This window comes from Delphinus delphis, chromosome 15 (assembly GCF_949987515.2).
Source record: "Delphinus delphis chromosome 15, mDelDel1.2, whole genome shotgun sequence".
NCBI lineage: Eukaryota > Metazoa > Chordata > Mammalia > Artiodactyla > Delphinidae > Delphinus > Delphinus delphis.
The window spans coordinates 22294289-22408292 of NC_082697.1; the positions used below are offsets into that span (position 1 = coordinate 22294289).

At 42.9% G+C, this 114004-nt stretch overlaps 2 protein-coding genes across 8 annotated transcripts; both read left to right on the plus strand.

The window, feature by feature from the left end:
- The first annotated feature begins 1363 nt into the window (after nucleotides 1-1363).
- DSN1 (DSN1 component of MIS12 kinetochore complex) lies at nucleotides 1364-20463 on the plus strand. Of its 3 annotated transcripts, none has more exons than XM_060030828.1 (11): nucleotides 1364-1640; nucleotides 3207-3249; nucleotides 3475-3801; nucleotides 6103-6176; nucleotides 6823-6895; nucleotides 8734-8821; nucleotides 12776-12835; nucleotides 13236-13310; nucleotides 14839-14986; nucleotides 15857-15944; nucleotides 16526-20463. In XM_060030828.1, the coding sequence occupies exons 2-11, from the start codon at nucleotides 3222-3224 to the stop codon at nucleotides 16627-16629; spliced, it is 1065 nt and encodes a 354-aa protein (XP_059886811.1). In that variant the 5' UTR covers nucleotides 1364-1640; nucleotides 3207-3221; the 3' UTR covers nucleotides 16630-20463. The 3 variants fall into 3 exon arrangements, with proteins under 3 accessions (XP_059886811.1, XP_059886812.1, XP_059886816.1); XM_060030829.1 differs by having other exon boundaries at nucleotides 1364-1493; XM_060030833.1 differs by lacking the exon at nucleotides 3475-3801.
- Nucleotides 20464-24066: 3603 nt separating this feature from the next.
- Nucleotides 24067-109665, plus strand: NDRG3 (NDRG family member 3). Of its 5 annotated transcripts, XM_060030835.1 has the most exons (18): nucleotides 24104-24116; nucleotides 44232-44368; nucleotides 45579-45680; nucleotides 60083-60118; nucleotides 76470-76575; nucleotides 78069-78189; nucleotides 80006-80068; nucleotides 81133-81193; nucleotides 82243-82329; nucleotides 84089-84145; nucleotides 97676-97779; nucleotides 98900-98965; nucleotides 99086-99137; nucleotides 102581-102628; nucleotides 105629-105664; nucleotides 105750-105801; nucleotides 106973-107011; nucleotides 108083-109665. In XM_060030835.1, exons 3-18 carry the CDS (start codon nucleotides 45624-45626, stop codon nucleotides 108262-108264), a joined length of 1167 nt encoding a protein of 388 aa, XP_059886818.1. In that variant the 5' UTR covers nucleotides 24104-24116; nucleotides 44232-44368; nucleotides 45579-45623; the 3' UTR covers nucleotides 108265-109665. The 5 variants fall into 5 exon arrangements, with proteins under 5 accessions (XP_059886817.1, XP_059886821.1, XP_059886820.1 ...); XM_060030834.1 differs by lacking the exon at nucleotides 44232-44368 and having other exon boundaries at nucleotides 24067-24116; XM_060030836.1 differs by lacking the exons at nucleotides 24104-24116; nucleotides 44232-44368 and adding an exon at nucleotides 44682-44703.
- Nucleotides 109666-114004: the final 4339 nt, after the last annotated feature.

The window sequence follows — 114004 nt, forward strand, 5'->3', positions numbered from 1 at the left end:
GCTGGGTCAGATCACAGAGGGCCTTAGGAGGGAAGGGGTGTCCACATCCTGTGGACAGTAGGGAGCCACATAAGAACTGAAAGCAGAGAAGGGACATAGAGGATGTACTGGGTCTGGATTCCATGAAGCAGTAGACCCACTGTGCCCCAGGAGGGCCAGTTCTGGCTGTGTTCTGTTCTTGGGATATTGACAAGCGAGTAGTAGTTGAAGGAGCAGGGTGAGCAGAGAAGGAACGGGGCTCTAGAAAGTGATATTCAAGGAATAAAGAGCAAACCTCTGCTTTCAGATGTCTGTTGGTAGCCAACATGCTGGAACCACATGGTGGACATTTCAGGAAGGCAGATTTCTGCCTACCACCAGAAAACTTTTCCAAGGACCACAGCTGCTATAGAAGGATGACCACAGTCACGTACCAGCTGCTGCTCACCGACCCTTCTTTCAGTTTCTGTGGACTGCTTGTAATTCAGCACTTGGAGGTTTCAGATCCCAAAGGACTGCACATGCAAGGGGACATTCTGATGGCATCATGCTGGGTGCTGAAACAGCAGTCTGCTATCTGGGAGCCCCCAAGCCAGCAAGGGATAGTGGACCAGGCACAGGTTGGGCTTCTGGGAGCACAGAAGGGGGATCTGCTTTTCAGCCTGGGGCCTCAGAGAAGGCTCTGAGAGAGATGAATCCTCAGCTGAGGCTTAAAATCGGAGAATTTTGCCAAGAACAAAAGGCTTGAAGGGCTTCCCAGGCAGAGGGAATGGCTTGAGCAAAGGAGTAGAAGCAATGGGGGATGACGAGAGGAGAGGCAAGCAGTTTGGGGACGGGCTGGCCTGCAGTGAGTTTACAAAGGAGAGATCTTGAACTTTGCCAAGTATAGAAGGGACCACAAAGGGAGAATACGTGCTACAAAAGGACCGGAAAAAGTGTGAGAGTCATGGTCCACATTTTCAGCGTTAAGAAGATAAAAGGAGGGGTGACCACGGCCTAGCGACGGAGCAGGTATCACTGCGCACCCGCTAATGCCCTGTATTCCTTTGGCAAGTACCTCCCTGGACCTCTGTTCCCCCTCTTAGAAAGGCTCTAGGCATACTGGGCGCAAAGGATACGCTGGTGTGATGGGACCCAGTTAGTGACTCCCTGGGCGTGGCGTAGCTGAGGAGGTGTAACATGGCAAAGTCTGGGCTGGAAAGAACTTGGACAAAGCGGGCGGGGCAACAAGAGTCTTGAACACCAGTTTGCGCATGCACCTTGAGTGAAGCCGGCGTTCTGCGTGTGCGCTTGCGCGAGCCGTGGAGGCCGCCGCCGGCGCATGCGCCCTCGGCTGGCGGGAGTTTCACCGGAGGCGGGGCTGGCGCGGGCGGCGGATCGCCAAACGGGCCCAGACCCGGAAGGAGCAGACGCTTTGGCGCAGGGCGTGCGGAGGTCTCCGGGGCCGCGGAGAGTGGCCTGCGGCCTTGTTTTTCGGGGACGGAGGCTTAGGGCTGGACGGGCGTCGCTCTGAGGTTAGGAAGTCGCAGACCTCTCCCTGTACGCCGCCCCGCTTACCCGCGCACCATCCTCTTTGGGGCCGGACACCTCGGCCCAGCCCAGACCCAACCCGTCGTCACCCCCGACAGCGGGGACTAGGGGGGCGCTACAGCCACCTGCGGGTAAGAGGAGACCCGAGGCCGGGCTGCGCCTCTCGGTCGGGGCCTGTTTGCCGAGCCAGCGATCTAAACTCCAGAACAGTGGTTGAAGGCTGGGGGTGGGTCTCAGGCCGGGGTTGGAATTTCGCCTCTGCTCCAGGCTGGCCGCACAACAAGTTTGGGCCAGGCTTTTGTCCCTCTGAACCTCAGTTCTATCTGCAACGTGGAATTGATGATGGTACTTACAGAGCTGTGGAAAGGATTAAACGGGATAGTGATGCAAGTAAATTGTTTGCATACACACACAGGTCCTGGCATGTAATAAGCGCTTAGCGGGCGACAGTGATTGCTGCTATTATCCAGGCTTTCATCTGAGTGATACAGTCGTTACTGGGGCGATGTAGATCCTCGACCTACCCCTCGTTGTTCTGTTATCTTTGCCATGTTGTCCCGTCGCATATATTCATTTCTCTTTACTAAGCACCCCGCAACGCACCGATTTCTATTGGGGATGGGGGTGGGGGAAGCATAGACGATGTAGAGATGCCTCAGTCATGTCCCTGCCCTTTTCCAATCCGTTAGTTGTCTGTAACAGGCTCTAGAAATACAGTCTGGCCGGGGAGGCAGACATGTAAACGGACTTTACAGCCAGTGCTAGGGAGACCTAGGGGTGGAGCGGAGCAGCCAACTCTGTCAAAGAGAAGTGGTGTGAAAGCTTCACACTTGAGCTCGATTGGGAAGGATGAATAAGCTTTACAGGCAATGTGTGCAAAGAGTCAAAAGTGGTGCATGGAATGGGAGTGGCAGGAGAAAGCAGGAATGGGTACTAGTTAGGACTAGCTTCTGGAAGGTGTTGAGTACACTGGAGGAATCTCTGCTGCTGTCTAAAGAATGGATTGGAGGGAATTCCCCAGCGGTCCGATGGTTAGGACTCCGTGCTGTCACTGTGAGGGCCAGGGTTCAGTCCCTGGCGGGGGAACTAAGATCCCACAAACGGCGCGGCCAAAAGTAAAATAAATAAAATAAATAAGAATGGATTGGAGAGGAGCAATGCTGCATGTAGGAAAAACTAGTGGAGAGACTGTTAGATTCTTGAGGGAGGTGGGGGAGAGTGGTAGAAATTATGAGATCTGAACTAAATCGATAACCGGAAACGGGGAAGAGTTGTAGAGACTGTTGGAAGTAGAATGAACAGGCCTTTGGATCTTAGAATTAATCAAGGATAATGTGATTTTTTCATGTTTTGAAGACCATGTAGATCATAATGCCATCAACTGAATTATGCACTTAGACACTTGTTAAACACAAAATAATTGGGAAATGAGATGGGCTACATGTTAAGGTGAGTATTTCTAGAGATGAATTCTGTAGAAATTGAGAACAGGGGGTGATGAGCTGTGCAGATGTTCTCTGGAGGAGGTGGGTGAGGCGGGGTTGGACTGGGCCTTCTCAGGCAGGTAGAATTTCATGGGCCAAAGAGGGGCAGTTCAAAGAGATTAGAAAGCACAAGGCCGATTCTGGGGTAGTAAATCCCCGGCAAGACTGGGACTGAAATGTGGAGAACAGATCACCTCCTTTTCCTGTTTTCAGGGTTCTCCACCCAGGATGACTTCTAGATCAGAGACTGTAGAAGGTGAGTACTGTAGTGACATTCAGTACCTCTTGGGTTCAGGTTCCTGAGCTTTACCTAAATACTTTCCTGGCTCCTGGTGGACTTGAAAGCACTTACTCACGTATTTGCAAAGATGCTTCCTCAGTGTTTCCATGATCTGGGGCATACATTTCCTTTTTCCACTTTTTTGCACAGATACTTAGCTGTGATGGGATTGATTCTGTATTTTGACTTTTTTATAACAAGTGCTAGAAGAGGAACCAGTGGCATCTAAGACTCATGATCATCAATTGGAATCAGATCCCAACCCTGCGGAAGCGTGTGGTAATTCGTCCACCTCCCTGGAGATGACTGAAGGCGTTTCAAAGAAACAGATTCACCTTGGCTCTAGCCCTAAAAAGGGGGAAAGTTGTGATCCCAGCCACCAGGAAGGACTTCAATCCAGGTCCCTTTATTTGTCCCCCAAAGAACAGTGTGCCCGTCATCAAGACAGGAGGCAATCCTGGCGGCGAGCAAGTATGAAAGAAACGAACCGGCGGAAGTCACTGCCTCCCTTTCATCAGGGCATCACAGGTGGGGTGCCATGTACATAAGACAATGGAGTTCCAGCTCAGATAAGAGGCAGTGAGGTATGGGAGACAGATAGACTTGACTTTGCTGCTTACTAGCTATGTGACTGAGCAAATCTCTCTGAGCTTCAGTTTCCTCATCTGTAGGAGTATCCTAAGATTATAAGTACTGATGTCAAACACCTAGTAAGTATTCAGTATCATTGCTATTGATATCATGTTATTAGCTACCCACTGTAATCTATACCATGAACAGAAAATCTGATTTATGGTTGTTCAACACTCACCTCTGCTAAGTGAATGTTCAACATTCGCCTTTGCTAGAAGTAAAGATTTCTTCCTGTGGCTTTCGGCCTCATATCCTTAAGCAGAACAGAAGGTGGATAGGTCGCTACCTGATTTTAGGCTTTATAACTGAAAATATCTCAGAGGGAAGGACACATAAAAATATCTAGGGTAAAAACCTAGTTTTTTAGACATGCTGTATTTGAATGTGATTTTGTATGAATTTATAATAATAGCATCTCAGTAAGCATTGAAGTACAAGATTTAATATGGAAAGTAACACATTTCAGGAAGACCTTACTAGCTGTGTGACCTTGAGCAGGTCCCTTAACCTCCTTTGCCTTACGGTCCTCATCAGTAAACAGGATGAAATAATACCTATTTTACGGGGTTGTGTGAGAATTAAACGAGTTGATATATAGCACAGTACTTGGCACATGGTAAAGAAATAGTTCAAGTGTTAAGCTGTGGTGATTATTTTAAAGACATCACCTCACTTCCAGATGGTCTCATGTTTAGAAGGAATTCTGGGTAAAAACAGCCATGTAGCATATCAGAAAATTGCCACCACAATTAGGCACATGCACTTTACTCCATGGACGTGCCAAGAAGCTTCAGTTTCCTAAGATTGCCCTAACCTGCATCTCTGTTCCAGAGCATGTGGGCCTAAAGTTCTGTGTAATAGAAAATTACTGATGCATAATAAGATTTGTTATCTCCTGGTCACTACCAGCCACTTGCCAAGTTTCTTTGGTTATAGGCAGAAGGTATCCAGTTTTTCATGACTAAAAGCAAGGAGAAGTAATCAAGAGAGGGCACAAAAGAACTTTAAAAACACAGCCAGCTGAAGCTGGAGGGCAAAAAGACATGTATCTCTCCCAATTCTCAAAGCAAATTTCCTTTGCTGTATAATAGTTGATGTTTTTAAATGAACATAATCGAAAAAACAGTATCTATGTCTTCTAGTTGTTTGAGGATTCAGTGGCATAATTATGTAAAATGCCCGTTCAGTTCTGGCTGACTCACTGTGTGACCTTGAGCAAGTTACCTATTACCTAACCTTTGTCAAATGGAGTTGATAAGATACTTGGGACTTCCCTGGCGGTCCAGTGGTTAAGACTCCGTGCTTCCACTGCAGGGGGCAGTGGTTTGATCCCTGGTCTTGGAAGATCCCACATGCCGGGCAGTGTGGGGAAAAAAATAAAAAAAGATTCACCCAGATAAGATACTTGCCTCAAGTTTTAATGAGGTGTGTATAGCATTTAATAAAATGCCTTTTAGATAGCAGGTGTTCAACAAATTACTATTAATGTATCATTAGGTCATTAAGGAGAGGCAGCATGGTATTAGTGGGAAAACAGGTTTTGGTGATGGACTTGGGGTTGAATTCTGGCTCCACCAGTCTCGGCTTCAAACAAGTTATATCCCCTCTGAGCTTCAATTTCCCCATCCGTAAAATGGAGCTCATAGTTTATAAGAAGATTCTTAAGACAGTGTATGTATGCATTCATTCATTCATTCATGGCTGCTCCACACAGCACGTGGGATCTTACTTCCCCGACCAGGGATCAAACCCGCGCCCCCTTCACTGGGAGCACGGAGTCTTTAGCCACTGGACTGCCAGGGAAGTCCCAAGACAGTATTTAAAGCACACTGCAGTGCCTGTCATAGAAATACTGAAATAATCCCACCTCCTTTCTTCAAATGGTGAATATAAAACATAAAAGGAGTTAAATTTTTTTTACGTTCTACGTTGTTTATCAAGACAAGATTTTAATGTAGTACATAAAAGGTTCTTATAACTTTTCAAAGTTAGGATGCACAAATGGGTAAATGTCATTCTTTGGTGATCTTGAACAAATTAGATGTGACTATATATGAATTCTCCCTTTAATTAGAGAAGGCTGCTTGGGTTTTCTTAAGTTGGACTGCATCAAGGGGGAGGGAATTTTTCAGTTTTTTTTACTTTGCTAACTGTGTAAGTATCCATCTCCTTCAATGCGGTGATATTTTATGTTAGAGCTCTGCAGATCCATCAGTGTCAACATAGCAGAAAGCAAACGGCTGGGCTGTCTCCTGCTTTCCAGTTTCCAGGTGAGAGTCTCACGATTGGGAAGTGCTTTCTTTTTCTTTTCTTTTCTTTTTTTTTTTTAAACTGTTAACTGTGACATCCCCAAAGAGAGATCAAATCCTGTGTGATTTATCGGTAAAGGGTAAAAGATATTTCTCTCTAGTGGGATTAATTTAAAAGCCAGCTTTAATCCCAGGAGCTGATCTGTCTCTGGACTAGGCTCTACCAGTCCCATCGGTGCTGCTGTCGCTGAGCACTTAACAGTCAGATTTCCCCGATCTAGTATATTTTGCTCACTGGCAGCAAATGATGGGAATTTACAGTGAGTGGAGGTCAAATCTAAGTTTAAGCAGTCATTTGAGGTCTGACTGCATTCTAAGTTGGTGTTATATGGCTGACTGGTGATCACATCAGTTTAGATAAGCAAGTCATTTGTGTGAATTAAATGAGCATTGTTTTTCCTGAATCAAAAATCAAATCATATAGTCTAGGCAACAAAGAGTTTTTCCCTTACCTTTTGATTTTCTCATTTTGTTTTGTTTATATGAAAAATCTTAGGTGTAGAATTAAATCATGTTTACTCACATTTATTAAACATCATAAAATTACATGAACTCGGGACTGGCCTGGGAAATCTTGGTTGTACTGAAAATGCTTTTCTTTATTTAGTTCTCTGTTCAGAAACTTGAACCTTTCCTAAGGGGCACTGAGGGCTTCAGTCTTGAAAATTTTAGAGCCAAAGGTAAGTTACTAAGACTAGACAAGTGAGCTTTGACCTTGGTCTGTACCTTCTATGAAGGTCAACTGAAGCCCCATTCTCAGGATCCCCATTTACAGGAACTGCTGCCTCACAAAACCAGCTCCCCTCCTTTTTTGGGGAGTTGCATTAAAAAAATAAGAGTATATGTTTATGAAGTTCAGAAGGTCCAAAAGTGAAGAAAGTGAGCCTCTCTTCCACCGTGACCCCAATCACAGTTCTTTCCTCCCAGAGGCAACTGCAGTCACCAGCTTCTTGTGTATCCTCGCAGAAAGATTTATCGCATTTCTAAACATTTATCCATTGAAATCAAATGAGTAAACCACTCTACACTGTTCTTTACCTTGTGTTTTTTTTAACTTAATTTATCTTGCAGATAATTCTATATCACACTTATAGAGCCATCTTGACATTTTAGTAGCTCCATGATACTCCATTTTATAAATGTACCATATTTGATTTAACCAGTTTTTTACTGATGGACTTTTAGAGTTGTTTTCAGTCTTCTACTGTTGCAATGAATGGATAATGAATACCTTTTTATACAAACCTTTTGGCACATATTCAAGTAAAAGTAAGATAAATTTCTAGATTGGAAATTAACTAGTGTAATTATACTGTAACTAAAAGTTTAGATTTTTTACTATTTAATTGGTGATAAAAGGTATTTTTTTGTACTTTTAATCTTTTCTTTTTCTTTTGAAGAGGATAATAATTTTTTCATATTTTTAGAGGAGAGCCATTTGTGCTTTATTTTCTGTGTATTGTCTGTCCATATCCTTTGTTCACTTTTATTTAAAAATTGGGATATTGGCTCTTTTGTATTGATTTTGTAGGAACTCTTTATATATTAAGGAAATTAGCTGTTTGTGATGTAAGTTACAAATATTCTTTCCTGGAATCAGTTTTCAGCTTTCCAGAAAGTAGCTATTCTCCTTACAGTGTCATTACACAATCATCCAGGTCAGAAATACTCAGTGTTACCCACTTAAAAGACCTAGAAAATACATGAACTCAGACTTACTTGCCAGTTAAAGCTATTATCTCAGAACTGCACTATCACCATAATTAAAGTAGATATGCCCAGGTTATTTTGATAGCTGTTTTAACCTATCTTTCCCCCTCTGCATTCCTCACCTGAATTTAATTGTGAACTCTTCCAAATTTAAGCAGAGACCTGTTTTTACCTTATGCCCATAATTCTTTATTTGTCTCCAACATTTCTCATTACACTCTTGCCCATTGCCTGACTTCTGTAATGTTCTTCCACCCAGTGCCAGCAGATCAAATCGCTTGAAAAGAATGAAATGTCCATGCAGATACATCTTTCTTTTTTTTTTTTTTTTTTTTGCGGTACACGGGCCTCTCACTGTTGTGGCCTCTCCCGTTGCGGAGCACAGGCTCCGGACGCGCAGGCCCAGCGGCCATGGCTCACGGGCCCAGCCGCTCCGCGGCATGTGGGATCTTCCCGGACTGGGGCACAAACCCGTGTCCCCTGCATCGGCAGGCGGACTCTCAACCGCTGCGCCACAAGGGAAGCCCCAGATACATCTTTTTAACAGCTTTTTTCACCAGTCAAGTGTAAAAAACACTATTATAAATGTTATAAAGAGGAGTTGTCTTTCATTTTATCTATACCTATCCAAAGAGAAAAGATAAAATCTTCCTGCATATTTTTACCACTTTTTTAAATGAGTGAGAATGTAACAGGGGACCGTAGAGCTGGGACCACATTAAGTACGTTATATCTTTGTCAGCAGCTCACTGTGAAAATTTGTATTCTCTTTATTTTATAACATAAAATTTTATTCTATTCTCTCTAGCATCTTCTCTTTCTGAAGAATTGAAACATTTTGCAGACAGACTGGAAAGTGATGGAACTCTACAAAAATGTTTTGAAGATTCAGAAGGGTAAGAGCAATTCCTCTTCTGTCCAAAATTATAATTGAATTAGGACTTTCTATTTATTTATTTAAAAAAAATTTTTTTTAATATTTATTTATTTGGCCACACTGGGTCTTAGTGCGGCACGCGGGATCTTTGTTGCCGTGTGTGGATCTTCGTTGCGGCATGCGGGATCTAGTTCCCTGACCAGGGATCGAACCCGGGCCCCCTTCATTGGGGTTGCAGAGTCTTAGCCACTGGACCACCAGGGAAGTCCCTAAAAACTTTTTAATTAAAATATAGTTGATTTACAATGTTGTATTAGTTTCTGGTGTACAGCAAAGTGATTCAGTTACATATACATATATTCTTTTCCATTATGGTTTATTACAGGATATTGAATGTAGTTCCCTGTGCTATACAGTAGGACCTTGTTGTTTATCTATTTTATATACACTAGTTTGTATCTGCTAATCCCAAACTCCTAATTTATCTCTCCCCACCCCCTTTCCCCTTTGGTAACCATAAGTTTGTTTTATTTTTTCTTTTTTAAAGATTTTTACATTTATTATTTATTTATTTTTATTTATTTTTGGCTGCGTTGGGTCTTAGTTGCAGCACGCAGGATCTTCGTTGAGGCATGCAGGATCTTTCATTGCCACGTGTGGGTTTCTCTCTAATTGTGCAGGTTTTCTCTTCTCTAGTTGTGGTGCACAGGCTCCAGGGCGTGCAGGCTCAGTAGTTGTGGTGCGTGGGCTTAGTTGCCCTGCGGCATGTGGAATCTTAGTTCCCTGACAGGGATCAAACCCGCGTCCCCTGCATTGTAAGGCGGATTCTTTACCAATGGACCACCAGGGGAGTCCCCCATAAGTTTGTTTTCTGTCTGTGAGTCTGTTTCTGTTCTGTAAATAAGTCATTTGTGTTGTATTTTAGTTTCCATATATAAGTGATATCATATGGAATTTGTCTTTCTTTGTCTGACTTACTTAGTATGATAATCTCTGGGTCCATCCATGTTGCTGCAAATAGCATTATTTCATTATTTTTTATGGCTGAGTAATACTGCATTGTGTGTGTGTGTGTGTGTGTGTGTGTGTGTGTGTGTGTGTGTGTGTGTGTGTGTGTGTGTGTATACACATATGCCACATCTTTATTCATCTGTCGATGGACACTTAGGTTGGTTCCATGTCTTGGCTATTGTATAATACTGCTATGAACATTGGGATGCATGTATCTATTTGAATTAGAGTTTTCATCTTTTCTGGACATATGCCCAGGAGTGGGGTTGCTGGATCATATGGTAATTCTATTTTTAGTTTTCTAAGGAACTTCCATACTGTTCTGCATAGTAGCTGCACCAACTTACATTCCCACCAACAGTGTTAGGAGGGTTCCCCTTTTTCCACAGCATTTATTATTTGTAGACTTTTTTTTCTCACCACGCGGCTTGTGAGATCTCAGTTCCCCAACCAGGAATTGAACCCAGGCCACGGCAGTGAAAATCTGGAATCCTAACCACTAGGAGACCAGGGAACTCCCTGTAGACTTTTTAATGATGGCCATTCTGATGGGTATGAGGTGATACTTCATTGTAGTTTTGATTTGCATTTCTCTAATAATTAGCGATGTTGAGTATCTTTTCATGTGCCTGTTGGCCATCTGTATGTCTTCCTTGGAGAAATAAAACTTTTTATTTTAATTAGACAGTTGTTCGTGCACTCAACAAACGTTCATCTAGCATCTCCTATGTACCAGGCTCTTCTAGAAGTGGAGATAAATAGTGGTAAATAATCAAACAAGATCTCTCTTCATATACATTGTAATAGGAGAGACAGTCAAACAAATACATAGAAAATAATGATTTCAGATAGTGATAATCTAAGAAGTCAGTAAATATGAGAGTGACTTGAGGGGTGGGCACCTTTAGCTAGAGTGTTCAGAGAAGTCCTCTAGTGATTTGACCTTTGCACTGAGACCTATAAGACCTGGATGGTGAGAAGGAGCCAGCCATGGAAAGCTGAGAGGAAAAGTGCTCTTCAGATCTTCACTAGCCATGCAAGTTGGGAGATAAATTTATGTTCTTTAGCTGTTGGCAAGCAAGAATATTAGGAGAAATTTTGCGGTCGCACCCCCAAACTGGTCGTTCCTCTTCAGGGGCAGCACCCACCCCTCTACCCACAGCCTGTAACACATCATGTAACTTGGGCTTACACTTTTGACTTCACAAAGGTCTACCTTTCTATGGATCCTTAGAATTAACATTACTATTCAGGAAATGAAAAATACTTTAGTTCAACATAGCTTCTCTTTTAATACAGTATATATATATATTTTTTCCATCAGCACTCCTTTATTGTTTTTCACTGTGCGTATCTTACCATGAGAGAATTACATTTGTCAGGCAGCACTGAAGCTATTTATTCCCTTCTTATTCCATTAATTAAACTATAATACAATCGCTTGGGTTGCCCACAACCAGTCGTTGGAAGATTAATATAGGATGCTATTCTTTAGCTCATATTCGACCTCTGTGTGGTAATGAAACAGCAATAAGGTTTATATCCCCATAACTTAATGCAGTATATTTAAGCCACAGGCTGCTGCATGTCAGCCAGAGGTGATAGAGGCTGTTTCTCACAGGCCTTGGTAGGAAAACACAAACGGTGACACAACTGATTTGCTTTTGCCAGGTAGAGTACCAAGTACATCTGCAAAATTTTGGCATTTTCAATGCCTCCTGCTTTTCCTTTAGGATTAATGGCCCTACAGAGCCGAGGCATTGGTTTAAGTAAAACATATCCAACCAGTAGCTTCAGTTTAAGTGGGAAGACAAGATGGTTATATGGAAAAGTATTGTTGGTTCTTAAAAGATATTAAGGTTTTGATTAGTGGGAAGGGAAGAGGCTAAAAAACGGCGTGAACAAAACTTTGGAGATTGAAACCCTCAGATGTTTGATGCTGAATGGCACTATATGAGACCGAATAGATAAAGGGTAATAGGAATCAAAGTTAATGAGCTGGACAGAGCCAGAACCTTAAGAGAACCTTAAGTGCCAGGTTAAGGAGTTTTGGGTTTTCTTCTGAATGCAGTGGAGGGTCACAGAATTTTTAAGCAAGGAAAAAAATTAAAGGAATATTTTAAGAAAGGTTAATCTGGCTGTGTGCGAATTAGAATTGGTGAGAGAAATAGATGATGAAGAGACCCACTGAGAAAGCTGTTACCTGGTGCAAAAGTGAAATAGAGCCCAAGAATAAATATTTGTTGAAAGATAAATTCTGGGACTTCCCTAGTGGCACCGTGGTTAAGAATCCGCCTGCCGGGCTTCCCTGGTGGCGCAGTGGTTGAGAGTCCTCCTGCCGATGCAGGGGACACGGGTTCGTGCCCCGGTCCAGGAAGATCCCACATGCCGCAGAGTGGCTGGGCCTGTGAGCCATGGCCGCTGAGCCTGCGCATCCGGAGCCTGTGCTCTGCAACGGGAGAGGCCACAACAGTGAGAGTCCCGCGTACCGCAAAAAAAAAAAAAAAAAGAATCCGCCTGCCAATGCAGGGGACACGGGTTCTAGCCCTGGTCCAGGAAGATCCCACACGCCGCGGAGCAACTAAGCTCGTGCACCACAACTACTGAGCCTGTGCTCTAGAGCCCGTGTGCCACAACTACTGAGCCCACGCGCCTAGAGCCCGTGCTGTGCAGCAAGAGAAGCCACCGCAATGAGAAGCCCACACACCACAACAAAGCCCTTGCTCAGCACTACTAGAGAAAGCCTGCATGCAGTAAGGAAGACCCAATGCAGCCAAAAAAAAATAAATTAAAGATAACTTTTTTAATAAATAAATAAATTTAAATCTTCAGAAAAGTTTTTTTTTTTTTAAAGAAAGATAAATTCTGAACATGTTTTATTGCCATTAAAATTATGTAAGGTGTCCATAGCACGTGCTCTTGGAAGGTTTGTGTTAATCTCATCATCCTGTCTGTATCCTAGAAGAGCACCAGATTTGTCTCTGGAAACATCAGTGGCTGAGATGAAGGAATATATAACAAAGTAAGTGAAAATGAGTGAACCTTTGTTGGAAAATCTAAATCCATCTGGGGAAAATAACTAAACCTGGGAAAAAGGAATAGTAAACATCCTGTTCAGTGTGTCAATACTAGTGTATCCCCACTGGAAGTTAGACAGCTGCACACTGGGATTTTATGGGCTGTACTGATGGCCAGTTTCATAGAATGGAGTCTAGAGACTAAAGATGTGGATTTGCTATTAAGAACTCATGTTTGATTTGATTAAATTAATAGCCTCTGAATTGGTCATGCTTTCTCATCCTTTTATGACCTTTTTATTCATATCTTAGGACCAGAGTAGACACCTAATACACTTATTGTTGCCCTGAGTGATTCAGAGTGAGATGATCAAAAATTAACTGAATTTTTTTCTGTTCCTATAGGTTTTCTTTAGAACGTCAGAGTTGGGATCAGCTCTTGCTGCGCTACCAGGAGGAGGCTGAAGAGATCATATCCAGGTTAGATCTGTGGCAGGAAATAGGAAGCTTTTACCTTGTGGAATTTGATTTGAATCTATTTCAGTTCTCTTAGCACAAATTGAACGATGAATCCATTCTTAGAGGCCAATCAACTCATCAGATCTCTGTAATGTGTATATTAGCACTTTGTAAATGGAGAGTGAGGGGGAAGGGAAGGAAGAGTTGTCACTATTTTCAGTCAAAGAACAGAATTGCCTCTGTTCTGTGTCCTTGGCTGCCATTCCACATCCTGGGGGAGACAGGCACATTTCTGGCCTGTACCTGGCAACCTGGGGCTGGGCCAAGAACAGTATCAAGGGACATCAATGAGCACATGGCCTTTGAGCTGCATGTATGGGAGAGAACCCTGGCCAGGCCTTCATGGAGATACAGACATGAAATGGGTAACGGAAGATGAGGTGTAGGAGAGAGAGGATCTTTGTCTGGGTCTTGAAGGCATAAGAAAATGGGTAAGTGCTAGATTTTGATTTCATTTTACCATCCAAACCAGTGATTTTAAGCTTTTTTCCCAAACAGAATCTTAGCTAGAAATGGAACTATAAAACATTAGCCAAAATAGTAATTGCAGAAGCGGCCTCTTAGAGACGTGCTTTGAGGAACACAGTTGGAGAAATGCCCCCAATCTCAGCATTGATGGTTATTAGTTACTTTCTTCACCCTTTAAATGTTCCATTTATGAAGATAGATAATGTATAAGATGGCAGTTTCAGAATAAAAACTTTTGATGGGGCATAGCTTAATAGTTAAGAGGAATGCTTCTGGAAGCAGACTGTCTCTATTCAAATCCTAACTACTCCTTACTTCTGTGACCTTGGGCAATCTGAAGTGCCTCATTTGAAAATGGGGATAATATTAGTTCATACCTCGTTGGGTTATTATGAGGGTTAAATAAGGTTGAATGGAAAGTGCTTAGCTGTGTCTGGCACCCAGTAAGCGCTCAGTACCTTGTAGTAGCTGTTGCTAAAGCGTCATCATCAGTTTTCGTGAACTGTCCAGTATATTCAGTTTGTGGTTGGGGTTTTTTGGCCACACACCGTGCAGCTTGCAAGATCTTGGTTCCCCAGCCAGGGATCAAACCCACACCCTTGGCCATGAAAGCCGGGAGTCCTAACCACTGGACCTCGAGGGAATTCCCTATATTCAGTTACTTTAGATAATTGAAGTGGGCCAGCATCTCTTTGGTAAAAGATTATAGACGTTGACTTCAGGATAGCAGGCTTTGGCTTTACCCCAAGTGTAGTCCTTTTTGTAAATGGACCTTACTGTTAGGTGGAGTCAGCTAACCTTCTAGCATTTCCTGGAGTCCAGGGGTATAAAAATATTAATATTGGATAATGATCTCAGAATCTCCTGTTAGTTAGAGAGCCTGTACTTTCAGTACAGGGTGTAAGAATATTGATTGAGGTTAATAAAGCCTTCTAGGAGGTTTTTTCCCTGGGTAATCTTTACTGTTTTCCCCAGAAAATGATAGTAAAATTATTTGAAAGCTCTTTTGTTTTGTGTTTAGAGGATCAACTGAAACCAAAAATACTGAAGTTGAAGTGGAACCTACAGCATATCTTGGGTCTTCCCAGAGTGAAGTCCTTAATACAAAGCCTGACTACCAGAAAATATTACAGAGCCAGAATAAAGTCTTTGATTGTATGGAGTTGGTGGTAAGTTGAGTCATGTTTCTTTTGTTGAGTTATCCAGCTTTGCTACCTTGTCATCCTTGGAAATTAAAAGACGTGGAGAATATGCGTAATTAGATGAGATAAGAGTATATTCAGCTCTACCTTGGGGAAACATGGAGAGACAATGGAAGAGAAGAAACGAATACATGGTGATAAGTGTTAATAAATCAGGTGGAAGGAGGGCTGTAGGTTGCTATATAGAGGGGTTGAAGGTCCTGCTAAGGTTCTACTTTAATAAGACTTGAAAGAAATGAGGAATGATCCATGAGGACATTTTGGAGAATAGTAGTGTTATCAACCCAAGTATTAACAGGAAGCACATGGCATTTGATATAGGATAATTCAAGGAGGGTCTGTTTACAGAGGGGCTAAGTACAAAAGTGTGGGTTTCAGGAAACCAAAAGTAATCTGGGGCTTAGAGGCAGCTGAGCTATTACCTGTCGGCTGGAGGGAGGAACAGTTACTGTGGCACCTGGCAGGGAGTCATATAGTGAGTGGGATGCTTTGAGAGAGCCATGACGTTCAGTTGAGAGACACAGCTAACTCGAGATGACCCTTCTGGAAGCAGGCCTGGGTAAAATACGCTGACCTCATTCAGCTCCCTCGCACTTGGCTCCCTCTTGGCCAAGCCCACCCAGAAACCAGAGGACATGGGATCTTGTTGGAGGTTGTGCAGGTCAGCCTGCTGGGGCATGGAGCGGTGTGGAGAAGAGTGGAGTGGGGAAGTCTGGCATAAGCATTCCAGGTTGAAAGAACAGCAAAAGCAAAGCTGAGCAGGAGCTCACCTGACATGTTTGAGGAGCCTCAAAGACGCCTGGACCCTTACAACTGACAGCTGTCTTTTGTCTGCAGATGGACGAACTGCAAGGATCCATGAAGCAGCTGCACGCCTTTATGGAGGAAAGTACCCAGTGCCTCCAGAAGGTGTCACTACAGCTCGGTAAGCCTGTCTTAAGGGGACCAGAGCTTGTACTGTTTTATGTCTCATAGCCCTTCGGATACACACCGCCCTTCAAAACATATGGTCTCAGAGGGTAAGGCCTGTATCTGGTGGGGTTTCTTTTCCCCTCACAATAACTATTACGTTGTGGGTACTCAAAGTTGATGGGAAATTTGTAGATGTAAATTCCACAGAAGCACAGGAGACTGAGGATTAAATCTCCACAAACTGTGTTGTTTGGGTAAATCCAAGACTTACGAAATACCCATTCCTTTTTTCCCTTTTCATTCTTCAAGAATCCACTAAGTGACACTGACGTTACTTATCCGTCACTTTTCCTGACCACCTCCAGCCCTAAATTATGTGCTATACATACCTTCATTTCATTATTCATTGGATGGTATTGTGGTTGTAGTTGCAGCTGGCTTTCCTACCAGACTGCCGTCTCGTAGAGGGCACATGCTCTCATTTGTTGTTGGAATGCCCTTCTGTGTGTCTGGCACAGTGTCCACACAGTAAGTTTTCAATAAATGGTATTTGAATTCAATTGAAGTTTATTTTGTGGCTCCTTTTCTCTGCAGGGAAGAGAAGCACGCAACAATTAGATCCTTCACCAGCTCGAAAACTGCTCAAGCTTCAGCTGCGGAAGCAACCTAGCACACGTTGCTCTAAATCTTGTCAGTGACCTTATGCAGCTTTTCTGCCACAGGACGCTCCAGAGGAGAGAAACAGGAAGAGTGCCCCAGCGCACGGCAACTGCACAACGGGCTAAGCTGTGACATCTGCCGTTGCCTTTGAAGATAACTGGCTGACTATAAAGCACTTCGATTTTTTTCTTAAAATGATGGCATTTATGCATCTGAAAGAATGTCATATAGAAACTTTTTCCACGAATGTGCAAAATGCTTGAGACTTCTGCTTTGGAATGACCTTCAGAACTAGTGGCCCATTCTTTTAAACGTCCTTTGTGATCAGAAACCTTCCTCTTGTGAAGATGTTTTTCAGGTTTTGAAACAACGCGAAGTCATTCAGGGCCGAATCCAACAAACATTTTAGGGGTCGTTCTGGTTGTAAAGGGAATGAGACTGATGCCTAGTGTGGCTTCGAAGGTGATTTTAGGTAGAGGAGTTGTGAGCATTGCTAGCATCGTGTGGATACATAAATCACATCACAACATGTCCAGATTGAAGGAGGTTCCACGCATTCTCTGTATCCTGATGTCTGTAGTGTGCTTTAGCTTTTAATATTGAGTCGACATCCTAAATCCTGGATTCATGGCAAGAAGGGGTTAAGTACCCCTTTTCATTGTTCTCCGTATTTGTTAATAATCTGCAGTATAAGATTGCGCATACTTAAAAGCTTTCCCTTGTCTCTGTGTATATTTTGAGTGTATAAAAAAATGAAAAGGCAGGGAAGGCTCAGCAGAAAATAGGATTCTTTGCCAGGATCTGGAAGTGAACCGTAGTGTGGAGATACGCCTCAGCATTAACTACCAGTAAAACACCAGCTAATTTATTGTTAGTGTCTCTTATTCTCTGATCCTCCTATTAGGACAAAATCCATTTCACGTAAATACCCAGTCATTATCCTAAGTCTTAAGCCTTCAACTAAGCACCAGTTAGTGAGAGGTGATATCTCCTTGCTTTGACCTACATTCCTTATTCTTTCATAGATTTGCAGAGCCCCTGCTGTATGCCACACACAGTTGCAGGAACTGGGAAGAGAGCAAAGAACAAAAACAGACCTGGGACCTCCTTTCATGATGCTCACAGTCTAGTGGGGACAAGGGAACAAGAAGACACGGAACAAGAAGAGAGCCCTTTTCCACAGAAGTGATGTTTTAGTTAACTTGGGAAGGAGAAAGGAGTTAAATAGGGCAGTTATTTGAGGGAAAAGGAGCAGCATTTACAAAGGTCTGAGGGGAGAGAGAAAAGTGTAAGAGCCACGTGAGACAAAGATAATCGAAAGTCATTGGAAGGTTTTGAGAGAGAGAGAGAAAGGGTCAGAGCTTTATTTTTAAAAGATCAGGGACTTCCCTGGTGGTCCAGTGGTTAAGACTCTGCACTTCCACTGCAGGGGGCGTGGGTTCAGTCCCTGGTCAGGGAATTAAGATTTTGCACGCCACACGGCAGCAGCCAAAAAAAATCACTCCAGTTGCTGTTTGGAGAACAGACAGAAGCAAGTATGTGTGGGTGTGAGAGACCAGTTGGGCTATTGTAGTCATCAGGTGGGGAATGACAACCTGTGCTGGGAGTTGGCAATGGATGAGTGGGGAGTCGTCCACAGTGTCTGGAACATAGCAGGCATGTCACCTACGTGTTACAAGCGCCTAACTGCCACGTATTAACTGACTGAGAAAAAGTTATTTAACCTCTTATTTGTAAGACTGGGGGAATGATAGAATCTATATCACAGGGATGCTATAAGGGTTAGATTAAATAATGTAAGTTTAGAACAGTGGTATGAATATGATGGAGGGGGTGGGTAATAGAGCAGATAATGAGATGGGAAAGCTTGCAGTTCAGTTTGGGATGCCAAACATGTCAACTAGAACTGTTGGATATACAGGTGGAAAACTGGGTAGGAAAACCTGGACTAGAAATAAAATTTGGAAGTTACTGATACCCAGTTATTAAAGCCTTAAGAGTAGATAATACTGTCCAAAGTAGAGCAAGAAGGGAAACTGGACAGACCCGAGGAAAGCTTTTAAGAATCAGAGGAGTGGTGTGAATTGCCTACTCTCAGAAGCAGAATAGTATAGTGGAAAGAGTGTAGAATTTGGAGTGAATCTTCATCCTTATCCTCAATTTCCTTTCTGTGAAATGGGGAGAGATCACCTCTCTCCAAAGGTGATTGTACCTCCCCAGCCCCATTTTATCTACTGCATTGTATTACATCTTTTGTTGATAAGAATTTGTTTAAGCCCAAGGATAGGAAGTATGTTTTTGTGTCTTCAACAGCTATGCAAGATAGAGCACAGAAAAAGAATATTTAATAAGCTCTGAGTATTCTATACACATATAGACCACAACTTTATAAGATAACTTCTATTTCTGTCATTATAGATGAGGAACTCAGGCATGGAGGGGCTTAATAATCTAACCAAGAACATATATACAGGAGTGGAGGGTCAACTAGACCCCATGTGGCACTCAGTAAATGTTAACAAATAAACACAAATCATAATAAAAGGCTGTGCTCAGTATTAGTTTTCCCTCTCCCCAAATTTGGTTCAGGAATTGCACTTGATGAATACTATAGACAGTTGCAGCCCTTTAGATGTTTGGTAATATTCTTCCGTTTGCCCTACTTTAGTTAAGAGAATATCTTGCTTTTAGTCAGTGATACTTAACACTAAAGAAATAATAGATCACATTATAAGCTCTTTCAAGGAAGGGAGTATGTCCTGTACATTTTGGTGTTTTTTAAATTTGGGTGTAATTAAGCTTAATGTAATCATTCTGGGGGAAAAAAATTCCATTTCTCATGTTGCACTCTAAAAAGGAGATGGTGTGGCTGGTGGCTGTAGTAGAGGTGATACAGTGGAGGACTAGGAATTAGGAGCCCTGTCTTGGATTCTAGTTTGTTTAACTTTTATTGGAGTAGAGTTGATTTACAATGTTGTGTTAGTTTCTGCTGTACAGCACAGTGAATCAGTTATACATATACATATATACACTTTTTTAGATTCTTTTCCTATATAGGTCATTACAGAGTATTGCGTAGAGTTCCCTGTCCTATATCTAGTTCTTAAGTTACTGGTCCATTCACCAAAAACTTACTAAGCCCTTTCCTCATGCCAAACCCTGTGCTAGGTGCCATGTGACCTTGGGTACCTCTCAGGGCCCATGTCAAAGGAGGATGCTGTGCCTTGTAAAGCAGGGGTCCCTAACCCACAGGCTGTGGACCAGTACCGCCTGAACCATCCTCACCTCCCAGCCCCCCACCGTCCATGGAAAAAATTGTCTTCAATGAAACCGGTCCCTGGTACCTAAAAGGTTGGGGCCTGCTGCTGTAAAGAGCTCTTAGGGGCTTCCTAAGGATGCAACTCGGCAGAATGGGAGAAGCCAGCCAGACACAGCACTCAACTTCCCTCCCTCTGAGCAGTTCTAGTTTAAGGTTCTCCAGGGAGACTCCACAGCAAGAAAACTACAGTACTGCCCCCTTAACCAAGGGGGATACGTTCCAGGACCCCAGTGGATGCCTGAAACTGCAGACAGTACCAAACCCGATATGTGCTAAGTTTTTTCCTATATATACACACCTACAATAAAGTTAATTTATAAATTAGTCACATTAAGAGATTAACGGCAACAATAACAAAACAGAACAATCATAACAATATACTGTAATAAAAAATTTTTTTTTAATTCAAAAAAACTTTTGACTGCACCATGCGGCATGTGGGATCCTAGTTCCCCAACCAGGGATCGAACCTGTACCCCCTGCATTGAAAGTGTGGATTCTTAACCACTGGACTGCCAGGGAAGTCCCCTGTAATAAAATTTAAGTGAATGTGGTCTCACTCTCAAAATGTTGTATTGTCTTGTACTCACCCTTCTCACAGATGATATGAGATGATACAATCCCTATGTGATGAAGTGACATAGCATTAGGCTACTATTGACCTGACCATACATCAGAAGGAGGATCATGAAGCCATGATGATGTCAATGGTTGGACGTCATGAGCAGATGACGTTGATGGTTGGGGATCCACAATAGATAGTTGAAGGGTTCTTTGCTGAAAGCTTTTGGAAGAACATTGTAATTGGAGTTGCTGTCTCTTTAACTCATCACAGTGTTGCTGCAGAGTTTGTAACCCTTTGGTGATCATGAATGGCTACAGTGCTTCTTTTCATCTGAGGATCATATTCCATAATTTTGAAATTGATTGTGAAATTCGAAACACTTTGGCAAGTTTCAGTAATGTCCACATTGCTGATTCTGCTTCAGGTTCTTCACCTTCCTCTTCCTCTGTAGATGACTCCACAAGTTCTTCCAATAACTCACTTGTTAACACTTCTCGGTGGCCTTCAGTATGTTCTTCCACTTCTTCATCAAGCATGTCGGCAAATTCTTCTCCACCAACTTGTCTTGCTACGTGAATGAGTTTCCTAACTTCTCCATCGAGCCTCAGTAAACTTGAAAATCATTCACGACTTCATAAGTTCTACCAGCAGGCATTTACAGTTTCTGGTTTTAATTCCTTCACAGCAGCTTTGATGAATGTGTTGTGTTGGCAATAGCGAATGATTTCCAGCACTGCTTTATGTCCAGATGAAAGTCTGCGTTCATTGCTGACTAAATGTGATCAAATATCAGGCAGGTGTACGTGGCCCTGAAAAACCAAGTGACGCCTTGTCAAGTGGCTGAAGCAATGAGGTTGTATTTGAGGTAAAAATACAACTTTGACATTTTCATTTTCATAGCAGATTCAGGATGGCCAGGTGCATTGTCTATTAGTAATAGGATTTTAAATTCCAACCCTTCCTTTTCCAAATGTTTTTCACTTCTGGAAAGAAGCATTGGTGGAACCAGTTCATAAACAAGATAACTTTCACCTGATTATGTTGTCAGACTATGGGCAGATAATTCCTAGTTTTGTTTCTGAGAGATTGTGGATGCTTCATTCTGTATACAACTCCTCCCTTTAACATATGCCCTGCAGTGTTGCCAATAGTAACAGAGTTAATCTGTTCTTCCATGTTTTATGACCTGGTGCCTCCTTTGCACTTCTATGAAGGTAGATTTGTTGCCGAATGCAAGTTTGTGTGCCTGACACACAATAAGGCCAAACAAACCCAAACGTCCGAGTTTGGAGCAGAGAAAGTTTTATTGCAAGGGCCAAACAAGGAGAATGGGTGGCTCATACTTTAAAAAAAAAACCAGAACTCCCAGATGGTTTTCGGTTCTATTGGGCACCTTCTTCCAGAAAAGCCCAGTTTCATCACATGAAGACTTGCTTTGGGTGGTATCCTTTCTCTTCAACTCTGCTGGAAATGTGGCAACAGCTTCTGAAGCTGAATCCAGCCTCCGTACCCTGACACCAAATTAATTCTCAGAGACAGAGTTTTGGGTGAAGTAGAAAATAGCTTTATTGCTTTTCCAGGCAAAGGGCCACAGTGGGCTAATGCCCTCAAAACTGTGTATCTCAACCTGGAGGGGGTAGTGAGAAGTTTTATAGTAATGGTTCAAGGAGGGCGTGATCAGCTCGTGGACAATCTTCTAAGTAGTTGGTGGTGAGGTAAGTGGGAGTCAGCATCATCAACCTTCTGGTTCCAACCAGTCTGGGGTCTGCACGCTTGTGGGCAGCATACAGTTGATTTCTCCCACCTGGTGGGGGTTTCAGTATCTGCAAGATAGCAGGTAACAAGATATTGTTACATATATCCCTTGAGTGGGAAACAGGACCCTGCCCCAAGGCTGCATTATTGTTGGTTTTGACTGTCCCTACCTTGTCTCAGCATCCCACCCCTTCCCTAATTAGTAACTGTTTGAATCTGCTTTTGCAACTCAGGAAGGCCCTGGAGGCGGAAAGAAGCCTATTTCCTGTAACCAAGAAATGGCGTGAGTGGGTGGGGGAATTCCCTGGCCGTCCAGTGGTTAGGACTCAGTGCTTTCACTGCCAGAGCCAGGGTTCAATCCCTGGTTGGGGAACTAAGATCCCTGCAAGCCGAGCAGTGTGGCCAAAAAAAGAAAAAAAGAAAAGAAATAGGGGACACAGAAAGGCTCTTGTGCCCAGGACCCCCACAGGGTCCTGCTCAGTATCACTTCTTCACTGGCAGACTCAGTCTCTCTGGCAATTTTTCTATTTTTCTGTCCAAAATACTCCTGAGTCTGTGTAACAATCCCTTATTTGCAGTAAATGGCTTGGTGTCACTCCCTTCAGAGGAGCCCTTGCTGAAGTCTTTATATAGGCTTGAAACTGAGCAGGACCCAGTGGGGCCCTCCTGGGTACAAAAGCCCCTCCATGTCCCCGTTTCTTGTCTGTGGAAAGAGGCTTTGGTCTCCTAGGCCCAGGTGGAGGATGGTGACTGCATGCTGACCACAAGCAGTAGATCCCAAACTGGTTGGAACCAGAAAGTCCATGATTAAGATTCCTGAAACATCACCCTGTTACCTCACCACCAACCAATCAGAAGAAAGTTATGCACCCTGCAGCCCTCACCCCAAATGTTGCCTTTAAAATTTCTTCCTTGAAAGAGTTTGGGTCATTTGAGCACCAGTCCACTGTTCCTTGCTTGGCCCTGCAATGGATCTTTGTCTGCTCCAAACTCCAACGTTTTGGTTGGTTTGGCCTCACTGGGTGTCAGACACATGAACTTGGCTTTGACAATAGGCTCAGTGCTTTCTGGGGCAACACGTTGCTGTCAACAGAATATGTATTTTGTTCGTGTCTTCCACAAATTTAACGCCTTTTCACTCTCAAGCACTTTTTATGCACTGTGGCCCTAACTTTTGCAGTTTGAGGTACGAAAGCAAAGCTGGCACAGATTTTTTTCCCGCAGTTTCACAGAAAATTCATTCTTGCTGTAGATCTTAGCAACCTCAGCATACCCTTGTTTTTTTTTTTTTTTCCTTATTGAGAACTTTCACCTGTTCACCTAAATGAAGCCCCTCACAGCTTCTCTTTCGCTTATCCACATCACTAGCCATACTACTCTTGCACTTTGGGGCCATTATTAAGTAAAGTAAGGGTTACTTGAACACAAACACTGCCGTATGCAGACAATCCATCTGATGAGAGACCGTCACGAAACGATTAAGGGGGCAGGTAGCATATACCGCGTGGATATGCTGGACAAAGGAATGATTCACTTCCCCGGGGGAGGGCGCAGGACAAGAGATTTCGACACACTGCTCCGGACAGCACAGCAATTAAAAACTTACGAATTATTTACTTATTTTCCGTTCAGCAGTTTCAGACCAGAGTCGGCCACGCGGAACTGAAACCACGAAAAATCAGGCAAACTACTGTACACGGAAAATGGCGCCAGCTCAGCCACCATCTTCTCCGTCGGTCCCCGGGCGGGCGGGCACAGCGCATTTGCGCCGCCTGGCGTCCTCAGCGCGCCTGCGCGGGCGCAGAGCCTCCTCCCCACCTCCCCACCCCCCCGCCCCACTCCCGCCGCCGCGGCTGCTGTGCTGACGGCGGGTGCCGGAGCTTCGGGTGAGTGTGAGCGCCTCAGCCCGGCTGGCGGGGGGGCGCGCCATACTGCATGCGGGGTCGTCCCTCCTCTTGCCTTCTCCTTCCCCGCCTCATCACCCCAGTGCGGCCGGGCACCGGGTCAGCGCTGCCAGCCTCGTCTAGGTGTCCGGGCGCCCTCCGCCCTCCTCTCCTGGGGACCCGGGGGCAGCCCGGCCTCCCTCGGCCGCTCCCCACCTGGGCGGCGGGGCCCAGGGCGAACCCGCCAGCGACAGCGTGCAGGCGGCAGCGGCCGAACCTCTGGGTGCCCAACAGCTCAGCCTCAGGGACCCACCGCAGGCGCGACCCCCTTTCCCGCTCCTGCTCTGCAGGCGGCGGAGCTCGGTGGGCCTCGGGGTCGGGCATTCGTCTGCCCCGTCCGCCCGGCGGGGGGCCTGGAAAATGGGCCGGGAGCTCGCCTTGCACCCGTGCGGTGCCGGTGCCGCAAAGAGTACCCTCTGGCTGGACCCGGCGACGACCATGCGAGGGAGGGGCTTCTTAGCCCCACGTTACAGATGAGGAAACTGAGGCACAGAGCGGTGAAGTGCCCTGCCCAAGGTCACGCGCCAGACGAGAGGCAGGAATGGCTCTTGAATTCAGGGTCTGGGGCTGTCAGGCTAGTGCGGTTGGAATTCGATCTTGTCCCTTTAAAAAAAAATCTGAAATGCACTTTCATCTCTGGAGTTGCTTCTTCAACGTCATAAAAGTAGGCTGCAAAAACAGCATTTTCTTGTTGTTGGCGTACAATTGAGGTGTTACTGTAATAATGGTAATAGTAATGTTATTAATTAGGGGCTCACGTTCATCCAGCGCTTGCTCTGTGCCAGGGCTCCTGCCAAGCATTTTAAGGTTATCTCAGTATCTCAGCGCTTCGCCATCGGATGCATCCTCCTTCCTTTTCATGCAGCTTTTTTTCTGCAGAGCTGGCCTCCCTGTCACAGATAAACTAGGCTTAGGAGGCAGGGACGCTCTCAAGGTGGCTTACTGGCAGAGCAGGGGTAAGTCTTGTGTGCCTGAGTCCAGATTTTGTCCCCAGAGGATATTATTAGCCTTCCTATTCTGGCTGCCAGGAGTGCAAGACTGGGATAGCTGGGCTGGTTGAATTTGGAGGTGACAGAGCGAATCTGGCGAGCATTCCCCTTATCCTGGGGCTTTCTGGCTGTATTCCAGTGCTGGGCTTGAACATCTCACTTAAGATGAAGTAAAAAGAGAAGGAGAGCATTGACAAGGTAGTGTTGCATCTAAGAAGCCTTACCGATTTAAAGTCCCAAAGGAATGGCTGTAAAAATATGCGAATGTTTCTTCCCCAGAACAACTAGCTCAAACTTTTTTTTTCTTCCTTAGCAAACCCTCCTACACACTTCAAAACTTCATTAACTTACCACCTTTTCTGTGAAGCCTTCCTTGCTTGATTTTCCCAATTAGAATTACACACACATACATACGTATATATGTGTGTGTGTAGGTAGGTAGGTAGGTAGATAGGGTAGAAGCTTGTCTTACCCTTTGGACTGTTAGCCCCTTGAGGTCAGGGGCCATCTTTGCAGCCCCAAGTGACTGGCTCATAGTAGGCCCTTGGTAAAGACTCAGTGAATTTCCGTTGCTCCTTTTCATTACTTAAAGGTGTTTTCCTGCCCTTCTGTTCCTCCTTCTTGCCCTTCAATTTCTCTTAGCTGTCCTTCTCTTTAGTTTCAACTTCTGGTCATCACTGGCCACTCAGAGGTCTCTAGTCCACCCTGTTGTGTCTGAAAATTTGCAGAAAAAGGTCCTATGTCAAGAAGCCTGTTTATGCCCAAGAGTGGAGTTGGTATATGTCACCTAAGTGTACAGGACTGTTTTTATTTGCATGTTGCACTAAGGTAGCCTAAGGCTTATAGCTTTTTAGTCTATTCCTAAATACATGTAAGATTCATTTTTACATTCTTTCGCCTTACGTGGCTGACTGCCCCAGTGTTATCAGAGTAATCACAGTTTTTACCATAAATCATTTCATAGTATTTATAACAATAAATATTTGAAACGGCCCTTTGGGAGGCAGTAGGTCTGCCAAAGTACATAGGTTCTCTACATAAATGAAACTTCTAAAATAATTTTTCCAAATAATCTTCTGCAAATAGATTGAGCTGTTATGCATAAGGCATGGTGCTGGGTATGGTGGAAGATTCTCATAGTTCTTGTTCAAAGAGCTCACTAGCAAAGCGATATGAGTCTAATGGTATACTCAAGTATAATGGAATAAGATATTCCAATGTGAGACGTTTCATAAAGTCATACGTCGCTCAAGGCTGAAAGGAAGTGTTAGGTCATTGAGTCCAGCTGTCTTGCTTTTACAGACTTCATCCTGAGAAGTGAGCTTGTCCAAGGTCGCAGAAGTGGTGCTACAACTTGAATGTAGACTTTTTATCCATCAAAAGTTTATCAGTATTTCTCTCGGTGAATTTATCCTTAAAGACCGGCAACTTTATTAAAATTTGTGCTTAGAACAGGGGTGAGGAAGAGGTGACAAAAATATGATTCATGTCTTCAAGGGAAGAGTAAAGAACTGTTCTCTATCATTGGAGACAGTGAGTACCTAATTGTGAAATTGTATGGTAGGGGAACTAGGTATGTCATAGGAGGGGGAGGAGCAAGGGGAATCAGTAAGAGCTGTGGTACTGAGAGCACTTTGGGGAGGATCGAGGACTTTCTGGGCTTTAACAGATTGGTATGATCAGAATTAATCAAAAGGACAAGAAATGCATTTTGAAATAGGGTGGTAAGACCAAAACAAGGTTACAGTGCCTGACAATATAATGTTTAAGGGACAATAAAAATAAAAAACCGGCTTGGGGCTTCCCTGGTGGCACAGTGGTTAAGAATCCGCCTGCCAATGCAGGGGACACGGGTTCGAGCCCTGGTCCGGGAAGATCCCGCATGCCGCGGAGCAACTAAGCCCATGTGCCACAGCTACTGAGCTTGCGCTCTAGAGCCTGTGAGCCACAACTACTGAGCCCACGAGCCACAGCTACTGAAGCCCATGTGCCTAGAGCCCATGCTCTGCAACGAGAGAAGCCACCGCAATGAGAAGCCCGCGCACCATGATGAAGAGTAGCCCCCACTCACCACAACTAGAGAAAGCCCGCACATGAAGACCCAATGCAGCCAAAAAAAAAAACCCAGCTTGACCAAGGTGGCTTGACTGTTAGAGGAGTGGTTCTCAACCATTAGTGTGCATCTGAATTACCTGGAGAGTTAATTAAAACACAGATTGTGGGGTCCCCGCCTCCAGAGATTCTGATTCAATAGGTCTGGAGTGGGGCCTGAGAATTTGTATTGCTAACAAGTTCCCAGATGATGCCGATGCTTCTGATCCAGGGACAGCACTTTGAGAACTTGAGCTGGATTAGAAAGTTGAGAAGTGGGACTTCCCTGGTGGCGCAGTGGTTAAGAATCCGCCTGCCAATGCAGGGGACATGGGTTCGAGCCCTGGTTCGGGAAGATCCCACATGCCGCAGAGCAGCTAAGCCTGTGTGCCACAACTACTGAGCCTGTGCTCTAGAGCCCGTGAGACACAACTACTGAGCCCGCGTGCCACAACTACTGAGCCCGCGTGCCACACCTACTGAAGCCCGCGTGCCTAGGGCCCGTGCTCCGCAACAAGAGAAGCCATGACAATGAGAAGCCCACACACCGAAACGAAGAGTAGCCCTCGCTCGCCACAACTAGAGAAAGCCCGTGCGCAGCAACAAAGACCCAACAGAGCCAAAAATAAATATATTTATTAAAAAAAAAGAAAAAAAAAGTTGAGAAGCTAGAGTCAGAAACTGTCAAAGAACTTGTTCCAAAAAAGTTTTAGAGTGTGTGTGTGTGTGTGTTATATACCAGCATAGGAAAGTTCTGGAAAGATACATTCCAGATTGTAATAGTAGTCATTTCTGGGAGTGGGATTTAGGAGGTTGGAGAATTCACTTTCACTCCATACCTTTCAATACTATTTTTGCATTGTGCACATATAGCTTTTGTATTTTAAAAAGGGAAGAAAAGTAAGAGTCCTTTTTGAAGATATGCACTAAAATATTTATGGATTAAAAAAAGAGCTTGCTAAAGTAATCTAGTGTCATACAACAAACATTTTTAGAGTATCTGCTCTACGCCAGTTGCTGCTGGTTCTGGAAATACAAAGCCTTTGGTAAAGCTTGTAGTCTGGTGATCGAGATGGGTAGATTGCAGCTCTACTGAGTATCACGTGAGCTTCCTGAGCTCAAGGACAAGGGTCTAGCTCTGTGCGTGGCAGATAATAAGCACTTGGTAAATGATGAATGAATGAGCAAATCCAGGCAAGAAGTGAGGACAGTCAGAAAGAAAAGGAAAGGGCAAATGGGAGATTCTGGAAGAAAAATTGACAAGCCTGAATAGAGATGATGAAAAGAAAGGGTGTATCAAGGACTTTCAAGTCCAAAGATTGATAACATTTGGATTTACTGCAGAACTGGATGTCCAGTCATCTATTCTGAAAGACCTTTTTAAACCATCCCCCCCAGTCCCACTTTTTTTTTTTTAAGAGACTGCTTGAAAATAGCACGCAAAAACTTAACTAGATTTAGTATGAGTATTTACCAGGGCTTTCTTTGGTAAATGAAACTTTTTTTTCTTTAATCACAGTGCTAATTCTAATGTATTTATAAATATTTATCTATCTATCTATTTAGCTGCACTGGGTCTTAGTTGTGACATGCGGGATCTTTTTAGTTGAGGCATGCGGGCTCTTAGTTGCGGCACGCATGCAGGATCTAGTTCCCTGACCAGAGATGGAATCCAGGCCCCCTGCATTGGGAGCACAGAGTTTTAACCACTGGACCACCAGGGAAGTCCCTTCTCTCCCACTTTTTTTTTGTGTGTGTGTGATATGCGGGCCTCTCCCTGTTGTGGCCTCTCCTGTTGTGGAGCACAGGCTCCGGACGTGCAGGCTCAGCGGCCATGGCTCACGGGCCCAGCTGCTCTGCGGCATGTGGGATCTTCCCGGACTGGGGCGCAAACCTGTGTCCCCTGCATCGGCAGGCAGACTCTCAACCACTGCGCCACCATGGAAACCCTCCCCCACTTTTTGTTTGGAGGTGCTACTTTTTATATTCTTCAGAGATTCAATATAGAAAATTAAAATTAATTTCCCTAATAGAGGAGTTTAGCTATATCATTTGATTGTAATCCTTTTACCACCTAAAAATGCCCACAGTCTACAGTTTGAGTTTTCATTGACCAAATATAAATTTCTGATACAGCCACTCTTCATACTTGATTTTATTACTAATTATTTTAAGGTTTTTTTGGTTGTTATTTTGCAGTATCTTTTTAAAGGTAATGCTATTTCAGGTTTGGAGCTAGTTATGTTTGTGAGTGTGATGGCCCAAAAACTCATATATTAGGATAAGGAAAATTTAGCTCATAAAAACTTGCTTCTCTTTTCTAATGATAACTTAAGAGAAGTCATGTCAGCTTTTCATTTAATTGGTAGTTGTCATATGATAATCTTTGCAGAAATACCATTTGCTTTCAAAAGAGACACAGTTGTTTATTAAAAATGACAGTTTTATCCTTATCTTTTAAGCCTGAACTTTCAACTTGAGGATAAAAATGAATGCTTTTTGAAATTGTGAGATTTCTTAGCTCTAAAACCATTTAATTTGAAACCTAATAATTGGCAGAGAAAGGAGAAGAGAGGAATCAGGCTATTATCTCTTTATCCCTGTAGTTGAGAAAGCTCTGGGGACCAGGCTTTCTGGGACCCAGGTTTTTAACCAGGATGTTGACTAAAGTGTAACTTAGGGTGATTAGACAGTCCACAGGGTAATTGCTTTTCAAATACTTCCAGATTGGTGCAGGTCTGTCCTATTCATTGAAGTAATAATGATGGTAATAATAATACCTAAACTTAGTATGGTGCTTCTCAGTTTTCAGAATTCTTTGATCATTAAGATCCTGGTAGACTCCAGTAGCCAAAGCTGAAAAAAATAAGTAGAAGAATTAATGGTCAGTTGGCATCAAGTGGAAGAGTCGTTTATAGAGGCTGCCCAAGCTCTAGCTGCAGGTGCTCAGGTGCAAATCCTTATTCTGCCCCTTGCTAGCTGTGTGACCTTTGGCATATTACAGAACCTCTCCAAGCCTCAGTTTCTTCATCTGTAAAATGGGGAGATTACAGTACTATCTTATAAGTGTGTGGGAAAATAAAATGGAATAATGGATGAAACTGCTTGTTCTGATATCTGGCATAGAGTCAGTGATCAATATCTTATGAGCATCAAGTTAGTATGAGTATTAAGTATTGCCTCTTAGGGCTCTTATTTGTCCTTCACCTCCACGCACGTTGTCTTAAAGAACAGATTGTGTTCAGGGATTCTATCTCATAGCTGGTGGGAACTTGGAACCCATCCCAAGAGCACGTACCAGAGCCTTGCCAGCAGTAGCTTTCCTGGTGTCAAGAGTTGGAGACAGAGGGTAGTGCTTCTGCTTCTAAAGTGACTTTAGTATGACCCCCTTGTTAGGCTTCAGCTGGTTGATGGGCGTCTGGGATTAACAAGAACTCCCCTAGATGTGTGTTGCTTTGTTCTAATAGCTATCTGTACCAGTACCCTGGGATGAATAGAATGGTTATACAAGCAGACTCAGATCCCCAATTTGGCAGTCTCTGCAGACCTCCCGTTTACCACCTGCTGCCAGAATCCTGGAGTGACACAACAGGAAGGCGGGCCTATTGTGAGGGGTGCTACTCTTTTCCTTTTAGAAAAACACAAGGTGCGTGGACAGCCCTTATCCAGGGCTGAGGACTATAGAGAGATTTACTGTTAAAATGAGGGTCTGGGGCTTCCCTCGTGGCTCAGTGGTTGAGAGTCGCCTGCCGATGCAGGGGACACGGGTTCGTGCCCTGGTCCGGGAAGATCCCACATGCCGCGGAGCGGCTGGGCCCGTGAGCCATGGGCCGCTGAGCCTGCGCGTCCGGAGCCTGTGCTCCGCAACGGGAGAGGCCACAACAGTGAAAGGCCTGCGTACCGCCAAAAAAACCCCAAAAAAACCAAAATAAAATGAGGGTCTGTGGGCATGCTTCAGCAGCTGCCTTTGATCACTCTCCCCGCCCCCCACCTCTGCTTACAGCATAGCATCTCTGAAAGTATTTTCCTGGTGAAGAGTAACCCAGACTTCCCTTTATGCAGTGCAAAACATCAGTGAGCTGTATTTTAAAAAGTCATTGTTTCTTCCACAGAGCTGGGGGGTTGGCTTGTTTATCTGGCTTTCTGGGGAGTCTCCTGAGACCCTTCCCTTGCCTCAGGGCCCTCAGGAGACAGCAGTGAAATCAACATCCATTACCCTAGACACTTGAGAGGATGCTTAAGTTAATAGTTTTATGATACGATTAATTCAGGCTTTAACCCTGGCAAAACTTAAGAGGCAAGTCATCAGATTGTGCCTCTTAAAGACTGAAGTATGGCCTCTAGCCCAGGACTCTGTGGTATCTTTCAGAGCCTGGAATAGGAGTCCAGATGCCAGTCCCAACCCTACACCCAGCCGACTATGTGAATTTAGGCAGATCACTTAAACTTCTAGGCCTCTTTTCTCATCTGAAAGTGACAGCATGACTGTAGACCAGTGGTCCTCAGTTCTAGCTGCGTGTAAGAATCACCTGTGGAGCTTTAAAAGCAATACCTGGGCCCTGTCTTAGCCCGATTAAATTGGATCCTTAGGGTTGAGGCCTGGGTATTGATGTTCTTCAAAGCTCCCCAGGTCTTTCTAATGTGTAGCTAAGAGAACTGCTGGACAAGATGCCACGTTTTAAACAACTGTGTCATTTTGTTCCTCAGGAACCCTCAGTGATTGTCCAGTGATGTCTGAGTCATGTGCTCTGTGTTCTGACCAGCCTTGTCTTCTTTCCCAACTACGTTGTTCTTCCTGATGTCTCTTGGATATGTTGTGTACATTTATTTCTTTCCCAGCTCAAATGTCCTCACCTGGAATGTCCTCTCCTCCCTTCCAGCTATCCAGAACATATCCATTCAAGGCCCTCCACTCTTAACTCCTTTGGGAAACTCCTGACCATCCCAGTCCTTAGTTATTTCTCCCACTTCTGCACTGGTTCCGACCTTCGTTTAACTCTGGCTAAACGTAGTGAACACTAGATGCAATGTAAGACATGATGCCCAGGTAACATTCTGTCCTCCTGGGTAGGTGGGACACATGGAAATCCACTGGTTTGACTTGTATACTGTTAAACATCTGTGTAGTATCTTGTATTGTTGGCTATTTCATTACGGTGTGTATCTTGTAACTGTTAGTTGATGGATGGCTCTCTGTGACCTGACTCCAGTGGACGTTTTTAACTTTATCACCTATTACCAACAGCAAGCTTCTGCTCCTGCCAAACTGGAACGTTTTCCAGCGGTGCTTTCTCGTCATCTTGCTTTTTCGTTCTCCTCCCTTTCTGGCATTCCTTCTTTTATTCTCTCATCCTGACCTATAGGAATGGTGTCTATTCTTCAAGGTCCAGTTCAAATATTACCTCCTCCATGAAACTTTTTCTCAGCACCACAACCTGCATTGAGTGACCTTTGCTGTAAACCCCTGTAACCCTTAGAGCAGTGGTTCTCAGCTGGGGCTGATTTTGCCCCCCAGAGGACATTTGGCAATACCTGGTTGTCACAACTGTGGGAGGAGGGTGCTGCTAGCATTCAGTGGGTGGAGGCCAGGGATGCTACTAAACATGCTACCCAGGACAGCCCCACAACAAAGAATTATCTGGCCTAAAGTATCAGTGGTGCTGAGGTTGAGCAAATGCCTTAGAGTTTGTCCAATTCATAGGCTCATGTTTATCCTGCCTCAGACTGTAGTGATTTGTTTATAGACTTAATCTCCCCCACTCAATTGAATTAATGGGTGAAGGCAGACTCCAGTTCCAAATCTGGGCTTTCTTGTTATTAACTTCATATTAAGGTTTAATCCTAGAGCCTGTGGCCAGATCCTAACTACACAGTGTAACTGAGGACCAGAGATAAAGCGGTTCTTAGTGTGGGATGGGCGCAGTGAGGCAATCAGCTGAATTTCTCTCCTTTTTACCTCCAGGTCTTTCCATCTGTGATAACCTGGGAGGAACTGTGGTGCAGGGCATAGAGTAATAAGCATTGGGGATCAGAAGAAAATTGGATTTTGCTCCGAGCCGTTGCATTTATTAGTTGTGTTTTTTGGTCAGTCCATTTCACCTCTTTAAGCCTCAGTTTCCTCGTCTCTGCGGTAGAAATGATGCAGTGCCCCAGTGTTTTACCTCACAGTGCCATTGTGATAATCCAATGAGATGGTAGGTCTTTAACCTAAATTGTAAAGTGCTGTAATAATCATTTAGCCAGGGGTTTATAGGTAAAAAGAGAGGACGTGAGTCAGCTTGCTGTAGGAACACCACTGTCCACTTTCCCAGCCAGTCCTCTGGCCACTTCCTGCAGCTTTCCAGCCATAACTGCTTCAGCACCAGCTCCAGCTGACCCCTTCCAGCTCAGTCTCCTTAGTGTGCCTCCCTCGTTTGCTGCCTTCATTTTGGTTTGGTTATCTGCCTGCAATCTTGCCAAAACCAAAAGTGACTGATTTTGCCCTTAGAATACAAACTAGTGGCCGGGTGTCAGTACATCCTGGCAAAGCATGATGAAGGCCAAACAAATTACCTGGGTCATAGCATAGGGAAAAGCGACAAAATAAGACAGTGTAGGGCTTCCCTGGTGGCGCAGTGGTTGAGAGTCCGCCTGCCGATGCAGGGGACACTGGTTTGTGCCCCGGTCCGGGAGGATCCCACATGCCACGGAGTGGCTGGGCCCGTGAGCCATGGCCGCTGAGCCTGCGCGTCTGGAGCCTGTGCTCCGCAGTGGGAGAGGCCACAGCAGTGAGAGGCCCGCGTACCGCAAAAAAAAAGTAAGGGGGGGGGGCATTATCTTTTTTAAAAAAAATTTATTTATTTATTTATTTTATCATTATTTTTTAAATCTTTGGCTGGGTTGGGTTTTCACTGCTGCGCACAGGCTTTCTCTAGTTGCGGCGAGTGGGGGCTACTCTTCTTCGCAATGTGCGGGCTTCTCATCATGGTGGCTTCTCTTGCTGCGGAACACGGGCTCTACGCACGCGGGCTTCAGTAGTTGTGGCACGCGGGCTCAGTAGTTGTGGCTCACGGGCTCTAGAGCGCAGGCTCAGCAGTTGTGGTGCACGGGCTTAGTTGCTCCGCAGCATGTGGGATCTTCCCGGACCAGGGATCAAACCCGCGTCCCCTGCATCGGCAGGAGGATTCTTAACCACTGTGCCACCAGGGAAGTCCGGGCCATTGTCTTTTGACAGGGAAAGTCAATGGCATTAAAATCTAGAAAAAATAAGATTCAGTACTCCATGCTAAAAAGCCCATGACTATGACTTATTAAACATCTAGAAAATGACATTTCTGAATTTAAGTGCAAGCAAAAATGACCAAGAGAGACACCAGTGTTCTTTGATACGCAGAGTCAGCACTGAGAGGGCCTTTAAAGATCATCAAGATTACTGACTTTTAATTATTGCACCAAAACCCTGATTCTTCTAGTCATGGAAAGAGCGCATCAGATGTGGACTCTAGACCTAGGTGGGCCCCTACCTAGCTGAGTGGCACTAGGCAAAGCATTTCTCCTTTCTGGACCTCAGTTTCCCCATCTGTCAAGAGAAAAGGCTGGGCAGGATGACATCTTAGGCCCCTGATAGGACTGACATTCTGTGACCCAAAAGCTCCCTGTAAATGTCGTACTTTACATGTTCCCCAGGGTAAGCACTCCCCTATCCTCTGCTTCACAGGGCTCTTACTATAATCCTACGAGGTCACCCAGTTATCAGTCTAATGAGGTTCAACGATTAGCTGAAGGTCACTCAGCAAATCAGTGGGAGGCTGCCCTTGGCCTGATTCCAGGGACATGAGGGTCTCAGGCTTTTATCTTACTCTACACTGTTTATTTAGTCAGAAAAACTCACTGAGATTTCCAGGGCTTAAAAACATTGTTTTGCTACTTTAAAAAGACAATAAGGAACTATACATAGTATTGGCTTTCTAAACTATACACTGTATTTTTTTGGGGGGGGTGCGGTACGCAGGCCTCTCACTGCTGTGGCCTCTCCCACTGCGGAGCACAGGCTCTGGACGCACAGGCCCAGTGGCCATGACTCACGGGCCCAGCTGCTCTGCGGCATGTGGGATCTTCCCGGACCGGGGCACGAACCCGTGTCCCCTGCATCGGCAGGCGGACTCTCAACCACTGCACCACCAGGGAAGCTCCCCCCTTTTTTTTTTTGTTTTTTGGCCATGCCGCACAGCTTGTGAGATCTTAGTTCCTGAACCAGGGATTGAACCCAGGCCCCCAGCAGTGAGAGCGTGGAGTCCTAGTTACTGGCCTGCCAGGGAATTCCCGCTAGTGGCCCTTTCTTAGTCCTCCTCCTCTTTTCTGCTTCAGCATTTGACAGTTTCCCTCCCCTTCCATGTAACTTGGTCTTCTTCCTTGGCTTCTTTGACATTGTATTTCTGCTTTTCCTCTTGCATCTCTGAGCTTTTTTTTCCGGTTGTGCCAGGCCTTAGTTGCGGCACGCGGGCTCCTTAGTTGTGGCATGCAAACTCTTAGTTGCGGCATGCATGTGAGATCTAGTTCCCTGACCACGGATCGAACCCAGGACCCCTGCATTGGGAGCACGGAGTCTTATCCACTAGGCCACTAGGGAAGTCCCTCTGAGTTTTCTTTTTCTTTGTTTCGTTTCCGTCACTGAGCTGTCTTTCAGAAGAACCCAGGGCCTGCAGCTCCTCCTTGTTTCTGGTTTGGTGAGCGCCTACAGATTTTCCTCACTAATTCTGACTCCTACCTGTGTATCTCTTGTAAGGCCAAATTTCAGCTCTGGTTCAAAAGTGTTTTTTTCACCAATTTCTCAGTTCCCCCATTTCCGTTAACAGTGCCATCATTTTTTTATCCCTAGAAACCTTGGGAAAATCTGGCTCTTCTCTGATCTCAGGCTATTTTTTACCAACCATATACCCCAGATCTCCCTTTTTCTTTCTTTTTTTTTTTTTGAATTTTATTTATTTTTTATACAGCAGGTTCTTATTAGAATAAGAATCTCCCAATCTCCAAATTCATCACACCACCACCACCACCCCTACCGCTTTCCCCCCTTGGTGTCCATACGTTTGTTCTCTATATCTGTGTCTCTATTTCTGTGCTGCAAACCGGTTCATCTGTACCATTTTTCTAGGTTCCACATATATGCGTTAATATGCGATATTTGTTTTTCTCTTTCTGACTTAGTTCACTCTGTATGACAGTCTCTAGATCTATCCACGTCTCTACAAATGACCCAGTTTTGTTCCTTTTTATGACTGAGTAATATTCCATTATATATATGTACCACATCTTCTTTATCCATTCGCCTGTCGATGGGCATTTAGGTTGCTTCCATGACCTGGCTGTTGTAAATACTGCTGCAGTGAATATTGGGGTGCATGTGTCTTTTTGAATTATGGTTTTCGCTGGATATATGCCCAGGAGTGGGATTGCTGGGTCATATGGTAGTTCTATTTTTAGTTTTTTAAGGAACCTCCATACTGTTCTCCATAGTGGCTGTATCAATTTACATTCCCACCAACAGTGCAAGAGGGTTCCTTTTCTCCACACCCTCTCCAGCATTTATTGTTTATAGATTTTTTGATAATGGCCATTCTGACTGCTGTGAGGTGCTACCTCACTGTAGTTTTGATTTGCATTTCTCTAATAATTAGTGATGTTGAGCAGCTTTTCATGTGCTTCTTGGCCATCTGTATGTCTTCTTTGGAGAAATGTCTATTTAGGTCTTCTGCCCATTTTTGGATTGGGTTGTTTGTTTTTTAAATATTGAGCTGCATGAGCTGTTTATATATTTTGGAGATTCATCCTTTGTCCGTTGATTTGTTTGCCAATATTTTCTCCCATTCTGAGGGTTGTCTTTTCGTCTTGTTTGTAGTTTCCTTTGCTTTGCAAAACCTTTTAAGTTGCGCTAGGTCCCATTTGTTTATTTTTGTTTTTATTTCCATAACTCTAGGAAGCAGATCAAAAAAGATCTTGCAGTGATTTATGTCAAAGAGTGTTCATCCTATGTTTTCCTCTAAGAGTTTTATAGTGTCCAGTCTTACATTTAGGTCTTTAATCCATTTTGAGTTTATTTTTGTGTATGGTGTTAGAGAGTGATCTAATTTCATTCTTTTACATGTAGCTGTCCAGTTTTCCCAGCACCACTTATTGAAGAGACTGTCTTTTCTTCATTGTATATCCTTGCCTCCTTTGTCGTAGATTAGTTGACCATAGGTGCATGGGTTTATCTCTGGGCTTTGTATCCTGTTCCATTGATCTATATTTCTGTTTTTGTGCCAGTAGCGTATTGTCTTGATGACTGTAGCTTTGTAGTATAGTCTGAAGTCAGGGAGTCTGATTCCTCCAGCTCCGTTTTTTTCCCTCAAGACTGCGTTGGCTACTTGCAGTCTTTTGTCTCTCCATACAAATTTTAAGACTTTTTGTTCTAGTTCTGTAAAAAACGCCACTGGTAATTTGATAGGGATTACACTGAATCTGTAGATTGCTTTGGGTAGTATAGTCATTTTCACAATATTGATTCTTCCAATCCTAGGACATGATATATCTCTCCATCTGTTTGTGTCATCTTTGATTTCTTTCATCAGTGTCTTATAGTTTTTTGAGTTCAATTCTTTTACCTCCTTAGGTGTTTATTCCTAGGTATTTTATTCTTTTTGTTGCAATGGTGAATGGGATAGTTTCCTTAATTTCTCTTTCTGATCTTTCATTGTTAGTGTATAGGAATGCAAGAGATTTCTGTGCATTAATTTTGTATCCTGCAACTTTACCAAATTCATTGATGAACCCTAGTAGTTTTCTGGTGGCATCTTTAGGATTCTCTATGTATAATGTCATGTCATCTGCAAACAGTGACAGTTTTACTTCTTCTTTTCCAATTTGTATTCCTTTTATTTCTTTTTCTTCTCTGATTACCGTGGCTAGGACTTCCAAAACTATGCTGAATACTAGTGGTGAGAGTGGACATCCTTGTCTCATTCCTGATCTTAGAGAAATGCTTTTAGTTTCTCACCATTGAGAATGATGTTTGCTGTGGGTTTGTCGTATATGGCCTTTATTATGTTGAGGTAGTTTCCCTCTATGCCCACTTTCTGGAGAGTTTTTATCGTAAGTGGGTGTTGAATTTTGTGAAAAGCTCTTTCTGCATCTATTGAGATGATCATATGGTTTTTATTCTTCAATTTGTTAATATGATTGATCACATTGATTGATTTAAGTATATTGAAGAATCCTTGCATCCCTGGGATAATTCGCACTTGACCATGGTGTATGATCCTTTTAATGTGTTGTTGGATTCTGTTTGCTACTATTTTGTTGAGGATTTCTGCATCTATATTCATCAGTGATATTGGTCTGTAATTTTCTTTTTTTTGTAGTATCTTTGTCTGGTATTGGTATCAGGGGGATGGTGGCCTCGTAGAGTGAGTTTGGGAGTTCTCCTTCCTCTGCAAGTTTTTGGAAGAGTTTGAGAAGGGTGGGTGTTAGCTCTTCTCTAAATATTTGATAGACTTCACCTGTGAAACCATCTGGTCCTGTACTTTTGTTTGTTGGAAGATTTTTCATCATAGTTTCAATTCATTACTTGTGATTGGTCTTTTCATATTTTCTGTTTCTTCTGGTTCAGTCTTGGAAGGTTATACCTTTCTAAGAATTTGTCCATTTCTTCCAGACTGTCCATTTTATTGGCATAGAGTTGCTTGTAGTAGTCTCTTAGGAGGCTTTGTATTTCTGTGGTGTCTGTTGTAACTTCTCCTTTTTCATTTCTAATTTTATTGATTTGAGTCCTCTCCCTCTTCTTCTTGATGAGTCTGGCTAATGGTTTATCAATTTTGTTTATCTTCTCAAAGAACCAGCTTTTAGTTTTATTGTTCTTTGCTATTGTTTTCTTTGTTTCTATTTCATTTATTTCTGCTCTGATCTTTATGATTTCTTTCCTTCTGCTAACTTTGGGTTTTGTTTGTTCTTCGTTCTCTAGTTCCTTTAGGTGTAAGGTTAGATTGTTTATTTGAGATTCTTCTTGTTTCTTGAGGTAGGCTTGTACAGCTATAAACTTCCCTCTTAGAACTGCTTTTGCTGCATCCCATAGGTTTTGGATCCTCGTGTTTTCATTGTCATTTGTCTCTAGGTATTTTTTTATTTCCTCTTTGATTTCTTCAGTGATCTCTTGGTTATTTAGTAACGTATTGTTTAGCCTCCATGTGTTTGTGTTTTTTACATTTTTTTCCCTGTAACTGATTTCTAATCTCATAGTGTTGTGGTCAGAAAAGATGCTTGATATGATTTCAATTTTCTTAAGTTTACTGAGGCTTGATTTGTGATCCAAGATGTGATCTATCCTGGAGAATGTTCCCTGTGCACTTGAGAAGAAAGTGTAATCTGCTGTTTTGGGGTAGAATGTCCTATAAATATCAATTAAATCTATTTGGTCTTTTGTGTCATTTAAAGCTTGTGTTTCCTTATTAATTTTCTGTTTGGATGACCTGTCCATTGGTGTAAGTGAAGTGTTGAAGTCCCCCACTATTACTGTGTTTCTGTCTATTTCCTCTTTTATAGCTGTTAGCAGTTGCCTTATGTATTGAGGTGCTCCTATGTTGAGTGCATATATATTTATAATTGTTATATCTTCTTGGATTGATCCCTTGATCATTATGTAGTGTCCTTCCTTGTCTCTTGTAACATTCTTTATTTTAAAGTCTATTTTATCTCATATGAGTATTGCTACTCCAGCTCTCTTTTGATTTCCATTTGCATGGAATATGTTTTTCCATCCCCTCACTTTCAGTCTGCATGTGTCCCTAGGTCTGAAGTGGGTCTCTTGTAGACAGCATATATATGGGTCTTGTGTTTGTATCCATTCAGCTAGCCTGTGTCTTTTGGTTGGAGCATTTAATCCATGCACATTTAAGGTAATTATCAATATGTATGTTCCTATGACCATTTTCTTAATTGTTCTAGGTTTGTTTTTGTAGGTCCTTTTCTTCTCTTGTGTTTCCCACTTAGGCAAGTTCCTTTAGCATTTGTTGTAGAGCTGGTTTGGTGGTGCTGAATTCTCTTAGCTTTTGCTTGTCTGTAAAGCTTTGGATTTCTCCATCGAATCTGAATGAGATCCTTGCCGGGTAGAGTAATCTTGGTTGTAGGTTCTTCCCTTTCATCACTTGAAGTATATCATGGCACTCCCTTCTGGCTTGTAGAGTTTCTGCTGAGAAACCAGCTGTTAACCTTATGGGAGTTCCCTTGTATGTTATTTGTCGTTTTTCCCTTCCTGCTTTCAATAATTTTTCTTTGTCTTTAATTTTTGCCAGTTTGATTACTATGTGTCTCAACATGTTTCTCCTTGGGTTTGTCCTGTATGGGACTCTCTGTGCTTCCTGGACTTGGGTGGCTGTTTCCTTTCCCGTGTTAGGGACGTTTTCGACTATAATCTCTTCAAATATTTTCTTGGGTCCTTTCTCTCTTTCTTCTCCTCTGGCGCCCCTGTAATGCAAATGTTGTTGCATTTAATGTTGTCCCAGAGGTCTCTTAGGCTGTCTTCATTTCTTTTCATTCTTTTTTCTTTATTCTGTTCCACTGCAGTGAATTCCACCATTCTGTCTTCCAGGTCACTTATCCGTTCTTCTGCCTCAGTTATGCTGCTATTGATTCCTTCTAGTGTAGTTTTCATTTCAGTTATTGTATTGTTCATCTCTGTTTGTTTGTTCTTTAACTCTTCTAGGTCTTTGTTCTTTAATTCTTCTAGGTCTTTGTTAAACATTTCTTGCATCTTCTCGATCTTTGCCTCCATTGTTTTTCCGAGGTCCTGGATCATCTTCACTATCATTATTCTGAATTCTTTTTCTGGAAGGTTGCCTATCTCCACTTCATTTAGTTGTTTTTCTGGGGTTTTATCTTATTCCTTCATCTGGTACAAAGTCCTCTGCCTTTCATCTTGTCTGTCTTTCTGGGAATGTGGTTTTCCTTCCACTGGGTGCAGAATTTTAGTTCTTCTTGCTTTTGCTCTCTGCCCTCTGGTGAATGAGGCTATCTCCCTTTTTATCTCTGTGATTCCAATAGCATGGTCAGACTCTTGTCATCTTTCAGCTGGATTTCTGCAGCAATCTTCTCTCTTTCTCCAATGTATTCCCCCTCTAGTTGGTCTGGCCTGTTGAATATTTTAAAAATCCCATCTAATTTATTGAAATCATTTTTGGTTGAAGGCAGGATGAAATTAGATTAACAGAGTCTATCTCTACCCCGCCCTCATCATCTCTATTAAGGATTGTTGCTAATAATCAAGCCCTTCATTTCTTCACCTTCACCTCAGATGATCCCCACTTCTCCTCAGCTGATGAGGTCATATATTGGACTGTCATTGCTCAAAACTGATTATACCTGAGATCCTAAACAAGATCCCCAGGTGATTGATTGTACATTAAAGTTTGAGGCTCATGATACTGAAAACAAGCAAGAAATAGCCCTCTTTTCAGAAACTGGGTACCAAGTAATAGCTGGGATTTTGCTTCACTTTTCCCTACTCATTTCTTGTTCTCCTTGTCCTCAGCTAACTACTGAGATAATGAGAGTTCTTGTCCTGGTGTGATGACTCAAACCTTCAGTCTGAGGCATCTGAGTCATTGGTGGTATAGGATTGCTCTGAGTTTCTGTCACCTTTATTTCAAGGAGGTGCCTCTGTGGGGAGAGTGGAGGAAACCTGCCCAGGGTCCTACAACCAGTAGATGGGGGTCTGGCATAGACATTATGGTATAGTGGGAAAAGCAAAGGTTTTTAAATCCTTGCCTTGTTACTTCCTTAGATGTGGATATTGGAAAAGTCACTTAACTTCTCTAAGCCTAAGTTTTTTGCTTATAAAGTGAGAAATGAAGATATCTACTTGGGAGGAGTGTTAAACATAACTTCTGGGAGGAGGAGAATTAAACATAATGTCTTTAGGTTATAATTTCTGGCACAGAGTATCCTTTTCCTCTTTCCCTTTCTAGCCTTTTGATACGGGGTTTGCGTCCTCAGTTTGAGGATGGCTGTTTTTTACTTGTCACTCTCCCCTCTATCTCATAAAACTGGAAAAGAGTTCTTATCTACTACAGTTTATAAAATCCCTACTAGCCTCTTAAAAATATTAACAGCTCTTAGTTCCAGGATGGGAACTGGCAGCCATATCATTTGTGCAGATGAGGGCACTGCAGGCCTTAGATCCCCAGGAGGGAGCCAGTCTGTGGAGCTGAGGGATCTGGAGATGGAGTTTTCCACCATGTGATCTTAGTTTTCTTATAGGTGTTATAAAACTGCTCATTGGCAAGGGTTCAAGGGCAGTGAGAACTGAGCAAAAATTGAGTCTCCTCTGAGTCTCTGGAAGAACATGTTGGGTCCCCTGTGATGTGGAAGGTGAACATCCACTGTCTTGTTGCCAGTTCCTAAGTCACAGTGTCCTGCCTTGACTGCATTGTGCCTGGATGACAGGGACAACCTTCTCACTTAATTTGTGCCCTTGTTTAAGTGTTTGTCCTGGCACAAACTGCGTATTTCTTCATCTTTAAATAATGCATGGGAACACTAGGTGAATGCGTCACTTTGGAGGCGCCGCAGGCTTCCCTCTGTCCCTGAGGCTCCTTGACAGGCCTCCCCCCGAGGAGTCACATTTGAAAAATTAACATCTTGCAGTGCCCTGCTTTCACAGGAGTGAATTAAAGTACGGAATAAAGAGGTGGGTTGGAAAAACAGTTTCAGGAAATCACCATTTTACATGAGGGGAAAATGGAAATAGACTAAAATGTTAACAGTGGTGGTTTTTAGAAGGAAGGGCTGCGAGTAAAACATCTTTTCATTATTCCATGGTTTCCGCATTTTCTAAAGGGAGCCCACATTACTTTTAAATAGGAAGAAGAAGTTTGAAATTGCCATTTTAAATTACTGATAAGTAGTGAAATCCAAATGAAAAGTAGCCACAATTTATAGTGTGATTAATAAACAGAGTGACTAGATCCCAGTTAGGCCAATATTTTGGGAGTTAACTGGGTTGAAGTGGGGACTATAAATGAGAAATTTTAGATGCTGGCGGAAATTGGTGATAAAACGTTCAAGCCATCTCATCCCGTTTTGAAGTGTGACTGATATGAAAATAAAATAAAATAAACATTCAGTTTCTGGGCATTCAGTAGCTCAATCAAGTTTATAGAATACCTGGGATCTGAGAAAAGAACCACATCCTACAGGGAGGTTTAATATCGGGCTTGTGCTGTCTAACTGGCACAAATGTTTGGGGTCCTCATGTTGGCAGGTGGGGTCCATAGTTTGAGCAGTGGTCCCTGTTGGCACCCTCTGGGTTCTTCAGAGTCATGGTAGAAGAGGTTTTGTTAGTCAGCCGAGAGCAGGATTTATTTTGGTGTATTGGTCATTAATAGTTAAGAGTTTGCCTGGAACACATACCCTCTCCATAGCTAACCAAGTCAAAGCCATACATCCTACCTCTGGAGGGAAAAACAGAAAAGTGGATTAATATAATAAAGTAGTATCTTGTGAAGGATTCCCACCAATCAGAAGTAATTGCTCCTCCTTTGAACTCCTCTGGCTCTTCTCTTACTTCTCATTTTGTAGTTAGCTTTATAGATAGCTGTCGTCTCTACTCTTTAGTAAGCTCCTGGAAGGCAGGGACCTTCTTTATATCGTCCATAATGCTTTGCACAGTGAGTACTCAATAAATGGTTGTTGAATGTCTAAATTCCCTACTCATGAATTTAGCATTTTTCCTGCAGGGCCAAGGCAGAGGAGATGAAGCCTAGAGCTTTGGAGTCTGGGTGGGAATCACTTGCATGCAGTATCCAGTATCTGCAGCCTCTGCCCATGGCTTCCTGTACAGTAGGACGGAGGCTCTGCCTCTCTATTGCAACTTCCCCTAACTTCTCCCTCTTTGTGTTAGTTGTCTATTGCTATGTAATAAATCACCTCAAAACAAAGTTATATATTATGTCTCATGGTCCTGGGTCAGGAATTGGGGAGCAGGCTGGGCAGGGCAGCTCAGGATCTCTTCTGAGGTTGCAGTCAGATGTCTCCAGGGCTGCAGTCATCTGCAGTCTTGACTGGGGCTGGAGGATCCATTTGCGAGGTGGCTCACTCACATGGCTGGTAGGTTGGTTCTGACAAGTTGGTGCTCTTCCCCAGAGGGCTATTTGAATGTCCTCACTATATGGGGACTGGCTTCCCCCAGAGCTGATGAATCAGGACTACAGTGTCTTAAAACAGAAATTATAATGCCTTTTATATTGTCGCTTCAGAAGTCACATACTGTTGCTTCTGCCATATTCTATTACTTACACAGGCCATCCCTGATGTTTTTGGATGGGAGATTACACATGAGTGCAGATATCAGGAGTCAAGGACCCTTGGGCTCATTGGAGGCCATGGTGGAGGCTGGCTACCATACTCTCCATCTACTGCTTTGGTTCCCCAGGTGAAGGCTGGTGAGCTTAGCCTTGGTTTATCTGTTTATCCTAGGCTACAGCATTAACCTTCAATTTTTGTTCTCCCTTAATCCACCCTCCAAACTGTTGCTTTCTGAAGTGTAACTGTGAGCAGTGTTGTTCTCTTACTTATGCAAAGTAACTAAAATGGATTTTCCACGAGGGCAAAGGCTATTGTATTAAGTATCTATTGCTGCATAAAAATATTACTGCAACCTTAGTGGTTTAAAACAACACACATTTATCATCTCAGTTTCAGGGGGTTGGGATTCCAGCTGGGTTGACTGGGTCCTCTGCAAGGCTGCAGTCAAGGTTCCGGTCAGGGCTGGCTTCTCATCTGAGGCTCGACTGGGGAAGGATCCACTCCCAGGCCCATATGGTTGTTGGCAGCCGTCAGTTCCTTGCAGGTGGTTGGACTGAGCATCCCAGTTTCTTGCTCTTTTGGCTGGAGGCTGTTTCTTACCACATGGCCCTCTCACAACACGCCAACTTGCTTCTTCAAAACCAGCAGGGGAAAGTGTGTCTCTCCACAAGACAGATGTTAAATATTTTTGTAATGTAATCATACACAGATACTCATGTACATTCCATCACTTTTGCCATATTCTAATGGCTAAAAGCAAGCCATGGGTCCCACCCACACTCAGTTGGTGGGGTAGGAAATTATGCATGGGTGTGAATGCTAGGAGGTACAGAGATCACGGAGGCCACTTTAGAGTCTGTTTGCCCTAAGCGTCTAGTCTAATGTGTCTTCAGCACCCTGAGCCATGCATGACACGTACTAAGCTCTAATATTTGAATGAATGGATGTAGTGTGACTGTTATGTTTCCAGCTCCTGGTTTAAGCTTTTTGCTTCACTTCTCTTCTGTTTCAGAGTTACTGATTTATTCTTGAGAATCCTCTACTCTAATCTGTCCTCATGGATGAACTTCAGGATGTTCAACTCACAGAGATCAAACCACTTCTAAATGATAAGGTAAAGACTGCTGTTGTCACTAAAATATATGTAAGTCTTTTCTTCTGTGATTAGTTCATTTTCTATATTATCTAAATAGTAACTAACTCAAAACATATTTAACTTGACTTTCTATGGAGAGAATACTTTAAAAAATATATTGCTTAACCTTCTTCTTGATGTCTTGCCTCCCTTTCTTCCTACTTTTGTTTCCACTGGCCAAATTCAATCAAGTTATCCTTGGAATTTTCTTGTTTTACAGATAGAGATGTTAAGCAGAGAGTGTGAGAGTGGGTTTGACTTGGAATCCAAGTGTCTTGACTTTCAGTTTCTGTAAGGAAAACTTAACATCCATGGCTGGTGATGTACACAGGCTGCAGTGCTCTCTTTAAAATTTGTCAAGTCTGTGATGTGACCTTTCTGTCTACGTTGAGGTTTTCATCAGGGATGCCTGGATGTTGGTAATACACCTCATTTTTATGTTCGTGTCAGAGAACTACACAATAAGCATCATAGTTAATAGCCACCAGGATTCAGCAAGTAAAGAGTGCTGTGATGGTGGGAGTTACCAAAAAGCTAAGAAAGGCTTATCTGCTCTCCTCTCCCTCTCCATTCAGTAAATGCGCCTGAAATTCTGTCTTTTCAGCCCTATTCTTTTGGTTTATTGTCATGGTCCCCTATTAAAATACTGTTCTAGCTTGGTGTGGTTGAGTCCATGGCATCCTTTCCTGAGAGAAGTATTGTTGGAGAGTAAGGGTGAAGATGGGTGAGGTCAAGATGGGGGCAGGGGCTATACCAGAAGATGCTGTTGCCTGTTATCTCTTTTGCCCAAAGCAAGGCCCTTCACCTACAACTTCTGGGGCCGTTGACTTACTGTGTGTTCGTTAATTTGCTGTTGAAACCTGTCAACCCCGTTTTCGTCCCTGTGACCTCATCTCCAACCCCACTCCCACTCCTTCCTTTATCTTTCACCAGATTTCTTACTCTCTCCCTTGGCAAGCTGCACACTTTTTTAAAACCCCCATTTGGTTTCTTCTGCTGCTTCCCTTCATGTTTTCAGAAAACTCTCTCCTTTAAGCAGTGTCTTTTGGTGCATGTGAAGAGCTGTCCCCAAAATGATTTGCTACAAAGAGGAGGAAGGAAATAAAATCTGCAACTGTAAAGCTTATGTATAGCCACAGAAATGAATCGTTACAGGGCAAGTGGGGGTAGGCAGTTTAGCTTCAGGAAGGAAGTAACCTATCCTAAACCTGGCTGATAGTCAGAATCAGCTGGGGAATTGCTTAAAAATACGGATTCCTGGGCCCCACTCTAGAACAACTAAATTGGAATCTGAGGGGAGGGGGACAGGACACACACACTTCTCTATAATCAGTGGTCCTCAACCCTGGCAGCTTATTGGAATTACTTGGGGAGATTTAAAAATGACCGATGCCCAAGTCCTACCTCCAGAGGTTCTAATTGAACTGGTCTGGGGTGAACTTTTTTAACAGCTTCCAAAATTGAGAACCACGCCTAAAGTGATTGTGATTAGACAATGTTGGAAACCCATGACCTGATGGATCTCAGACATTTGAGGACTAGGACACAGATAAGAGGAGGATTCTGCGTTGACCCCGGAAGTCCACAGGATGCCTGAGACACGTACATGAAGAGTTGCAGGAGGGACTTCCCTGGCGGTCCAGTGGTTAAGACTCTGCACTTCCACTGCAGGGGGTGCGGGTTCGATCCCTGGTCGGGGAACTAAGATCCTGCATGCTGTGCAGCGTGGCCAAAAAAAAAAAAGAGTTGCAGGAGTTAATTGACTGGATACCTCGTAGAGAAGGAAGCTGGAAAAGAAAAGATTTGGTGACCATAACCACAGAAAAGCATTGAATTAACATCTGGGTCCTCATCTCTGAGGCCATAGTGATTCCTCAGCTATGTCTGATATGTGCCCAAGTTCTCTGAACAGAATTGTGTCCCCTCCCCTAAAATTCATATGTTGAAGCCCTAGCTCCCTGTGTGACTTTATTGGAGATAAGGCCTTTAAGGAGGTGACTAAGGTTAAATGAGGTCATATGGTAGAGCCCTAATCCAGTAGAATTGGTGGCCTTATAAGAAGAGTGGGGGAGAGGAAAAGAGAAAGATCCACCCTCCACTCCCACTCCTGGCCAGGTGAGGACACATCTGCAAGCCAGGAAGGGAGCTCTCACCAAAAACTGAACCTGCTGGAACCTTGACCTTGGACTTCCAGCCTCCAGAACTGTGAGAAGATAAATTTCTGTTGTTTAAGCCACTCAGGCAGCCTGAGCAGTCTAAGATACCAAGCGTTGTCTCACTTCCTCAAATCTGTTAGCTCTTCTTTGATAAGCCTGTGCCCACTTCCCACGCTCTATCTCCCTCCCTCCTCTTCCTGGGAAGTGCTTCTAGCCCATCACTATTCATGAGCACTCCCCTGTTCTAGCCAAGCTTTACTGAAGTAGATTGGCAAGAGGGCCCTCTTTAGAGGGTATCATTCCCAAAGAATTCTACCCCATCACACCCCACGCTCCCCCACTGTATCCGCGCTTCTACCTTTGCCCAATAAGTGGGTGCTTCTGCATTATTTTGAAAGGTATAATGGTGATGATGCTTCTCATCCGCTATTTCATTTGATCCTTCCGAAGGCCTGGCGATGTAGGGCACACAGGTCAATTTATTCGCATATTGCTGATGAGGAAACTAGGGCTAAGAAAGCTGAAGTAGCTTACTCAGATTGTGTACCTAAGGACCCCTGCTGTGTGGCAGGATTCTCAATCTTGGCACTGTAAGTGTTTTGGGCTAGATTATTATTTATTGTGGGAGACTGTCCTGTGCATTGTAGGGTGTTTAACAGCATCCTTGGCCTCTACCCACTAGATGCCAGTAGTACCCTGGAGTCATGACAACCAAAAATGTCTCCAAATATTGTCAGATGTCTCCTGGCGAGGGGGGCAGAATCTCCCCATTTGAGAACCACTGCTATTAGGGTATAAGCCTCCAGGTTTGTATAGGAGATGTCTTGAAATGTTTTGTTTTCGGGGAAGTTTTATTTTGCCTAATAGCCTATCCTGCTATTATGTATTAAGCACTTTTTCTGTGCCAGGCGCTTTACATACCTCCTCTCTTTTAATCATCAGAATATCCCTTTGAAGTAGATAGTATTCCTCACTTAGCAGATGAAAATCTGACTGAAAGATGGGCTTGCCCCGTCAGTAAGTGGCCAAGCCAGGACTGAAACCCAAATCTTTCCTGCTCCACAACCTGAGGCCTTTCCACTGTGTTCACACTAGATATTTTGGCATCACCTCTGAGGCTTGCCCTCTCTCTTTAAGGAGAAGCCTAGAGGCATTTATTATTTCACTTCATCTTTCTGTCCGTTCTCCTCATAGACACTCTTAGCCAGAGACATCGCTGTGCCCTTCCAGGCTTCAGGGAGCTAAAGGAAGTCTAGACCCAACCTGTAATGCAGAAATTTGTCCTGAGCTGACTATAAGGAAGCATTCTCAAAATAGCTTTAAGCGAGGCTTCTGTTAACTTTTCTCTTGTTGTTTGTTGGTACTTTTCCCATTTACTTTTAGTATGCCTGTGATTTTGTCGACGGCTCAGAATGGTGAAGAAGTGGGTAATCTTGCCATGCTTGTTTTGGCTCCAGTGATGAAAAGAAGCACCTGCCAGCACTTCTGTTTGTTATTTTGGAGGCAGATATCGCACAGGAATGTGAAATGATTTTTAAAAAAATAACATTTAACCATTTTCAGAGCACTTTCACAAATACTATCTAATTTGAATCTCCTGACCTCTTGTGAAGTAGGTAGTTAAAGGTATTTTTAGCTGCATTTTACAGATGAGGCTCAGAGAGGTTATATGACTTGTCTAACATTGGTGTCTTGAAGCCGGGACTAGACCCCACAGCTGTTGACTTCAGCCTGGATCAGGGGGTCTAGGGCTCTTCCCACCATATGCTGCCTCTTGTAGCTGGTTGTTCCAACCTCTTCACCTAACAGACCTTGTACAAGCAGGAGAGCTGGCTGGTTTGTGCTTCATTTTCCCTGCCCTCCTCTACCTAATGTTAGTTCAGATACTGCCGAGCCTGTGAAAGCTGAAGACCAGGCTTGAGAAAATAAATAGTAGAACACAGTTGGCTTCAGCAAAATTGAGGACCTATCAAGAAGGGGAATAAATACTTAGTGGGGGGAACAGAAACAAGTTATTTGCTTTGGTTGTTACAGTAGAAAGTGAGGAAAACCCTAAGGGAGGATATTATAAGAGGAAGCAGGGAGAACCCAGGGATGAGCATTTTTGTAACCTGCAGGACAACAGAGACAGGCCAAAGGATTTATGCCAACGTCTCTTTTAAAAAAACAACACAGGGCCTCCCTGGTAGCGCAGTGATTAAGAATCCGCCTGCCAGTGCAGGGGACACGGGTTCGAGCCCTGGTCCGGGAAGATCCCACATGCCATGGAGCAGCTAAGCCTGTGTGCCACAACTGCTGAGCCTGTGCTCTAGAGCCCACGAGCCACAACTACTGAGCCCACATGCCGCAACTACTGAAGCCCGTGCGCCTAAAGCCTGTGCTCCACAAAAAGAGAAGCCAGTGCAATGAGAAGCCTGCGCACTGCAACGAAGAGTAGCCCCAGCTCGCCGCAACTAGAGAAAGCTGCGCACAGCAACGAAGAACTAAGGCAGCCAAAAATAAATAAGTTAAATAAATAAATTAAAAACAAAAACAAAAACCCCCCACAGATTTACTGACATTTTCATTAAAGAGTATTTGTGAAGTGCAGCATTGCTTGCACAATTCCCCATCTTTCTCCTTTCTACAGTAATCCAAAAAGGATTATTGTCCTTTTTTAGTAGAAATGCCATATTTTATTCTCTTTGACTGTTTTTAATCAGCTTGTTTCTAAAACTTTTACTGTTGTAACGACTCCTCCTCACTTTAGTTCCGAACTCATCAATTGCAGGTAACGCTTCCTCTTTGGTATTCATTTCTTACTCAAATTGAGTATCTCTATTTTGAGATGCTCTTAATCTCTTCCAAAATGATATTCATTGCATTTACTAAGTGCCAGAACTGGGAATAGAGTGGTGAATCAGACACAGCCCCCCCCCCCCCAATCAAGTTCACAGAACAGGTACATTTGCCCCAAATCTCTTCCTGTTGGTAGTTGGTTCTAAGGTCTTCTGTATCTTGTCTTTCCATTATATTGTTGCTTTCTGTCTTTTGACAGCTCTGTTCATTGACTAGATCTCATGTTGGGAAATTACATTTCTCTTCTCTCTAGCAGTTCCTTGTTTTCCAAACTTTCCTCCTTACCTTCCCCGCCTTATTTCATACTTCTCTTCATACACTGATGTATTCTCAGTTGCTTTCTGCTTATTCTCCAGCCTTGAACTGAGAGAATTACTTGTTTTTAATTCACTTTCTTGAGCTGCTTCATTTACCTTCTGCATTTGGCACTGAGCCTCCGCCAGGAAACATTCCCCTTAGTTGGCTTCTACCTTGACTGCAACTTGCAGTAATGACTTTTTCCTTGAGTTATTCTTTTTTTTCCCTTCCTCCACATTATTCTATTTAAAAAATTTTTTTTCTTGAATCCCTTTCTGCTACTTAAGTCTGCTTAGTGCAAGAATCTCTCTGAACATGGAATTAATGGTATATTCAAAATGGACAGAAAATAAAAAGAAAGCACACAGAGCCTGAAACTTTTGGAAGTTTTGTTGGAGTGGAACCTTGTACCACAAATATAAGAGACAAATAAGTCCCCAAGGAGGTCTTTCTCCTTCCAGAATCTACCTAGTGAGTAGTACTGAATTTTTCTTTTTTTGGCCATGCTGCGTTGCATGCAGGATCTTAGTTCCCCGAGCCCCCCTGCAGTGTAAGTGCAGGGTCTTAACCACTGGACTGCCAGGGAAGTCCCCAGTAGTATTGAATTTTTAATGAATTCAGAGAATTGGCTTCAGTTGACCACGCTCAACTGAGGACCAGCTAATGAACGTCATTCAGAAACTCTGGATCCACCAGAGGGCAGACAGCAGAAGCAAGAGGAACTACAGTCCTGCAGCCTGTGGAACAAAAACCACATTCACAGAAAGGTAGACAAGATGAAAAGGCAGAGGGTTATGTACCAGATGAAGGAACAAGATAAAACCCCAGAAAAGCAACTAAATGAATGAAGATAGGCAACCTTCCAGAAAAAGAATTCAGAATAATGATAGTGAAGATGATCCAGGACCTTGGACAAAGAATGCAGGCAAAGATCGAGAAGATGCAAGAAATGCTGAATAAAGACCTAGAAGAATTAAAGAACAAACAAACAGAGATGAACAATACAATAACTGAAATGAAAAATACACTAGAAGGAATCAATAGCAGCATAACTGAGGCAAAAGAATGGAAAAGTGACCTGGAAGACAGAATGGTGGAATTCACTGCTGCAGAACAGAATAAAGAAAAAAGAATGAAAAGAAATGAAGACAGACTATGAGACCTCTGGGACAACATTAAACTCAACAACATTTGCATTGTAGGGGTCCCAGAAGGAGAAGAGTGAGAGAAAGGACCCGAGAAAATATTTGAAGAGATTATAGTCGAAAACTTCCCTAACATGGGAAAGGAAACAGCCACCCAAGTCCAGGAAGCACAGAGAGTCCCATACAGGATAAACCCAAGGAGAAACACACCGAGACACATAGTAATCAAACAGGCAAAAATTAAAGACAAAGAAAAATTATTGAAAGCAGCAAGGGAAAAATGACAAATAACATACAAGGGAACTCCCATAAGGTTAACAGCTGATTCTCAGCAGAAACTCTACAAGCCAGAAGGGAGTGGCATGCTATACTTCAAGTGATGAAAGGGAAGAACCTACAACCAAGATTACTCTACCCGGCAAGGATCTCATTCAGATTCGATGGAGAAATCCAAAGCTTTACAGACAAGCAAAAGCTAAGAGAATTCAGCACCACCAAACCAGCTCTACAACAAATGCTAAAGGAACTTCCCTAAGTGGGAAACACAAGAGAAGAAAAGGACCTACAAAAACAAACCCAGAACAATTAAGAAAATGGTCATAGGGACATACGTATCGATAATTACCTTAAACGTGCATGGATTAAATGCTCCAACCAAAAGACACAGGCTTGCTGAATGGATACAAAAACAAGACCCATATATATGCTGTCTGCAAGAGACCCACTTCAGACCTAGGGACACATGCAGACTGAAAGTTAGGGGATGGAAAAAGATATTCCATGCAAATGGAAATCAAAAGAAAGCTGGAGTAGCAATACTCATATGAGATAAAATGACTTTAAAATAAAGAATGTTATAAGAGACAAGGAAGGACACTACGTAATGATCAAGGGATCAATCCAAGAAGAAGATATAACAATTATAAATATATATGCACTCAACATAGGAGCACCTCAATACATAAGGCAACTGCTAACAGGTATAAAAAAGGAAATAGACAAAAACACGGTAATAGTGGGGGACTTCAACACTTCACTTCCACCAATGGACAGATCATCCAAACAGAAAATTAGTAAGGAAACACAAGCTTTAAATGACACAATAGACCAGGTAGATTTAATTGATATTTTTGGGACATTCCACCCAAAAACAGCAGATTACACTTTCTTCTCAAGTGCACAGGGAACATTCTCCAGGATAGATCACATCTTGGATCACAAATCAAGCCTAAGTAAACTTAAGAAAATTGAAATCATATCAAGCATCTTTTCTGACCACAACACTATGAGATTAGAAATCAATTACAGGGAAAAAAATGTAAAAACACAAACACATGGAGGCTAAACAATACATTACCAAATAACCAAGGGATCACTGAAGAAATCAAAGAGGAAATCAAAAAATACCTAGAGACAAATGACAATGAAAACACGATGATCCAAAACCTATGGGATGCAGCAAAAGCAGTTCTAAGAGGGAAGTTTATAGCTGTACAAGCCTACCTCAAGAAACAAGAAGAATCTCAAATAAACAATCTAACGTTACACCTAAAGGAACTAGAGAATGAAGAACAAACAAAACTCAAAGTTAGCAGAAGGAAAGAAATCATAAAGATCAGAGCAGAAATAAATGAAATAGAAACAAAGAAAACAATAGCAAAGAACAATAAAACTAAAAGCTGGTTCTTTGAGAAGGTAAACAAAATTGATAAACCATTAGCCAGACTCATCAAGAAGAAGAGGGAGAGGACTCAAATCAATAAAATTAGAAATGAAAACGGAGAAGTTAGAACAGACACTGCAGAAATACAAAGCATCCTAAGAGATTACTACAAGCAACTCCATGCCAATAAAATGGACAACCTGGAAGAAATGGACAAATTCTTAGAAAGGTATAACCTTCCAAGACTGAACCAGGAAGAAATAGAAAATGTGAACAGACCAATCACAAGTAATAAAATTGAAACTGTGATGAAAAATCTTCCAACAAACAAAAGTCCAGGACCAGATGGCTTCACAGGTGAATTCTATCAAACATTTAGAGAAGAGCTAACACCCATGCTTCTCAAACTCTTCCAAAAAACTGCAGAGGAAGGAAAACTCCCAGACTCATTCTATGAGGCCACCATCCCACTGATGCCAAAACCAGACAAAGATACTACAAAAAAAGAAAATTACAGACCAATATCACAGATGAATATAGATGCAAAAATCCTCAACAAAATAGTAGCAAACAGAATCCAACAACACATTAAAAGGATCATACACCATGGTCAAGTGGTATTTATCCCCAGATGCAAGGATTCTTCAATATATGTAAATCAGTGTGATCAACCATATTAACAAACTGAAGAATAAAAACCATATGATCATCTCAATAGATGCAGAAAAAGCTTTTGACAAAATTCAACACCCATTTATGATAAGAACTCTCCAGAAAGTGGACATAGAGGGAACCTACCTCAACATAATAAAGGCCATATACGACAAACCCACAGCAAACATCATTCTCAATGGTGAGAAACTGAAAGCATTTCCTCTAAGATCAGGAACGAGACAAGGATGTCCACTCTCACCACTAGTATTCAGCATAGTTTTGGAAGTCCTAGCCATGGTAATCAGAGAAGAAAAAGAAATAAAAGAAATACAAATTGGAAAAGAAGAAGTAAAACTGTCACTGTTTGCAGATGACATGATACTATACATAGAGAATCCTAAAGATGCCACCGGAAAACTACTAGGGCTCATCAATGAATTTGGTAAAGTTGCAGGATACAAAATTAATGCACAGAAATCTCTTGCATTCCATTACACTAATGATGCGAAATCTGAAGGAGAAATTAAGGAAACACTCCCATTTACCATTGCAATAAAAAGAATAAAATACCTAGGAATAAACCTACGTAGGGATGCAAAAGACTTGTATTCAGAAAACTATAAGACACTGATGAAAGAAATTAACAGATGGAGAGATATACCATGTTCTTGGATTGGAAGAATTAACACTGTGAAAATGACTATACTACCCAAAGCAATCTACAGATTCAGTGCAATCCCTATCTAATTACCACTGGCATTTTGTACGGAACTAGAACAAAAAATGTTAAAATTGGTATGGAGACACTAAAGACCCTGAATAGCCAAAGCAGTCTTGAGGGAGGAAAACGGAGCTGGAGGAATCAGACTCCCTGACTTCAGACTATACTACAAAGCTACAGTCATCAAGACAATATGCTACTGGCACAAAAATAGAAACATAAATCAATGTAACAAGATAGAAAGCCCAGAGATAAACCCACGCAGCTATGGTCAACTAATCTATGACAAAGGAGGCAAGGATATACAATGGAGAAAAGACAGTCTCTTCAATAAGTGGTGCTGGGAAAACTGGACAGCTACATGTAAAAGAATGAAATTAGAACACTCTCTAACACCATAGACAAAAATAAACTCAAAATGGATTAGAGACCTAAATGTAAGACCGGGCACTATAAAACTCTTAAAGGAAAACACAGGAAGAACACTCTTTGACATAAATCACTGCAAGATCGTTTTTGATCCACCTCCTAGAGTACTGGAAATAAAAACAAAAATAAACAAATGGGACCTAATGAAACTTAAAAGCTTTTGCACAGCAAAGGAAACCATAAACAAGATGTAAAGACAGCCCTCAGAATGGGAGAAAATATTTGCAAACAAATCAACGGACAAAGGGTTAATCTCCAAAATATATAAACAGCTCATGCAGCTCAATAGTTAAAAAAACAAACAACCCAATCCAAAACTGGACAGAAGACCTAAATAGACATTTGTCTAAAGAAGACATACAGATGGCCAAGAAGCACATGAAAAGCTGCTCAACATCACTAATTATTAGAGAAATGCAAATCAAAACTACAATGAGGTATCACCCCACACCAGTCAGAATGGGCATCATCAGAAAATCTACAAACAACAAATGCTGGAGAGGGTGTGGAGAAAAGGGAACCCTCTTGCACTCTTGGTGGGAATGTAAATTGATATAGCCACTATGGAGAACAGTATGGAAGTTCCTTAAAGAACTAAAAATAGAATTACCATATGACCCAGCATCCCACTCCTGGGCATATATCCAGCGAAAACCATAATTCAAAAAGACGCATGTACCCCAATGTTCATTGCAGCACTATTTACAATATCCAGATCATGGAAGCAACCTAAGTGTCCATCGACAGATGAATGGATAAAGAAGATGTGGTCCATATATACAATGGAATATTACTCAGCCATTAAAAGGAACAAATGTGGGTCATTTGTAGAGACGTGGATGGATCTGGAGACTGTCATATAGAGTGAAGTAAGTCAGAAAGAGAAAAACAAATATCGCATATTAACACATATATGTGGAACCTAGAAAATGGTACAGATGAACCGGTTTGCAGAGCAGAAATTGAGACACAGATATAGAGAAAAAACGTATGGACACCAAGAGGGGAAAGCGGCGGGGGTAGGGGGGTGGTGTGATGAATGGGCGATTGGGATTGACATGTATACACTGATGGGTATAAAATGCATAACTAATAAGAACCTGCTGTATAAAAAAATCAATTAATTTAAAAAAAATAGAAGAAAAAGAAACTCTGGATGCCAAACACTGTCAGACTGACCCAGTCATATCCTTTCTCCAGGATGATCAATCACTCATGACGCCTGGAGCCATTCTCCAAGAGGATCTGGCATCCCTTTGAGGAAAAAAAAAAAAAAGCCAAGAAAACAAGTGTTATATAGTCTTCCTCTGATTATTAGTACCTTTTCTTTGGGAGTCAAGCTGTGTACAGCTCTGTACATTGCATAAGGAACATGGAATTTTTTTTTTATTATTATTTTATTTGTTTATTTTGGCTGTGTTGGGTCTTCGTTGCTGCGAGTGGGCTTTTTCTAGTTGCGGCGAGTGGGCTTTTCATTGCGGTGGCTTCTCTTGTTGCGGAGCACGGGCCCTAGGCGCGGGCTTCAGTACTTGTGGCTCGCAGGTTCTAGAGCACAGGCTCAGTAGTTGTAGCACACGGGCTTAGTTGCTCCGCGGCATGTGGGATCTTCCTGGACCAGGGCTCGAACCCGTGTCCCCTGCGTTGGCAGGCGGATTCTTAACCACTGCACCACCAGGGAAGCCCGTGGAATTGTTTTTTTGCTAGGTTCTCAACAAAGAAAAGATCACTTTGGTTTTTGGAGAGAATTACATCTTTCTGCTTTTGGCATTTCCCTTTGTGCTCTTCTCAGGCTTCAGGGCCTCACGAAATGCTTCATGACTGTGATCACATGATAGTGAGTTAGGGAATTCATGCATACAGGGACAGCTGCTTCTCAAATTACTCATCAGAATTTGTGTTTCTGTGTTCCAGGACCAAGATTTTAGTTTAGACTAGAGCGATTTTCCCTAATCTTTCTAAATAATCTGTAAAGGAACCTCTGGAGCCCAGTAGGATTGAAGCTCTAATATGGTCTGTTTTGACATCATTATAAATTATTCCTCAAAAGATTAAATGAATCTTTAAGTTGTATATTACAAAATACTAAGTTACAGACTTTTTTTTTTGGCCTCGCCATACGGCATGCGGAATCTTAGTTCCCTGACCAGGGATTGAACCTGTGCCCTCTGCATTGGGAGTGTGGAGTCTTAACCACTGGACTGTCAGGGAAGTCCCGGCAAACATATTTTTTGTGCTATACCAAATCCTTTTTTTCTAAGTTTTTAATTACAAAAGGTAAATTATATGCTCATTGTAGAAAAGTATAAAAAAAATTGTAATCACCCATAATCTGTCTATTTAGAAACAGCTGCTATTGTTAGTGTTTTGGTATTTTTCTTCTAGTCTTTTTTAGTGCATATTTTAATGTAGATGAGGTCAAACTTGGAAGACCATTCTGTAGCCTACTTTCTTATCATTTAATAACCATATCATGTCTTAAACTGGAATGCAGTGGAATTTTTTGTTGTTTTCGACCCAAAGTCTTAACAGAAATATTTCAGCATTTAATTTTGTTATATTGACTTATTCATTTTATAAATATATATTAACTTATACCCGGCCCTGTGCTGTATGTGGTGGAAGATGCAAGTTGAATCAGGGATCAGGGGCTCACTGGCTGGTCATTTATATCCTACTACAACGATCTACCCTAGTCCCTGAGAGGGCCCTTCCTCCTGCTTCTCATCGTCTAACTAGATGTTAAACACAATGACTTCTCTGAAGGAGTTCTCAGGAATTGTATGGGGCTAGTGGGGAGCTAGGGAACTCTGTGATCCTTTTTACCAAGGGCGGCATTCCTTGGAAATGTGCTACCCAGTCCCATCTACGTGGCATCTTAGTTGTCTTTCCACGCTGTGACTGCATCAGACTTGACTTTGTGAACTTGGCTTCATGCCGGGACTAATACCTCAGACCGGCTGCCTCCACCACTCTCTGTCCTCTGTGTCATCTGCAGTCTCTCTGTGATGGGTAATCTATTGTGACTTTACTGCCACCTTTACAGAAATAAGGTGGTAGGATACAGAGCTGTTTCTAAGAGGATCTTCTCGAAGGGGGGTGGGATTGCTTAGTACTCCCTTGGCATCAGATTTCTTGATCTTCTCCAGAGGGGCAGCTTTGGGGAAGGTGCTGATAATTATTATAGCTCCACACCTTCTGGAAGCCGTTGTAGACAGATATAACACAGTTTCTAACTAATGAGAGGGGTTTTTTTCTGGGCAGGAGCTTTTACTTTATGAAAAATCAAGTCAGAAGGTTTTCTTTTCCTCCCAAACACATCGCTCATTACCCTTTTTATACTCTTATGTCATACTCTTGCAACTCTGGCATCTGAAATGCTACAAAATGCCTCTGAGTCATTGCCATTGATTTTTTTTTTTTTTTTTGGCAATCAGACATTACTATGATACAGTCTCCTTTTAGAAGCTTCGTGAATTCTCCTTGCATCTTTTGACTGTGTTTTACTTTTTAAACGATTCAATGATTTGTCCTTTTTCCTATTAGCAGTTTCCTGGGATATACCAGTGTATTAGGAACCCTGTTTATCATTCTTTCCCTCCTTCAATGACACCGCCTTTCTTCCTTGTTAAATTTCAGATCTTCCATTTCTGATCCACCTATATCTTTGTTCTCTTCTTTTTTTCTTTTTTTAATTAAAGACACTTTTTCAATTTATTTTGGCTGTGTTGGGTTTTCATTGCTGGGCGTGGGCTTTCTCTAGTTGAGGAGAGCCGGGGCTACTCTTCGTTGCGGTGCGCAGGCTTCTAATTGCGGTGGCTTCTCTTGTTGTGGAACACGGGCTCTAGGCACGCGGGCTTCAGTAGTTGTGGCTCGCAGGCTCTAGAGCGCAGGCTCAGTAGTTGTGGCGCACAGGCTTAGTTGCTCCACGGCATGTGGGATCTTCCTGGACCAACGCTCGAACCCGTGTCCCCTGCATTGGCAGGCAGATTCTCAACCACTGCGCCACCAGGGAAGTCCCTGTTCTCTTCTTAATCCTTTCTTTGCTTCCTTGTCCCGGGCACTCTGGCTCCTGCCTTCCTTTGCATGTCTCAGGGTTGGCCTCTAGCTCCTTTCCTCCCAGGTACCTCCCGTGTGGGTTGTGAATGTGCTCTCAGACTCTGATCCATGTTTTACTCTCTCTCACTGCTCTCCTTAGGTAGGGAGACAAGAAGTTACAGGCTTTACTGGGAAACCAGGCTCCTTTCCTTCATCTTCACAGGAAGGCTGCCAAAGTGTAGCCCCACCTCTAAAGGCTCACCTTTTACTAACACACGTTAGGAACCCACCGGCCTCCTCTGAAGCCCATTGATGAGAACCATTTTAGTTTTATGGCAACCAAGAGGCTGCACATGCACTGCTTTCACTGTGAACTGAATTTGCTGCACATTTGGGGAAGCCACATGGGGAAACTGACTGTGTTTTCTGCCTTCTGTTGACAGAATGGTACACGAAACTTCCAGGACTTTGACTGTCAGGTAAGGACTGTACAAACACCAAGGAGGGCTGTGTACAGGATCTCTACAGTGCTTCCCTCCCTGTGCTGGTGGTGTTATGTAGAGGTGGATCTCTCTTCGTAGCTAATCATGACGCCTTCATGTTCTTTTGGTCATTGGATCAAGTTTATTTAAAGTGATTTGCTATTGTGTTCAACAGTTGCCTGCCAGGTACCTGTTCTGTGGTTGTAGGTTATTGGATGGGGTTTTCTCTTTGTAATTAAGATCTCCTTTCCTCAAATGTTATTGGAAACCCTAGTTACAGGTATCAAATGGTTGTCACCTCACTGCAGAGAAGGCAGGGGAGGGGTATTTTGAGGGGAGACTTAACCAACAACAAAATCTTTTCCTAAAAGAAAAAGACACATTAAGTGTTATTAATATAAAATGCAGATATCTCTTGGCTTTATCTTTGGAAACGCAAAATTCAACCTGGCTCATTAGTATTTTCCTAAATGATATTGTTCGTCTTAGTCTGCTTTTGCCTATATCTCTATTGCCAATTTGAAAATCAATAAAGTGAACCAGCAACCCTCCCTCCATCTTCCTACTTTATCTGTTGCCTGGCCCTGAAAGAAATGGGAGGAAGGAGTATGGAAATGGGAACCTTATAAGCCCGTGCAGCCTGACTCTCCTACTTTTGGGGTAGATGTCATAAGAGTGGCTATCAGAGGCAACATGAAGTAGACTCAGAGGGTACTAGGCAGGAAAGGAAGGTGCAGGGAAGCCAACTTCCTCGTGTCCAGGATTCACCCAACTTGTATACCCACAGGCGGATAGTTATTTTCAGATATATTAAGTTATGTTAAGTACAGTGGAATCTCTCCATATAGCATTAGAATCAAAAGGAAGAACTAATATCTGTCTCATAGGCAAACCAGTTATATCATAATAATTTATTGGGTACCTACTGTAGATACTAAACATACATCAACTCTAGTGCTTGGAACAATATCATTAGGTGGTTTTTATTAGAGATGAGGAAATTGAGAATCACATTTCATAACTTGCCATTGGGTGGAATTGGAGTTGAAAAACCCCCTTTGTCCTGAATCCATTGTCCATTCTTTCTCAGCTGGGAATGTCCAGAGCTGAGATGTGGCAAGGAGTTGAGTTGTGTGTAAAGCTGAGGCTCCTTGGCAGGACAAATGAGACTGAGACTCACTTTAGAAGGGGCAGGCTCCTTGTTACAGACTTTTTAATCCCAGTGCCAAACACCTCTTGGTGTGACTATTTGGTATAATTACATATACAACATAATCAGCCAAGTGCTGTTAGGGAATCATTTGCTATAGACCCTTACTCAAAAACAAGAAGTCGGGCTTCCCTGGTGGCGCAGCGGTTGAGAGTCCGCCTGCCGCTGCAGGGGACACGGGTTCGTGCCCCGGTCCGGGAAGATCCCACATGCCGCGGAGCGGCTAGGCCCGTGAGCCATGGCCGCTGAGCCTGCGCGTCTGGAGCCCGTGCTCCGCAACGGGAGAGGCCACAACAGTGAGAGGCCCGCCAGTTTAACTTGATTGCTGTTAACATTTGATATAATTTACCTAGAAGGAGATCATTTGAGAGAGGATGACAGTAAAATTCAAGGTGAGGAATTCCAGAAGTAGTATATATATTCCTGCCTAAAAGTGTGGAAGCATTTATTTTCATCAAATTGAGCACCCCCCCTTCAAAAAAATGGAATATTAAAAAATTATGTGCTTATTGCAAAATAGATAAGAAAATACCAAAAAGCAAAAAAATATAAATCACCTGTTATTTCACCAGTGTTAATATTTTGGTATATATACTTCAGGATTTTTTTTTCACACATAAACATACTTAGATATAAATGAAATTGAGTTTTAGAGATATAATTATCAATCACTTTTTAATATAAAGGCTTGAAAATAGTCTGGCAAAAATTCTTGATGTTTTGAGTGAAGCTCTAATATATTAACATGTTCTGGCCTCATCAAATATAACTTCTAGTTCAGTTCTGATACAAATAGAATGATGGCAAATGTTTGTCACTGTTTGTCACATGTCTGTTACTGGTTATGAATGTGTAGGTTCTCTGTGTTCTAAAGAAGAAAATATCATAGGCCCTTCTTTTTTCTCTCAACACTCATGAATGCTCTTCATTCTCATCTGTCTCTTTGTTAAAGGTTTATGTGGTGTTCTGGAGACTGGGGGCATCTGGGTCAGGAGTCTAGTGACAGGTGATAGAAGGCCTAGGAAGTAGGAACTGTGCCGTGAGACATCTAGAGTGGCCCAGTTGGCCTGAAGGCTTCCCGGAGACCACTGGACATTCTTAGGAGACAAAGCAGAACAAATTTAAAGCCGCCCACTGGCATTGTCACTTAATGGAAAGGCATTCAGCCTTGACATTGGTGGTGTTCATTAGCATAAATGTGGCACGGGGCTAACTGAAGCCAGTTAATCTGGGCTTTCTTCTGGTCTCTGTCTTGCCTCAGAGAAATCTTTAAGGAATCTTTGATGATATTCCAGGAAGTTATCCTAACATCACAACCATGAGAGATCGTAACTTCAGTCTGAACTGCCTTTTCCCCCTCTGTTTCCTTTACTAATCACCTACATGCTTTTTTTTTCCCCCCAATAATTGAAAATATACTTAAAATTGTACCATTTCTCTTGGTTCTTTGATTGTCGTAGTGACTTCATTGCTCTATAGCTCCCCTGAGGCCAAAAGCAGTTGTATTGGGATATAAGAGTAATGAGGGGAGGGGTGCTTAGAGGTGACATGCTTAGAATTGCTGTAAAAGGAGAAAACCTATTGCCAGTTGAAGCAGTGAATCGGCAGGCTTATTGTCCGTTTATCTACTTCAGTGCTGCTTAATTTTCTTCTCCTTATGAGATTGTTTAAAAATTTGGAATTAGAGCTGAGACAAATGCTATATAGCTTCTTTGTGTTTGTGATATATTGCTTTAAAAAATAATTATACCTGGGGATTAAGAGGTACAAACTACTATATATAGATAAATGTTACAAGGATATATTGTACAGCATAGGAAATATAGCCAATATTTTATAAAAACGTTATTTATTTATTTTTTGTGGTACGCGGGCCTCTCACTGTTGTGGCCTCTCCCGTTGCGGAGCACAGGCTCCGGACGTGCAGGCTCAGCGGCCATGGCTCACGGGCCCAGCCGCTCCGCGGCACGTGGGATCTTCCTGGACCGGGGCACGAACCCGTATCCCCTGCATCGGCAGGCGGACTCTCAACCACTGCGCCACCAGGGAAGCCCTATACAAACTTTAAATGAAGTATAATCCGTAAAACTTTTGGATCACTGTGTTGTACACCTGAAACTAATATAATACTGTAAATCAACGGTACCTCAACTTTAAAAAAAAAAGATGGATTAATAAGGCGGTTAGAGGGATGGATAGACGGATAGATGCATGATAATTAAGTATAGTAAAATGTTAATGGTAGAGTTCAGGTGGTGGGTATACCAATGTTCACTGTAAGGTATTTCAACTTAGGCATATGGTTGAACGTTTTCATGATAAAATACTGCGGGGGGGGGACCAATGTTTACTTTTGTTAAAAAGTACACAAAACTGCTTTTAATTTTCACACAGCTCTCTCCATGGACGTTTCCAGTACTTCTCCACATGCACACACACTTATGAACTTGTGATCACTATGTTTGTATAAATATCATCATTGTTATTTCTCACATGTTTCTAAAACTTCACATGTAGTATTTAATGTGTGTATATCACATGAGTAAATATGTTAAAAGATAACACTTGTGTATAATCAAATTTAGAAAATGCAGAAAAGTGTGAAAATAAAGGTTTCCTATAATCCTGTTCCCTAGGGATGACCGTATTTTATTTCTTTCCAGTTTTTACTTTTATATTCTGGTTATCAAAAGAGTACGTGCTCATAGTTGAATATTTGGAGAGCACAGAGAATTATAAAGTAGCTAGAGAAAAGCTCACAGTCCTACAACCCAGGGGCAACCATTTTAACGTGTTCAGTGTTGAGATGTATGTCTGTGTGTATTATTTATTTATATTATTTATATTATTTATTTATTTTTATTTTGGCTGTGCTGGGACTTAGTTGTCGCACGAGGGATCTTTTTTTTTGTGTGTGTGTGTGTGTCAGGCAGGCTTTTTGGTTGTGGCATGCAGATTCTTAGTTGCGGCACGCAGGCGGAATCTAGTTCCCCGACCAGGGATCGAACCCAGGCCCCCTCCACTGGAAGCCTGGAGTCTTACCCACTGGACCACCAGGGAAGTCCCTGTATTTTATTTTCTAAAATATAATTTTTAAAGTTTATATAATTGGTCACCCTGGATGTACAATTATGTATCTCCTTTTCTGACTTAATATTAGAACACAATCTCATTTACATGTCATTTTAAAACTTGCATAAAAATAATCTCTAATGGGGAATTCCGTGGCAGTCCAGTGGTTAGGACTTGGTGCTTTAACTGCCAAGGCCCGGGTTCAGTCCCTGGTCAGGGAACTAAGATCCTGCAAGCCACGTGGCGCAGCCAAAAAAAAAAAATCTCTAATGGCTGCCTGTTACTTCATCATATGGCTATCCCATGACTTAACTATTCCATTATTTTTGGAAATTAGATTGCTTATAATATGTTCAGTTCACTGAACATTTCTGTGCATAAATTATATGTACACGTTGGATTATTTCCTTAGATGGATTCTTGGAATGAACACATTTAAGGCTCTTGGCATATCTTGTCAAATTGCCTTCCACTTCCACCAGAGGGGTACTCAAGAAATATTAATGGAAAGTGAAAAGCTGCTGTCTGCCACAATATATCATTCCTGTAGAATTTGCTGATGATGGAGTGAACTCAAGAATGGAGTTCTTGCTCCTAGGAGAAGAACTCCAGGCCTGGCCAAGGGCTGAGTAATTTCATGCTGGCTGTTTAATTGCAGTAGCTCTTAAGAGGACTGATTTATAGAACTCTACTGTGAGGACTGGTTTTTTGTGCCACAGTTCAAATGTATGTATGTGACTGCCACTTCTAAAGGGGTATAAGCAGCTTTAAACTCTTGCAGGTCACTTGCTGAATGGGCGCTATTACAAAATAAGAATTCAGTGAAGTAAATAACTGAAAGTGCCTTCCACAGAAGAGAGGTGTTTGGAGACATCTGGGATTCAGCCACCTGCTACAGTCTGTTAGAGAGCTTGACCAGTTCCACGCTCCTCCCCTTGCCTTGAAGGATGTGATTGTGGCCCCAGTGCCCCTTTCAGCCTGTTGTCCCACTGCTTCCCATTGTACACTCCACCCACTCCCAGGAAAACTAGAATTATTGCTGACCTACCCATCCTTCTGCTTTGTGCTTTTCCTTTCTGATGGCCTTTGTTCACAGGTCCTCCCCTTGAGATGCATACCCGTCCCCTTTTGGATTTTTTTTCTTTTTTTATGACTGTTATTTATTTTTTATTTATTTATTTATTTTCTTATTAGTTATCCATTTTATACACATCAGTGTATACATGTCATTCCCAGTCGCCCAGTTCATCACACCACCGCCACCACCCCAAGCCGCTTTCCCCTCTTGATGTCCATACGGTTTTTTCTCTACTTCTGTGTCTCAATTTCTGCTCTGCAAACTGGTTCATCTGTACCATTTTCTAGGTTCCACATATATGCATTACTATACGATATTTGTTTTTCTCTTTCTGACTTACTTCACTCTGTATGACAGTCTCTGGATGCATCCACGTCTCTACAAATGACCCAATTTCGTTCCTTTTAATGGCTGAGTAATATTCCATTGTATATGAATCGGATGTGGTACGTATGTACCACATCTTCTTTATCGATTCGTCTGTCGATGGGCATTTAGGTTGCTTCCATGACCTGGCTATTGTAAATAGTGCTGCAATGAACATTGGGGTACATGTGTCTTTTTGAATTATGGTTTTCTCTGGGTATATGCCCAGGAGTGGGATTGCTGGGTCATATGGTAATTCTATTTTTAGTTCTTTAAGGAACCTCCATACTGTTCTCCATAGTGGCTGTATCAATTTACATTCCCACCAAGAGTGCAAGAGGGTTCCCTTTTCTCCACACCCTCTCCAGCATTTGTTGTTTGTAGATTTTCTGATGATGCCCATTCTGACTGGTGTACGGTGATACCTCATTGTAGTTTTGATTTGCATTTCTCTAATAATTAGTGATGTTGAGCAGCTTTTCATGTGTTCTTGGCCATCTGTATGTCTTCTTTGGAGAAATGTCTGTTTAGGTCTTCTGCCCATTTTTGGATTGGGTTGTTTGTTTTTTTAATATTGAGCTGCATGGGCTGTTGATACATTTTGGAGATTAATCCTTTGTCCATTGATTCGTTTGCAAATATTTTCTCCCATTCTGAGGGTTGTCTTTTCGTCTTTATGGTTTCCTTTGCTGTGCAAAAGCTTTTAAGTTTCATTAGGTCCCATTTGTTTATTTTTGTTTTTATTTCCATTACTCTAGGAGGTGGATCAAAAAAGATCTTGCTGTGATTTATGTCAAAGAGTGTTCTTCCTGTGTTTTCCTCTAAGAGTTCTATAGTGCCCAGTCTTACATTTAGGTCTCTAATGCATTTTGAGTTTATTTTTGTGTATGGTGTTAGGGAGTGTTCTAATTTCATTCTTTTACATGTAGCTGTCCAGTTTTCCCAGCACCACTTATTGAAGAGACTGTCTTTTCTCCATTGTATATCCTTGCCTCCTTTGTCATAGATTAGTTGACCATAGGTGCACGGGTTTATCTCTGGGCTTTGTATCCTGTTCCATTGATCTATATTTCTGTTTTTGTGCCAGTAGCATATTGTCTTGATTACTGTAGCTTTGTAGTATAGTCTGAAGTCAGGGAGTCTGACTCCCTGACTTCCTCCAGCTCCATTTTTTTTCCCTCAAGACTGCTTTGGCTATTCGGGGTCTTTTGTGTCTCCATACAAATTTTAAGATTTTTTGTTCTAGTTCTGTAAAAAATGCCATTGGTAATTTGATAGGGATTGCATTGAATCTGTAGATTGCTTTGCGTAGTATAGTTGTTTTCACAGTACTGATTCTTCCAATCCAAGAACGTGGTATATCTCTCCATCTGTTGGTATCATCTTAAATTTCTTTCATCAGTGTCTTATAGTTTTCTGCATACAGATCTTTTGTCTCCCTAGGTAGGTTTATTCCTAGGTATTTTATTCTTTTTGTTGCAATGGTAAATGGGAGCGTTTCCTTAATTTCTTTTTCAGATTTTTCATCATTACTGTAAAGGAATGCAAGAGATTTCTGTGCATTAATTTTGTATCCTGCTACTTTACCAAATTCATTGATAAGCTCTAGTAGTTTTCTGGTGGCATCTTTAGGATTCTCTATGTATAATATCGTGTCATCTGCAAACAGTGACAGTTTTACTTCTTCTTTTCCAATTTGTATTCCTTTTATTTCTTTTTCTTCTCTGATTGCCGTGGCTAGGACTTCCAAAGCTATGTTGAATACTAGTGGTGAGAGTGGACATCCTTGTCGATTTTTTCCAGGTTGTCCATTTTATTGGCATAGAGTTGCTTGTAGTAGTCTCTTAGGATGCTTTGTATTTCTGCAGTGTCTGTTCTAACTTCTCCGTTTTCATTTCTAATTTTGTTGATTTGAGTCCTCTCCCTCTTTTTCTTGATGAGTCTGGCTAATGGTTTATCAATTTTGTTTATCTTCTCAAAGAACCACCTTTCAACTTTATTGTTCTTTGCTACTGTTTTCTTTGTTTCTATTTCATTTATTTCTGCTCTGGTCTTTATGATTTCTTTCCTTCTGCTAACTTTGGGTTTTGTTTGTTCTTCTTTCTCTAGTTCCTATAGGTGTAACATTAGATTGTTTTTTTGAGATTTTTTTTTTGTTTTTTGAGATAGGCTTGTATAGCTATAAACTTCCCTCTTAGAACTGCTTTTGCTGCATCCCATAGGTTTTGGATGGTCGTGTTTTCATTGTTATTTGTCTCTAGGTATTTTTTAATTTCCTCTTTGATCTCTTCAGTAACCTCTTGGTTATTTAGTAACGTATTGTTTAGCCTCCATATGTTTGTGGGTTTTTTTGCTGTATGTGGGCCTCTCACTGTTGTGGCCTCTCCCGTTGCGGAGCACAGGCTCCCGATGCGCAGGCTCAACGGCCATGGTTCACGGGCCTAGCTGCTCCATGGCATGTGGGATCTTCCCGGACCGTGTCCCCTGCATCGGCAGGCAGACTCTCAACCACTGCGCCACCAGGGAAGCCCTGTTTGTGTTTTTTACGTTGTTTTCCCTGTAATTGATTTCTAATCTCATAGCGTTGTGGTCAGAAAAGATGCTTGATATGATTTCAATTTTCTTAAATTTACTGAGGCTTGATTTGTGACCCAAGATGTGATCTATCCTGGAGAATGTTCCCTGTGCACTTGAGAAGAAAGTGTAATCTGCTGTTTTTGGATGGAATGTCCTATAAATATCAATTAAATCTATCTAGACTATTGTATCATTTATAGCTTGTGTTTCCTTATTAATTTTCTGTTTGGATGACCTGTCCATTGGTGTAAGTGAGGTGTTAAAGTCCCCCACTATTATTGTGTTTCTGTCTATTTCCTTTTTATACCTGTTAGCAGTTGCCTTATGTATTGAGGTGCTCCTATGTTAGGTGCATATATATTTATAATTGTTACATCTTCTTTATTTTAAAGTCTGTTTTATCTCATATGAGTATTGCTACTCCAGCCTTCTTTTGATTTCCATTTGCGTGGAATATCTTTTTCCATCCCCTCACTTTCAATCTGTATGTGTCCCTAGGTCTGAAGTTGGTCTCTTGTAGACAGCATATATATGGGTTTTGTGTTTGTATCCATTCAGCAAGCCTGTGCCTTTGGGTTGGAGCATTTAATCCATTCACATTTAAGGTAATTATCAATATGTATATTCCTATGACCATTTTCTTAATTGTTTTGGGTTTGTTTTTGTAGGTCCTTTTCTTCTCTTGTGTTTCCCACTTAGGGAAGTTCCTTTAGCATTTGTTGTAGAGCTGGTTTGGTGGTGCTGAATTCTCTTAGCTTTTGCTTGTCTGTAAAGCTTTGGATTTCTCCATCGAATCTGAATGAGATCCTTGCCGGGTAGAGTAATCTTGGTTGTAGGTTCTTCCCTTTCATCACTTGAAGTATATCATGGCACTCCCTTCTGGCTTGTAGAGTTTCTGCTAAGAAACCAGCTGTTAACCTTATGGGAGTTCCCTTGTAATGTTATTTGTCGTTTTTCCCTTGCTGCTTTCAATAATTTTTCTTTGTCTTTAATTTTTGCCAGTTTGATTACTATGTGTCTTGGCATGTTTCTCCTTGGGTTTATCCTGTATGGGACTCTCTGTGCTTCCTGGACTTGGGTGGCTGTTTCCTTTCCCATGTTAGGGAAGTTTTCGACTATAATCTCTTCAAATATTTTCTCGGGTCCTTTCTCTCTCTCTCTTCTCCTTCTGGGGCCCCTATAATGCGAATGTTGTTGTATTTAATGTTGTCCCAGAGGTCTCTTAGGCTGTCTTCATTTCTTTTCATTCTTTTTTCTTTATTCTGTTCCACTGCAGTGAATTCCACCATTCTGTCTTCCAGGTCACTTATCCGTTCTTCTGCCTCAGTTATGCTGCTATTGATTCCTTCTAGTGTAGTTTTCATTTCAGTTATTGTATTCATCTCTGTTTGTTTGTTCTTTAATTCTTCTAGGTCTTTGTTTAGCATTTCTTGCATCTTCTCGATCTTTGCCTGCATTCTTTTTCGAGGTCCTGGATCATCTTCACTATCATTATTCTGAATTCTTTTTCTGGAAGGTTGCCTATCTCCACTTCATTTAGTTGTTTTTCTGGTGTTTTATCTTGTTTCTTCATCTGGTACATAGCCTTCTGCCTTTTCATCTTGTCTATCTTTCTGGGAATGTGGTTTTCATTCCACAGGCTGCAGGATTGTACTTCGTGCTTCTGCTGTCTGCCCTCTGGTGGATGAGACTATCTAAGAGGCTTGTGGAAGTTTCCTGATAGGAGGGACTGGTGGTGGGTAGAGCCGGCTGTTGCTCTGGTGGGCAGAGCTCAGTAAAACTTTAATCCACTTGCCTGCTGATGGGTGGGGCTGCGTTCCCTCCCTGTTGGTTGTTTGGCCGAGGCGACCCAACACTGGAGCCTACCCGGGCTGTTTGGTGGGGCTAATGGTGGACTCTGGGTGGGCTCACGCCAAGGAGTATTTTCCAGAACTTCTGCTGCCAGTGTCCCTGTCCCTTGGTGAGCCACAGCTGCCTCCCTTCTCTGCAGGAGACCCTCCAACACCAGTAGGTAGGTCTGGTTCAGTCTCCTATGGGGACACTGCTCCTTCCCCTGGGTCCCGATGCACACACTACTTTGTGTGTGCCCTCCAAGAGTGGAGTCTCTGTTTCCCCCAGTCCTGCTGAAGTCCTGCAGTCAAATCCCGCTAGCCTTCAAAGTCTGATTCTCTAGGAATTCCTCCTCCTGTTGCCAGACCCCCAGGTTGGGAAGCCTGATGTGTGGCTCAGGACCTTCACTCCAGTGGGTGGACTTCTGTGGTATAAGTGTTCTCCAGTTTGTGAGTCACCCACCCAGCAGTTATGGGATTCGATTTTATTGTGATAGCGCCCCTCTTACCATCTCATTGCAGCTTCTTCTTTGTCTTTGCATGTGGGGTATCTTTTTTGGTGAGTTCCAGTGTCTTCCTGTCAGTGATTTTTCAGCAGTTAGTTGTGATGCAGGTGTTCTTGAGAGAGGGAGTGAGAGCATGTCCTTCTACTCCGCCATCTTGAATCAGTCTCCCCTTTTGGTTTTATTTTGTGGGGTTTTTTGGGGGGGGGTAAGGGTGAGATTAAGTACTAAAGGTAGAGGTGACTTTATTCTCATTTGGGGAGAAAAAAAAGAATCTTATAGAAAAAGCTAAGGCCTTTTATCACCACCCCCAATCTCAGTTCCCTTTTCCCCTGTCACTAGAGGGTTTATTTCTCTGACAAGCTCTGTCATAGCACGGGCTTGACGGCTGCCAACTGCCCAAAATTCACATCCTTCCAGCTTAGCAGCCTCACTGCTAAGAGAAGAGATCTTTACCTGTAACTTGAGGGAAAAGGCTAGGGGAGGGGCTTCCCTGGTGGCGCAGTGGTTGAGAGTCCGCCTGCCAATGCAGGGGACATGGGTTCGTGCCCCGGTCCGGGAAGATCCCACATGCCGCAGAGGGGCTGGGCCCGTGAGCCGTGGCCGCTGAGCCTGCGCGTCTGGAGCCCGTGCTCCGCGACGGGAGAGGCCACAACAGTGAGAGGCCCGCGTACTGCAAAAAAAAAAAACAACCCAAAAAAGGCTAGGGGAGGAGTCTTATTGGCTTAGTATGGGACCTGTGTGTGTGGGTCACATGCATATCCTTGGACTGCTCACTGTGGCCAGAGATTGGGGTGTCTGAATTGGCCAAACCTGGACCCCTTCCTACCTGGACTAGAGAGTCCATGTTCTGAAGGTGTTCTGAGCTGTTTCATGTGGGTTAAATAGTCATTCACTCTTTTTCTCCTCATTGTTAGCTAAGGCTGTGTGAAGAAGGTATTGGAGTTGGCTTTGAAAAGACAGATAGGAAAAGATAGATTTTATGTTGACATATTGCAAAAGAAACTTTCAAATGAAGAGCGTGATTTGTAGGAAGTCTGAGAGTGTGGGTAGTGGAAAAGTAAAAGTCGATGTCTCAAAGAATATTGATTTAACCAGGCTGAAAGATCTAAGAGGTAAGAGGGGAGAGAGCTGAGGCTAGAGTCAGGGAGAATGTATTATAGAACTTTAAGAAGGAAAATATGATTTACTCATAGGCAGAAAGGCTGAGTAATTGTGGAGGCAGATTCTTTTACTACGGGATTAAATGAAGTGCAAATGAACTTTATGCCACCACACAGGGGTAAGGCAGTGGGGGCATTATATTAAAATTTCCTATATAGTAAATAACAAAAACTATGCCCAAGGCTCATACAGTAGCCTGCTTATTAGAAACAGAATAAAACTCCTACTAATAAACAATGTTGACATTTCCAAGAGTGTGTTGTCCTACAAGTTTACCTAAACTGTTCAGACTGGCCGGGGGGAGGAAGAAGCACTAATAGACATGACGTGATCAAAATTTAACTACGTTCAGAGAGGTATGACAAGTCAGATTGTGTAATAACTCTGGTGATGGCACATCTAGCAGAAGTAAAAGGACTCAGAAAAAAAGGTGAACACTGATTATTATCAATTAATGGTAATATCCTAATCTCTCAACTACATCTTTGATTAAGAGGGAGAGGCAGTCTAAGATGGAGAAGTATGTTGTGGACCGATATGATTTCAGGTGGTTTTATAAGCCTGGAGAATAAAGGATCATGTTTTAAAAGTGCATAGTCTTGGAGGTGGTAAGTAATCAGAGAGTGCTGGGAAAGATCTATGACCAGAGCCTATTGGACAGTTTCACTGTGCAGTCATACCCTCTAGAATGCTGGGGTGAAGGGTGAGGTAACTGGAGAAACAGCCTTTGCAGCAGTGATAGTTGGCTAAAGCAGAAAGGTGGCAGCAGCGTCACCCCTGCAGTGGCCTGACCAGTGGATCAGCTCCATAGCCAAGGTCTCTGCACACTCATCTCCAGATAGAGACTTGTTCAGGCCATTCACATAAGGTCACAAAGGATGTATTTACAAATCCACATGGATGTGAGTGTCTCCTTTCTTTTTGTATTACTTTGAAAATGAAGAGAAACCATAAGAGATACTGACAACCAAGGGTTGCTCCACATAGGGCAACAGGATTGACAGATAGGGCCCAGGACTCTTGGCCTTTTGATACTTTGGTCGCTACACAATTTGAGGGCATATTATGGGGAGGTAGGGGCTAAGATCTCCCTAAAAAGTTGAAATTTTGTAAGCCAATTTTAACTCTGAATTTCATCCAGATTATGAAATGATGACAAAGTAGTTACTTTGCCCTGTTGCCTCGTCTGCTTTTTTTTTAAAGGAATTCCTTAATTTTTATTATTTATTTATTTATTTATTGGCTGTGTTGGGTCTTCGTTTCTGTGCGTGGGCTTTCTCTCGTTGCGGCGAGCGGGGTCCGCTCTTCATCGCGGTGCGCGGGCCTCTCACTGTCACGGCCTCTCTTGTTGCGGAGCACAGGCTCCAGACATGCAGGCTCAGTAGTTGTGGCTCACGGGCCTAGTTGCTCCACAGCATGTGGGATCTTCCCAGACCAGCGCTTGAACCCGTGTCCCCTGCATTAGCAGGCGGATTCTCAACCACTGTGCCACCAGGGAAGCCCACCTCGTCTGCTTTTTAAATGTGTTCTCTTTTGCCCCATCTGTTTTATCTCCCTTTTCATCATCCTTCTGAACTTCCCTGACAGCTCACTATCCCCCTCCCTCTGCTTGGCACCCTCCCTTTTCCTGCACACACTATCCCCATCAATTACCAGGTCTTAGGAGGTCCTGCTAACCCTAGGGCCAAAGTGTAAGTTGTTTTTTTTCCTCAGTTCTCAGTATCACAGCTGAGACCAAGCCAGGATATTTAGGTAAGACTCTCCTGAAGGCTTAGATATGACACAGGAAGGCTCCAGCAACTTGACTGTCCAGATGACAGATGGTTGCGCATTCTCTTCAATTTGGGTTCTCCTGTATTGTCACTCATCTGGCAGGGGCTGGTTTCTCCCTGTCTCCCTCTTTATTCTTTCTTTCTCTCAAGAAGTGTAACATGAGAGAGATCGAAGCCTCCTTAAGTTCATTTTCAGAATATATCACCTCCCAGAAGGAATCAAGTCCTAACTTTAGTGTACATTCCTTCTCCAAGTTTTTATACTTTAAATATATGTATGTAGGGACTTCCCTGCTGGTACGGTGATTAAGATTCCCAGCTCCCAATGCAGGGACCTGGGTTCGATCCCTGGTCAGGTAACTAGATCCCACATGCATGCCGCAACTAAGAGTTTGCATGCCACAACTAAGAGCCAGCGCAACTAAATAAATAAATATTTAAAAATATATATATATATGTAAACATATACAATCTCTATAGTGTTGCTTTTTAAAAATATCTACATACGTAAGTCATATATCATATACAGATCCTTCTGCATTTCTACTCAGCATTGTTTTTTCAAGATTTTCTCTGTGTATTAATGCTTATAGTTCTAGTTCATTCATTTTTGTCTGCATCTCATTATATGAATGTCATAATTTATGTTTCCTTACTGATGACTAATTAGACTATTTTCAGTTTTTTGACATTATAAATAAGGCCTCAGTGTATATGTATATATGTATATATATCTGCACATATCATTTGTGTGTGAGTGTGTTTGAGAATCGCTTTAGATTGTCCCTAAAAGTAAAATTGCTGTAGGGTAGACATCTCTTAACTTTACTAGAAATTACCAAATTTTTCTCCAGAGTAGTCATTCCAGGTTACATGCCTACCAATAGTGTATGAAAGTTCTTATTTCTCTACATCTTGGCCAACACTTGGCATTATCTGACTTAAAAATTTTTGCCATTCTGATATGTATGAAATTGCATCTCATTGAATTTAATTTGTACTTTCCTGACTGCTAATAGAGTTAATGTTGTCCTCTTCAGTTTTCTTTCACAGCATCCTATTTATTTCTTTCACAGCTCTGATCACAGATGGTTGTTATGGGTTGGTTGGTTTGTGTGTTTATTGTCGGCCTCCCTGTGTAGAACGTAATCTCTGTGAGAGCAGGGATCACATCTCTCTTGTTCACTGTTTTGTGCCCAGAGCTCAGTCCAGGGTCTGGTAGTAGGGCTTCACTAGATAAGTAGTTGTTTAGGGAATGAGCCTGATGATGGTGGTGGAGGGGGTTCCTCAATAAGTGACGTTACCACGTGAGAAATGTTCATACAGCAACAGGAATTTATGTCTTTATATTCCTCCCATCCAAACCCTGTACTTTATTTCATAGCCAGTTCACAGTGCCTGATTCTCTCCTTCATTTCTTATTCGCCCTTTTCAAGCCTTTGAAGAGGATGTAGCAAGCAGTAATAGAGGATAGCAGAAATATTGAGTCACTTGTGGTTTGATTTGCTAGAGAGATACCTGCTGTAGCTTGCAGCCCGTGATTTGAGATATACTGACGTTCAATTAGTGTAAGATTGTTCTGTGCCCCACATGAGAGAAGGAACCAAGGCTCCGATGAGGTTCATTATTAGGTAGGAAATTAAGTTGCAAGTGCTTTGCCTTTGTTGAGATTCTTATTGACAGAGTTATTTTGTCTCAGCTACTATAACACTTCCTGAGATAGGTACGGACTTTGTCAGCAAAAATTCACTAGGCTAGGTGTGATAATTCATTTTTAAGAAATACAGATGTTGAAGAAGACTGGAATAAATCTCAGTTACTTTCTCTAGAGTCTCTTTTTTTTCTACCCAACCGCTCTTAGTGCTGGTCCCAGTAGCTCTGATTTCATCTTGTTCTAGCTTTATTCAGTTCCTGAGCTCTGCTCTGGCTGCATCTTAAATTTTACTCATTGCCTTGGTTAGGACCCTTTAGGATGCAGGGAACAAACCCACCCAAATAGCTTAAACCAGAGGCAATCCAGGGATGTCTCAGAACTTAACAGCACACACAGCCGGAACCAGGAATTAAAGGGGTGGAAATGCCTACTATAAGCTCCCAAGTTTACTTCTCTTTTCAAGAGAAGAACCAAGCTGAGGATGGAATCTCTTAGTCCCAATTACAGATTCTCAGGGAAGGATGCTGACCTAGCATGGACCAGATGCCCACGTGACTCCAGTGAGCCATGGCCATAAGGTTATAGTCCACAGACAAGGTGGCCAAGAGCCACTCCTGTACTGTATGGATGACACAGAAGGGCAGCTCCCAGGGAAGGGGAGAGATTTTAGGCAGATACACCCATAGGTGCTATTGAAATTATCAGTTGTTGAACATGCATTTAGAGGCTCTGAAGCCTCTGCCTTTTTACCCAGCAGCTTCTTCACATCTTCTGCTTCCTTAACTTTCCTTTCCCCAGGTTGTACCTGGCTCCTCACTCAACTTGCTGATCTCCTTGCCATAGCCAGTTGCGAATATATTCTCAGCAGATCCCTGGCTTCCCCCACTTAAGAAAGTGAGCTTTGTAGATAATGTATATTTTTCCTTAGTTTGTTTATCTGGAAGGAATTAAAAAGTAGGAATATTCTGTATGATATAACATCCGTCTAGTTGGCTTATAATTCAGCTATGATGTGTCCTGCCCCAGCTAGTGGGAAACAGCAGTGAACTGGGTATTGTGAAACTTCAGTAACCTGGGAAGTCTGTTCTGCCCTTGCTGAGACCTTTATGTTCTCTTGTTACAGGAACATGATATAGAAACAACTCACGGTATGGTCCACGTCACTATAAGAGGCCTACCGAAGGGAAACAGACCAGTTATTCTGACATACCATGACATTGGCCTCAATCGTATGTATTTGATTTTATACCTTCCCTATTTTATTATAATACATATTCTTTGTATATTTTTTTAAAACACACAAGAAACCCCAGTATTCTGATAAACCATAGGTTTTCTCCTCTATACCTTAACCTTCCCTCCTCATTGCTACATGTTAATGGCAGAATTAAAGTTCCTGGGAAGTATGCAGTTGAATGCGTTTTGGGGGATACTGGGGTTATATCTCACTTTGTGTCATATCTGCTAAAGGACTGAAGATTATATGATGAACTGGTTAAGAAAGTAGAACTAAAATCAGTTTTTTTTAAAAAACAATCTGTGCTTTGGTTTTTTTCATATTTCGGGTTAGAAAATTCAGAGCTTGAACTTAACTTTGTTGTGAGCTCTTCAATAAATTAGTAAAAGTATTCTTATGATAGCCTGTCATGAGTGACTTTAATTAATTAATTAATTTTTTAACATCTTTATTGGAGTATAATTGCTTTACAATGGTGTGTTAGTTTCTGCTTTATAACAAAGTGAATCAGCTAGACGTATACATATATCCCCATATCTCTTCCCTCTTGCATCTCCCTCCCTCCCACCCTCCCTATCCCACCCCTCTAGGTGGTCACAAAGCACCGAGCTGATCTCCCTGTGCTATGAGGCTGCTTCCCACTAGCCATCGATGTTACATTTGGTAGTGTATATATGTCCACGCCACTCTCTCACGTTGTCCCAGCTTACCCTTCCCCCTCCCCACGTCCTCAAGTCCATTCTCTAGTAGGTCTGCGTCTTTATTCCCGTCCTGCCCCTAGGTTCTTCGTAACAATTTTTTTTTTTTTTTAGATTCCATATATATGTGTTAGCATATGAGTGGCTTTAAATGGACTTCTCTAGATGGTAATATAAGATTCTGGCCCTAGCCCCAGGCATACAGAGTCTACGTACATGGGTTTTCTTGCGCGCTCCTCTGGCTTTCAGAGGCGGCCTGCATTTGAAGTTACAGTCTAGTGCTGGACCTTTTGTTGCCTCTTTAGCATGAGAAGGAATTTGAGCAGTTCCACCAACAGGGTAGAAATTGAAGCAGAAACCCCTCCCTGCACCCCAGCGATTTTGCCAAGAGACACAGTCTTCCACATGGTGAATGTAAGCAGCCTAAGATACTCACTTTAGCCGGGTTCTTGGGATACGGTCAGTATCTCTCTGTTAGGTAGGGGAATAAGATGCATGAAAAATGACAGTATTATGGGTGTAAGATTGTCTTGTGAAACACCAGGATTGATTTCCTCTTTGTAGACATTCTGTAGAATTGAGGATTAGTTATCCTTTTCAAGTTGTTAAGATGTCTGGTAGTCAGCCTTTAGGACAGCTTGAATCAGACAGATTGTTCAGACACTTCACTTTAGTGAAACAGTGATTAAAAGGGGGTGAAAGAGGACGATGATGTGGAATTGATTGAGTAGAGGAAAATTGGGGAGAAATGGAGAGCTTGTGACTTATGAGTGTTTTGCTCTTGCAGATAAATCCTGTTTCAATGCATTCTTTAACTTTGAGGATATGCAGGAGATCACCCAGCACTTTGCTGTCTGTCACGTTGATGCCCCAGGCCAGCAGGAAGGTGCACCCTCTTTCCCAGCTGGGTAAGACCACAAGCAAGACCTTCTGGAAGACATGCAGTCAGAGAGCAAACGGTTAAGCTCCAGAGGGAACAGTAGCCGTGTGCTTCCCTCCAGGCTGGTTTTAGCGCAGCCTACAGGTTATACTTGTCAACCGACCATCTGCATATTTTCTCTCCTTGTTCTGAGAGGACTGTTACGTACACTCTATTCACGAAAACTGCATGTTTTCCCATATCCAGGAATGGCCCTCCATGAATGGGAGCCAGTCACAAGGCATTAGTGTCTGGAACACCCACTTCTCACTGTCTTTTAACTGTCTCCTTCCTCATCTATTTTTTTGTGTGTGTGTCCCTCCCTGAAACTCCAAACTACCTAGGCCCAAACTCAGATCCCTCTGAGCTTCCTGGGAGCACCTCCCCACCCTTACCTTCAGTCTGGTGACAGGAATTTGAATATCAGTATAACCGTTTGTTTGGAGGAGCTGCCCTGTCAGCTAGAGGTGCATTTAACTGGACGTGGGCATGGAGCTCTCAGCCGCATCCTAAGCCTGCTTTGCATGGTGGAGCCACAGTGTCCCTGACTCTTCCCTGGACAGCATGATTATTAAGGAGACCTTGGAGGAGGAATGAAAGCACAAGCTGTGGAATGCTGATTCTTCCCCTCTCCCTTTACTCGTCTCCGGAGCTGCCTTTGCCAGTGGCTGCTGTGAAACGGACCGTTGCAGTGTTAGAATCATAGCTAACACTCCCCTAGTGCCCAAACAGTGTTCTTGACGCTGCATTGCATACTTTACATTTATTAACTCGTTTAATCCTTCCAACCCTATGGGATAGGTTTACTGTTATTCCCATTGTACAGGGGAGACCAGAGATATTAAGTACCTTGGCCAAGCTCACATAACAAATAAGTAATAGAGCTGGGATTTTAACCCAGGCATTCTGGCTCCAGAGTCTATGTTATTGACTATGTCCAAGCTATTCTGTCTCTTAAACACAAATTGGCCGGTGACCAGTTTATATCCAACAAGATTTAGATCCAGTTCCTTTTATGTATTTTACGTACAAATGGCTCAAGAGCACTCCAGTGCTTGAAGTGTTTCAAGCAGAGGCAGGCTGACTTCCCTGTCAAACGTAGAGCAGATCCTGCCCCATATGTAGGGGGTTGTCTGAAGATCCCTTCCATCTTTGATGCTGTAATTTCTATGGACACTTCCTACTTCTCTTGGATTCTTGGTCTGAGTCAGTTTCGGGCTTGCCTGACCGTCTTAGGATCCAGTGGCTTAGATCATGAACCAAATTCAAAAGCAAATAATAAAGTAACCGGGTTATTCTAGGCCTAAGTAAAGCAAATCAGCCTCTATGATGAGCAGCCCAGGATTTGCGACTACGTGCCTAGGCCCAGTAAAGCTTTGTTTACTTTTGCACTTAGCTGCCTAAACCTAAGCAGCAGAGCAAGAGCAGTAGGTCGACTCTTACTGCTAGAAGTTTACTGAGCCTGAACCCCAAATGAAGTGGTTATTAGGGGTTTGGAAATACCCTGGAGAGAACCGTATTACCTGTTCTTTTCAAATGGCTTCCTCTTGTTCCAGAGATCACTCTTCAGGTCATAGAAACATGTAGGAGTTTTTTTGTTTGTTTTTTACTTTCCTCTTAGTGTGGCCGTTGTAGAGAGTCACACAACATGCCACAATCATTTCCGGGTACCACATCATCTCCTTTGAGCCTTTGGTAAAGGGAATGCTTTTATCTAAGAACCCTGTACTTTTCTAGCTGTTCTAGTGATTGGGAACTATGAGTACATTCTAATGTAAGTAAGGAGGTATCCTTCTGGATTTCAGGTACCAGTATCCGACAATGGATGAGCTGGCCGAAATGCTGCCTCCTGTTCTCACCCACTTAAAGTAAGTTCATTCTGCAGTTCTTTCGCATGGTTTTTGTTTTTTGTTTTTTCGCTCTTTCTACTATGTGTCTGATCTGGGGGATACGACGATGAGCAAAACAGTATCGTCACTACCCTCGTGGAGTGTGGAGCTTACATTCTGGTGTGGGAAATAATTGACAACGAGGAAGCAAACAAATAGTCACAACTTACGTGCTATAGAAGAAGTCAGTGGGGATGTTGTGCTGGAGGATAAGGGCAGGGTGTACACAGATAAGGCTAATTGAGGATTGCCTCTCTAAGGAGGAGTCCTTTAGATTGAGGCCTGGAGGATAAAAAGGAGTTACCTAAACAGAGAGCCAGGACAAGAGGATTCCAAACAGAAGGAATATGTCCAAAAGGCCTGAGCCAAGTGAGCAAGTGGGAGAAAGGCACAGGGTGAAATCTGAGAAATAGACAAGGACCAGATTGCACAGGTCTCACAGATGAGGTGAGAATTTGGGATTTTATTCAAAAGACAAAAAACACCGAAGGGTTTTAAGTGCTATCCAATTTAGTCTTTTAAAATGATCACTCTAGATATGTAAATTACACATCTGTAAAGCAATTTACATTTTTAAAAAGAAATTACTCCAGCTGTGGAGAGAATGGTTTAGAGAGGGGTAAAAGAGAAAAAGCAAGGGACCAGTTAAACTGTTACAACAATCAGGCAAGTAAGTGACGATGATAGCTTGGTACTGGATACTGCCCAGGGGATGGAATGGAGTAGGAGTAGGCAGATGGAAATACTTTGAAGGTAGATTTGCTGATGGGTTGGATGTGGAGGTATTAGGAGAGTGAGCTGTCAAGGATGACTCCCAGGTTTTAGTCATATTTCATTTAATCCGTAAAATCAACTTAGAAGTAGGTGGTCATATTCTTGTTTTATAGGTAGGGAACCCAGGCTCAGGAAGTTAAAGAAACCTGACCAAATTCTGCATCCAGTAAGCGTCAGAGCCAGATTTGAACCCAAGTGCATTCTTTTCATTATGCCATCCTACCTCCAAATGAGTTAACCCTGTCAATGTTGGTGTGTCCCGTTCACAGTCTGAAAGGCATCATTGGGGTTGGAGTTGGAGCTGGAGCTTACATCCTCAGCAGATTTGCAGTAAGTACATGGAGGATTAGTCTCAACACCCTTGAGGCACTGCCTAGGTCACAGCTCTTACTGCTGTGTTAAACGACAAGGAACTGTTGTGGGATCTTATGTCAGTGTTTCTATAAATTCTGTCAACAGATACAGGTTTGTATAAGGCCTTGCTTTGTACTTATAACACCTGAAGAATAACAGATGAGGGCAAGATATCACCAATAAAGATAATTCTCAGAGAATACTTAACGGTGGAATTTCTTACAACCATTAAAATTTTGTAAGAAGAGCTTGTAATGATATGCAATTCACATACACCATAACCTTAACAAAAAGGTTAGAATACAGATGCACATAAAGTTTGTCATAGGCATAGGAAAGAACTGAAAGAAAACATGAAAATACTAACAGGTTGATGTTGTGTGGTTAGATAATATGAGATTTTATTTTCTGCTTTTTATAATTTCTCTGTTTATCAAATTTTCTATAGTGAGCATAATCAGAGGGGGAAAAGTAAGCTGGAAAGTTTTTAGTTTACATAGAAATGTTCTTATTGATTTTTATTTAAGGAACTCTTTCCCAAATGCCTCCTGGGTGAAGGGCAGTCTTCTGGAGGGTGGTATCACCTATTCATGTGGTTTTAGAAAAAAACTTAAGAAGGTGCTATTGGGGACAAGGTGTATGAGTATGAAATAGCCAGTCTAAGCCTCAGTAGCCCCTTATGCCCTGTAGTCCCAAGGGCACTGCCCCAGGAGGGGAGACCCACCATGAGCCAAACAACTGTAGAGATACCAGGTGCCGTCCTCTGCTGTGGAAATAAAAACCCTCTCCCCTGTAGATCTTTGCCAGGCGAGATCATGTGATGGTAGTTTAGGAAGCTGGTTTTCCAGATGCTAAGCTAGATTTATAGAGCTCCTTTTCTAAATATCCTCCCTAGCACCTCTCTGACCTTTCTTACTTTCAAATCTGAGGCATTGAGGCCTTGTAAGAGGTGACTAACCATGCTGCAGTATTTTTAGAAGAAGCTGAGAGTGGGGCTCTTTACTGTTGTCTTTGTCTTGTTTCAGCTCAATCACCCAGAGCTCGTGGAAGGTCTCGTGCTCATTAACGTTGACCCTTGTGCCAAAGGCTGGATTGACTGGGCAGCTTCCAAAGTAAGACCAGTGTCCATTGGCTCATCTCTTGGTCCCCTCTCAAAATGGCTTATCTGGTTTTTATTTTTATTTTTTCATTCATACAGTCAAGGGCAAGAAGTTTTAAGTATACAGCTTGATGAATGTTTACACATGTCATCACCACTTAGTCAATATACAGAACATTTCCAGCTCTGTGCTTAATACTTCCTCCCTTTCCCAGAAGTAACTGTTATTCTGACTTCTACCGCCATAGATTGGTCTTATATATTCTTAAACTTCGTATCCTTGGAATAATAGAATATATATTCTTGTGTATCTTGCTCCTTTGATTCATCATTGTCTGTGAGTCTCGGTCACGAATGGAATACTGTGCAACCAAAAACTTATGGGGTTTTTTTTGGTTATTTAAGGAAATGTGAAAATTCTCATGTTTAAAAAAACAGATAATAAAATTTTGTTAAATACGTATATGCATTTATAAGGAAAATAATTTGCTACTGGTAGTTACATCTTTGGCTGGTAGCATTACAGATGATTCTTATTTTTATTTTATGTATTCTATGTTTTCCTAATTTTCTATGATAAACACGTATTGCTTTCATAGTTACTTTAAAATATTAAACTATTCCACCTGCCAGCAGACCAGATTCTAAAAAGTTTATCCATTCCTCCCCACATTTAACTTCTGGAGAAATGATGTATTTCCTAACTTTGGATGAAATATAGTAACAACGCTATTGCCAGATGCTATGGAAATTCTTTCTTACAACCTGACTTATTTAAAATTTGTTTTAATTCCTATCTAGGATGTGGGTACATTAAAACTTACCTGAACACTCTTCATAACGTGATACAACCTAGTAAAAATTCTTATAAAGCTTTAGAATGACCTTATGAGTAGTAAACATGCAATGAAATAGGTTATTAATTCTTATTATCTTTAACGTATAACCTGTGGATCACTGATAACCCACGTGAAGATTTCTGGGCTTCTTTCTTCCTTAATCTTTCTGGGACTCCATGACCCTGCTCCACCCATATCCACATCTGTCCCCCTGATTTCCTCTTGTCCATCTCCACCCCCAACTCAGTACTTCACCTCTGATCCAAGTCAGCAGTAGGAATTGAGCATAAAAGCAACAAAGAAGGAAGGCTTAAGGGAATCAGCAACATAATTTGAGATGGAAATTTTTCTGAAAATAGACTAACAGTCTGCAGATTTACACAGATTGATGCATTTATTAGACTGTGATGTGCATAGTTTTGAAATGGGAAAAATTAGGAGAAAAATGTTCAAAATGCAAGAACATTCTGTAAACATAGCAATTTCCTCCCACTACTTGAAATGAAGATAGCAAAACTAAAAGAAAGAGAAAAAATTGTTTTCTTTTGGATGGCTTGGGAGTAGTTGTAAGTCGTTCCTTATTAACTGTAAACCCAGTGTAACTGCAGAAATACAGGCAGGAATGAAGCAGCTAATAGCTGTGAGTTCTCGGTCCCACATCTTCGAAGAAGCAATGGCAGCATTTCTTCTAGCCACCTATTTCAAAGCAGGCTATGTTATTACCCTGGCTGGAAAACTTTTCGTTTTTTTCTGACTTGTTTCTTGTTCTCGGGTTTCCTGGGACCACCATCTCATGAAAATGTGTGACACTGAGTTGTGCTGTCTGTTTGTTGAAGGATAACATATATACAAGAAAGTGCACCAGTGAAGTGGACAGCTTGATACCTTTTTACCCATGCTAACTCCCTTGACACCAAGTTTTTATCTTTGTAGCTCTCGGGCTTGACAACCAATGTTGTGGACATAATTTTGGCTCATCACTTTGGGCAGGTAAGTGCCTGTGCCAGCCAGGAGAGGAGTGTGCTTACTGGCTTGTGTGCAAAGTCTTACTCACCTCAGGAAAGAAGGGTGCCCCAGAACTCACCTGATCCCAGTGGGTTACCACTTTCAGTGCCGTGTGAGATGCACGTGGCCCAGCAAAGGCCAGTCTTAGGGGAGAGGCATGAACTCAGTGCCACGTGGCTCTTGGCATTTGGAGAGAGGAGAGAAGGCAGCCCCCACCGCCCACCTGTTCCCTGTGAGCAGATGCCATCTGTTCATGTTTGACAACATCATGTGCCTCACCAGGCATCTCTGGAGCCAAATGAGGGAAGGGCTTTACAGAAATAGAAGTTTCAGAGAAAAAGAAACCAAGAATGTTAGTGCTGAAAGAACCTTAGAGATTACCTTGTTCAAACCCCATGTCTTACTGGTGAGGAAACAAGTCCACGGAGGAAATGACAATTATATGGATAATTGTTACGTGAAAGAGGGGATCCCAGTCCTCTTTTCAGAGAGAAAGTGAGTTGGATAACAGAAGTCTTACACCAATTACAATGTGTGTTTTCTCCTACACCACCAAACAATTCTCAGACACCAGCTGGGTGTCCTGCAGTTCAGCTCAATGATGCCACTGTCTACCTGGAGATAGGTCAGATCCAAAAGATGAGGGCTCGGCCCTAACCACCAGGCCACCCCCACTGCTCCCCCTTCCCCCACTTCAGCCACCAGTTGCCACTCCAGGTTGTCACCTGTGCTTCTGACCAACCAGCTATATAGATCAGAGGTTCCAACGGCCCCCTCCTTGGGTTCAGTTAATTTGCTGGAGTGGCTCAGCAGAACTCAGAGAAACATTGTACTTACTAGATTACGGGTTTATTATAAAAGGACATATGACTCAGGAACAGCCAGATGAAAGAGATGCATAGGGCAAGTCATGGAAAGGGGCACGGAGCTCCCATGCCCTCTAGGGTGCACCAGTCTCCCAGAACCTCCACGCCTTCACCAACCCGGAAGCTCTGCCACTCCCATCCTACGGAGGCTTCATTACGGAGGCATGATTATGTGGCAATCAATTCAATGGCCAGCTCCTCTCCCCTCCCCGGAGGTGGGGACTGGGTGGGATTGAAAGTTCCCACCCTCTACTCACAGGGGCTGGTTCCACCTAGAAGTTACTTAGGGGCTTTCCTAAAATCACATCGTCAACAAAAAAAGATACCTTTATCAATCTCATCAGTTTGGAAATTCCAAGCATTATAGGAGCTCTGTGCCAGGAGTGGATGAAGACCAGACACATATTTCTTATTATAAATCACAACATCACAGATGACCTATGAAGAAGGAATAAATGAGCAATGAGTTTGGAGAGCTGTGAGGTGTCTGGAGTTGGGGAGATGAAAACAATATAAATAGGAGTAATGCAGGCTCAACTGTAGTCTCTGTACTGAAGGAAAATGGTTGGTGGGGAGAAAATTAGCATTTACTGAGTACTCATTCTCTGTAAAGCACTTTGACAAGTACTTTTAGGTACAAACTCAGTTATTTTTCACGGGGTTCTATTAGACTTATTTTATTTTATTTATTTTTGCGGTACACTGGCCTCTCCCTGCTGTGGCCTCTCCCGTTGCGGAGCACAGGCTCCGGACGCGCAGGCCCAGCGGCCATGGCTCACGGGCCCAGCCGCTCCGCGGCATGTGGGATCTTCCCAGACCGGGGCACGAACCCGTGTCCCCTGCATCGGCAGATGGACTCTCAACCACTGCGCCACCAGGGAAGTCCGGTTGTGCTTTTGTGTACTTTGCTGTGCAGTAGAGAAGAGTAGAGAAGTTCTGCAGGGCTTATTACAAAGAATCTGCCACTCACCCTATTTCCTTCTTCTTAGATTAATTCTTTTAGCTGATTCTTTTGGGTTTTGCCTCTTTATTTATTTACTTGCATATAGTAAAGGACACAAATCATAAGTGCATCTCAGTGACCTTTTATATTACATACATATACTCCTTTGTAACCACCACCAAATCAAGATACAGAGCATTTCCATCATCCCCGTAAGTTTCCCTCATGCCCTTTCCTAATCGCTATAATCCCCCTCCCCAAACAAGGTATTCACTATTCTGTCACCTCTATACATTATCTTGCCTGTTCTTAAACTTTATATAAACGTAATTACAGTGTACCCTCTTCTGGGTCTGGCTTCTTTTGCTCGGTATAGTCTTTGAGATTCAACCATGTCATTCTATGTATCAGTAGTTCATTCTTTTATTCTGTGTAGCAGTCCATTGTTATACACCATGAATGTTCCTATGAACATTTGGGTTGTTTCCAATCTTCTGTTTTTGTTTTACTATTATATTTATTTATTATTATTTTTTAAATTTTATTTATTTACTTTTGGCTGTGTTGGGTCTTCAGTGCTGCACGTGGGCTTTCTGTAGTTGGGGCGAGCAAGGGCTACTATTCATTGCGATGCGCGGCTTTCTCACTGTGGTGGCTTCTTTTCTTAGAGCATGGGCTCTAGGCATGCGGGCTTCAGTAGTTGTGGCACGAGGGCTCAGTAGTTGTGGCTTGTGGGCTCTAGAGCGCAGGCTCAGTAGTTGTGGCACGTGGGCTTAGTTGCTCCGCGGCATGTGGGATCTTGCTGGACCAGGGATCGAACCTGTGTCGCCTGCATTGGCAGGCAGATTCTTATCCACTGGGCCACCAGGGAAGCCCTGTTTTACTATTATAAATAAAGCTTCTATGAACATTCTTTTTTTTTTTAATATTTATTTATTTGGTTGCACTGGGTCTTAGTTGTGGCAGGCGGGCTTCTTCGTTGTGGCATGCAAACTCTTAGTTGCGACATGCATGTGGAATCTAGTTCCCTGACCAGGGATCAAACCCAGGCCCCCTGCATTGGGAGCACAGTCTTACCCACTGCACCACCAGGGAAGTCTCCTATGAACATTTTTATATGTGTCTTTTTGGATATATGCTTCCATGTCTCTAAATATGCATATATTTCCACTTGTTGATTTTTCATTTGTGGGCATTATCTGTTGGCATTCCATTATGAAAGATGATTTCTCTCATATACACATACACACCGACCCCATGACACACGTTTGTGTTTTCCACCGCTCTATCCTCCCAATATAATTTGGATTAGATCAATTTCCAGCATTTACACTAGCATATAAATGTTATTCAGAGCTGAGCCATGACAGATTTCTTTTTCTGTACATTTCCCCTTTACCAAGTGACAGTGTTAGAATTTTTAAGTAAGGACCACTGCAGGGACACTGCAAGGTGATAGTGGCAGAAAGGCACTTCCTTTCCTTTTTAAAAAAAATTTAAGACTTCCCTGGTGGCGCAGTGGTTAAGAATCCGCCTGCCAATGCAGGAGACATGGGTTTGAGCCCTGGTCTGGGAAGATCCCACATGCCTCGGAGCAGCTAAGCCTGTGTTCTACAGGTACTGAGCCTGCGCTCTAGAGCCCACGAGCCACAACTACTGAGCCCACGCACCTAGAGCCGGTGCTCTGCAACAAGAGAAGCCACCGCAATGAGAAGCCCCCACACTGCAATGAAGAGTAGCCCCTGCTTGCCGCAACTAGCGAAAGCCCACGCACAGCAACGAAGACCCAACACAGCTAAAAATAAATTAAAAAAAAAAAATTTAGCCCAAGAATCAGGGCTTGCCACACAGAAGGCCTGGTGACACTCATCTCAGCAGTCCTCAGGTCACACTTTCTCCATCCTGTGGGCTGTTTCCAGGGTCCAGCCAGGAGACAGAAACCACACTTCGAGTTGAGAAAATTTAACATAAAATATTAACTAGTAGAAGGTTGCTTACTTCTCAAAGAGGTGAAAGGACTCTCTGGTGTCCAAAAGTAGCAGGTGGAAACCAGCAGCTACTCCTAGGCAGAGTGCATGTGGACACTCAGGGAACTAAGGACTTAGTTGGGCCCACCCCCACCAAGCCTGAGAGTCATGCCTCTTCGAGGAAGGTAAGGTTTCCACAGAAAGTACAACCGGCCAGGAGTGAAAAAACTTGCCAGAGGGTGAGGGCCGTAACTGGTCCATAGAGCCACTCACCAGATGAGGGAGACATTTGTCTGAAATAAGGTCTGAACAGCTGCAGAAGCTCCAGAAGCTGCAGCTGGATGGGGGAGAACCTGGGCCTAGGGCGCAGCTACAGCTTTTCTACGAGAATTCCTGACACCTTGAGCCAGTGGCTCCTGTGCTAAATTTTAAAAAGGGACTGGCAAATGGAAAATGCTTATGCATCCTAGCTCCAGTGCTACAAAGAACAGTGGTTCTGAGGCTGGGGATAACTGGCACAGGTTCTTTGCCCAATGGCTAGTGCTCCCTGTCTGTCCGAATTTTATAAGGGTGGATCACTGAAAGGCCTGTGTGCACCAGGTGAGGCTTATCCCGTGGGTGATTAGACGGGGCCATTTCCTTGGGGAGCCCCTGATGTCAGCAGCTTTAGGTCTTTTCTCTGGGACTGGTCACATTCCCCAGATAAGCTTTGAGGTTACACACCAGACACTAATGTTAGTATTCTTGGAGCCAAGTTCAGAAAAAGACAAGACAGCCTCAACATTCAGGCTTTAAACTTTCACTTTTCAGTATGGTGGGCCTGTGGTCTTCCAGATCAAAGACCTTGTGTTTTATCGTTTCCAGAGAATAGACCTTCAGTCTTCTTCTGAGGTGGGGAGAGGGAAGTCCCCCAGAATGCGGGGGAGGGATCTGGAGCTCCAGCTGCTTTATGCTTTGTTCCCCTTGGGCCACAGGTGCAGATAATTAGAATGATCATAGTCTTTGGTTTGTAATACACCCTCATCATTCATTGGTCCATGCACATAACCCACTTTCATTTAGTTAATTAGCTATTTTTAATAATGTAATAAGCACCCAAGCTATTACCACCCAAAGCAAAAGCTAGGGTTTGACAGTAACCTGCATCTAACCAAATGATACTCTGAATTAACCTGTCCCCATTCTTTTCTCACCCTGAGGAAACTATCATCTTTTATCAGTCCTTTGTTTTTCTTTATAATAGTCTTACTGAATTTATATGTGTTCTTTTACATTATGTACATATTTCTAATTATAAAAGGATATTATGCTGATGTAATTTGGGGAACTTTTTTCACTTAAAATTGCCAAGATTGGGCTTCCCTGGTGGCGCAGTGGTTGAGAGTCCGCCTGCTGATGCAGGGGACACAGGTTCATGCCCCAGTCCGGGAAGATCCCACATGTCATGGAGCGGCTAAGCCCGTGAGCCATGGCCGCTGATCCTGTGCTCCGCAACGGGAAAGGCCACAGCAGTGAGAGGCCCGCATACTGCAAAAAAAAAAAAAAAAAAATTGCCAAGATTTATCCACATTACTGCTGGATGACTGTGAACAGTTTTGTATATGCCTCCTGCTTTATTCGTACGAAAGTCCATCTTGGGTGTAAGTTTAGGAGTGGAATTGCTGGGTCTTAAGTGTTCATATATCATAAAATTCACACTTTTAAGGTTTAATGGTTTTTAGTATATTTATGGAGTTGTGTAACATTGCACTATCTCATTTCAGAACATTTCCATCACCCCAAAAAGAAACACCATACCTCTTAACAGTCACTCCCTGTTCTCCTTCCCCCTGTACGTGGCAACCACTAGCCTACTTTCTGTCTGTGGATTTGCCTATTCTGGACATTTCTTAAATGGAATCATATAATATGTGGCATTTGTGTCTGACTTCTTTCACTTAGCATGTTTTTGAAGTTCATCCGTGTTACATCATGTAGCAATACTTCATTCCTTTTTATGGCTGAATAATATTTCAGTGTATGGGTATACCACATTTGGTTTATTAGTTGATGGACATTTAGGTGTTTTCCACCTTTGGGCTGTTATGAAAAATGTTGCTATGAACATTCATACACCAGTTTTTACATGGACATATGTTTTCAGTTTTCTTGAGTATATACCTAAGAGTGGAATTGCTGGGTCACATGGTAGCTGTGTTTAACATTTTGAGAAACTGCCAGACTGTTTTCCAAAATGGCTGCACCATTTACAGTCATACCAGCAAAGCATGAGAGTTCCAGCTTCTCCACGTCCTTGCCAACATTTGATGTTGTCTGTCTTTTTGATTATAGCCATCCTACTGGGTGTGAATTAGTGTCTCATTATGGTTTTGATTTGCATTTGTTTATCTTCTTTGGAGAAGTGTCTATTAAAATCTTTTACCCATTTTTTAGTTGGGTTATTTATCATTTTATTATCAAGTTGAAGATTTCTTTATATGTTCTTGATACAGATCTTTAGATATATGAAATGCAAATATTTTCTTGCATTTTGTGGGTTGTCTTTAACTTTCTTGATGGTGTCCTTTGAAGCACAAAAGTTTTTATTTCTATTTATTTTTGTTTGTTTAACCTAATGAAAGCATCTTTTTTTGTTTTGTTTACATTTTATTGGGGTATAATGTTGATTTACAATGTTGTGGTAGTTTCAGGTGTACAGCAAAGTGAGTCTGTTATACATATATCCACTCTTTTTTAGATTCTTTTCCCATATAGGCCATTACAGAGTATTGAGTAGAGTTTCCTGAGCTATATAGTAGGTCCTTATTAGTTATCTATTTTATATGTAGTATTGCGTATGTGTCAATCCCAGTCTTCCACTTTATTCCTCCCCCCATTTACCCCCCCAGTAACCATACGTTTATTTTCTACATGAAGCACAAAAGTTTTAATTTTGATGAAATGCAATCTATTTTTCCTTTTGTTGCTTGCACTTTTAGTGTCATATCTAAGAAACCATTGCTTAATCCAAAGTCATGAAGATTTACTCCTATCCTTTCTCATAAGATTTTTATAGTTTTAGCTCTTAACGTTTAGGTCTGTGGTCTATTTTGAGCTAATTGTTTGTACATGGTGTGAGGTTGGAGTACCAGTTCATTCTTTTATATGTGAAAATCCAGTTGTCCCAGTACCATTTTAAAAAAGACTTTTCTTTGTCCAGTGAATTGTCTGGGCTCCCTTGTTGAAAACCAGTTGACCATAAATGTAAGGGTTTCTTTTGGAAGGCTCATCTTTATCCTATTGATATCTGTCTAGCCTTATGCCAGTATCACAGTGTCTTGATTACTGTATCTTTGTAACAAGGTTTGAAATAGGGAAGTGTGAGTTCCTCCAACTTTGTTCTTTATCAAGATTGTTTTGGCTGTTTAGGATTCCTTGCGTTTCCATATGAATTTTAGGGTCAGCTCGTCCATTTCTGCAAAAGAGCTAACTGGGATTTTGATAAGGATTGTGTTGAATCTGTAGATCAATTTAGGGAGCTTTGCTATCTTAACAATACTGTTTCAATCCATGCACGTGGAGTGCCTATCCAGTTATTTGGGTCTTTTAAAATTTCTTTCGGCAACGTTTTGTAGTGAAGTCTTCCCCCTTCTTTTGTTATATTTTTTCCTAAGGATTTTATTTTGGGGGTGCTATTATAAATGGAAAGCTTTCTTAATTTCATTTTTGAATTGTTTATTGCTAATGTATAGAAATACAATTGAGTTTTGTGTATTGATCTTGTATCCTTCAACCTTGCCGAACTAATTTATTGGCTCTAATTGTTTTTTTGTGGATCCTTAGGATTTTCTACATACAAGATCATGTCATCTGCAATACACATAGTTTTACTTCTTCCTGTCCAGGCTGGATATGTTTTATTTCTTTTTCTTGCCTAAGCAGAGCTTTCTAGGCCCTGGATAGAACCTCTGGTACAGTGTTGAATAGAAGCGATAAGTGGACATCCTCATCGTGTTTCTGATCTTAGGGGAAGCCATTCAGTGTTTCACCATTAAGTATGATGTTAGCTGTGGATTGTTCATAGATGTCCTTCATCAGGTAGACGAAGCTCTCTTCTATTCCTAGTTTGTTGAGCACTTTTATCATGAAATCGTGTTGGATTCTGTCAGATGCTTTTTCTGTATCTATTGAAATGTATGTGTGACTTACGTTCTTTATTCTTTTAATAGGGTGTATTACATTTATTGATTTTTGTATGTTGAACCAGCCTTGCATTCTGTGGATAAATTCCACTTGCTCATGGTGTGTAATCCTTTTTATATGTTGTTGCATTTGGTTTCCTAGTATTTTGTTAAGGATTTTTGTGTCCATATTCATAAGAGATATTAGTCTATAAGTTTCTTATGTTGTCTTTGTGTGGTTTTGGTGTTAAGGTAATACTTGACCTCATAGAATGAGTTGAGAAGTAGTCTCCCTTTTATTTTTTGTAAGACTTTTGGAAAGATTGCTGTTAATTCTTTAAATGTTTGGCAGAATTCACAGTGAAGCCATCTGGTCCAAAGTTTTTCTTTATGGAAAGTTTTTATATTACTAATTTAATCTTTGCTTCTTCTTGAGACACTTTAGGTGGTTTGCGTCTTTTTAGGAGTTGGTCCATTTCATGTAGGTTATCTAATTTGTTGGCATACAGTTATTCATAATATTCCCTTATAATTATTTCTGTTTCTGTAAAGCTGATAGTGATGTCTCCTCTCTCATTCCTGTTTTTAGTAATTTTGGGTTTTACCTCTGTTTTCCTTGGTTAGTCTAGCTGACTAATTTTCGATTTCATTGATTATCCCTATTCTTTTTCTATTCTCTCTTTCATTTATTTCCACTCTCATCTTTATTATTTCCTTCCTTCTGCTTGCTTTAAGTTTCCTCTCCTTTTTCTAGTTTCTTAAGGTGGAAGGCTAGCTATGAATTTGAGATCTTTCTTCTTTTTTAATACAGGAATTTACAGCTGTAAATTTCCTTCTAAATATTAACATAGCTGCATCCTATAAGGTATTTTCATTCATTTCAAAGTATTTTCTAATTTCCTTGTGATTTCTGCTTTGATCCATTATTATTTAGGAGTATGTTGCTTAGTTTCCTACATTTCCTTCTGTTATTGATTTTTAATTCATTCCACTGTGGTCAGGGGATATTCTTAATATTTCATTCCTTTTCAGATTTACTGAGACTTGTTTTATGTCCTAACATGGTCTATCCCAGAGAATGTTCCATGTACACTGAGAAGAAAATGTATTCATTCTACTGCTGTTAAGTGGAGTGTTGTGTAGATGTCTGTTAGGTCTGGTGGTTTATAGGGTTGTTCATTTCTTCTATTTCCTTGTGATCTTCTGCCTCGTTATTCTATCCTTAATTGAAAGTGGGGTATTAAAGTTGCAAACTGTTGTTGTTGAATATTCTATTTCTCTCTTCAGTTCTGTTTCATTTTGCTTCATCTGTTTTCATTGTTATGTCTTCCTGATGTTATGTCTTTTTTTAAAATATTTATTTATTTATTTGGTTGTGCTGGGTCTTAGTTGCAGCAGGCAGGCTCCTTACTTGCAGCTCGCCAGCTCCTTAGCTGTGGCATGTGAACTCTTAGTTGTGGCATGCATGTGGGATCTAGTTCCCTGACCAGGGATTGAACCTGGGCCCCCTGCATTGGGAGCGTAGAGTCTTAATCACTGCACCACCAGGGAAGTCCCGGATGTTACGTCTTTATTAAACAGGACTTTCAACCAATCATCCTTTGTACCACGTTTACCCTCTGCTTGCAGGGAGAACTGGTGCGGACAAATCTTGGGCCTTTTCAGGCTCCTTGGTACATGATCACTTAACTTTTTTCACTTTCCCCACTGCCAGCCTAGCAGCCTTATTGAGTCTGTTCAATGGGTGATTACAGTCTTCCTTCTGCTTGCCCACTTTCAAAATGTTATTGCTGTTGTCACTTTTCTTTGTTGTCTTTGTCCTTATGAGTTTATGGCTTATAAAGAAAAAAATTTACTGTTATTTTTATGATTTTTCTGGAAGGAGTAAAGCTGTATTTTAATCCAGTATCTTTAATTGGAAGTTTCAAAGACCATGATCTTTCCACTGCATAGTGCTAGATAGAGTAGGTACTTTCCTGAGGACAAAGGATGCTTGGTTTTGACTGTAGACCTTAAAAACCAGTTCAGAGAATTTACAAGATTCCATGCTAAGTGCTCTGGGAGAGACAGATGTACATAAGATATGGCCCTTCTTCTCCAGGAGCTCACTCTGTGGAGAGATGAGATGTACAGAAATACTGCTATAGCACATGTAAAAAGGGATAAGTAATAAGAACAGGTATTGGGATAAGTAATAAGAACAGTAATAATGAAAGGTATTGACACCTTTCATTGAACGTCTACAGATTTCAGACAGACGTGTTATGTACATTAAACAATTCAATCTAATAATCTCATAATGGGAATTGTATTATTCCCCCTTTACAGGTGAAGAATGAATTGTTTTATACAAGGCCAGCAGCTAATAACATATCAAGGGAGATTTGAAGCCACGTGTGTCTAACTCTGAAGCTTTCCTATTTCTACCATGTCAGGGTATCTTAGGAGAGGCCCTGTTAGGGACCTAGAGGAATTCAAAGGCAGGAGAGGATCAAGGAAGGCTCCAAGGTGGAGGCATCCCAGCTGGGCCTTGAAGGATGGATAAAGTTCAACATTTTAGATTTTGGGGGGAAGGGGAATCATTCCAGGAAGGGGGAATAGTTTGCTCAAAAGCCAAAGAGGAAGGAATTATAAGATGCATTTGGGGATTTTAAATAACCTGGTGGGAGACGTAGTGTAGGATACCTGCGTGAGGTTAATTAGCCCGAACAGTGCCTGACCTGGAAGAATGAGGCCCTGAGGTGTTTGCATTGGAATAGGGGAAAGCTAAGAAGAGAATTTTAATGATTTTTGTAAAGTAAGAACATCCTCACAACATATATATAATGTGTGTTTAATTAAAAATGTGTGAGGTCACAGACAGTGGGTTGTCACAAGGCTGAAGAGTTCATTTAAAATTTAAGCAAGCAAACACATGTATATGGAATCTAAAAAAAAAAAAGTTCTAATGAACCTGGGGCAGGACAGGAATAAAGACGCAGAGGTAGAGAATGGACTTGAGGACACGGGGAGGGGGAAGGGTAAGCTGGGACAAAGTGAGAGAGTAGCATTGAGATATATACACTACCAAATGTAAATAGATAGCTAGTAGGAAGCAGCCGCATAGCACAGGGAGATCAGCTCGGTGCTTTGTGACCACTTAGAGGGGTGGGATAGGGAGGGTGGGAGGGAGACGCAGAGGGAGGGGATATGGGGATATATGTATATGTATGGCTGATTCACTTTGTTGTACAGCAGAAACTAGCACAATATTGGAAAGCAATTATACTCTAATAAAGATGTTAAATAAAAAATAAAATTTAAGCAAATGCTTGTATTGCTCTTATTGCTTTGAAATGAAAGCAAATAAGTTTTCTAAATGTTAATAATCTCATCTTTTCTAATAAGAAGAAAACCCGACAGTGATATCCCCTTTCTTATCTATCAAATTAGCAAAAATCAAAAAGTGATCATTTGTACTAGGAAGCATGTGGGAAAACAGGTAGTATAAGTAAATGAGATGGCTCCATATATCCTGATAAGGAATGACGACCTCTGCCGTACTTTTAAGTGGAAAAGCACAGTGTAGAACGGTACGTGGAGCAGACTACACTTTGTGTTTTAAAAAAATGTGAGTGGGAGGTGCAGTTTATCCGTAACAGCTTTTCCTGAGAAGTTCCATTAGCACTTAAACCAGTTTTACCCCTTTTATACCAATATCAGTCCTTCTCTTTTTTTTATCTCAAACTTTGCTGCTCAAGTTCCCCTTCAGACTTTCAAGGGGGAGCTGGATAGGTCATTTCATCTCTAATTGCCTTGTGGTTCATTTGTTGTTCACTTTTCTTAGTATCTTCAGCATTTATCACGTTTTCTTGGAATGGCTCCAGTGCCCTTTAGTTTCAGGTAGCCTCTGATCCAGTTGGTAAGTTTCCTACTGTATTCTTGGCTCACTTTACCCATATAGTAGTGAGAATGCAAATACTCATTCTCCTTATCTCTGTTTCTCTACAAGGCTTGCTGGCGGTGACCTTTACACACTGCTTTAGATTTACTCTCACTATCCCTGATACATTTCTTTTCTCCAGTGTAAACATTTTCTGTTCTGCTTAAAACTATTTACTGGGGTGTGTGTGTGTGTGTGTGTGTGTATACATATATGTACATATATGCTTATATACACAAAAACCTAGCAACTCGTTCTGGTGGCCTCCAAGAAGACCAGCAAAATAGGGACCAGTGGACAATGGGTAGTGGAGAGGGAGATTCTCTTTTTACTGATAGACCATTTTGTTTCTCTTGAATTTTATACAGGGAATATAGCCAATATTTTATAATAACTTTAAATGGAATATAATCTATAAAAATTTTGAATCACTGTGTGGTACAACTGAAACTAATATTATATTATAAATCAATCCTACCTCAACAAAAAAAATAGTATTGGTAATAAGAGTAAATAAATGATAAATTGACTTAATAAAGTATTATAAATGGAATGTAACATATAATTCTACAATGTTTTGTGGTTTTTTTTTTTTTTTTTTTTGCGGTACGTGGGCCTCTCACTGTTGTGGCCTCTCCCGTTGCGGAGCACAGGCTCCGGATGCGCAGGCTCAGCGGCCATGGCTCACGGGCCCAGCCGCTCCGCGGCATGTGGGATCTTCCCGGACCGGGGCACGAACCCATGTCCCCTGCATCGGCAGGCGGACTCTCAACCACTGCGCCACCAGGGAAGCCCAACAATGTATACTATTAAATGATAGTATATAAATAGATATTATACCCATTATATTGATGAAGTTACAGATAAGTTAATTATGCAGATTTATGGCTAATAAGAGAAATGTTACTTTCCACTTATTTTATACTTTACAGTCCATATAACTTTTCTTATTTAATTTTTAAAACAGCCCTGGCAGGTAGCTGGTTATTATCTTTATTTTACAGACACTCTATTTTTATGAGAATGGCAAAACATGAATAAGACACAAATAAGGAAACTAGGCTTCCGAATGATTAGGTAACCTAAGTTTCACATCTAGTACTTGAATCCAAGTTTAGTGCAGTTTCCTCTGTGCTGCAGAGAAGGGTGTTCAGAGCATATCCCCAAGTTTTTGTGCTTGATTTGGAGTTGATTACCGACCTTTTCCATCATAGATTCTTTGGTGCCCTCATTCAACACAGAATATGGCACTGAACCAGTCTGATACAAATAAAAAGAAGCCAGGGCTTCCCTGGTGGCGCAGTGGTTGAGAGTCCGCCTGCCGATGCAGGGAACACAAGTTCGTGCCCCTGTCCGGGAAGATCCCACATGCCACGGAGCGGCTGGGCCCGTGAGCCATGGCCGCTGAGCCTGCACGTCCGGAGCCTGTGCTCCACAACGGGAGAGGCCACAGCAGTGAAAGGCCCGCGGACCGCAAAAAAAAAAAAAAGAAGCCATTCAGCCTACCAGTACATAAGTAGGCACCCCAGGCTCTGCCCCATCTCCCATCATGGGCAGGGAGCTTTGGCTTTGGGCATTGAGAATGCGAACCAAACAAGATAGACTTACTTGTACTGTAGCTCAGAAGTTCACCTGTGTCTTCTTTTCATTGTTCTAGGAAGAGTTGCAGGCCAACCTGGACCTGATTCAAACCTACAGACTGCATATTGCCCAAGATATCAACCAAGAAAACCTGCAGCTCTTCCTGGGTTCCTATAATGGGTACAGTTGTTTCTCTTCCTTCACTTAAATGCAGACTAGGTCTAAGAAGATAACGGATATTTAAGAGAGAAGGAGAAGAGGAAATAAACTACTTCTTCCAGTGTTGTGTGATGGGATTGCTTTCGTACTTTTCACCACAGTAGAAGGGGAAGGGCTTTCAGACAGAAATGAAGACAGCTTTCAAGAGCAATGCATGAATTGAAGGCTGTTTCAGGCATGTTCAACTACCAGTTGTACTTTTAAGATGTTTTGAGACCAGAAGTACCTAAAGTTATGAACACACACAAAACACACACATTGAGGTGGCACAGAAAGATGCGTGTAGAGGAGGCAAAGAATAGAAGCCTTGGGCCCCAATTCAGTCTCTCTGCTGGTGTCCTGTCATCACGCAGAAGTGACGCACGGAGAGAAGCTTCATTCTTATCTTGGGACCAGCTTCTCCAAGGTGAAAATGTTAGCTCCTTCTAGCTTTCTGGGTACATGGAAAAAGATTAAGGAAATGGGTCAGCTGTAACTTACCCAGAGTCACACAGCCGGTCAGGAGCAAAGCCAGGTTTTGAACCCAGTCTCTCTAGCTCCTTCCTCTGTGTAACAAAGCCTCCTTACTTTTCGTTGAAATCAGAAAGGTTATTAAGTACCGCACTGAACTGTTAGTTACCAGGAGAATGTTCCCCCAAGAAAGTTCCCCTTGGACCTCCATGGCGGTCCAGCACTTAAAATTCTGTGCTCCCAATGCACGGGGCACGGGTTGGATCCCTGGTCGGGGAAGATCCTGCATGCCACGTGGTGTGGCCAAAAAAAAAAAAGAAAAAAGTTCCCCTTAAGAAATTATTCCTATAAACTAGTTGGAAAATTGAACACTTAAGACTTGAGGATTTCAACAGCACTGCTATTGAGTTTTGAAGTTGCCTCCTTTTAGCATCCTGCAGAGTCCCTTTTTCCTGCTCTGTACCACTCAGGATGCCGCTGAACAGAGTGCACAAGGGCCCCTTCCCTCATCTGTGTGAAAGAAAGACAGTTTTCAGATTTCTTGATACATTTTGTTTTTCACAACCAGGAAGTAACCTGAGTTGCCATGATTTTACCTGAAAAGTGCATTGATTCCTTTGTGTTTCTCTAGACGCAGAGACCTGGAGATCGAAAGACCCATTCCGGGACAAAATGATAACAAATCAAAGACATTAAAGTAAGTCCCTCGGTCTCCCCCGCTACGCTGCTCGACACCTTTGCCTGTCACAGGCAGAGTCATTTTCAGTGGAGTATATGTGCTGCCTGCTCAGTGTCCTCTTACTTTCCCTTTCCCCAGGTGTTCTACTTTATTGGTGGTAGGTGACAATTCACCTGCAGTTGAGGCTGTGGTAAGTATGTCCTGATGTTGTGAAGATGAAATGCAATAAATTGTGTGTAACACACTCTGCTGACGCACTCGAAACAGTTGGTAGGTACTAGTTTTTGTGATTTCTCATTACACAGACCAGGGTTTGCACTTTGTTACCCAGTGTGGAGGAAGAATTCCTCGTTGATCACTGTGTTTCATCAGAAGGGTTCAGGACTGCCCTTGAGTGCTTTGGGTGGTGGAGCTCGCTCTGTGGCAAGCAGGACAGGTAAAGGCCACGGGCTTATCGTCAGACTTCTGACAGCCTTGGCCTTCTGCAGCCACCACAGATATAGAAGGCTGCTGGGAGCCTGTACACTTGCCTGAAGCACGTAGCACACTGGCAAAAAAAAGATGTGCTCATTGTAGAAAATTGGTAAATAGGAGGACAGGAGGAGAAGTCATGATCCCATTACTCAAAGACAAGCCATTATGTTTTTCTTTACAATAGATGGGATGATGTTAGCTATACAGTGTTTTGGGACCTCATGACTTAGCACTGTTGAGAGCGTTTTTCCATACTATAAAGTCAGTATATCTGTATAATACTCAGTCTTATAAATACACCCTTGTTTAGGTAACCCCATTCTCCTGTTGATTATTCCTGATTTTGCACCATTAATAATGTTGCTGTTGAACATCCTTATAGAATCTTTGCTTGAATCTTTGATCATTTCCCTGGGATGAGTTGGAAATAACGTGTCAAAAATCATAAACCTCTTTAAGGTTTTTAATACATTCTGCCAGTTTCCTTTCCAGAAAAGACATAACAGTGTGTTGCCACTGCCTATGTTTGAGAGTGCCTGTTCCACAGCATGCTGTTTAGCATTGGACTTTCAAATTTCATTAGTAGTTAATTTGATGAAAAATGGTACCCCACTGTTTTAATTTGCACTTCTGTATTTACAGATGAAGCTGACAGTTTTTCATAAGTCTGTTATCACTTGCTTGTCTTTCCCACAGCATATATAACTTAAGTATCTGCGTGAAATTATCTGGTTTTCTTTGGCCTACTTCACTTCTACCCTATTTAGAGCAAAACATTAGGAAGTAAAGCTTTTAGAAAGGGAATCTAATAATTAATCAGAGATGCAGACATAGATGAGAAGCTTGGTGGGCAGGGGGAGTGTTGGTAGGGTGAGACAGGTATGACAATAGAATATATTCACACTTCCTGAATTACCCTGTAAAACATTCTGTGTCTAGTGTAAAATACATAGTGTGGCTTGAGCACAGAGGCGAATAACTCTCAACTCAAAAAAAAAAAATCCCCAAAGGTAATAAAGTTATAGTGAAGATCTCATCAAGAAGGAGTATTGTAAAGGTCCATCTTTTTTGGCTAAAAAGGTAGAGATACGTGCTACAAAATATCAAAAACATTTTTTCATAAACAATGTGTTTATGAAAATAGTATCGTTTATAGAAAATACCCTTAATCAGAATTCTCTAATCATGCTGAGTTGCCTTTTGGAAATTACATGGACTTAAAGCAACATTACCAATTATTTTTCAAGATTGTGTAAGTTGGCCAATACAGATAAGATCTTTTTCTCTTTCTGATTTCCACACCTTCAGTGTTTATAGAGAAGAACTTCAGGAACCCCATCTGTACCACAAGCTAGATGCTCTTCTAGACACATTCAAAACCAGCTCCCCTGCCCCAGAGCCTTTTATCCCATAAGTTGGTAGGGATTCAAGGGCTATATCCGTGCATGGAAGAGCAGGAAGAAACTCCACAAATTCTGGTCACTGTTGCTAGCTATTCTTGCTCACATATTCATTCAGCATCATATTTTGAGCATCTCCTATTCTCGCGATGCTGTGGAGAATACAAAAATGAATAAGACGGAGTCTCTGCACTTGGAGCTGGGGAGAGAGTAGACATGTAAAAAACCAACTGTTGTTCTTGGCCTACCAGAAACGGAGACTTCTTATAAAGTTACAGAAATTACAAAGTGATGAACCAAGGAAAGCATGCTTTATTATATTAAGTACAAACTTGGGAGTTGATTCTTCCAGAAAATATTTATTGTATGTCTACTGTGTTCTCAGCACGGTGCCTGGCAGTTAGGGATCCGGTTTTTACATTCTGCCCTTTAGAGCACCTTCTATAGTAAGTAAACGGGTACATTTGTTTGTCACTGCCTGCGTTGTCATTTGTGTAGAGCAAAAACCTTGATTTGGTGATTCTGGCTTTTAGATCATCCTGTGATTTTAGAAGAGTTTTGAATACCTACCCATCAGCAATCCCCAGAGTAAACTTTCAGCTGTGTTACTGGTTCTTGCCTGGGTAATTTTAATAACTCCCTAACTGGCTCGCTGCCTCTGCAGTCTGTCATACAGGCCACTGCTGGTTATTTTCCTAAAACAACTCACATCCTGTCACCCCAGAAACCCTCTGTGGCTTTTTGCCTTCCACAGTCAGTTCAAGTCTTTCCAACCTCTCCCCACAGTGCACCCTCACGCCATGCTTGTCTCTGTAACCCCACACATGCGCTGCACACTCACTTCGCAACCCCTGGGTCTTTGCTTATGCTTTCCGCCTGACTCTGGAAGCCTTCAAATGCCCGCCCCTTCTTACTCTAGCTATAGAAATTCTACTCATTCTTCTATTCTCACTCAGCTCAGAAGTGAAATTTTCAAGTGATCTCATTCTGCCTCATATTACATTATTACATTTCCACCCCACTAGCTTTTCCACGCTCTTAGCACAGTGTTTTATATGTGTGCTTGGGCACGCATGTGTAAAGAAGAGATCCAGTTAATCAGGTTAACCATAAAACACTGTTGAACCTGGAGATTATCTCCCCAGAACATTTTCTTTGAGGTCCCTGCCTTTGTGGATACAAAGGTATGAGATACGATACAGGTAAATGTACAAGGTTGTAATTCTTAATTGCAATGGCTACAGTGAGAGAAAAACCATAGAGAGTTCAACTTTACATGGGATAGCCGAAGATCTTGAGGCAGAAGAGAATCAGGGTGTAAGGAGTGGCAAACCCACTGCATCCAGGGCATGGGAAAGGAGTGAGAAATGGGCAGGGGAGGGGTATAAGGGCCAGTTGTGCTGGGAAATCAAGACCCCAGCAGGTGAGGGCCACGGTCCAGTTCACTTTTTAAAGTAGGTAACTTGTCCCCATGTTATGTAGCTAGTAGGAGGAATTAGATTCAACGTGTAGTCCTTTAAAGACTCTACTTGTAACGGACTCAGAAAATGAACTTTGCCAGATTTTTAGATCTACTAAGAAACATAAGATATAAAGTACTTCCTATAAACATGTCTCCCACTTTGTATTTTGGTAATTTGGCTGATTCAGCCGTCTCCAAATGAGCCATTGATCTTGGAAGATCATTCTCATGCCAAGCTATTTCTTATTTTTCTAGCAGTTCATAAAATTGTCTGTCTCTCTCTCTCTGTTTTTTAAGGTTGAATGCAATTCTCGCCTGAATCCTGTAAATACAACTTTGCTAAAGGTAATGTGTCTTCTTTCCTCATTGCCAACCATGAGTGAGTAAATTATACGTGGTTCAAATTACTTTATTTCTGGAATAGTTGCCCAGAAAGAAGGAAAGCTGCTCTTCCTCTGTCTGATTCTCTCATTCTCTTAAAAAAAATTTCTTTTCCTGAATATATTCTCATTGTAGAAAATTGGAAAATAGGAAAAAAATGGAAATATAAAAAAAGAATAAAATAAAAATTACCCTAATCCTGCCCCCCAAAGGTAACCTTCTGGTGAAAACATCAGTCTTTTTCCTATACATTTTTACATCATTAAGATCATAGGCTGTTTCTAGCCCTGTGTCTGTTTTCTTCAACTTTTTGACATATAAACATCTTCCCGTGTCATTAAAAACGTCATAAGCATTATGTAATATTGTTTTGAGAAATTAGGTAATGAATGGAAATTCTTTACGTGCTAAATCCCCTTGTATGGATAAGGAAGCTTCCAGTAACATTCTCATGATAAGGGTAGATGCATTTTTTCTTTCTCTTAGGGCAAATAGAGAGTAACTCTTGTACTGAATTTCTAGGGTTAATATCAAGCTTCTCCCCGTTTTGACTGTACCCCAGGCTCACATTTTCTGGAGCCTCTAGTGACATATTTAAGGGCCTGACCTCCTGCTTTGAATTTGGATTACCGTAGATTTAAGTACTGATCTTATGCTTCTGACTGTTGCTTTCTGAGCCTGAAAGACCTCTGCTTTCTTCCCTTTCTCTTTGAAGTGAGATTAAAAGGGAAGTGCTGCCACCAGAAGCAGCCCATAGTTCCTGGAAATATAACATGAGGTTAATGCTCTGAGGTTACAAAACTCAGAGTGTTCTGGGGTCCGGGTGATCGGTGAACTAGTCTAAAATACGAATTTTTTTTTTTTTAAAGCATGTGGTTTCAAATTAGCTTTCGTTGCAGGTTTGAATCAGTTTTCCAAAAGCGCAAAACAACTTTACAGTAGCCATAGATGTGCTTATTTTTGGGCAAAAATGCCCATCCACAGCAGCATGATGGAACTGATTCTCTGTTTGGGAGAGAAAGCTTGGAAACAGTCTTTCCCAGTATTCTCTCTGCATACGGGAACTGTTTTACAGTTCTAATCAGACCCTGACTCCTAACCTTCATGAAAATACAGTCTGGGCCAGTTAGCTCTATTTGATACTTATTCAGGTTAAATATTTGTTCCTGGGCTTCCCTGGTGGCGCAGTGGTTGAGAGTCCGCCTGCCGATGCAGGGGACATGGGTTCGTGCCCCGGTCCGGGAAGATCCCACGTGCCGCGGAGCGGCTGGGCCCGTGAGCCATGGCCGCTGAGCCTGTGCGTCCGGAGCCTGTGCTCCGCAACGGGAGAGGCCACAGTGGTGAGAGGCCCGCGTACCGAAAAAAAAAAAAAAAATTTGTTCCTGATCTTACACGTAGAATTTTCAGGGAACTGATTGTTCCTTATTAACCTCAAATTCCTGTGTCCCCTGTGGCATCCCATCTGCTGAATAACAGTCCACCCTCAAAGAAAGTTTTCATGTTAGTGAAGGGAGACCATGAGGTTCATGTCTCTTTTTTAAAAAATGCCAGTCAGCCTGAATAGGCTACTATCTGAGTATGGAATGCATAACAGCTGGAAGGAGGAGGATGGCCTCGTGGTTGGCCATCATGCCCTAGAAGCAGTGTTCTCTGCGGATTGGCAGAATATGCATCACCTGGCTTGTTAGAAATGCAAGTTCTTGAGACCCGCTCCAAACCTATTAAATAAGAATCTCTAGAGACTTCCCTGGTGGTCCAGCGGTTAGGACTCCGTGCTCCCAAGGCAGGGCGCCCAGGTTTGATCCCTGGTCAGGGAACTAGATCCCGCATGCCGCAACTAAAAGATCCCACATGCTGCAGCTAAAAAACCCGCACGCCACAACTAAAGATCCTGCACGCCACATCTAAAGATCCTGCACGGGGCAATGAAGATCCCACATGCCGCAAAATAAATAAATATTTAAAAAAAAAAAAAGAATCTCTAGGGCAGGAATTCAAGAATCTGAGTTTTAACAAGTCCTCCTGGTAATTCCAATGCATGCTAATAAAACGCTACTCTAGAAATCTTTGCACAGGTGAGAATAACCAACTGTAAAGATTTATGAAGTGAGAGACAGTCGCCTTACCAAATCCAACTATGAAATGAAAGTGGCTGACCAAGTAGGTTGGCTGAATTCAGCCTCAGTGCCTGATTGGAGACATCCCGTTAATCGTGAAATGAAGACAATGTAGAGTTGAGACAGAACCTTAAAAGTGTGGTACCCTGAGAAGTTAGGATCACACTGTTTGAGGACTCTGAAAGTAACATTCTCCAGGTGGAGGCAGAACCATGGTTGAAGGTAGCGGTTAACTTCACTATCACCCAAATGGAAAATTCCCGACATGGGCCTGAAAGTTAGGCCCTGCATTACTGATTAATAAATGTTGAATAATCTTTCAAAATTACATCCAAGGTTATTGCTAGGATTTAAGTCTTTGTGTAAGAGTGCATTGAGGGGGACTTCCCTGGTGGTGCAGTGGTTAAGAATCCGCTTGCCAGTGCAGGGGACACGGGTTCAAGCCCTGGTCCGGGAAGATCCCACATGCCGCGGAGCACCTAAGCCTGTGCGCCACAACTACTGAGCCTGTGCTCTAGAGCCTGCAAGCCACAACTACTGAAACCCACACGCCTAGAGCTCGTGCCCCACAGTGAGAAGCAAGCACACTGCAGCGAAGAGTAGCCCCCGCTCGCCGCAACTAGGGAAAGCCTGCATGCAGCTGCGAAGACCCAACACAGCCAAAAATAAATAAATTTATTTAAAAAAAAAAAAGAGTGCATTGAGGAGATGGACGCTTGGATGTAGTTAAACATTAAGTTAAGGAACCTAAAATTTGATCCTGTCCTTTTTGAAAGGACCCATGGATGTTCAGAGCATTTCCCTTAGGCGTAAGTCTCAGCTGACTTACATATTTTTCCTCTTCTAGATGGCAGACTGTGGTGGACTCCCCCAAGTAGTTCAGGTAAGGAGATTTTTTTAAAAGCACCCATTTGATTCCAGCTCTCTGACTGTGCAAGGATTAATGCCTTCTTATTTTGTCCCCCTAGCCCGGGAAGCTCACCGAGGCCTTCAAGTACTTTTTGCAGGGAATGGGCTACAGTGAGTAGTACACAACTTTCTATTCTACCAAAGATTTATTGATAATGGGGTCATTTTGGCGTCTGATGAGTACTCAATTCTCAGGGCTTAACCTCTGTGCTAGCCAGCCTGAAATCAAATAGAAACCAAAATGTTCATGGAACATTCATCTGTGCATATATATAAAGATGAGCTAATGCTTATTAAGCACTTACTTTGTGCCAGGCACTCTGTATTCTTAACCTTGAGAGGTAAGTTCTGTTATTAGTCCCATTTTATAGAAAAGGAAACTGAGGCTCAAAGAGGCTAAGCACCTTTCCCAGGGTAACAATTCAGCTGCAGAGCCATGCTTCAAACCCTGCCAGTCTGACTCCAGAGCCCATATTTTCAACCACTGAAGCTTAGCCAGACCTAGCTATGAATCTGAAGTTGTTATTTGCATCTGAACTCAGCTGGTTAATGACTCCTGGACTAGAGAGACAAAATGGAGACTCCAGATGAAAAGCAGTTAAATCAGTTAAGTCTGCTCCACCACAGGAGATGAACTTGCAGAATATTTTAGAGTGAATCCAAGGATGTGTCCGTATCATGTGCCACTGTCCTGGTCTCTTGTATTGTGAGACCCCTGAGCTTTCTCATTTGCCACAGAATATCCGCACTTGCTCCTTTCTTGGAGTTATAAAAAAGAAAACTCTTCTACCCAGGTACAGAGCTCTTTATCCAGTAGGGTGACTTTTCTCCTGTCTTTGGTATCAATGTGTTTAATGACGATTGGGCAGCTGCTCCGGGCAGCAGCTGGGCCCCTGGGTACAGCCCTGTACCTGGTAGGCAGCTCGTGTATGTCTCGTCTAGAGTGGCTGTGTCATCCCCGTCTGTGAGCCACTACCAACCGAGCCCACACCCATATCCCTCTGGGAGGAGCAGAAGTCCCTCTCCTTTCCTAGGAAGCAGCTGTTCTGATCCAAGCAGGTTGGCTGTTCATAGTGAAGGAGAAAACCTTTGACTAGTTGAGAGAAGTAACATCTGAGATGTTACTGAAGCATCAGTTGGCCTCACCTCCTGTCTGGGGCCTTAAAATAAAACTTCACCCCTGGCTTAGAGTGTTCTGTCAGTGTCTGCTAGGCAGCCAAGGTTGCCACTTGGCACTGTCGGGTCACTAACCTGCCTTTTCCTGTGTCCATCCTGCTTCCAGTCCCGTATGTGCAGCTCAGTCACCTGAGCACCGAGTCAGGTACCTTTCTCTATGCTGGCCCCTGCCCCTGCCTCCCAGCCATGCTCTCCTGGCTGCATTGGCTGCCCGCAGCATGTCCGTGGTTTTCCTGTGCAGTGAGAGCCCGATAGAACGTGGCTCGTTGTGCCCTGTGCGAGTTAGCCTGCAGGTCCCGCCCTGGTCCCCCCAGGAGTAAAGGAGCGGGTTGTAACAGCCAGGGTCACAGCGGCAGCTGAAACTTTATAGGCAGGGCCCCTCCACCACCACCAACCTACTTACTGATCCTTGAGTTAACCCCCAGACACTGGATTCTCAATTAGGAGCATCAGAACCTGTGCCTGGAGAACTGCAGGTGATGGCATCTTCGGACCCCTGCGTTGAAATGGCAGCTGGGGGAGTGGCTCGTGTCTCAGAAAGATAGGCAGGGGGCGGGTATGCCAGGTAAGGCCCTTTCCTGGCCAAGCTGGAGGGACCTTACAGACAAAGCAGTGGCAGTAGGCAGGAGTCTGAGTTAAACAGCCACCTCCCATGCCCTTGCTCACAGGCAGCCTGTACCTCACCCCCTGTGCAGAGACCAGCCCGCCTGCCCTCCCTACACCTCATCTTCCTACACGTCTCCTCCCCAGGTAGCAAGGGTCGCCTGTGGACACGGATGGTAGTCTTGTTGTATCGGGCTTGCACTGTGTTTGTGAAACACCTTCATCCTTGTGTGGTGTGGTTCGTCTTTCTTTGGTTTAGTCTTGCATGCACTGCAGGTTTTGGTTACCTGGTTGGGTTCCCAAAGCCTCCTTCCTAATCACCTTATGAATGGCATGGGCATAGCTAAGAGGCTATACTCTGGACTTAGGTTTCCCCTTGTTCTGCTGTGGACTAGAATCAGCTGAGATTGCAGCCAGAACCAGAGGATTAAAGCAGCCTTGCCTAGAGCCCCTCGCCTAGAGCCAGTAGTGCAAAGTGGGGATGGCTATGTCTTGTCCTGGTGTCACCTTAAATGGGTTGGGAAAGCGAAATGTAAAGCTTTTGGTGAAACTTCTAGACTAGCTGAGTTTAACCAGGGCTCCCTCCTATAGTCCTCTTGGTTCTTTCTTACAGTCCCATCTGCCAGCATGACCCGGCTCGCCCGATCACGGACCCACTCCACCTCAAGTAGCATCGGCTCTGGAGAAAGTGCCTTCAGCCGATCTGTCACCAGCAATCAGTCAGATGGAGCTCAAGAATCCTCTGAGTCTCCTGATGTTCTGGACAGACACCAGACCATGGAGGTGTCCTGCTAAGCAGATGCTCCTCCCCTGGACCATGCAAGTCCATCCTCCTTCAGACAGCCACTCCATAATATAACCCTTCATCCAGCAAACTGGCATCTATCTATCTTTAAGTCTTGCATGGCCACTGACTCTCTCTTTCTGGTATCCTGGATTAACCATCCTCTCTGCCTGCCCGCCCCCCTTTTTGTATGTACCGAGAACCACTTCCATGCCATTACTGTAGCATTCCAACACCTTCAGCTGATCAGATCTCCACATCTTCTCTTGCCAGCTTTTCCCTGTGCTTTCCCAACTGTGTAGCTAAGATTGTTTGATCCTGATGTATGTGTGTGAGCACGCGTGTCTGTGTTTGTGTGTGCATAGTTCTGTGATTTTAGACAGGCTTTCTTGTAGAGCTTCTGCAAAAAACAAAAAAAAAAGGGACTCTTTTTTTGCATTTTCAGTGGTGTTTTTAGGGGAAATATGCAGAACAGGTTTCTAGGTTGGGTAGGCCATTGCATTCTCTTTCGCTTCCATATTGGTCAACAAGATCTGCAAAGTGACTTCAGGAGAGAGCAGTTCTGAGGAATGTGGAAGATCATGATTCCTGTTTGGATGGTTGACTGTGACCAACAGAAGGGAGCCTGTTACATAGAGAAGCAGGCCCCGGGTGGCCAGCCACCTTCTCCTCTCCAAATGAATTCACATATACTATTCTGTGAATAAAAGGGAGGGATATGTTCTCTTAGAAGCCCATGAATGATGAGGTTCTGATGCAACGTGGAGTTTTTCCCAAGGAGTGAGTGTGGCTTAATCACTGGACTTTTTCAGCACAGGAAGGGGAAAACGAAATCCCAGGCCTCTGCTCTGTCAGAACAAAACTGAGTCTCTGCAGTGTCTGATACCACATACCAGACGTCTGCAGGAAGCGCCGCCCAGGAGGAACACTCTCCACCCCTCGATTGCCCCAGAAGGGAGAGGTATAGCCTGAAAATTATGTAGATGATGAGGAAATGGCTGGGGAGAGAGGAACAGTAGAGACTTGATTTCAGCAGACTTAATGGAAGCTAAATGAAAGTCAGATAGAACCCATTTCTCAGGAAGTTATTTGTGTGAACTCCCTTTTGTAGGAGGGAAGGGGCCAATCTGTAAGGGCAGCCTGTCCGGGTAGAATTTTGTTCAGTCCGCTGCTATGTGAGGGAGTCACAGCCACCCAGAGAGTGTGACCAGGAGGAGGGTGAGAGCAGCTGCCACCCAGTAAGGGCCCAGCTTTGAGGGCATTGAGACGTTACGTAGAGAAGGGTTGCACAGTTCTGATCTTAGGAAGGGGCTTTTCAGATGTAGCATTTGCTTTCTGCTGAGATACGGAACGCGTTACTCTGGCAGAGTACAACTTTTTACGGATGATGAAATAAAGCTGTGTATGTCTCATTGTTACCCGGTGGCTGGTGTGACTTCTCTCAAGCCACTTCCTGGGGCTCGGGGGGGTACCGAGTGACTGCGTGTGGGCTCCATGCTGGGCACCCTCACATACCTGATGATTATCCACCCAGCAGCACTGTCCGTTTAAAGTGAGGAAACCAAGACCCAGGATAAATAAGTTGCCCGAGGTCATACCAGTAAGCCAGCCGAGATTGAACCCTGAGTCCCTCTGACATGCCTATATTCCTCTCAAACCGAAAACCTGACCGTGAGAAGCCTGACTGTGAGGTGATGCGGGAGAAGCCGAGATCTCGGAAAGGCTGCATCTCAGCTCTGCCCTCTTTGCGCAGTTGCCACCTCCCACCCCTCATGTAGTAATCTGCAGCCACCTGCCAGGGCTCCTGCAACAGACCAGACTGTAGTTCGCCAGGAGGGGCTGTCTTCATACCCACCAAGGACAGTTTCAGGAGGCAGCCGTCTCAGGTCAGTTTTGAACAGTCCAGGGGCTGCAGCTACCACTACATCGAGGTTGCTGTGTCTGTGGCAGACGCTTGTAAAATGACTCGACCCTGCCCATCCTGGTAGAGGACAGGAAACAAATGCATGTGGGCCGATACAGGTGACCGTGCTGAGGTCCTTACAGAACAGGCAGAAGCAGAGTTCCAGAGCTGCAGGTGGTCTCATGGGCACAGTTGCTCTACGAACCCACCTAGCTCCAGCTGCCTTGGCTACACATCGGCAGGGATGGTTGCCTGTTTCCCACCTTGGCTGTGTGCCTGGAGTCGGGCCCCAACTGGCTGGTCCTTACCACACTCATCCTCTTCTCATTTTCATTTCCTTTCTTCCTATTCAATATATTCCAAAAAAAAAAAAAAGTTGGGGTACCTGCTTTGTGAGAGGCAAGGAAGTGGCCAGGTAGATGCTCCCACCCAAGATGCTTGTGTGAAGCTTTTTCATATAAATTTCGTATAAATTCCGGAATTCCATATAAATTCCATATAAATAAAAATCTCACCCAGTTCTCATGGCAACTCTGCAAAGTGGCAGTGTGTGTTACAGACAAAGAACAGCTGAGGAAAGTTAAGTGATTTGGCCAAGGACACCTAGCTAGAAAAAGTTCCCAGTTCTTCCAAAATCGATGCATTTTCATATTTTATTAGCTACAGGCCACGCCCTTACACCCTCCTGAATGTTCCTCCTACTGAGCCAGTACGGTAGACCCTTCTCCAGTTTTGTGGATGAGAAAACAGGCCCAGAGGTAACCAATTTACAAATGGTCAAAAAACGAACAGAGCAGCAGATCTAGGCTTTAAACTCTCTAATTCTCAGGTGCCTCCCTGAGTGGAATGGGAGAGGATATGGTGGGATTTTTTTGAGACCATAGATGGTCATTCCCTACTTCCTCATTCATGGGCCTCTCCTTAAGGCCAGTCCAAAAGTCTGCCTGTCAGATGAAAAGATGGACATCGCGGTGGTGTGGAGGCAAGAGCAGGAGGGTGGGCCTGTGATCAGTTCCCTCCCAGCCACAGGCCACATCCTTGAGTGGCCGTCACCCACCCTAACATCCTGGTTAGAACCTCCACTCTGGCTCCCTCAGCCCTCCACGCCAGGTGCCGCAGGAGTTAAATCTCAAACCAGCCTTTCCCGGGAGAAAGGGAGAACCTGAGCCCGGGTGTGCTCAAGGCCCCAGAAAAGGCTGCATTGTCTGTGAAATAGCGGTTTCACGTTAAAAGCATCTGTCTCCAGGATTGCTAAGCCCCTAATGGGGAGGCAGTGAATGGGTGGTTGTTTAGATACTAATGAGCTGAGATTTTTATTAATTTAAATTCAAAAAAAATTTTGGTTTTTTGGCCATGCCACACGGCTTGTGGGATCTTAGTTCCCCAACCAGGGATGGAACCCGGGCCCTGAGCAGTGGAAGCGTGGAGTCCTAACTACTAGACCACCAGGGAATTCCCTAAATTTAAATTTTAATGACTGGTTTAAACATACTAATCAAAGGGGGTTCTATCGGAGCTTCTTTATCCTAGCCGAGTGGTTCTTAAGTTTAGGGTGTGCATCAGAATCACCTGGAGGGCTCATGAAAACAGGTTGCTGGCCCCCTACCATGGAGTTTCTGATTGGGTAGATGAGAGATGGAGCCTGAGAACTGGCATGTCTCACACATTTCCAGATGATGCTGAGGCTGCTGGCCTAGGGACCACACTTGCGGAACCACTGTCCAGGTCCTGCTACACAAAGCGTGGTTCCCAAACCAGCAACATGGGTATCGCCTGGGAGTTGTTAGCAATGCAGAATCTTGAGCCCCACTGAACCAAAATCTGCTGTTTAACCAGATCCCCAGGGGATTCCTATACACATTAAAGGTTGGGACACTCCAAGGCAGTGCTTCCCATACTTGCTAGTCAAAGGAATCTCTTGGAGTGTTTAAGATTCAAATGTTGGGGCTGCTCCTCTGGTGACTTGGATTCGGAAGACGTGGGGGAATCCCAGGAATCATACTAACAGGCCCCTCAGGTGATTATAATAGACCAGGTAAGCATGGGAAACTCCTGCTCATTTAGCTTGGTTCTGTGTTCCTTGGATCAGACCAAGCCACACAGTCAGAGAGAAACCTCTCCCTCCAGGATCATGACGAGGCAGCTGCTTCTCCCCCATAAACCGGAACTTGGGGAAGGTGGCTCCTCGACGGTCTGTGATGCCGTCAGAGGAAACGGGTGGTTGTGAGAACCACAGAGCCTGCAGATGTGAGCTGGGAGCCCCAAGGACCCTGTGACAGAGCTTGAAGAGCCCTGGGCCTGCTTCCTGGCCTGGCTGTGCTTGGGAGGGCCAGCCAGTTGGAGGTGGGGCTCCTTTCCCATCCCTGGGGTACAGACTGCTGACCACAGGCAGATGCCAAGCTCCCCAAAGCAATATCGAGAGCCTCTCCCTGAAGACTCCAAGGCTGAGAGGGTCCCGGGTGACCTAGGACGAAGGACATTGGCCGACTTCCAGAAGGGGCCCCCCAAAGCCCTAACCTCTTCAGCTAAAGCATGCGTCTTAGCCGAGCCCCTGCCCCAAGCCTCTGATGACAGGAAAACAGTAAGTATGCTTGCTTTTTGTTTTCCGACGGCCTTGGGACTGTGAGGAAGGATGGTCCCCTCAAGACTGGGAGTGGGCTTTACGGTTGGGACAGAGCGTCAGTGGATAAGAGGAGTCTAGATTATAACTTCTGAAGACACGTTCAGCTCTAGAGTCTACAATTCTTCTTAAAAGGGTGATCTTTCTCAGTTGAAAGGGAGGGAGGTCTCCTTTCAGCTCAATCCAAATTCATCACTTACGCCGCCACAGAGAAATTATCTGCAGAAAATTATCTTCAGAAAAACACAAAAGACGCGGATTGTAGATCCAGCTATGCACTAACCCGCTACGAACAGTGAGCACGAGGTTGCTCTCCCTGGGCCCCGGGCCTTGTTTTGAATGGCATTCAAACCCTGCCGACCTCTCAAAGGGTCAAGTACTGTGGTCAAAACACCAAATGTTCCACGTGCTGACCGCGGCTGCCTTTAATTCTTCGCTTCCGCCCATGCCTGGGTCCCCTAGAAAGTGCCTACCTAACATGTAGTAAGTTGTTCAGATACTTAGACAATTATGATCAGATTCTTAAAAGTTGGGGCCAGTACCATCCCCCCCTTCTAGGTCTGCCCACCCACGGTCTTCACTTTGCCCCTAGAAGGCCTCCTGACATTGACGGGACCAGGTGAAGGGAGCTGGCAGAGTGCTGGGGGCTCTGCCGGCCTGAGTGCAGGGTTCTCCTGCCTCTCGGGCCCAGCCCCCGGCACCACCTGCAGCGGGGAGAAGTCTCTGGGTTCAGTGTGGTTGGTGACTGTCTTGCTGAAGCAGGGGAAAGGAGACTAACCTCTACTGAGCACACACTCCGTGCCAGGCCCCTCAGCTTCTCCTCACAACCCCTTCGAGTCAGTATTATCCCAGATTCACCAGTGAGACTCAGAGAAGTTACACGCTTTGCCTGAGGTCACACAGCTCGAGCTTGGTTGGTCTGAATCACTCGTGCTCCCCAGGAATGATCTCTCCCAGGGATTTTTGGGACCCCTGTCTGCATAGTTAAGCACAGAGCATGTGCTCCATACCCAAGGGGAAAGGACTATTGAAAACCCGGCCTGAAGGGGTGCCTTGGCATTGAGGGAAGCAGGGACCCCAGGAGGCAGCAGCGCCATCTCGGGCTGCCAAGCCTTCAGGATCCCAAAGTCGGAGCAGGAAGCGGCTGCCGGGAGCCATTCCCTAATGGTGGGCCTGTTTTGTGTTAAAGAGCTCTCCTGTCCCGTGAATACGGAACTCCCCCGGGAGG

Excerpts from the sequence above, each read along its gene's own strand:
- DSN1 (XM_060030828.1), top strand. The coding sequence starts at position 3,222 with ATGACTTCTAGATCAGAGACTGTAGAAG. Across the intron at positions 14,987-15,856 it reads TTGATTGTATGGAGTTGGTG|ATGGACGAACTGCAAGGATC; the intron begins GTAAGTTGAGTC and ends TTTTGTCTGCAG. Across the intron at positions 15,945-16,525 it reads GAAGGTGTCACTACAGCTCG|GGAAGAGAAGCACGCAACAA; the intron begins GTAAGCCTGTCT and ends TTTTCTCTGCAG.
- NDRG3 (XM_060030834.1), top strand. The coding sequence starts at position 45,624 with ATGGATGAACTTCAGGATGTTCAACTCACAGAGATCAAACCACTTCTA. Across the intron at positions 97,780-98,899 it reads TTCCTGGGTTCCTATAATGG|ACGCAGAGACCTGGAGATCG; the intron begins GTACAGTTGTTT and ends GTGTTTCTCTAG. Across the intron at positions 102,629-105,628 it reads TAAATACAACTTTGCTAAAG|ATGGCAGACTGTGGTGGACT; the intron begins GTAATGTGTCTT and ends TTCCTCTTCTAG.